Source organism: Entelurus aequoreus, linkage group LG02 (genome assembly GCF_033978785.1).
Source record: "Entelurus aequoreus isolate RoL-2023_Sb linkage group LG02, RoL_Eaeq_v1.1, whole genome shotgun sequence".
In the NCBI taxonomy this organism is placed as follows: Eukaryota; Metazoa; Chordata; class Actinopteri; order Syngnathiformes; family Syngnathidae; genus Entelurus; species Entelurus aequoreus.
In genome coordinates, this window is record NC_084732.1 from 20,539,854 (window position 1) to 20,667,731 (window position 127,878).

The 127,878-nt window shown below is 40.7% G+C and overlaps 1 protein-coding gene and 74 non-coding genes across 75 annotated transcripts; 74 read left to right on the top strand and 1 right to left on the bottom strand.

Moving 5' to 3' along the window:
- Window positions 1-43,141: 43,141 nt before the first annotated feature.
- trnat-agu (transfer RNA threonine (anticodon AGU)) lies at window positions 43,142-43,215 on the top strand. The gene has a single exon. It is a non-coding gene; the product is annotated as a tRNA-Thr (tRNA).
- A 1,428-nt stretch (window positions 43,216-44,643) lies between these two features.
- trnat-agu (transfer RNA threonine (anticodon AGU)) lies at window positions 44,644-44,717 on the top strand. Its single transcript has one exon. It is a non-coding gene; the product is annotated as a tRNA-Thr (tRNA).
- Window positions 44,718-45,063: 346 nt separating this feature from the next.
- Window positions 45,064-45,137, top strand: trnat-ugu (transfer RNA threonine (anticodon UGU)). Its single transcript has one exon. It is a non-coding gene; the product is annotated as a tRNA-Thr (tRNA).
- A 768-nt stretch (window positions 45,138-45,905) lies between these two features.
- On the top strand, window positions 45,906-45,979 carry trnat-agu (transfer RNA threonine (anticodon AGU)). Its single transcript has one exon. It is a non-coding gene; the product is annotated as a tRNA-Thr (tRNA).
- A 1,163-nt stretch (window positions 45,980-47,142) lies between these two features.
- Window positions 47,143-47,216, top strand: trnat-cgu (transfer RNA threonine (anticodon CGU)). Its single transcript has one exon. It is a non-coding gene; the product is annotated as a tRNA-Thr (tRNA).
- Window positions 47,217-47,568: 352 nt separating this feature from the next.
- trnat-agu (transfer RNA threonine (anticodon AGU)) lies at window positions 47,569-47,642 on the top strand. The gene has a single exon. It is a non-coding gene; the product is annotated as a tRNA-Thr (tRNA).
- Window positions 47,643-48,046: 404 nt separating this feature from the next.
- Window positions 48,047-48,120, top strand: trnat-agu (transfer RNA threonine (anticodon AGU)). Its single transcript has one exon. It is a non-coding gene; the product is annotated as a tRNA-Thr (tRNA).
- A 1,011-nt stretch (window positions 48,121-49,131) lies between these two features.
- Window positions 49,132-49,205, top strand: trnat-agu (transfer RNA threonine (anticodon AGU)). Its single transcript has one exon. It is a non-coding gene; the product is annotated as a tRNA-Thr (tRNA).
- A 443-nt stretch (window positions 49,206-49,648) lies between these two features.
- Window positions 49,649-49,722, top strand: trnat-agu (transfer RNA threonine (anticodon AGU)). Its single transcript has one exon. It is a non-coding gene; the product is annotated as a tRNA-Thr (tRNA).
- Window positions 49,723-50,127: 405 nt separating this feature from the next.
- On the top strand, window positions 50,128-50,201 carry trnat-agu (transfer RNA threonine (anticodon AGU)). The gene has a single exon. It is a non-coding gene; the product is annotated as a tRNA-Thr (tRNA).
- A 586-nt stretch (window positions 50,202-50,787) lies between these two features.
- Window positions 50,788-50,861, top strand: trnat-cgu (transfer RNA threonine (anticodon CGU)). The gene has a single exon. It is a non-coding gene; the product is annotated as a tRNA-Thr (tRNA).
- A 352-nt stretch (window positions 50,862-51,213) lies between these two features.
- On the top strand, window positions 51,214-51,287 carry trnat-agu (transfer RNA threonine (anticodon AGU)). Its single transcript has one exon. It is a non-coding gene; the product is annotated as a tRNA-Thr (tRNA).
- Window positions 51,288-51,633: 346 nt separating this feature from the next.
- trnat-agu (transfer RNA threonine (anticodon AGU)) lies at window positions 51,634-51,707 on the top strand. Its single transcript has one exon. It is a non-coding gene; the product is annotated as a tRNA-Thr (tRNA).
- A 616-nt stretch (window positions 51,708-52,323) lies between these two features.
- trnat-cgu (transfer RNA threonine (anticodon CGU)) lies at window positions 52,324-52,397 on the top strand. Its single transcript has one exon. It is a non-coding gene; the product is annotated as a tRNA-Thr (tRNA).
- A 353-nt stretch (window positions 52,398-52,750) lies between these two features.
- Window positions 52,751-52,824, top strand: trnat-agu (transfer RNA threonine (anticodon AGU)). Its single transcript has one exon. It is a non-coding gene; the product is annotated as a tRNA-Thr (tRNA).
- A 773-nt stretch (window positions 52,825-53,597) lies between these two features.
- On the top strand, window positions 53,598-53,671 carry trnat-agu (transfer RNA threonine (anticodon AGU)). The gene has a single exon. It is a non-coding gene; the product is annotated as a tRNA-Thr (tRNA).
- A 493-nt stretch (window positions 53,672-54,164) lies between these two features.
- Window positions 54,165-54,238, top strand: trnat-agu (transfer RNA threonine (anticodon AGU)). The gene has a single exon. It is a non-coding gene; the product is annotated as a tRNA-Thr (tRNA).
- A 353-nt stretch (window positions 54,239-54,591) lies between these two features.
- On the top strand, window positions 54,592-54,665 carry trnat-agu (transfer RNA threonine (anticodon AGU)). Its single transcript has one exon. It is a non-coding gene; the product is annotated as a tRNA-Thr (tRNA).
- A 346-nt stretch (window positions 54,666-55,011) lies between these two features.
- Window positions 55,012-55,085, top strand: trnat-cgu (transfer RNA threonine (anticodon CGU)). Its single transcript has one exon. It is a non-coding gene; the product is annotated as a tRNA-Thr (tRNA).
- A 616-nt stretch (window positions 55,086-55,701) lies between these two features.
- trnat-agu (transfer RNA threonine (anticodon AGU)) lies at window positions 55,702-55,775 on the top strand. Its single transcript has one exon. It is a non-coding gene; the product is annotated as a tRNA-Thr (tRNA).
- Window positions 55,776-56,097: 322 nt separating this feature from the next.
- Window positions 56,098-56,171, top strand: trnat-agu (transfer RNA threonine (anticodon AGU)). The gene has a single exon. It is a non-coding gene; the product is annotated as a tRNA-Thr (tRNA).
- Window positions 56,172-56,762: 591 nt separating this feature from the next.
- On the top strand, window positions 56,763-56,834 carry trnav-aac (transfer RNA valine (anticodon AAC)). The gene has a single exon. It is a non-coding gene; the product is annotated as a tRNA-Val (tRNA).
- A 607-nt stretch (window positions 56,835-57,441) lies between these two features.
- On the top strand, window positions 57,442-57,515 carry trnat-agu (transfer RNA threonine (anticodon AGU)). Its single transcript has one exon. It is a non-coding gene; the product is annotated as a tRNA-Thr (tRNA).
- A 559-nt stretch (window positions 57,516-58,074) lies between these two features.
- On the top strand, window positions 58,075-58,148 carry trnat-agu (transfer RNA threonine (anticodon AGU)). The gene has a single exon. It is a non-coding gene; the product is annotated as a tRNA-Thr (tRNA).
- A 350-nt stretch (window positions 58,149-58,498) lies between these two features.
- Window positions 58,499-58,575, top strand: trnat-agu (transfer RNA threonine (anticodon AGU)). The gene has a single exon. It is a non-coding gene; the product is annotated as a tRNA-Thr (tRNA).
- A 1,181-nt stretch (window positions 58,576-59,756) lies between these two features.
- On the top strand, window positions 59,757-59,830 carry trnat-cgu (transfer RNA threonine (anticodon CGU)). Its single transcript has one exon. It is a non-coding gene; the product is annotated as a tRNA-Thr (tRNA).
- Window positions 59,831-60,182: 352 nt separating this feature from the next.
- trnat-agu (transfer RNA threonine (anticodon AGU)) lies at window positions 60,183-60,256 on the top strand. The gene has a single exon. It is a non-coding gene; the product is annotated as a tRNA-Thr (tRNA).
- A 1,491-nt stretch (window positions 60,257-61,747) lies between these two features.
- trnat-agu (transfer RNA threonine (anticodon AGU)) lies at window positions 61,748-61,821 on the top strand. The gene has a single exon. It is a non-coding gene; the product is annotated as a tRNA-Thr (tRNA).
- A 346-nt stretch (window positions 61,822-62,167) lies between these two features.
- On the top strand, window positions 62,168-62,241 carry trnat-agu (transfer RNA threonine (anticodon AGU)). The gene has a single exon. It is a non-coding gene; the product is annotated as a tRNA-Thr (tRNA).
- A 582-nt stretch (window positions 62,242-62,823) lies between these two features.
- trnat-cgu (transfer RNA threonine (anticodon CGU)) lies at window positions 62,824-62,897 on the top strand. The gene has a single exon. It is a non-coding gene; the product is annotated as a tRNA-Thr (tRNA).
- Window positions 62,898-63,250: 353 nt separating this feature from the next.
- On the top strand, window positions 63,251-63,324 carry trnat-agu (transfer RNA threonine (anticodon AGU)). The gene has a single exon. It is a non-coding gene; the product is annotated as a tRNA-Thr (tRNA).
- Window positions 63,325-63,651: 327 nt separating this feature from the next.
- On the top strand, window positions 63,652-63,725 carry trnat-cgu (transfer RNA threonine (anticodon CGU)). Its single transcript has one exon. It is a non-coding gene; the product is annotated as a tRNA-Thr (tRNA).
- Window positions 63,726-64,078: 353 nt separating this feature from the next.
- On the top strand, window positions 64,079-64,152 carry trnat-agu (transfer RNA threonine (anticodon AGU)). Its single transcript has one exon. It is a non-coding gene; the product is annotated as a tRNA-Thr (tRNA).
- A 334-nt stretch (window positions 64,153-64,486) lies between these two features.
- On the top strand, window positions 64,487-64,560 carry trnat-agu (transfer RNA threonine (anticodon AGU)). The gene has a single exon. It is a non-coding gene; the product is annotated as a tRNA-Thr (tRNA).
- A 986-nt stretch (window positions 64,561-65,546) lies between these two features.
- On the top strand, window positions 65,547-65,620 carry trnat-agu (transfer RNA threonine (anticodon AGU)). The gene has a single exon. It is a non-coding gene; the product is annotated as a tRNA-Thr (tRNA).
- Window positions 65,621-65,952: 332 nt separating this feature from the next.
- trnat-agu (transfer RNA threonine (anticodon AGU)) lies at window positions 65,953-66,026 on the top strand. Its single transcript has one exon. It is a non-coding gene; the product is annotated as a tRNA-Thr (tRNA).
- A 353-nt stretch (window positions 66,027-66,379) lies between these two features.
- On the top strand, window positions 66,380-66,453 carry trnat-agu (transfer RNA threonine (anticodon AGU)). The gene has a single exon. It is a non-coding gene; the product is annotated as a tRNA-Thr (tRNA).
- Window positions 66,454-66,799: 346 nt separating this feature from the next.
- On the top strand, window positions 66,800-66,873 carry trnat-ugu (transfer RNA threonine (anticodon UGU)). The gene has a single exon. It is a non-coding gene; the product is annotated as a tRNA-Thr (tRNA).
- Window positions 66,874-67,638: 765 nt separating this feature from the next.
- On the top strand, window positions 67,639-67,715 carry trnat-agu (transfer RNA threonine (anticodon AGU)). The gene has a single exon. It is a non-coding gene; the product is annotated as a tRNA-Thr (tRNA).
- A 1,155-nt stretch (window positions 67,716-68,870) lies between these two features.
- trnat-cgu (transfer RNA threonine (anticodon CGU)) lies at window positions 68,871-68,944 on the top strand. Its single transcript has one exon. It is a non-coding gene; the product is annotated as a tRNA-Thr (tRNA).
- A 352-nt stretch (window positions 68,945-69,296) lies between these two features.
- On the top strand, window positions 69,297-69,370 carry trnat-agu (transfer RNA threonine (anticodon AGU)). The gene has a single exon. It is a non-coding gene; the product is annotated as a tRNA-Thr (tRNA).
- Window positions 69,371-73,765: 4,395 nt separating this feature from the next.
- Window positions 73,766-73,839, top strand: trnat-cgu (transfer RNA threonine (anticodon CGU)). The gene has a single exon. It is a non-coding gene; the product is annotated as a tRNA-Thr (tRNA).
- A 353-nt stretch (window positions 73,840-74,192) lies between these two features.
- Window positions 74,193-74,266, top strand: trnat-agu (transfer RNA threonine (anticodon AGU)). Its single transcript has one exon. It is a non-coding gene; the product is annotated as a tRNA-Thr (tRNA).
- A 1,337-nt stretch (window positions 74,267-75,603) lies between these two features.
- Window positions 75,604-75,677, top strand: trnat-agu (transfer RNA threonine (anticodon AGU)). The gene has a single exon. It is a non-coding gene; the product is annotated as a tRNA-Thr (tRNA).
- A 353-nt stretch (window positions 75,678-76,030) lies between these two features.
- Window positions 76,031-76,104, top strand: trnat-agu (transfer RNA threonine (anticodon AGU)). The gene has a single exon. It is a non-coding gene; the product is annotated as a tRNA-Thr (tRNA).
- Window positions 76,105-76,450: 346 nt separating this feature from the next.
- Window positions 76,451-76,524, top strand: trnat-cgu (transfer RNA threonine (anticodon CGU)). The gene has a single exon. It is a non-coding gene; the product is annotated as a tRNA-Thr (tRNA).
- A 596-nt stretch (window positions 76,525-77,120) lies between these two features.
- trnat-agu (transfer RNA threonine (anticodon AGU)) lies at window positions 77,121-77,194 on the top strand. The gene has a single exon. It is a non-coding gene; the product is annotated as a tRNA-Thr (tRNA).
- A 1,008-nt stretch (window positions 77,195-78,202) lies between these two features.
- On the top strand, window positions 78,203-78,276 carry trnat-cgu (transfer RNA threonine (anticodon CGU)). Its single transcript has one exon. It is a non-coding gene; the product is annotated as a tRNA-Thr (tRNA).
- Window positions 78,277-78,629: 353 nt separating this feature from the next.
- On the top strand, window positions 78,630-78,703 carry trnat-agu (transfer RNA threonine (anticodon AGU)). The gene has a single exon. It is a non-coding gene; the product is annotated as a tRNA-Thr (tRNA).
- Window positions 78,704-79,697: 994 nt separating this feature from the next.
- On the top strand, window positions 79,698-79,771 carry trnat-cgu (transfer RNA threonine (anticodon CGU)). Its single transcript has one exon. It is a non-coding gene; the product is annotated as a tRNA-Thr (tRNA).
- A 353-nt stretch (window positions 79,772-80,124) lies between these two features.
- On the top strand, window positions 80,125-80,198 carry trnat-agu (transfer RNA threonine (anticodon AGU)). Its single transcript has one exon. It is a non-coding gene; the product is annotated as a tRNA-Thr (tRNA).
- A 346-nt stretch (window positions 80,199-80,544) lies between these two features.
- Window positions 80,545-80,618, top strand: trnat-ugu (transfer RNA threonine (anticodon UGU)). The gene has a single exon. It is a non-coding gene; the product is annotated as a tRNA-Thr (tRNA).
- A 353-nt stretch (window positions 80,619-80,971) lies between these two features.
- trnat-agu (transfer RNA threonine (anticodon AGU)) lies at window positions 80,972-81,045 on the top strand. Its single transcript has one exon. It is a non-coding gene; the product is annotated as a tRNA-Thr (tRNA).
- Window positions 81,046-81,383: 338 nt separating this feature from the next.
- trnat-agu (transfer RNA threonine (anticodon AGU)) lies at window positions 81,384-81,460 on the top strand. Its single transcript has one exon. It is a non-coding gene; the product is annotated as a tRNA-Thr (tRNA).
- Window positions 81,461-82,615: 1,155 nt separating this feature from the next.
- Window positions 82,616-82,689, top strand: trnat-cgu (transfer RNA threonine (anticodon CGU)). The gene has a single exon. It is a non-coding gene; the product is annotated as a tRNA-Thr (tRNA).
- Window positions 82,690-83,041: 352 nt separating this feature from the next.
- trnat-agu (transfer RNA threonine (anticodon AGU)) lies at window positions 83,042-83,115 on the top strand. The gene has a single exon. It is a non-coding gene; the product is annotated as a tRNA-Thr (tRNA).
- A 404-nt stretch (window positions 83,116-83,519) lies between these two features.
- On the top strand, window positions 83,520-83,593 carry trnat-agu (transfer RNA threonine (anticodon AGU)). Its single transcript has one exon. It is a non-coding gene; the product is annotated as a tRNA-Thr (tRNA).
- A 586-nt stretch (window positions 83,594-84,179) lies between these two features.
- Window positions 84,180-84,253, top strand: trnat-cgu (transfer RNA threonine (anticodon CGU)). The gene has a single exon. It is a non-coding gene; the product is annotated as a tRNA-Thr (tRNA).
- A 353-nt stretch (window positions 84,254-84,606) lies between these two features.
- On the top strand, window positions 84,607-84,680 carry trnat-agu (transfer RNA threonine (anticodon AGU)). Its single transcript has one exon. It is a non-coding gene; the product is annotated as a tRNA-Thr (tRNA).
- Window positions 84,681-86,020: 1,340 nt separating this feature from the next.
- trnat-agu (transfer RNA threonine (anticodon AGU)) lies at window positions 86,021-86,094 on the top strand. Its single transcript has one exon. It is a non-coding gene; the product is annotated as a tRNA-Thr (tRNA).
- A 245-nt stretch (window positions 86,095-86,339) lies between these two features.
- trnat-agu (transfer RNA threonine (anticodon AGU)) lies at window positions 86,340-86,413 on the top strand. The gene has a single exon. It is a non-coding gene; the product is annotated as a tRNA-Thr (tRNA).
- Window positions 86,414-92,821: 6,408 nt separating this feature from the next.
- Window positions 92,822-93,850, bottom strand: LOC133641861 (paraneoplastic antigen Ma3 homolog). Its single transcript, XM_062035944.1, has one exon. It carries the CDS (start codon window positions 93,848-93,850, stop codon window positions 92,822-92,824), a length of 1,029 nt encoding a protein of 342 aa, XP_061891928.1.
- Window positions 93,851-95,710: 1,860 nt separating this feature from the next.
- On the top strand, window positions 95,711-95,784 carry trnat-cgu (transfer RNA threonine (anticodon CGU)). Its single transcript has one exon. It is a non-coding gene; the product is annotated as a tRNA-Thr (tRNA).
- Window positions 95,785-96,137: 353 nt separating this feature from the next.
- trnat-agu (transfer RNA threonine (anticodon AGU)) lies at window positions 96,138-96,211 on the top strand. The gene has a single exon. It is a non-coding gene; the product is annotated as a tRNA-Thr (tRNA).
- A 327-nt stretch (window positions 96,212-96,538) lies between these two features.
- trnat-cgu (transfer RNA threonine (anticodon CGU)) lies at window positions 96,539-96,612 on the top strand. The gene has a single exon. It is a non-coding gene; the product is annotated as a tRNA-Thr (tRNA).
- A 760-nt stretch (window positions 96,613-97,372) lies between these two features.
- trnat-agu (transfer RNA threonine (anticodon AGU)) lies at window positions 97,373-97,446 on the top strand. Its single transcript has one exon. It is a non-coding gene; the product is annotated as a tRNA-Thr (tRNA).
- A 176-nt stretch (window positions 97,447-97,622) lies between these two features.
- trnat-cgu (transfer RNA threonine (anticodon CGU)) lies at window positions 97,623-97,696 on the top strand. The gene has a single exon. It is a non-coding gene; the product is annotated as a tRNA-Thr (tRNA).
- A 353-nt stretch (window positions 97,697-98,049) lies between these two features.
- Window positions 98,050-98,123, top strand: trnat-agu (transfer RNA threonine (anticodon AGU)). The gene has a single exon. It is a non-coding gene; the product is annotated as a tRNA-Thr (tRNA).
- Window positions 98,124-98,455: 332 nt separating this feature from the next.
- Window positions 98,456-98,529, top strand: trnat-agu (transfer RNA threonine (anticodon AGU)). The gene has a single exon. It is a non-coding gene; the product is annotated as a tRNA-Thr (tRNA).
- A 353-nt stretch (window positions 98,530-98,882) lies between these two features.
- On the top strand, window positions 98,883-98,956 carry trnat-agu (transfer RNA threonine (anticodon AGU)). Its single transcript has one exon. It is a non-coding gene; the product is annotated as a tRNA-Thr (tRNA).
- Window positions 98,957-99,973: 1,017 nt separating this feature from the next.
- On the top strand, window positions 99,974-100,047 carry trnat-agu (transfer RNA threonine (anticodon AGU)). The gene has a single exon. It is a non-coding gene; the product is annotated as a tRNA-Thr (tRNA).
- Window positions 100,048-100,606: 559 nt separating this feature from the next.
- Window positions 100,607-100,680, top strand: trnat-agu (transfer RNA threonine (anticodon AGU)). The gene has a single exon. It is a non-coding gene; the product is annotated as a tRNA-Thr (tRNA).
- Window positions 100,681-101,033: 353 nt separating this feature from the next.
- On the top strand, window positions 101,034-101,107 carry trnat-agu (transfer RNA threonine (anticodon AGU)). Its single transcript has one exon. It is a non-coding gene; the product is annotated as a tRNA-Thr (tRNA).
- Window positions 101,108-101,878: 771 nt separating this feature from the next.
- Window positions 101,879-101,955, top strand: trnat-agu (transfer RNA threonine (anticodon AGU)). Its single transcript has one exon. It is a non-coding gene; the product is annotated as a tRNA-Thr (tRNA).
- An 870-nt stretch (window positions 101,956-102,825) lies between these two features.
- trnat-cgu (transfer RNA threonine (anticodon CGU)) lies at window positions 102,826-102,899 on the top strand. The gene has a single exon. It is a non-coding gene; the product is annotated as a tRNA-Thr (tRNA).
- The last annotated feature ends 24,979 nt before the right edge of the window (window positions 102,900-127,878 follow it).

Consider the following 127,878-nt stretch of genomic DNA (forward strand, 5'->3'; position numbering starts at 1 on the left):
TTTTTCCAAAAGGATTTACACACTTTTCCAAACACCACATTCACTTTTCTTAATTCCTTGATTATTTGCAAAATGACACACTTCGGTCGAAACATATGCCCATTCCTCAAAATAAAGCAAGCATTTGTAAAAAAAAAAATGCAGTTTTATTGTCATCTCACTCACACAGACTTCAAATGATAAGACACTATTGGAGTGACTTACCCAGAACAGTGATAACTACAAAACAAATTTCTAAAAAAACCCTATTTTACTATAAGAAATCACATGTTTGGGGCATTTTGCCCGACCCTTTTCAGCATATGTGATGAATGCTTACTGCAACTCGACAACACACCAGGACTGTCTCAGAAAATTAGAATATTGTGATAAAGTTCTTTATTTTCTGTAATGCAATTAAGAAAACAAAAATGTCATACATTCTGGATTCATTACACATCAACTGAAATATTGCAAGCCTTTTATTATTTTAATATTGCTGATTATGGCATACAGCTTGAGAAAACTCAAAAATCATATCTCAAAAAATTTGAATATTTCCTCAGACCAAGTACAAAAAAAAAGATTTATAACAGCAAAACAAAATTAACATTTGAAAATGTCAATTAATGCACTCGGTATTTGGTTGGAAAAGCTTAACCTATTGTTACTATAACAATCTACAAGGTTAAGGTTGCTTCTCTTTCTTCCCCTCCATTTTTCTGCATTCTTTCGTATCTCAAGTTATCATTACGTATATGTATTGTTGCATTTGAACAATTGTATTGTTGATAATAAAGGTAAAGTACTGGTATTGTTTATTATCAATAGCACTATTTCTATTGGTATTCATATTGCTCCATTTTAGTGTAATAATGCTTATTGTCATTTCTGTATTTTTTTTTTTTTTTTTAATTTTCGCTAACTGCTTATTTGCTATTACTTTTACCATCATATTTGTACATGTCGTATTTGCTGATGTTGCTCTGTTGTTGTTGTTGTTGTTGTTGTTGTGTTTGCTGTTGTTGTTTTTGTCTCTCTGTCTAATCCCCCTCTTGTCCCCACAATTCCCCCCTCTGTCTTCCTTTTTCTCTCTTTCTATCCCCTCCTGCTCCGGCCCGGCTGCACCAAATGATAATATAAATACATTTAATAAAGTCAAAATACAAGTAAGGCAACAAGAGAATTAAAATTTTTTTTCAAAAAAATAAAAATAAAAAAATAAAAAATCGTTTTGCACGGATTACTGCATCAATGCGACGTGGCATGGAGGCAATCAGCCTGTGGCATTGCTGAGGTGTTATGGATGCCCAGGATGCTTCAATTACGGCCTTTAGCTCATTTGCATTATTGGGTCTGGTGTCTTTCAGCTTCTTCTTCACAATACCCCACAAATTCTCTATGGGGTTCAGGTCAGGGGAGTTGGCAGGCCAATCGAGGACAGTAATGCCATGGTCAGTAGACCAGTTACTGGTGGTTTTGGCACTGTGGGCAGGTGCTAGATCATGCTGGAAATATAAATCATCATCTCCATAGAGCTTTTCAACAGATGGAAGCATGTAGTGCTCTAAAATCTCTAGAAGCGTCTGACTTGGGCTATGGAAAAGAAGCACTGGACAGTTGCAGAGTGGTCCAGAGTCCTGTTTTCAGACGAAAGCAAGTTTTGTATTTCATTTGGAAGTCAAGGCGCTAGAGTCTAGAGGAAGGCTGGAGAGGAGCAAAATCCAAGTTGCTTGAAATCCAGTCTGAAGTTCCCACAGTCAGCAATGGTTTGGGGAGCCATGTCAGCTGCTGGTGTTGGTCCACTGGGTTTCATCAAGTCCAGAGTCAATGCAGCTGTGTACCAAGAGATTTTAGAGCACTGCATGCTTCCATCTGTTGAAAAGCTCTAAGGAGATGATGATTTCATTTTTTTACAGACTTACTACAAAAACAGTTGTCAAAGATCCTATATTTGACAGGAGGACTGTGCTGTGTTAAAGACTAACAGAAAAAACGCTAGTAACAGATTCTCTGTACGACAAGAGCTACTTTTGAGGATTGTCTGCAAAAGTGGAATATGTAATGGTTGACAATAAACTAAACAATGGCTTCATGAAGAATTAGTCTCATTACTAACCAATGACAAGTGGAATATGTAATGGTTGACTATTAACTGACCAATGTGTTCATGAAGAATTAGTAGCAGGACTAACCAATGGCAATTGGATTATGTAATGGTTGACAATAAACTAACCAATGACTTCATGAAGAATTAGTCTCATTACTAACCAATGACAAGTGTAATATGTAATGTTGACAATAAACTGACCAATGTGTGCATGAAGAATTAGTAACGTGACTAACCAATGGCAAGTGTAATATGTAATGGTTGACAATTAACGGACCAATGTCTTCATGAAAAATGTGTCTCATTACTAACCAATCACAAGTGGAATATGTCATACGTTCTGGATTCATTACACATCAACTGAAGAATTAGTCACATGACTGACCAATGTCCGGTGGAATATGTAATGGTTGACATTAAACAGACCAATGTGTGCATGAAGAATTAGTAACAGGACAAACCAATGACAACTGGAATATGTAATGCTTGACAATAAACTAACCAATGTCTTCATGAAGAATTAGTCTTATTACTAACCAATGACAAGTGGAATATGTAATGGTTGACAATTAACTGACTAATGTCTTGATGAAGAATTAGTAACATGACTGACCAATGACAGGTGGGATATGTAATCATTGACATTAAGCTGACCAATGTCTTCATGAAGAATTAATAACATGACTAACCAGTGACAAGTGGAATATGTAATGTTGACGTTAAACTGGCCAATGTCTTCATGAAGAATTAGTAACATGACTAACCAATGACAAGTGGAATATGTAATGTTGACAATTAACTGACCAAAGTCTTCATGAAAAATGTGTCTCTTTACTAACCAATGACAAGTGTAATATGTAATGGTTGACAATAAACTAACCAATGTCTTCATGAAGAATTAGTCTCATTGCTAACCAATGACAAGTGGAATATGTAATGGTTGACAATTAACTGACCAATGTGTGCATGAATAATTAGTAATGTGACTAACCAATGACAAGTGTAATATGTAATGGTTGACAATAAACTAACAAATGACTTCCTGAAGAATTAGTCTCATTACTAACCAATGACAAGTGGAATATGTAATGTTGACAATAAACTAACCAATGACTTCATGAAAAATAAGTATAATTACTAACCAATGACAAGTGGAATATGTAGTGGTTGACAATTAACTGACCAATGTCTTCATGAAAAATGTGTCTCATTACCAACCAATCACAAGTGGAATATGTAATGGTTGTCAATTAACTGACCAATGTGTGCATGAAGAATTAGTAACATGACTAACCAATGACAAGAGTAATATATAATGTTGACATTAAACTGAACAATGTCTTCATTAAGAATTAGTAACATGACTAACCAATGACAAGTGTAATATGTAATGGTTGACAATTAACTGACCATTGTCTTCATGAAAAATGTGTCTAATTACTAACCAATCACAAGTGGAATATGTAATGGTTGTGAATTAACTGACCAATGTGTGCATGAAGAATTAGTAACAGGACTAACCCATGACAAGTGGAATATGTAATGGTTGACAATAAACTAACCAATGGCTTCATGAAGAATTAGTAACATGACTAACCAATGACAAGTGGAATATGTAATGTTGACAATTAACTGACCAATGTCTTCATGAAAAATGTGTCTCTTTACTAACCAATGACAAGTGTAATATGTAATGGTTGACAATAAACTAACCAATGTCTTCATGAAGAATTAGTCTCATTGCTAACCAATGACAAGTGGAATATGTAATGGTTGACAATTAACTGACCAATGTGTGCATGAATAATTAGTAATGTGACTAACCAATGACAAGTGTAATATGTAATGGTTGACAATAAACTAACAAATGACTTCCTGAAGAATTAGTCTAATTACTAACCAATGACAAGTGGAATATGTAATGTTGACAATAAACTAACCAATGACTTCATGAAAAATAAGTATAATTACTAACCAATGACAAGTGGAATATGTAGTGGTTGACAATTAACTGACCAATGTCTTCATGAAAAATGTGTCTCATTACCAACCAATCACAAGTGGAATATGTAATGGTTGTCAATTAACTGACCAATGTGTGCATGAAGAATTAGTAACATGACTAACCAATGACAAGAGTAATATATAATGTTGACATTAAACTGAACAATGTCTTCATTAAGAATTAGTAACAGGACTAACCAATGACAAGTGTAATATGTAATGGTTGACAATTAACTGACCATTGTCTTCATGAAAAATGTGTCTCATTACTAACCAATCACAAGTGGAATATGTAATGGTTGTGAATTAACTGACCAATGTGTGCATGAAGAATTAGTAACAGGACTAACCCATGACAAGTGGAATATGTAATGGTTGACAATAAACTAACCAATGGCTTCATGAAGAATTAGTCTCATTACTAACCAATGACAAGTGGAATATGTAATGGTTGACAATTAACTGACCAAAGTGTGCATGAAGAATTAGTAGCAGGACTAACCAATGGCAAGTGAAATATGTAATGGTTGACAATAAACTGACCAATGTGTGCATGAAGAATTAGTAGCAGGACTAACCAATGGCAAGTGAAATATGTAATGGTTGACAATAAACTGACCAATGTGTGCATGAAGAATTAGTAACATGACTGACCAATGACAGGTGGAACATGTAATTGTTGACATTAAACTGACCAAAGTCTTCCAGAATAATTAGTAACATGACTGACCAATGACAATTGGAATATGTAATGGTTGTCAATGAACTGATCAATGTGTGCATGAAGAATTAGTAGCATGACTAACCAATGACAAGTGGAATATGTAATGTTGACGATAAACTAACCAATGACTTCATGAAAAATAAGTATAATTACTAACCAATGACAAGTGGAATATGTAGTGGCTGACAATTAACTGACCAATGTCTTCATGAAAAATGTGTCTCATTACTAACCAATCACAAGTGGAATATGTAATGGTTGTCAATTAACTGACCAATGTGTGCATGAAGAAATAGTAACATGACTAACCAATGACAAGAGTAATATGTAATGTTGACATTAAACTGAACAATGTCTTCATTAAGAATTAGTAACAGGACTAACCAATGACAAGTGGAATATGTAATGGTTGACAATAAACTAACCAATGGCTTCATGAAGAATTAGTCTCATTACTAACCAATCACAAGTGGAATATGTAATGGTTGATAATTAACTGACCAATGTGTGCATGAAGAATTAGTAATGTGACCAACCAATGACAAGTGTAATATGTAATGGTTGACAATAAACTAACCAATGACTTCATAAAGAATTAGTCTCCTTACTAACTAATGACAAGTGGAATATGTAATGTTGACAATAAATAGACCAATGTGTGCATGAAGAATTTGTAACATGACTGACCAATGACAGGTGGAACATGTAATTGTTGACATTAAACTGACCAAAGTCTTCATTAAGAATTAGAAACAGGACTAACCAATGACAAGTGGAATATGTAATGGTTGACAATATACTAACCAATAGCTTAATGAATAATTAGTTTCATTACTAACCAATGACAAGTGGAATATGTAATGGTTGACAATTAACTGACCAATATGTGCATGAAGAATTAGTAGCAGGACTAACCGATGACAAGTGAAATATGTAATGGTTAACAATAAACTGATCAATGTGTGCATGAATAATTAGTAAAAGAATATGTAATGGTTGACAATAAACTGACCAATGTCTTCATGAAGAATTAGTAACATGACTAACCAATGACCGGTGGAATACATGGTTGACATTAAACTGACCAACGTGTGCATGAATAATGAGTAACATGACTGACCAATAACTGGTGCAACATTGAATGATTGGCATGTAGAATGACCAATGTCTGCTTGAAGACTCAAATCACATGACCGACCAATGACAGGGGCAATATCTCTCTCATGAATTCCGGTTTCAGCCCACATCTTGGAGTTTCTTCTCTCTCCTCCACTGCGGCGCGGCGATAACAATAACTCGGCGCGGCGCGACATCGTTCACTGTCACCGCCACCTCCATTTCACTCCGTCCCAGACCCTTTTACCGCCCCTCTCCTGGCCCAGACCCTAGCCATTATTTCTCCTCAGAGGCAGCTTGATGGAAGGCTAACAACATCTTCTATTGTTGATACACTTCTGACTGCTATGCTGCATGCTCTCAATTACAGATGCCAGATAGCCGCTAAGAAGGTTCCAAATTTAGATGATGTCACGCACCTTTTGTCAAACCTGCGTGGAAAATAGGAGCTTCGTCTTGCAGCGCTGATTTTTATCTCCAAGACAAGATGCTTTGCTCAGCACTTAGTCTGGCTCGCCGCCATTGTAACTCACTTTTCGGAGATTACAATTCATATTCATTCTCACACTTCATTTGACGGGGGTTCTCTCCCGCAGCCCAGTCAATTAAAGGAGCAATTTGTAATTTGCCTCCGGAGAGCTGCTGTTTCAGTTTGTTTGCATGCTCCGCTTTGTAGATCACCAAGGGGATTTTGGTGTTTGCCGTAAACGCTCGCTTGGATGGGATGTTTTGCAGAATGAAAGCGTGAAGAAAGATCACGGTTAATTGTACACACACACTTGACATGTTTACGTGTATTAAACCACATGTAAATACCCTTAATTAGCTTTTTGACTTCTTAAAGATGGGATTAACTTACAGTACAGGCCAAAAGATTGGACACACCTCCTCATTCAATGTGTTTTCTTTATTTTCATGACTATTTACATTGTAGATTGTCACTGAAGGCATCAAAACTGTGAATGAACACATGTGGAGTTATGTACTTAGCAAAAAAATAACTGAAAACATGTTTTATATTTAAGTCTCTTCAAAATAGCCTTTGCTCTGATTATTTTTTTGAACACTCTTGGCATTCTCTCGATGACCTTCTAGCACACCAGTGGAGTGAAAACTATTTCAGGTGACTACCTTTTGAAGTTCATCTAGAGAATGCCAAGAGTGTGCGAAAAAGTAATCAGAGCAAAAGGGTGGCTATTTTGAAGAAACTAGAAAATAAAAAATGTTTTCAATTGTTTTTTTTTTGTTAAGTACATAACTCCACATGTGTTTATTCGTAGTTTTGATGCCTTCAGTGACAATCTACAATGTAAATCAGGGGTCCCCAAACTTTTTGACTTGGGGGCCGCATTGGGTTAAAACAATTTGGCCGGGGGCCGGGCTGTATATATATATATATATATATATATATATATATATATATATATATATATATATATATATATATATATATATACATGTATATATATATATACATGTATATATTAGGTCTTTGGGTGTCCCACGATTCGATTCAATATCGATTCTTGGGGTCACGATTCGATTCAAAATTTTAAAAAAAATTAAATTCAACACGATTCTCGATTCAAAAACGATTTTTTCCCGATTCAAAAGGATTCTCTATTCATTCAATACATAGGATTTCAGCAGGATCTACCCCAGTCTGCTGACATGCAAGCAGAGTAGTAGATTTTTGTAAAACGCTTTTATAATTGTAAAGGACATTGTTTTATCAACTGATTGCAATAATGTACATTTGTTTTTAACTATTAAATGAACCAAAAATATGACTTATTTTATCTTTGTGAAAATATTGGGCACAGTGTGTTGTCAAGCTTATGAGATGCGATGCAAGTGTAAGCCACTGTGACACTATTGTTCTTTTTTTTTTTTTTTCTTTATAAATGTCTAATGATAATGTCAATGAGGGATTTTTAATCACTACTATGTTGAAATTGTAACTAATATTGATATTGTTGTTGATAATATTCATTTTTGTTTCACTACTTTTGGTTTGTTCTGTGTCGTGTTTGTGTCTCCGCTCAATTGCTCTGTTTATTGCGGTTCTGAGTGTTGCTGGGAATTGGATTGCATCGTTATGGTATTGCTGTGTATTGTTTCGTTGGATTGATTAATTAAAAAAATAAATAAATAGATTTTTTTAAAATGATAATCGATTTTGAATCGCACATGAGAATCGCGATTCAAATTCGAATCCATTTTTTCCCACACCCCTGATATATATATATATATATATATATATATATATATATAAATATATATATATAATTAGATATATATAGCGCACTTTCCGCGCGCGCGATGATGTCATGTTATCGATGAGAAAATGCATTTTTAGACAATATGATTTGCCTGTGCGGCTAGGAAACACAGTGAGTAGCAAGCGGTACAAAGTGGATAAGAAAAGACAGAAAAAAATATTTTTAGTTTTTATATTATTTTTTTTTAATACTTGGGACTTCACGCCGGCCTGATTTTGGACGCTGGCGGGCCGGATCCGTAGTTTGGGGACGCCTGATGTAAATAGTCATGAAAATAAAGAAAACGCATTGAATGAGAAGGTGTGTCCAAATTTTTGGCCTGTACTGTGTCTCGAAAACATATCTAAATAACCCCAACCCCTAAATAATTTGGTTTTGTAAAAAACAAAAAACAGGGCTGTCATATGATACAACATTTTGATCAGATTTTTAATCATGATTAATCACAGGTGATTACTCTCTTGCCACGGCGTGGCGAAGTTGGTAGAGTGGCCGTGCCAGCAATCGGAGGGTTGCTGGTCACTGGGGTTCAATCCCCACCTTCTACCATCCTAGTCATGTCCGTTGTGTCCTTGGGCAAGACACTTCGCTCTTGCTCCTGATGGGTGCTGGTAGCGCCTTGCATGGCAGCTCCCTCCATCAGTGTGTGAATGTGTGTGTGAATGGGTAAATGTGGAAATATTGTCAAAGCGTTTTGAGTACCTTGAAGGTAGAAAAGCGCTATACAAGTATAACCCATTTATCATTTAATAAAAAATTGCTCATGAAAAGACCCCAATATTTGTACAAAGGTTTGTACATAAATACCATTTTTCTGTCAGAATGTCATCCAGGAACGTTTTTAGACATTTTACTTGAATGCATGTCGTTTATTTGCAAGAAAACTTGGTAACAGTTGTATCTAAAATTCGTTCAGGCTGTATTGTGGAGTGACATTTGCCAACAAGAACACCAGTCGGAGTCTCCTCACTCATTTTTGTACTGACGTATGCATTGACCTGATCACTGACCGTATAGCGGTTAAGGTAAAGAGCTTGTGCGGTCAAAATAAATTGCATACATTTTTTGTGATTAATCACATGAGTTAACTTGTTAATTTTGACAGCCATAAATGTAACATTTTAAATTCAATGTAAAGTTGCCAGAATGTGAATGTAATTGTCATTATTCACTGAAATATGATTATAATCCTGTCAAGTATCCTTTTACTTTTCAGAGTGTAAAGTAGAGATTAGCTGATTCACATTGAATTATAATCAGTGGGTAATATGAACCATCATAATCATTTATTATTTGGATTATATTATTATTTGTGTATCTCCTGGGAGTGAAGCCTCCCCATGTCTTCAAAACATAGTGACACATCTGTTTCTAACTTTCATCGGTGTCCTTGAATGCACCACAGTTATGTGCAATGAGACGCGAAAGTGTCTTGTACATAACTTTCTCCTATGCTGCCACAGATAGATTTAATATACATTAACCTTTCTTCTATCACCTGTTCCAAAATGCAGGTACCGTGTGCAAATGCTTAAAGGGTGAGCTTTGATGATGTTATGACGTCTGTGTTGTGTCAGGTGTTCCATGCTGGGTTTCCAGGTGGAATGAACCCTTTGGTATTTTTAATAAAGGTTGTGTAGGCAGTCTTATATGTTCTCAATTTGATTCAAGCAACCTTATTATTGAACTTTCACAGCTATATTTATTTCATATTAATACGTATGACGTTGTCTTTTTTATAACTTACTACAAAACCCAAAACCAGTGAAGTTGGCACGTTGTATAGTTCGTAAATAAAAACCGAATTCAATGATTTTCAAATGCTTTTCAACCTATATTCAATTGAATAGACTGCAAAAAATGACTTCGTTATTTTCTGCAAATATTAGCTCATTTGGAATTTGATGCCTGCAACATGTTTCAAAAAAGCTGGCACAAGTGGCAAAAAAGACTGAGGAAGTTGAGGAATGCTCATCAAACACTTATTTGGAACATCCCACAGGTGAACGGGCTGATTGGGAACAGGTGGGTGCCATGATTGGGTAGAAAAGCAGCTTCCATGAAATGCTCAGTCATTCACAAACAAGGATGGGGCGAGGGTCACCACTTTGTGAACAAATTTGTGAGCAAATTGTCGAACAGTTTAAGAACAACATTTCTCAACGAGCTACTGCAAGGAATTTAAGGATTTCACCATCTACGACCCGTTATATCATCAAAAGGTTCAGAGAAATGACTGCAAGGCCGAAAAGCAACATTAATGCCTGTGACCTTCTATCCCTCAGGCGGTACTGCATCAAAAAGTGACATCAGTGTGTAAAAGATATCACCACATGGGCTCAGGAACATTTCAGTAACTACAGTTTGTCGCTACATCTGCAAGTGCAAGTTAAAACTCTACTATGCAAAGCAAAAGCCATTTGGACTCTCACTATTATGTTAGATCCACTATGGACTGGACTCTCGCAATATTATGCTAGATCCACTCGACGTCCATTGCACCCTAGGGGGGAGGGTCCCCACATCTGCGGTCCTCTCCAAGGTTTCTCATTGCCCCTCTGGGTTGAGTTTTTCCTTGCCCTGATGTGGGATCTGAACCGAGGATGTCGTTGTGGCTTGTGCAGCCCTTTGAGACACTTGTGATTTAGGGCTATATAAATAAACATTGATTGATTTGATTGATTGATTTATCAACAACACCCAGAAACGCCGCCGGCTTTGCTGGGCCCGAGCTCATCGAAGATGTACTGATGCAACGTTTTCTGAGTGTTGTTAAAAGGAAAGGCCATGTGACACAGTGCTAAAAATGACCCTGTGTCAACTTTTTTGCAATGTGTTGCTGCCATTAAATTCTAAGTTAATGATTATTTGCCCCAAAAAATTAAGTTTCCAGGTTTTACCTAATTTTGCAGGTTTAAATCTCAGAGTCATATTTTTCGGTACTTGACACATGCTAATTTTCAGCATGCTAACGTTAACATGTTGACATTGGTATGCAAGCTGTTCTACCTAATTTTGCAGGTATACATGTCGGTCCGATATTTTTGATACTTGAGACATGCTAGCTGTTAGCATGCTGGCTTTTTTTTAGCTTATTTTGCAGGTATACACCTCAAGGTCATATAGAGTAATCTGGTAACTGTAAGCCTGCTAACATTGGTATGGTAGCTTTTTTTACCTAATTTTGCAGGTATAAATCTTAGAGTCAAATTTTTGGTACATGACACATGCGAACTGTTAGCATGCTAGCTATTAGCATGCTAGCAATTAGCATGCTAACGTTAACATGTTGACATTAGTATGCACGCTTTTCTACCTAAATTTGCAGATGTATATGTCAGTTAGATATTTTTGGTACTTGACACATGCTAGCTGTTAGCATGCTGGCTTTTTGAGCTAATTTTGCAGATATACACCTCAAGGTCGTATAGAGTAATCTGGTAACTGTAACCCTGCTAACATTGGTATGGTAGCTTTTTTACCTAATTTTGCAGGTATAAATCTTAGAGTCATATTTTTGGGACGTGACACATGCGAACTGTTAGCATGATAGCTATTAGCATGCTAGATATTAGCATGCTAACGTTAACATGTTGACATTAGCATACAAGCTTTTCTACCTAATTGTGCAGGTATGTATGTCAGTCAGATATTTTTTGTACTTGACACATGCTAGCTGTTAGCATGCTGACTTTTTGAGCTAATGTTGCAGGTATACACCTCAAGGTCGTATAGAGTAATCTGGTAACTGTAACCCTGCTAACATTGGTATGGTAGCTTTTTTACCTAATTTTGCAGGTATAAATCTTAGAGTCATATTTTTGGTACATGACACATGCAAACTGTTAGCAAGGTAGCTATTAGTATGCTAACGTTAACATGTTGACATTAGTATGCAAGCTTTTATACCTAATTTTGCAGATGTATATGTCAGTCAGATATTTTTGGTACTTGACTCATGCTAGCTGTTAGCATGCTGGCTTTTTGAGCTAATTTTGCAGGTATACACCTCAAGGTCATATAGAGTAATCTGGTACTCGACATACATGTCAACTGTAAGCCTGCTAACATTGGTATGGCAGCTTTTTTACCTAATTTTGCCGGTATAAATATTAAAATCATATTTTTGGTACATGACACATGCTCGCTGTTAGCATGCTGGCTTTTTTTAGCAAATTTTGCAGGTATACACCTCAAGGCATTATAGAGTAATCTGGTACTCGACATACATGTCAACCATAAGCCTGCTAACATTGGTATGGTAGCTTTTTTACCTAATTTTGCAGGTATAAATTTTAGAGTCATATTTTTAGTACATGACACATGCGAACTGTTAGCATGCTAGCTATTAGCATGCTAACGTTAACATGTTGACATTAGTATGCAAGCTTTTCTACCTAATTTTGCAGATACACATGTCAGTCAGATATTTTTTGTACTTGACACATGCTAGCTGTTAGCATGCTGGCTTTTTGAGCTAATTTTGCAGGTATACACCTCAAGGTCGTATAGAGTAATCTGGTAACTGTAACCCTGCTAACATTGGTATGGTAGCTTTTTTACCTAATTTTGCAGGTATAAATCTTAGAGTTATATTTTTGGTACATGACACATGCGAACTGTTAGCATGCTAGCTATTAGTATGCTCACGTTAACATGTTGACATTAGTATGCAAGCTTTTCTACATAATTTTGCAGATGTATATGTCAGTCAGATATTTTTGGTACTTGACTCATGCTAGCTGTTAGCATGCTGGCTTTTTGAGCCAGGGTTATATAATTTGGTCGCAGACACATGCTAACTTTTAGCATGCTCACGTTAGCATAGAAAAGTTTGCACCTCGTAGTCATACATTTTGTTACTTGGCGCTATCTGTCTTATTAATCATATCAGTCACACGAGTCATACCAAAGACTACAAAAAATGGGACCCATTACCTCCCTGCTTGGCACTAAGCATCAAGGGTTGGAATTGGGGGTTAAATCACCAAAAATTATTCCCGGGTGCGGCCACCGCTGCTGCCCACTGCTCCCCTCACCTCCCATGAGGTGATCAAGGGTGATGGGTCAAATGCAGAGAATAATTTCGCCACACCTAGTGTGTGTGTGACAATCATTGGTACTTTACTTTAACTTTAACTTGTTAGTATGTCAGCTCTGCTTTTCAGCATTCACACACTATTTATTCTAAAATTGCATCTTCTTGTTAATTAGTACACATGTACTAATTAACATAACTTTGAGTTTGAGTTTCTTCTAAATGCATCAGAGGATGTCTTTGAGTTAGACTGCAAAAATGCTTAAAGTTCTGTACATGTTTTTGGATGCTTCTGCGCTCTGTGGCCTGAATATAAATGCAAACTGTTACATAATGAATGAGCGCTTCACTCAGGGAATAAAGATTAGCTGCCGACCCCTTTTTTTTACATCATCGTCTTACTTCAGGAATCGGGAACCACTCGGGCTGGGTTCCGCGCCGTTTTGCAGACCGCGGCACCAAGAAAGTAAGTGGAGAAGGCTCTATTCACGCCGTGTGACGCTCTGTCATGCACATGATGCTTGCTGCTTGGGATTGCAGATGATCTGTTCAGTTGAAGTCGTGCTAGCTTTAGCGCTGAGGGTCAACAAACAAACATGAGCTTCTGCTCAGAGACATCCATGAATAAATCATGAAGCCCCCCCCACCCCTCTTTCCCCCTCCCCCAAGCCCCTGCATGCTAAACAAACCCCCTCCCTTCTCGCCATCCTTGCACATCTGCAGCCATCATAAAGCTCCATCATACTCGCTGTTCAATAGTAAAAATAGTATTTTTTATTTTTTTTTAGCACAAATGTGTGCATTTTTTTGTCCAAATCTGGATAGGATGCCCGTTAAACTTGTTTACCATATGGAGTCATCCTCAAGGCTCAAATGTTGGGATAGGAACCTTCCACTGTTGTTCCAATTTCTTCTACCTAGGAATTCATAGCGGTACTAATTTACAGTACTTTTGTGTGTTTTAATGCGTTAATAAATGTTCATTTGTTTAAAGGCCTACTGAAATGAAATTTTCTTATTTAAACGGGGATAGCAGGTCCATTCTAAGTGTCATACTTGATCATTTCGCGATATTGCCATTTTTTTGCTGAAAGGATTTAGTAGAGAACATCGACGATAAAGTTCGCAACTTTTGGTCGCTGATAAAAAAGCCTTGCCTGTACCGGAAGTAGCGTGACGTCACAGGTTGTGGAGCTCCTCACATCTGCACATTGTTTACAATCATGGCCACAAGCAGCGAGAGCGATTCGGACAGAGAAAGCGACGATTACCCCATTAATTTGAGCGAGGATGAAAGATTTGTGGATGAGGAAAGTGAGAGTGAAGGATTAGAGTGCAGTGCAGGACGCCAGGGTGTATCTTTTTTCGCTCTGACCGTAACTTAGGTACAAGGGCTCATTGGATTCCACACTTTCTCCTTTTTCTATTGTGGATCACGGATTTTGAAGGATTAGAGGGCAGTAGAAGCGATTCAGATAGGGAAGATGCTGTGAGAGGCGGGTGGGACCTGATATTCAGCTGGGAATGACTAAAACAGTAAATAAACACAAGACATATACATACTCTATTAGCCACAACACAACCAGGCTTATATTTAATATGCCACAAATTAATCCGCATAACAAACACCTTCCTCCTCCCGTCCATATAACCCACCAACACAACTCAAACACCCGCACAACACACTCAATCCCACAGCCCAAAGTACCGTTCACCTCCGTAAAGTTCATACAGCACATATATTTCCCCAAAGTTACGTACGTGACATGCACATAGCGGCACGCACGTACGGGCAAGCGATCAAATGTTTGGAAGCCAAAGCTGTACTCACGGTAGCGCGTCGGCTATCCAACTCAAAGTCCTCCTGGTTGTGTTGCTGCAGCCGGACGCTAATACACCGATCCCACCTACAGCTTTCTTCTTTGCTGTCTTCATTGTTCATTAAACAAATTGCGAAAGATTCACCAACACAGATGTCCAGAATACTGTGGTATTTTGCGATGAAAACAGACGACTTAATAGCTGGCCACAATGGTGTCCCAATATGTCCGCACAATCTGTGACGTCACGCACAAACGTCGTCATACCGAGACGTTTTCAGCAGAATATTTTGCGGGAAATTTAAAATTGCACTTTACTAATCTAACCCGGCCGTATTGGCATGTGTTGCAATGTTAAGATTTCATCATTGATATATAAACTATCAGACTGCGTGGTCGGTAGTAGTGGGTTTCAGTAGGCCTTTAATAGTTAAATGCAGTTTCCCACCTAGGCATTCAGTGATGTCCGACTTCAATGATGACCTCTCAAAATACCATAATTGATGTCACCACATGACCATTGCTGGAGAAATACTATACATGTCCTGATCTGTGGTCCGGATCATGTTTTGTGTTTTCTGTTTGTTTTGAACTCCTTTAATTCCTGTTTGTGCACCTCCTGAGTTTGTTGCTATGGCTACTTATGATTTTCACCTGCCTCTGTTGTTTGGGACATTCACTTGTTTGTAATCAAGAGACACTATTTAAGCCTGCCTTTGCTGGTCACTCGTCCTGGCTTCTTTGTTTGCTTCACGCCACTGTTACGTAAGTTGCTTGCCCCCTAACTCATGCTAAGCTAGCATCCAGTGCGATCGGCACTTTCTTCCTTAGTCTTGTTTTTCTGTTTTTGGTGCTTCGTTGTTTTTCTAAGATTAAAATATGTTCCTACCTGCAAGTCATGTCCGGAGTCGTCTGTTTGCATCCCGGGAGAACGAACCGCGCAGCAAGCTGCGTAAACCCAGCTGCAACAATACAGAAACACATTTACGCCCTACTGGGCATTGAACACATCAACAGTGTACAAAACAGGTTATGTTATGGCGCATTTAAAAAAATCAATAAACCCGCATCAGCAATTAAAACATATCTTATGTGGTACTGTCAAAATTAGAATTGCAAAAAAACATATTAAACGTGAAAAAATAAATAAATAACATATTTGAACTCACAATTTGTAGCACTCATTTGACGCCGTATAAGTCAGTGGTACCACTCGTTAGGGTTAGGGTTAGGGTTCGAGTGGAAGTGGCAAGCATTTCGACATCCGAGCTAACTTCCGGGGTTGGCTGACATCGTCTCACAAGATGTAGTTTCTCTTTAAATATCCTTCTTGAAAATGGCCTTGCAAATATCAATGTTTTTGTTCTAAATGGTAAATGGGTTATACTCGTATAGCGCTTTTCTACCTTCAAGGTACTCGAAGCGCTTTGACACTATTTCCACAATCACCCATTCACACACACATTCACACACTGATGGCGGGAGCTGCCATGCAAGGCCCTAACCACAACCCATCAGGAGCAAGGGTGAAGTGTCTTGCTCAAGGACACGAAGGACGTGACGAGGTTGGTAGAAGGTGGGGATTGAACCAGGAACCCTCAGGTTGCTGGCACGGCCACTCTACAAACCGCGCCACGCCGTCCCCGTTCTCCTTCTTTGTGGGTTATTAAAGTTAGTATCTGTGATGGCTACGGCACAACACTTCCTGCGTTACTAAATTGCAACTTGTGATTGGATACTCACTTTGAAGTGACAAGTGAGTGTCCGATCGCAGTCTCGTTAACATCAGGCTACCTAGATAGGCTACTGTCAACAACTTGTGGTCTGATTGGCTATCGCAACTGTCTATCAACTGTATGTGTTCTCAAATTCATCCGCTGACAGTCCCAAGTGTGGCTTAAACCAGTGAGTATCCAATCACAGGACGCGTAAATGTCATGTTCAATGTGAGGCCAGCTAGAAGGCCTTACTGACAACATCTCGTGATCTGATTGGCTATCGCAATTATCTATCAACTGTATGTGCCCATTCACTTACAGTGCAAAGACGCCCGCATTGTTGATTCTGAAGGCCCCGGGCAGATTTGGTACAGCATGGCAACATAAGCTAGCTGAATTCTGATTGGATACAAACTAAAACTAAAAACAACAGCACTGGAAGGAGCATAATATGGCATGAAGAGAATATGAATACTTTTAGATATTTAGGGAAAGTAGAGAATGCTACACTACTAGTTCAATTATATAATAGGGGTTGTGGGTAGCACAGTTGCCAATCAAACTGCTTTACTGTAAGTTCAGCCGCCGCCGCCTCCTTCCTGAAGCTTCTTTTTGGAACTACCTCAGGTTGAAAAATGTTCTCAAGAAGAATGTTGTCGATTTTTTAAAATCTTTTAGCACAAGCTGAGCAATAAAAAGGTTTCTCTCCAGTGTGTGTTCTCATGTGTGTGGTCAAGGCTGGTTTTCTGGAGAAAATCTCCAGAAAGGGGCGGTATAGCTCGGTTGGTAGAGTGGCCGTGCCAGCAACTTGAGGGTTCCAGGTTCGATTCTTGCTTCCGCCGTCCTAGTCGCTGCTGTTGTGTCCTTGGGCAAGACACTTTACCCACCTGCTCCAGAGCCACCCACACTGCTTTAAATGTAACTTAGATATTGGGATTCACTATGTAAAGCCCTTTGAGTCACTAGAGAAAAGCGCTATATAAATATAATTCACTTCAAATGTAATTTATTTGAATTGAACATTTTACAGTGAGCTGTAACTTGTTTTCTTACATTTCTTGAGTGTCATTTGCTGGTATTTATCATTTGGAGACACACAAAGGTAGACATTTCATGCTTTGCCAACATTTGATGTCGACAACGTGAACAGATCGAGGCAAGGACACAAAATAAATGTTTTGCCAATAAATGTGATGCTTTAAGTTCATATTAAATAATTGTGAGTAGGTCTAGTAATTTATGTAGGCGATCATTTTGCCACCTATTGCTGTCACAATGTGTTCCTGTGACTCCACCAGCAGCTTGGCCATGTCGGGTGGGCGGCACATTAATGGCTGCGGAGAAGCTAGGGAGTCCAGCAAGTCCTCCCCTGTGTTGTAATAAAATCAGTGAAGTTGGCACGTTGTGTAATTCGTAAATAAAAACATGCAAATATTTTTCAACTTATATTCAATTGAATAGAGTGTAAAGACAAGATTCTTAAAGTTCGAACTGGGAAACAAATAATCATTAACTTGGAATTTAATGGCAGCAACACATTGCACAAAAGTTGGCACAGGTGCATTTTTACCACTGTGTTACATGGCCTTTCCTTTTAACAACACTCAATAAACGTTTGGGAACTGAGGAGACCATATTTTGAAGCTTTTCATGTGGAATTATTTCCCATTCTTGAAGTGAAGTGAATTACATTCTTGCTTGATGTACAGCTTCTACGGTCATCATGCGCCACACATTTTCAATGGGACACAGGTCTGGACTACAGGCAGGCCAGTCTAGTACCCGTACTCTTTTACTACGAAGCCACGCTGTTGTAACCCGTGCAGAATACGGCTTGGCATTGTCTTGCTGAAATAAGCAGGGGCGTCCATGAAAAAGAAGTTGCTTAGATTGCAACAGATGTTGCTCCAAAACCTGTATGTACCTTTCAGCATTAATGGTGACTTCACAGATGTGTAAGTTATCCATGCCTTGGGCACTAATACACCCACATACCATCACAGATGCTGGCTGTTGAACTTTGCGCCTATAACAGTCCGGGTGGTTCTTTTCCTCTTTGGTCCGGAGGACACAACGTCCACAGTTTCCAAAAACAATTTGAAATGTGGACTCGTCAGACCCCAGAACACTTTTTCACTTTGCATTAGTCCATCTTTGATGAGCTCGAGCCGAGCAAAGCCGGCAGCATTTCTGGGTGTTGTTGATAAATGGCTTTCGCTTTGCATAGGAGAGTTTTAACTTGCACTTACAGATGTAGCGACAAACTGTAGTTACTGACAGAGGTTTTCTGAAGTGTTCCTGAGCCCATGTGGGGATATCCTTTACACACTGATGTCGCTTTTTGATGCAGTACCGCCTGAGGGATCGAAGGTCACAGGCCTAGTGGTTTCTCTAGATTCTCTTAACCATTTGATGATATTACGGACCTAAATTCCTTGCAAAAGCTGGTTGAGAAATGTTGTTCTTAAACTGTTCGACAATGTTCTTACGCATTTGTTCACAAAGTGGTGACCCTCGCCCCATCCTTGTTTGTGAATGACTGAGCATTTCATGGAAGCTGCTTTTATACCCAATCATGGCACCCACCTGTTCTCAGTTAGCCTGTTCACTTGTGGGATATTCCAAATAAGTGTTTGATGAGCATTCCTCAACTTTCTCAGTCTTTTTTGCCACTTGTGCCAGCTTTTTTTTTTGGCTCCACACTTGACTAGTGTCTGAGTGGTTGTACTTGTTGTCCTGCTTATTGGAATAAATCACCTTCTTACCTGCACACTGCTTCCGGGGAAACAACCACTGCAAAACCAAGCGACCCAACGTAACACCATTGTAAGCGAACTTTTGATGCATAACAAAATAATCATGAAGACATCGTTATGTCTTCCATAATGATTTTGAACGATAGGCAAAATTTTTTAAAAAAGTGCAGTTCCCCTTTAAATAAGATAGTGAACATACTAAACAGCTTCTCTTTTACTAATAAGTAAGCAAAAGGGTTACAAAAGCTCCTAACTTGGCTGCTGATGTATGCACTAACGCGGTGGTCTGCAACCTGCGGCTCTACAGGTGATGAGAAGAGGGGGAAAAATATTTGTTTGTTTTAATATGGTTTCTGTAGGGCAGGCCTATTCAACTGGCGGCCTGTGGGCCACAACCGGGCCGGCCAAAGCTTTTAATTTGGCCCTCCGGACATCACCCAAATAGGCTTGATGAAACCTTTAAATCTAGGGTTGATCATGCATGCAGTACTCCTGCCACCCAGCAGGGGGCAACAGCGAGGCGTCTGTGTCACAGTGAAGCGGCAGTGAGGTGAGTAGAAGAAGACTACCCTGGAAAAATCAATCGGAAAAAAAGTTGCAAAAATCTGACTTTTAACAACGACTGAACAACGGAGAACTTTATTTTGAAAGTTTTCCCGACCTGGTCAGCTGTTTTTCGACATGTCACAACAGGAAGCTACGACAGCTCTGACGAAGGCTGAAGTGTCAGCCAAAACTGTCGGCAGGTAAGAATCCTTTCCTACACAAAAAAAAAAGATTTGTCTGAACACAAGAATTTGAAACCATTATTTCAGAAGGCAAGATGAACGCAATCAATTTATGACACATATTGTCTATTCAGCAATATCCTTTTATGATTTTGTAGCTGTTTGAAGACTTAAGGGGCTTATAAAATGTATAAATAAAAATAAAACTGTTTTATTTTACGTGCATCTGTACTCTGCGGTCTTTTTCAGTGGTCCCCATTAGGTCTGAGATAACATTTTGGCGGGTGTGAGACATTTTTTGTATGTATGTATTTTCCAGGAAATGTCTGATTACGAGTGTATTTGTCTATCTTTTGTATTTAGTGCCGCTCCAAATTAGGATGGTTTGGCCTTGGCACAGTTCTGCGCTCACTGACCTACAGTTTTGGGCCATGCACCCCGGGGTCCCTGCCAGCAGAAATTAAACTCTTCCAAAAAGATAAACATATTACTTCATTAGCCATGAAAAACCCATAATTATTACACAACACACTGCGAAATGATGAAGTCGGTCTGCCCTGCGTACGCTTGTACGTTTTTTGTCAGGAACCGACTCGCTGGCGCCGCTCCCCTCGTTCTCCCACAAGGGGAATTAAACATTCACGCCGCCAGTCAGCGATAAATAACATTTATCACGACGGGGTTCTAATAATGATGGTGGCCGATCTGAAGCGGCTCATCAGAGTCCATCAGTGGACCAATATGGAGGCGTGATTACAGGCGGCAGCTGTCGGTGACAAGTGTATCTTAATCAGCTTCCACGCGCCTCATGAATGCATGTCCTTATTGCAGACAGCTTCCCTCTGGAGTCTTCCTTTTAACATACTAATTACTTTGCCCAAAATGCATGTCATTATGATCGAACATTATTATTGACCTTATTACTATTATTATTATTATTATTATCCCGTATCGATTCACGTAAAATCAAACATTAGCATATTTTGATACCTTTGTTGCATGTGACGTCTCGTCCGATTGTAGCTTCGACACAGGCCCAAGCGCTAGGTGGGGAAACAAGCAATCATGCACTCAACTGGTCTGCCTCTCGGTGGAATTTTCCATGCCAACAAAGCAAGAAAAAAAGGCTCAGGGAAACACAGTAAGGCATCAATTTGGAAAGTGAGCTATCTCAATGCAAATTTACATTGGATATGCCATAGAGATGCTACTGATTAGCATCAGCAATTTTACATGGCAATTTCAACACCTCCAAATTTGGTAATCGAAACTACAACTAAGATGAACGTTATACTCAAACAGCTGGTGTGTAATAAGTATAGTACTTACAGTATAAATACTTTGTGGGGCTCAACATGGTTTTTACCATGAATTGATTAACGTGGACCCCGACTTAAACAAGTTGAAAAACTTATTCGGGTGTTACCATTTAGTGGTCAATTGTACGGAATATGTACTGTACTGTGCAAACTACTAATAAAAGTTTCAATCAATCAGTCAATCAATCAACAAATGACAATACTGGCACTTTTACATTTTATTATTTAACTTGAACACACAAAAAATGGTGACGTTGAGTACCGGTATCAATTTCCAACTACCGGGAATTGGTACCAAATCGGTATTATATTTTGAATAGTGTTTTTTTTTTGGTTTGTTTGTTTTCATAAACATACAATACCAATCAAAAGTTAGACAAATTTCAATACTTACCAGAATTTTAACATAAAACTGAAATGTCAGAAATTTCTGTTTGGGATAATTATGTTCAACTAGTATACCGAGAACAAATGTCCAAACTTTTCCTGTAATGTTTGTAATAGCCTTATAATTCAAGCAAATATTTAGATAACCATTACAACAAGAAACTCAGTCTTCATTGACCAAAAACACATTTTACATTGACACAAAAAAAAACATATGGGTTTTTAGAAATGTTCGGAAAGTTGTAGATTTTCGGTAGATTTAATCTCAAAAACTTAAAGGGGACTGTAGAGGTTGCCCTCTAGTGGGTTCTTCAGACGACCACACACTGCCAGGAGTGGGTATAACACTGTTTTATTTTCCCCAAATGGTGCAAAGTATTTTGGTTTTCAGCAAAGTGTCTTTTCTGCATCTGTGTCTCTCAGCAGCACCTCCAACTCCAACTACTCGTCTCATCACGGCTGCTGCTAATAAAGGCGACAGGTGATTAGATAACAAGGCCCACCTGGGCCATCTACGCACCTGTCGCTGTCTTCGAGGCCAGTCCTGACACACCCCGTTCCGCGGCAGGCCCGCAGGCCACGCCCCCCCCCCCTCCACAGGGACCTACAATGATTGTAACCTACATTTAAAACACTTCCAACTGTAAGTAGGTTAGATATGATTATTGAATATGATTAAAATCAAGAATAAGATTTAGTGTTGAAATTTGAGTGGGCAAAAGTTGGGCCCCGAGGTCAAAAAAGTTAAGAGACCCCAGGTCTAGAAAATACATATTGCATATGCTTTGGCTTAAAGGGGAACTGCACTCTTATTGGAATGTTGCCGATTGTTCACAATGATTATGAGAGACATGACGATGGATTATTTTTTTTTTATTTTTTTTTTGCAAGTTGGCTTATAATGGAGCTATGGGAGCCGCACAATTCCGCCTATAAAGCCCTTGAAAAAACATCGAAATACGGCCGGGTTAACTTATAAAGTGCAATTTTAAATTTCCCGGGAAACTTCCGGTTGAAAACGTCTATGTATGATGACGTTTGCGCGTGACGTCAATGGTTGAAGCGGAAGTATTCAGACACCATTGTATCACAATACAAATAGCTCTGTTTTCATCGCAAAATTCCACAGTATTCAGGACATCTGTGTTGGTGAATCTTTTGCAATTTGTTTAATGAACAATGGAGACTGCAAAGAAGAAAGCTGTAGGTGGGATCGGTGTATTAGCGGCTGACTGCAGCAACACTACCAGGAGGACTTTGAGTTGAATAGCAGACGCGCTATCCGACGATAGCCGCCGACCGCATCGATGATCGGGTGAAGTCCTTTGTCGCGCCGTCGATCGCTGGAACGCAGGTGAGCACGGGTGTTGATGAGCAGATGAGGGCTGGCGTAGGTGGAGCGCTAATGTTTTTATCATAGCTCTGTCGAGGTCCCGTAGCTAAGTTAGCTTCAATGCAGTCGTTAGCAACAGCATTGCTAGGCTTCGACAGGCGGCACAGCATTAACCGTGTAGTTACAGGTCCAGTGTTTGGTTCGGTGTCTCCTGATAGTAGTATTGTTGATCTTCTGTCTATTCTTCCAGTCAGGAGCTTATTTATTTTGTTTCTATCTGCATTTAAACACGTTGCTATCACGTTAGCTCCGTAGCTAAAGTGCTTCGCCGATGTATTGTCGTGGAGATAAAAGTCACTGTGAATGTCCATTTTGCGTTCTCGACTCTCATTTTCAAGAGGATATAGTATCCGAGGTGGTTTAAAATACAAATCCGTGATCCACAATAGAAAAAGGAGAAAATGTGGAATCCAATGAACCCTTGTACTTAAGTTACGGTCAGAGCGAAAAAAGATACGTCCTGCACTGCACTCTAGTCCTTCACTCTCACGTTCTTCATCCACTAATCTTTCATCCTCGCTCAAATTAATGGGGTAATCGTCGCTTTCTCGGTCCGAATTGCTCTCCCTGCTGGTGTAAACAATGGGGAAATGGGATGAGCCCTTCAACCTGTGACGTCACGCTACTTCCGGTACAGGCAAGGCTTTTTTTATCAGTGACCAAAAGTTGCGAACTTTATCGTCGATGTTCTCTACTAAATACTTTCAGCAAAAATATGGCAATATCGCGAAATGATCAAGTATGACACATAGAATGGATCTGCTATCCCCGTTTAAATAAAAAAAATTCATTTCAGTAGGCCTTTAATGTTCAAGTCACAAAAAGGTACATGGAGTATTGTTGGCGCTTTTTGGATGTCTATTTATTGGATTTTATGGGCAAAATGGAGGAGCTCCAATTGTGAGCAGACTTTTATTTACAAACTAGAATGCTTTTTTTTTTTTAATCCATCCATCGTTATGTAATGTCTTTCATAATTATTGTGAACGGTGGGCAAAATTCCATAAAAAGTGCAGTTCTCTTTAAATATTGCTAACCGTCACTTTTATAACCCGTTTTATGAGTCTCCAATGTGTTTGATTCCGGAGGTGTTCCCATATTGCAAATGAAACCACACCCCACCCTCTCGAGAAGTATGATGTATATTTTGAAAATGTACACTGTTTAAATGCTTATCTTGAAGTCGCTATTTTCTTTCAAGACACGGTCAAAAAAACACTTGATGTAGATTCATCCGGTCACAACATTAGGTACACATGCACACTCTCCGATGGATTCAGAGTTCTTAAAAAAAGCTTTTTTACGCAGCATGTATGTCGCATTAACTAAAGTAAAGTTACAAAAGCCACCCTAATGGAACCAGTAAACATCAGAAAGAAGTGTCTTTTGTCGCCTGCTAAGATCGTGCCTTTGTGCCTTTTTTAGATCCTGGTCACGTCCTTGTGATACTCATTTACAATGTTTTAGATAGAGAATAGCATTGTGTGTGTGTGCAGCGACAATAAGTGTTATCTAAGCAGCCGTCCACTATAATTGCTCTTGTTTTGACCTTGCTGCAGCCACAGTGCGCTTCAGAAGAGCTCTGAGAGATTGAAGTCAAATGGAACACGATGATGAAAGTATTATTCGGCTTTGCTTTTCATCTCTTTTTTTTTTTTTCTGTCTGGTATGACAAAAAAAAAAAAAAAAAGCACAATGTGTCTTTGTGAAGAGAGAATGAGTGAAGGTGCTGGCCTGTGTGCCTTTAAAAGATAAGCTAAAAAGCCAGCAGACCTTGTGAAGATACAGGCAAGTATCAGGAGAATCAGAGGCAGGGTGAATAAGATAATTAAATTGTGTGCAAACGAGATTCATTAACCCTTGAGGCCTTTAAAAAAAACGTGCCCCTTTCGTACAAATGCAATAAAAATGTAATGCCATGGCAAATCTTTTCAACAACTTTTCAGATTTAAAGTTGCCATATTTGGTAAGTCATATACTCAAGAAGAAATGGACAAACACAGTATTAATAATAATAAAATATAATCTAATTAAATCTAAACATCCATCCATCCATCCATCTTCCTCCACTTATCCGAGGTTGGGTCGCGGGGGCAGCAGCCTAAGCAGGGAAGCCCAGACTTCACTCTCCCCAGCCACTTGGTCCAGCTCTTCCCGGGGGATCCCGAGGCGTTCCCAGGCCAGCCGGGAGACATAGTCTTCCCAACGTGTCCTGGTTCTTCCCCGTGGCCTCTTACCGGTCGGACGTGCCCTAAACACCTCCCTAGGGAGGCGTTCGGGTGGCATCCTGACCAGATGCCCGAACCACCTCATCTGGCTCCTCTCGATGTGGAGGAGCAGCGGCTTTACTTTGAGCTCCTCCCGGATGACAGAGCTTCTCACCCTATCTCTAAGGGAGAGCCCCGCCACCCGGCGGAGGAAACTCATTTCGGCCGCTTGTACCCGTGATCTTGTCCTTTCGGTCATAACCCAAAGCTCATGACCATAGGTGAGGATGGGAACGTAGATCGACCTGTAAATTGAGAGCTTTGCCTTCCGGCTCAGCTCCTTATTCACCACAACGGATCGATACAGCGTCCGCATTACTGAAGACGCCGCACCGATCCGCCTGTCGATCTCACGATCCACTCTTCCCTCACTCGTGAACAAGACTCCGAGGTACTTGAACTCCTCCACTTGGGGCAGGGTCTCCTCCGCAACCCGGAGATGGCACTCCACCCTTTTCCGGGCGAGAACCATGGATTCGGACTTGGAGGTGCTGATTTTCATCCCAGTCGCTTCACACTCAGCTGCGAACCGATCCAGCGAGAGCTGAAGATCCTGGCCAGATGAAGCCATCAGGACCACATCATCTGCAAAAAGCAGAGACCTAATCCTGCAGCCACCAAACCAGATCCCCTCAACGCCTTGACTGCGCCTAGAAATTCTGTCCATAAAAGTTATGAACAGAATCGGTGACAAAGGGCAGCCTTGGCGGAGTCCAACTCTCACTGGAAATGTGTCCGACTTACTGCCGGCAATGCGGACCAAACTCTGGCACTGATCATACAGGGAGCGAACCGCCACAATCAGACAGTCCGATACCCCATACTCTCTGAGCACTCCCCACAGGACTTCCCGAGGGACACGGTCGAATGCCTTCTCCAAGTCCACAAAACACATGTAGACTGGTTGGGCAAACTCCCATGCACCCTCAAGGACCCTGCCGAGAGTATAGAGCTGGTCCACAGTTCAACGACCAGGACGAAAACCACACTGTTCCTCCTGAATCCGAGGTTCGATTATCCGGCGTAGCCTCCTCTCCAGCACACCTGAATAGACCTTACCGGGAAGGCTGAGGAGTGTGATCCCACGATAGTTAGAACACACCCTCCGGTTCCCCTTCTTAAAGAGAGGAACCACCACCCCGGTCTGCCAATCCAGAGGTACCGCCCCCGATGTCCACGCGATGCTGCAGAGTCTTGTCAACCAAGACAGCCCCACAGCATCCAGAGCCTTAAGGAACTCCGGGCGGGTCTCATCCACCCCCGGGGCCTTGCCACCGAGGAGATTTTTAACTACCTCAGCAACTTCAGCCCCAGAAATAGGAGAGCCCACCACAGATTCCCCAGGCATTGCTTCCTCATAGGAAGACGTGTTGGTGGGATTGAGGAGGTCTTCGAAGTATTCCCTCCACCGATCCACAACATCCGCAGTCGAGGTCAGCAGAACACCATCCTCACTATACACGGTGTTGATAGTGCACTGCTTCCCCTTCCTGAGGCGGCGGATGGTGGTCCAGAATCGCTTCGAAGCCGTCCGGAAGTCGTTTTCCATGGCTTCCCCGAACTTCTCCCATGTCCGAGTTTTTGCCTCCGCGACCGCTGAAGCCGCACACCGCTTGGCCTGTCGGTACCTGTCCGCTGCCTCAGGAGTCCTATGAGCCAAAAGAACCCGATAGGACTCCTTCTTCAGCTTGACGGCATCCCTCACCGCCGGTGTCCACCAACGGGTTCTAGGATTGCCGCCACGACGGGCACCAACTACCTTGCGGCCACAGCTCCAATCAGCCGCCTCGACAATAGAGGTGCGGAACATGGTCCACTCGGACTCAATGTCCAGCACCTCCCTCGTGACATGTTCAAAGTTCTTCCGGAGGTGGGAATTGAAACTCTATCTGACAGGAGACTCTGCCAGACGTTCCCAGCAAACCCTCACAATGCGTTTGGGCCTGCCAGGTCTGTCCGGCATCCTCCCCCACCATCGCAGCCAACTCACCACTAGGTGGTGATCAGTAGAAAGCTCCGCCCCTCTCTTTACCCGAGTGTCCAAAACATGAGGCCGCAAATCCGATGACACAACTACAAAGTCGATCATGGAACTGCGGCCCAGGGTGTCCTGGTGCCAAGTGCACATATGGACACCCTTATGCTTGAACATGGTGTTTGTTATGGACAATCCGTGACGGGCACAAAAGTCCAATAACAAAACACCACTCGGGTTCAGATCCGGGCGGCCATTCTTACCAATCACGCCTCTCCAGGTTTCATTGTCATTGCCAATATGAGCGTTGAAGTCCCCCAGTAGAACGAGGGAATCACCCGGGGGAGCACCCTCAAGTACTCCCTCGAGTGAATCCAAAAAGGGTGGGTACTCTGAGCTGCTGTTTGGCGCGTAAGCGCAAACAACAGTCAGGACCCGTCCCCCCACCCGAAGGCGGAGGGAAGCTACCCTCTCGTCCACCGGGTTGAACTCCAACATGCAGGTTCTGAGCCGGGGGGCAACAAGAATTGCCACCCCAGCCCGTCGCCTCTCACTGCCGGCAACGCCAGAGTGGAAGAGAGTCCAGCCCCTCTCGAGAGAACTGGTTCCGGAGCCCTTGCTGTGCGTCGAAGTGAGTCCGACTATATCTAGCCGGAACTTCTCCACCTCGCGCACTAGCTCAGGCTCCTTCCACCCCCAGCGAGGTGACGTTCCACGTCCCAAGAGCTAGCTTCTGTAGCCGAGGATCGGACGGCCAAGTGCCCTGCCTTCGGCTGCCGCCCAGCTCACATCGCACCCGACCTCTATGACCCCTGCTATGGTTGGTGAGGCCATTGGAGGGGGAACCCACGTTGCCTCTTCGGGCTGTGCCCCATGGGGACAGGCCCGGCCACCAGGCGCTCGCCATCGTGTCCCACCTCCGGGCCTGGCTCCAGAGGGGGGCCCCGGTGACCCGCGTCCGGGCGAGGGAAATCTGGGTCCATAGGTTTTATTTTTCATTGAGGTCTTCGAGCTGCTCTTTGTCTGATCCCTCACCTAGGACCAGTTTGTCTTGGGAGACCCTACCAGGGGGCATAAAGCCCCCGGACAACATAGCTCCTAGGATCATTGGGACACGCAAACTCCTCTACCACGGTAAGGTGGCAGCTCAGAGAGGAGATCCATAAATAATAAATAATAATAAATAAATAAAAATTTAATCGTAATTTTTTTTTTTTTTTTTTAAACTTGGGATATCCTGTGAGCCGGATTTTGGACGCTGGCGGGACGGATTCGGGCCGTAGTTTGGGGACCCCTGATTTAAGTCCTCTGCTTTTTGGCAGTTACACTTTTTTTTCTTTTTAATGTGATTTATGTAATTAAGGTATTGCTGTTTCTTGTTAACTTCATATGCAGTCAGTCGTCTTTTGTTCAACGTCTTTAGTTATAGTAGTGGTGTTCCTCAAGGTTCCATTTTAGGTCCTCTCTTTTTCATCATTTGGGCTATTCAATCGGTGCACAGTTAAAAAAAAAACAACTTGTGAGATCCTCTCATTTTTGCTGCAGATTCTTTTCTGCAGAGCTGTCATATATATCATCTTTGACTAACCTTTTAGAAGAAAGTCCTTAAAAACAGGAGAGCGGTCCTGTAAATCTGACAAAATAAATACAAAATCCAAAACCAGTGAAGTTGGCACGTTGTGTAAATCGTAAATAAAAACAGAATACAATGATTTGCAAATCCTTTTCAACTTATATTCAATTGATTAGACTGCAAAGAGAAGATATTTAATATTCGAACTGAGAAACCAATTTTTTTTTGCAAGTAATCATTAACTTAGAATTTAATGGCAGCAACACATTGCAAAAAAGTTGGCACAGGGGCATTTTTACCACTGTGTTACATGGCCTTTCCTTTTAACAACACTCAGTAGACGTTTGGGAACTGAAAAGATTATTTTTTTAAGCTTTTCAGGTGGAATTATTTTCCATTCTTGCTTGATGTACAGCTTAAGTTGTTCAACAGTCCGGGGTCTGCGTTGCGGTATTTTAGGCTTCATAATGCGCCACACATTTTCAACAGGACACAGGTCTGGACTACAGATGGGCCAGTCTAGTACCCACACTCTTTTACTATGAAGCCACGCTGTTGTAACACGTGGCTTGGCATTGTCTTGCTGAAATAAGCAGGGGCGTCCATGATAACGTTGCTTGGACGGCAACATATGTTGCTCCAAAACCTGTATGTACCTTTCAGCAATAATGGTGCCTTCACAGATGTGTAAGTTACCCATGTCTTGGGCACTAATACACCCCCATACCATCACAGATGCTGGCTTTTCAACTTTGCGCCTGGAACAATCAGAATGGTTCTTTTCCTCTTTGGTCGACGTCCACAGTTTCCAAAAACACTTTGAAATGCGCATTTGCAGACCACAGAACACTTTTCCACTTTGCATCAGTCCATCTGACAGTGGTTTTCTGAAATGTTCCTGAGCCCATGTGGCGATATCCTTTACACACCGATGTCACTTTTTTGATGCATTACCGCCTGAGGGATCGAAGGTCCGTAATATCATCGCTTACGTGCATCGATTCCTCCAGATTCTTTGAACCTTTTAATGATATTACAGACCTTAGATGGTAAATTCCTTTCAATAGCTCGTTGAAAAATGTTATTCTTAAACTGTTCGACAATTTACTCAGGCATTTGTTGACAAAGTGGTGACCCACGGAAATGCTGATTATCGGTCCTGCTCAACACCGACATCTATTTAATAATACCACCTTAACATTTGACAACCAAACAATTAAACAAGGCGACTCGGTAAAGAATCTGGGTATTATCTTCGACCCAACTCTCTCGTTTGAGTCACACATTAAGAGTGTTACAAAAACGGCCTTCTTTCATCTCCGTAATATCGCTAAAATTTGTTCCATTTTGTCCACAAACGATGCTGAGATCATTATAACATAACGCTATATCCATGCGTTCGTTACATCTCGTCTCGATTACTGTGACGTTTTATTTTCGGGCCTCCCTATGTCTAGCATTAAAAGATTACAGATGGTACAAAATGCGGCTGCTAGACTTTTGACAAAAACAAGAAAGTTTGATCATATTACGCCTATACTGGCTCACCTGCACTGGCTTCCTGTGCACCTAAGATGCGACATTAAGGTTTTACTACTTACGTATAAAATACTACACGGTCAAGCTCCTGCCTATCTTGCCGATTGTATTGTACCATATGTCCCGGCAAGAAATCTGCGTTCAAAGAACTCCGGTTTATTAGTGATTCCCAGAGCCCAAAAAAGTCTGCGGGCTATAGAGCGTTTTCTATTCGGGCTCCAATACTATGGAATGCCCTCCCGGTAAAAGTTAGAGATGCTACCTCAGTAGAAGCATTTAAGTCTCATCTTAAAACTCATTTGTATACTCTAGCCTTTAAATAGACTCCCTTTTTAGACCAGTTGATCTGCCGTTTCTTTTCTTTTCTTTTCTACTCTGCTCCCAACCCGGGGTGGACCGCTAGCCTGTCCATCGGATGGGGACATCTCTACGCTGCTGACCCGTCTCCGCTCGGGATGGTTCCTGCTGGCCCCACCATGGACTGGACGTTCGCTGATGTGTTGGACTTTCACAATATTATGTCAGACCCACTCGACATCCATTGCTTTCGGTCTCCCCTAGAGGGGGGTGAGGGGGGGGGGGGTTTACCCACATATGCGGTCCTCTCCAAGGTTTCTCATAGTCATTCACATTGACGTCCCACTGGGGTGAGTTTTCCTTGCCCGTATGTGGGCTCTGTACCGAGGATGTCGTTGTGGCTTGTACAGCCCTTTGAGACACTTGTGATTTAGGGCTATATAAATAAACATTGATTGATTGATTGATTGATTGATTGACCCTCGCCCCATCCTTGTTTGTGAATGACTGAGCATTTCATGGAAGCTGCTTTTATACCCAATCATGTCACCCACCTGTTCCCAATTAGCCTGTTCACCTGTGGGATGTTCCAAATAAGTGTTTGATGAGCATTCCTCAACTTTCTCAGTCTTTTTTGCCACTTTCGCCAGCTTTTTTGAAACATGTTGCAGGCATCAAATTCCAAGTGAGCTAATATATGCAAAAAATAACAACATTTTCCAGGTCTGACGTTAAGTATCTTGTAGTTGCAGTCTATACAATTGAATATAAGTTGAAAAGGATTAGCAAATCATTGTATTCTGTTTTTATTTACGATTTACACAACGTGCCAACTTCACTGGTTTTGGGTTTTGTAGACAAAAATCAAATGTCTACTGTAGAAGACGTTGGTTCTCCAGAATAAACAAAATGTGACTAATAGTGAAGGGAGAAGTCGGGTACCCTGGTCCTTAGCTTTCTGGAAATGTGGCCCCACAACAGTGACGTGCAGGTGAGGCGGGGCCTCACGTGACATCATGGAAAGAAAAAAAATGTAAAAAGAAAAAAAAATAATTAAATTGTTATATGTATCTAGTGATTATACTATAAAGTTATTTTCCATTTAACTTCACCAGTTTTAGATTATTTTTATTCAAAATCGCTGAATTTTCACATTTGCCGTTCAAATACTGATAAGAGACTTGCGGTGAGTCACCAGCCAGTTGAGCCTCACCATGGATTGCGCAATGACTCGGCTAACTGCTGGCCTGCTGTGCAGTGAGACCGTATTGCTATATGATTTATATTATCCATTTCCATAGTTTAGTTAGCTGAGGTATATAATGTACAGTGTATTTTGTCAACAACTGTATGTGTGTAACGTATTTCTTGTGCTAAGCAATCATAAAACGGCTGCGAAGACGCACTGGGTGAGGCTCGCAGTAATCCCGCCTCCTGGTGGTAGAGGGCGGTAGTGATTCCAGAGATCATTCTTGCGACTACTCGGCTGCAGAAGAAGTGACAACAAGCAGCAACAGTTAGCAGCGATCGTTTATTTTTTCCTCTCGCCTGAACTTTTAACATGGAGGATTACATATCTAAAATAAAAGTTTTCTAAACTGGACTTTCAATCGAAGCAGGAGGTAATAATTAAAGGAAGATCTCCATCGAGACAGAGAGACTTTTAAAACTGAAGAAAGATAAGGAAGACTTCTATAAACAAGTTATCGATGCTTTTGTTCAAAAGGAGCGGCGCATGGACTTCATTTATAAGTAAAGGTAAGACCATAATAAAAAAATGTTTTTATTAAATGTGCTTTTTTGTGTGCTACAGTTTGTATGTGTAAAGTTAAAGTTAAGTTAACGTACCAATGATTGTCACACACTAGGTGTGGTGAAATTTGTCCTCTGCATTCGACCCATCCCCTTGCTCACCCCCTGGGAGGTGAGGGGAGCAGTGGGCAGCAGCGGCGCCGCGCCCGGGGATCATTTTTGGTGATTTAACCCCCAATTCCAACCCTTGATGCTGAGTGCCAAGCAGGGAAGAATGCTGGTATGAGCTTTTAAACATAACCCGTTAACTGCTGCCAATCAAATGGTGACTAAGATACTCTTTAGGGTTCATATGTTTGTAAATCTGACTGTGATGAAGTCAGTGCCTCACCAGCCATGAACCTCACCGCACGTCACTGCCCCACAAAACATTTTAGTTGAATATCCTTTCCCTAAGGTGTTCCGGGGGTTAAGCACACAGTCCTTACTTTTCAATTTTGTATTGTTTGAAAATGAATATTTTATAAGAATAAAACACTGATGATAAACACACAATTCACTGGCTAACAGGACAATTGGATCGCCTCCTTTTAATGGTGTCAGGCAGCAGTTAATTGGAACGCCTTAGAATCTTCCCATAGTCCATCATTAGCTCTGATTCTCTACGTAGTCTAATCTCCGTCAGAGGCAAATTAAAAGTCCGGCCGAAGAGTGTATCAATTCCACCTGAAGACCGACTGCCTCTCAGACGCCTTTCATTCCCGTGATTGCTTGTTACCTTCCATTTCAGGGAGCGGGTATCAGGAGGCCAAAAAGGAAGCTCCTCTCATTAATCTTCTATGGAACTGCTGGGAAATTGAGTTCAGGATGGAGGGCCCCCCCGTGTTTGAACCGGCAAAAGGCGTGTAAGCGTGTCCGAAGCAAGCGAGGCCAAGGTGTTAAACGTCACTTCATACATCACTTAGTCACTGATAAGCAGCCGAGTGATGCTCTTCCTGTTCTCTCTGAAGTCAGAGTCGCACTTAATCAGACCCTTTGTCACTCGTCGGAAAAGATCGGTACCACATACTTTTTAACCAATCCGAGTACAAAATGGGTACTTTTAAAACAGTGCCCAAACCGGTACTTCAACAAAAAACATATATACTAAAAAAAATTTGGTCGGGGGCCGAAAGTCAACTGCATGTAAAGTAACATATATATATATATATATACTGTATATATATATATAATATAATAATAATTATATATAAATATATATATATATATATATATATATATATATATACATATAAATATACATATACAGTATATACTGTATATTGTGGAGTGTCTCTATGGGACCGGGCTGACCAGCGTCCTATCAGAGGTAAGAAATGTGCCCAGGTTCAGCCCAGCAGATGTGGCCCTAAGCAGAGTGGTTGAGGGGCGATACCTACCTGCGTTCCTCCTCAATCAGCTCGAGATGATGATTGCTGTGTCTAATCACCAATGGAGGACACCTCAGTTCTGATCAGCCTGGGCCATAAATGCAGCAATATATGTGTATATGTATGTGTGTGTATATATATATATAAGTGTGTGTGTGTGTGTGTGTGTGTGTGTGTGTGTGTGTGTGTGTGTGTGTGTGTGTGTGTGTGTGTGTGTGTGTGTGTGTGTGTGTGTGTGTGTGTGTGTGTGTGTGTGTGTGTGTGTGTATATACATGTATGTATATACTGTATGTGTGTATATATACGTGTATATATGTGTGTGTGTACATATGTGTGTGTATATATATATATATATATATATATATATATATATATATATATATATATATATATATATATATATATATATATATATATATATATATATATATATATATATATATATATATATCAGTGGCGTGCAGTCACTAGAGGCAGGGGAGGCGGGGCCTTACCTGCCATCATGGAAAGAAAAAAAATGTAAAAAGAAAAAAAAAATAATTAAATGTATGTATCCAGTGATTATACTAAAGTTATTTTCCATTTAACTTCACCAGTTTTAGATTATTTTTATTTTTATTTTCACATTTGCCGTTCAAATACTGAGAAGAGACGGTGCAGCCAGTTGAGGCATGTCACTGATTTGTGCCTCAACATGGATTGTGCACAATGACTCGGCTAACTGCTGAGCTGCTGTGCAGTGAGACTGTATTGCTATATGAATTGTATCAGCTAACTAAACTATGGCATAGTTTAGTTAGCTGAGGTATATAATGTACAGTGTATTTTGTCAAAAACTGTATGTGTGTAACGTATTTCTTGTGCTGAGCATTCATAAATCTGCTGCAAAAGACGTACTGGTTGAGGCTCGCAGTAATCCGGCCTCCTGGTGGTAGAGGGCGGTAGTGATCCCAGAGATCATTCCTCGGCCGCAGAAGAAAGAAAAAAAAAAAAAAAGAAAGTTTGCAGCCATTGTTTATTTCCTCTCGCCTGGACTTTTATTAAAAAACATGGAGGATTACATATGTAAAATAAAACAGTTTTCTAAACTGGACTTTCAATCGAAGCAGGAGGTAATAATTAAAGGTAGACCAACGCCAGAGCTAAAAGGTTTGCTTTTGACATCGGGAGAAAAGACCCGTTCTTTTCGAACGGCGTGGTACACACGCAAAGGCTGGCTGTGTGGATGTCCAGCAAGAAAGGTAAGACCATAATAATGTTTTTTTTAATTAAATGTGCTTTTTTGTGTGCTACAGTTGTGTAAAGAATGCTGGTATGAGCTTTTAAACATAACCCGTTAACTGCTGCCAATCACATGGTTAATAAGATACTATTTAGGGTTTATATGTTTGTAAATCTGACTGTGGTGATGCAGTGCCTCACCAGACATTAACCTCACCGCACGCCACTGATATATACATATGTATATATGTGTGTGTGTGGGGGTATATATATGTATATTTGTGTGTGAGTGTATATATATACATATATATATATTAGTGTTGTCCAAATACCAATGTTTACCAAAATGTATTTTGATACTTTTCGGTACTTTTTGATATTTTTCTAAATAAAGGGGACCACAAAAATTTTTATTATCAAAATGTATTTTGATACTTTTCGGTACTTTTTGATACTTTTCTAAATAAAGGGGACCACACATTTTTTGATTATTGGCTTCATTTTAACAAAAAATCTTAGGGTACATTAAACATGTTTCTTATTGCATGTTTGTCCTTAAATAAAATAGTGAACATACGAGACAATTTGTCTTTTATTAGTAAGTAAGCATGTTTGCATGGAGTTTGCATGTTCTCCCCCTTACTGCGTGGGTTCCCCCTGGGTACTCCGGCTTCCTCCCACCTCCAAAGACATGCACCTGGGGATAGGTTGATTGGCAACACTAAATGGACCCTAGTGTGTGAATGTGAATGTTTTCTGTCTATCTGTGTTGGCTCTGTTTTGTCCAGGGTGTACCCCGCCTTCCGCCCGAATGCAGCTGAGATAGGCTCCAGCATCCCCCGCGACCCCTAATGGGCTAAGCGGTAGAAAATGGATGGATAGTAAGTAAGCAAACAAAGGCTCCTAATTTACAGGCGGTATAGTACCGAATATGATTCATTAGTATCGGGGTACTATACTAATACCGGTATACCGTACAACCCTAGTGTGTATATATATATACATATGTATATGTGTATATGTATGTATGTATATACATATATACCTCTGTGGTTGTTGCAGTCCTGTCGGTTACCCTTTCTCTTGTACAAGTGCACGATGGATGCATCTTTGTATTCCTGAGGTAGAGAACCCTGACTCCAGAAGGACACAAACAGCTCTTGAAGCTTCTGTTTCAGTGATTCTCCTCCAGCTTTGTAGATTTGGGCTGGGATAGCATCTGAACCGGGAGATTTTCCAAAGGAAAGCTGTTTAATGCAGTGGTCCCCAACCACCGGGCCGCGGCCCGGTACCGGTCCGTGAACCGCGGCCGCACAAGAAAAATTTTTTTTAATTAAATCAACATAAAAAACACAATATATACATTATATATCAATATAAATCAATGCAGTCTGCAGAGATGCAGTCCATAAGCACACATGATTGTATTTCTTTATGACAAAAAAAAAAAAATTTGGGACAAATTTTCAAGCATTGACCGGTCCGCAAGTACAAAAAGGTTGGGGACAACTGGTTTAATGGCCTTTACAATCTCTTGCATAGTGGGTTCAACATCCATGGTTTCATTTGTCTGTATTTGTGGAAGCCGATTTATAGCCTCGTCATTGATGGATGATGGCCGATTGAGGACACTTCCCAAATGTTGTGTCCATCTTTCGAGAATCTGCTCACGGCCGGTGATCAGTGTTGAGCCATCAGAACTCAGAAGAGGTGATGTTCCAGAAGCTTGAGGATCATAGACCGCTTTCAGAGACTCGTAGAAGCGTTTGGTGTCGTTCATGTATGCAAATCTCTGAATTTCTGCTGCTTTGTCGCTGAGCCATTTGTTTTGCATATTTCGTTAATTTGTTTGGCTGGTACGCCTGGTGTTTGAAAATGCGTCTTTCTTGGATGATGACTGTGGATCTTGGATGTAGGCTAGATAAAGGCGGTTCGTTTCCTTCAGCATGGCACTAATTTCCTCATGGTTCTCATCAAACCAATCCTGGTGTTTGTATTCTGTTGGACCAAGAATCTCAAGTGATGAAGCATAGACGGTGTTTCTGAACTTTGCCCAGATATCTTCAACAAAGATGTAGATGATCTTAGTAGGCGGCCGAGGGTGGAGTCGGCTCTCTTGGTTGCTTTGTTGGGTCTGCTCCTGTCTCTGGCCATGCTCCCCCCACCCCAGCAGATGATGGCGTGGAACACTGCAGAGGACACCACAGTGTATATATTTTGTGTGGCTGTGTGTAGAAGTGGCGGGTTGCATCAGCTCTGCTCTTTTAATGTCTTTAATGTCCTTAGTGTCCTTTGATGTCTCCCTCTTACACACATGTTTATGTGTGCTACGGCTATGAGGTTTTTTTTCTTTGGCGTCACTCTGCCACCCCTTTCCAGGGTCCCAGGCTAAGCTTGAATTTCCCCCAAACCCCCGCCCCCAGCGTTTACTTGTTTCTCACCTTTTTTGTAAGGGGCACCGGAAGTTGGCAGACCCGTCAGCGATCCTGTTCTGTCTCCCTGTAATGTTTGTCTGCTCTTGATTGGGATTGTACTGAAAATCTTAATTTCCCCTCGGGGATTAATAAAGTATTTCTGATTCTGATTCTGATCTCGATATTACGGGAGTATTAAAAGCTCTATCAGCTGTCAAATTCATATTATTTATGTTGTATATCGCCCAAGCCTCCTTTGTAATGGTACTATTATTCTGCCTACAAGAAAGTATACTATCCATTTTGTTGAAGTGGTCTACTATACCCACTAAAACAGTCACTCCTGTCACCTATTTTTACGATGCAGGGTTGAGTAACAATATGTCATTCACGGCTGGCTCCAAGACGAAGAGAAAAAGGTTGAAATGCAGTACAGATTGTGACAAACAGGCGTTCTAAAGTAAATAAATAATAACCTTGGTGTAGCTATCAATTTCATTACCACTTAAGGGTTATTCAAAGTGCACTAGAAAGAGAGTCAACATCCACAGTGACAGGCGGTTGTATCTCCGGCGTTACATTCAATTCATTGCACTCTTCAAAGTGCCGCTTAAATGAGGAACGATAGCGAGACGCCCAGGGAGGGGACGCTCGGACTGCATACAAACTAGCCCGGCACCAGCGAGACATTGATTGGCGTCTGCTTCACTCGGGAATAAGTCGAGAGAGACTGATTTACTTTGTCCAGTGCAGCTTTAACGGCAGGTCAGCTTTATGATGTTTTATGGATGATGGAGATGGCGGGAGGGTTTGCCCAGGGCGCTCTAACACATACTTACAACCCTGGGAAATTATCGGCAAATTATTCTTAATAGTGATATCGCTCTTGAACTAAAATCCTTATCAGCCATTCTTAGTGCTTTCTGTGTTCAAGCCGCTAACTTGCTATATGTTAGCAAACGTATCTTTTTATCTTCTCTCATTTGTTTAACTCAGGGGTGTCAAACGTACATCAGGCCCACAAACAGGTTTTTTCCGGCCACCGGGATGAGTTTGCTAAGTATAAAAATCAACCTGAAATTTTTGAATGAAAAAAACTGCTATTCTAAATGTGTCCACTGGATGTCGCAATAGCAATTCTTAGTATTTTTGTAGATGATGCTACATATGTACAATATAAACCACATGATGTTAGTGCATCAGTCGAGGAAAATGATCAAACTACATAAATAACATCCTGTAATTTTTTGATTTTGATATAATTTTTTTATCTTGATAGATTGAAAATTAACATCAAAGAGTTGACTGATGAACATTATCCCAGAATTTATTCAGGAAGTATAAATAACAACAAATAAAGATAGAATACTATTAACTGCAACATGTAAGTGTAAAAAAACAACAACATTATAATGTGTACAATTTCAGAATGTGCTCGTTCTATTTTTAAACAAAGAAACCAATCTGAAGTTGTCTTTATTTTTAGGTTATCGTGCCGTGATTTTACCAGTCCGGCCCACTTGGGAGTCGATTTTTCTCCGTGTGGCCCCTGATCTAAAAGGAGTTTCACACCCCTGACCACGGAGCATGATGACGCTTTTCCTGCACTCCTGTTTCCATACATGCGGCATGTCAGTGTGGCAACTGTCACAATGTTAGCCAGCTTCGACATAGGACTAGTATTTCCTATTACTACTATTTCAGCCCCAGGGCCACATTGGGCGTGGAAATGACACCATACCGGCCCTCGAGTTCAGTTCAAAACTTAGGAGACAAACATTTTTGCAGCAAATTCCTAAAAAAAAACAACACATTGACAGATCCTTGCATTGACATTTTGACTCTTGCTAGCAAACATAGAACACTGGGGTCCAAACTTGTGATTTACAACAGAGGCGTTCCTCAAGGGACCCCTTTAAGTATATTCCTTTTTGGCAGTTATATTTTTTTAGTAACTAAGGTGTCGCTGTAGTTTGTTTACTTCAGGTGCAGTCAGTGGTCATTTGTTCAACGTCTTTCGGTATACTAGTGGTGTTCCTCAAGGTTCCATTTTAGGTCCTCTATTTTTCATCATTTGGACTTTCAATTAGTGGCCCGTGAGTTCAAATCAATAAACTTTTGAGAGACTCAACTTTTTGCAGCAGATTCTTAAAAACCCTAAAGTGCTGTCATTTAGATAATCTTTGACTAGCTTTTTTTTTTTTTTTTTTGCAGAAAATCCTTAAAATCAGCAGAATGCTCCTGTAAAAACACCAAAATCAAATGTCTACTAGAGAATGCTGGTTCTTTGGGATATACAAAACAGTGAAGGGGGAAGTCCAGGCCCTCGGGTTTTTGTTTTCTGGAAATCTGGCCCCAAAATAACTTACCGTATTTTTCGGACTATAAGGCGCACTTAAATAATTACTTTCATTTTCTCAAAACTCGACAGTGCACCTTATAACCCAGCACGCCTAATGTACGGAATAATTTTGGTTGTTTTTACCAACCTCGAAGCTATTTTATTTGGTACATGGTGAAATGATAAGTGTGACCAGTATATGGCAGTCACACAAGAGATACGTGTAGACTGCAATATGACTCAAGTAAACAACAACAAAATGTTATATGTTCAATTGAAAATATAGAACATTAAACACGGCGCTCAAAAATCTATCAAAATGTTTTAGTACGACTTTGGTAAGCTATGAAGCCGCACCGCTTGATGGATTGTACTGTGCTTCAACATACGAGTTTTATTATGGTGTGTGTATAAGGTAAGACATATTATCTGGCGTTTTGTTTTCTCAATATTATGCAAAAGCAACTTTTCTTACCTTCTAGTACCTGCTGATCTGTATTTGGGATCTGCATAAGTCCAGAAAATTTGCGCGCATCCGCCTTTGTAGTCCGTGCCGACGGCGTAGTCGATAAGCTTCTTCTTTTTCTCTATCTTCTTGTTATGGGACATTCATCCTCAGCTGTTGCCATTTGTAATATAAAGTAGTGTAAAGTTCTTACTTATATCTGTCAATAAACTCGCCATGAAAGCGCTAAAACATACCGGTGTAGTGACTTAACATTACTCACCCAAGGAACTTTAGTTATTAGAGACTTCCGGTCAGACGTTTTTTTACGGGGCACATTTCCGTTGTTATTGCACTAGTGAGCCACGGATGAAGAGATGCTGCTCCATTATTGATTTAAGTAAAGTTTGAATGTCATTAAAACAGTTAGCTCCATCTCTTGACACTTCACGCAACACCGCTACAACAAAGATGACGGGGAGAAGACGCTGCCGAAGGTGGGCAACGTAAATAAGACCGCCCAAAAAACGGCGCATCCTGAAGCGACTGTCAGAAAGCGACTTGAAGATGATCTGTAAAACATAATCTATGCAACATTTTGACCAAAGAACCACCATTACATGTTATGTAGACCAGTGGCTCGGTATTGGTCCGTGGATCGATTGGTACCGGCCGCACAAGAAATAAAATAAAAAAATATTTATTAAATCAACATAAAAACACAAGATATCAATATAGATCAATACAGTCTGCAGGGATACAGTCCATAAGCACACATGATTGTATTTTTTTATGACACAAAAAAAATTAAAAAATTAAAATAAAGAAACCCCCCCACATCCCATGGTCCGTGGGACAAATTTTCAAGCGTTGACCGGTCCACAGTTACAAACAGGTTGGGGACCACTGATGTAGACCACAAGAAAGTGTTTTCCATTTAGAAAAAAAGAATCATAATATGACCCTTTAAATGCGCCTTATAATCCGATGCCCCCTATGGTCCGGAAAATACGGTAGTTAAATATCCCTGCTTTACAGGGTTCGATGTGGTTGTCCCTCACTACACCGCACTTCAAATCCTGCGGCTTCACTACATTGCAGATTTATTTGATGTTTTACTTCTTTTTAAGTCATATTCTACATGTGTTTGGTCTAAATTAGGTGCTAGAGTAGGTTCTGTTTATATATTCTTACAATATGTTGCATTGGTCGACAAATATATTCACTAAACAGGACTTACGTTTCTGTATAGAAAGTCAACTCAACTGTATTTTCACCGCGACAATCTCACGTAGACCAACATTAGGAAGAACCACTTTTTGTTGGACTTCGTCCTCGACCCCTTCCTTCATTAATAACACATCTCCACATTGGTGAAACTTTGACACGAGCAATGTCAAAAGACAACGTAGCATCGGAGGCTATATTCAGGCTATATTCAATTGAATAGACTGCAAAGACAAGATAGTTAAAGTTCAAACTGAGAAACTTTGTTATTTTTTGCAAAAATTAGCTCATTTGGAATTTGATGCCTGCAACATGTTTAAAAAAAGCTGGCACGAGTGGCAAAAAAGACTGAGAAAGTTAAGGAATGCTCATCAAACACTTATTTGGAACATCCCACCGGTGAACAGGCTAATTGGGAACAGGTGGGTGCCATGATTGGGTATAAAAGCAGCTTCCATGAAATGCTCAGTCATTTGCACCATCTACGGTCCGTAATATCATCAAAAGGTTCAGAGAATCTGGAGAAATCACTGCACGTAAGCGGCAAGGCCCGTGACCTTCGATCCCTCATCTGGTACTGCATCAAAAAGCGACATCAGTGTGTAAAGGATATCACCACATGGGCTCAGGAACACTTCAAAAAACCACTGTCTGTAACTACAGTTTGTCGCTATCATCTGTAAGTGCAAGTTAAAACTCTACTATGCAAAGCCAAAGCCATTTATCAACAACACCCAGAAACGCCGCCAGCTTCGCTGGGCCCGAGCTCATCTAAGATGGACTGATTCAAAGTGGAAAAATGTTCTGTGGTCTGACGAGTCCACATTTCCAATTGTTTTTGGAAACTGTGGACGTTGTGTCCTCTGGACCAAAGAGGAAAAGAACCATCCGGACTGCTATAGGCGCATCCTGGGTTCTAATCTGAGAAGTGCCTTTTAGGGCAGCACAAACTGTGTGCAAAGACAAATCCCACTGTCTACCAATAGAACTAATGAAATTTGGAGATGTTTGCCTTTCCGTGTTGCTTTTAAATAGCTGTGAATCTGCTTAAATACCACTTCTGGTGCTACATTACACATTTTTACAGATTTGATTGTCAATCAGATCTGCAAATTTTTACAGTTTTGATTGTCAATCTCAGGTGGTGCTGAGGCTTAGTTGGTTAAAGTGCCTGTCTATTATACAGGAGATTCTAGGTTAAAATCCCAGTAATTTCTTTTGAGGTGAAAGTAGCTCAGTGCGTGGACGTTTTAGAATTAACCTATTCAAGAGAAGACTTGCAAGCGGTGCTGTGGCTTAGTTGGTTAAAGCGCCTGTCTAGTAAACAGGAGATCCTGGGTTCAAATCCCAGCAGTGCCTTAGATATTCTTGTCCAACTGAAGGCTCAGGGCAACCACCCTGAACATTGACACAGGAGTACAGTTTTAGTAGTTGCACAAGTGGTGCTGAGGCTTAGTTAGTTAAAGCACCTGCCTGGTAAACATGCAATCCTAGGTCTGAAACCCAGCATTGCCTTTTGGGCAGCACTAATTGGTATGCAAGGACAAGTTCCACTCTCTACCGATCAAACTTATAAAACATATTAAATGTGCCTTTCCATGTGGCTTTGGAATATCTGTAAGTCTGCATAAATGCAACTTATTCGGGTGTTCCAATGCAAATTGTCCCTTACAGATTTAATTGTCTATCTACAATATTTAACATGGTGCTGTGTCTTAGTTGGTTAAAGCACCTGTCCAGTAAACAGGAGATCCTGGGTTTGAATCCCAGCAGTGCCTTGTAACTTAGCACAAACTCTGTATGCAGAGACAAATCCCACTGTCTACCTATCAAACTAATTACATTTTGAGATGTTTCCCTTTCCATGTTGCTTTCGAATAGCTGTGAATCTGCTTATATACCACTTCTGGTGCTACATTGCACATTTTTACAGAGTAGATTGTCAATCTCAGGTGGTGCTGTGGATTAGTTGGTTAAAGTGCCTGTCTAGTATGCAGGAGTTTCTGGGTTCAAATCCCAGTGGTTCCTTTTGAGGTGAAAGTAGCTCAGTGCTTGGAAGTTTTAGAATGAATCTAGTCAACAGAAGCATTGCAAGTTGTGCTGTGGCTCAGTTGGTTAAAGCGCCTGTCTAATAAATATGCAATCCTGGGTCCGAAACCCACCATTTCCTTTTGGGCAGCACTAATTGGTTTGCAAGGACAAGTTCCACTCTCTACCGATCAAACTTCTGAAAACATATTAAATGTGCCTTTCCATGTGGCTTTGGAATATCTGTGAGTCTGTAAAAATGCAACTTATTCGGGTGTTCCAATGCAAATTTCCCCTTACAGATTTAATTGTCTATCTACAATAGAAAACATGAATCTGTGGATTAGTTGGTTAAAGCGCCTGTCTCGTAAACAGGAGATCCTGGGTTTGAATCCCAGCAGTGCCTTGTAGGGTAGCACAAACTGTGTGTGAAAAGACGAATCCCACTGTCTACCTATCGAACTAATGAAATTTGGAGATTTTTCCCTTTCCATGTTGCTTTCGAATAGCTGTGAATCTGCTTAAATACCACTTCTGGTGCTACATTGCACATTTTTACAGATTTGATTGTCAATCAAATCTGCACATTTTTACAGATTTGATTCTCAATCTCAGGTGGTGCTGAGGCTAAGTTGGTTAAAGTGTCTGTCTTGTAAACAGGAGATTCTAGGTTAAAATCCCAGTGGTTCCTTTTGAGGTGAAAGTAGCTCAGTGCGTGGAAGTTTTAGAATTAATCTATTCAAGAGAAGACTTGCAAGCGGTGCTGTGGCTTAGTTGGTTAAAGTGCCTGTCTAGTAAACAGGAGATCCTGGGTTCAAATCCCAGCAGTGCCTTAGATATTCTTGTCCAGCTGCAGGCTCAGGCCAACCACACTGAACATTGACACAGGAGTACAGTTTTAGTAGTTGCACAAGTGGTGCTGAGGCTTAGTTGGTTAAAGCACCTGCCTGGTAAACATGCAATCCTGGGTCTGAAACCCAGCATTATCTTTTGGGCAGCACTAATTGGTATGCAAGGACAAGTTCCACTCTCTACCGATCAAACTTATAAAAACATATTAAATGTGCCTTTCCATGTGGCTTTGGAATATCTGTGAGTCTGCATAAATGCAACTTATTTGGGTGTTCCAATGCAAATTTCCCCTTACAGATTCAATTAATTATCTACAATGTAAAACATGGTGCTGTGGCTTAGTTGGTTAAAGCGCCTGTCTTGTAAACAGGAGATCCTGGGTTCAAATCCCAGCAGTGCCTTGTAGTGCAGCACAAACTCTGTATGCAAAGACAAATCCCACCATCTACCTATCAAACTAATTAATTTTGGAGATTTTTCACTTTCCATGTTGCTTTCGAATAGCTGTGAAACTGCTTAAATACCACTTCTGGTGCTACATTGCACATTTTTACAGATTTGATTGTCAATCAAATCTGCACATTTTTACAGATTTGATTGTCAATCTCAGGTGGTGCTGTGGCTTAGTTGGTTAAAGTGACTGTCTAGTATGCAGGAGTTTCTGGGTTAAAATCCCAGTGGTTCCTTTTAAGGTGAAAATAGCTCAGTGCTTGGAAGTTTTAGAATGAATCTAGTCAACAGAAGCGTTGCAAGTTGTAATGTGGCTTAGTTGGTTAAAGCACCTGTCTAGTAAACAGGAGATCCTGGGTTCGAATCCCAGCAGTGCCTTGTAGGGCAGCACAAACTGTGTGTGCAAAGACAAATCCCGCTGTCTGCCTAAATTTGGAGATTTTTCCCTTTTCATATTTCTTTCGAATAGCTGTGAATCTGCTTAAATACCACTTCTGGTGATACATTGCACATTTTTACAAATTTGATTGTCAATCAAATCTGCACATTTTTACAGATTTGATTGTCAATCTCAGGTGGTGCTGTGGCTTAGTTGGTTAAAGTGACTGTCTAGTATGCAGGAGTTTCTGGGTTAAAATCCCAGTGGTTCCTTTTGAGGTGAAAGTAGCTCAGTGCATGGACGTTTTAGAATTAATCTATTCAAGAGAAGACTTCCAGGCGGTGCTGTGGCTTAGTTGGTTAAAGTGCCTGTCTAGTAAAGAGGAGATCCTGGGTTCAAATCCCAGCAGTGCCTTAGAAATTCTTGTCCAACTGCAGGCTCAGGCCAACCACACTGAACATTGACACAGGAGTACAGTTTTAGTAGTTGCACAAGTGGTGCTGAGGCTTAGTTGGTTAAAGCACCTGCCTGGTAAACATGCAATCCTGGGTCTGAAACCCAGCATTGCATTTTGGGCAGCACTAATTGGTATGCAAGGACAAGTTCCACTCGATCAAACTTATAAAAACATATTAAATGTGGCTTAGGAATATCTGTGAGTCTGCAAAAATGCAACTTATTCGAGTGTTCCAATGCAAATGTCTCCTTACAGATTTAATTGTCTATCTACAATATAAAACATAGTGCTGTGGCTTAGATGGTTGAAGTGCCTGTCTCGTAAGCAGGAGATCCTGGGTTCAAATCCCAGCACTACCTTATAGGGCAGCATAAACTCTGTATGCAAAGACAAATCCCACTGTCTACCTACTGAACTAATGAAATTTGGAGATTTTTCCCTTTCCATGTTGCTTTTGAATAGCTGTGAATCTGCTTAAATACCACTTCTGGTGCAACATTGCACATTTTTACAGATTTGATTGTCAATCAAATCTGCAAATTTTTACAGATTTTATTCTCAATCTCAGGTGGCGCTGTGGTTTATTTGTTTAAAGTGCCTGTCTAGTAAACAGGAGATTCTAGGTTCAAATCCCAGTGGTTCCTTTTGAGGTGAAAGTAGCTCAGTGCGTGGAAGTTTTAGAACTAATCTATTCCAGAGAAGCCTTGCAAGCGGTGCTGTGGCTTAGTTGGTTGAAGTGCCTGTCTAGTAACCAGGAGATCCTGGGTTCAAATCCCAGCAGTGCCTTAGATATTCTTGTCCAACTGCAGGCTCAGGCCAACCACACTGAACATTGACACTGGAGTACAGTTTTAGTAGTTGCACAAGTGGTGCTGAGGCTTAGTTGGTTAAAGCACCTGCCTGATAAACATGCAATCCTGGGTCTGAAACCCAGCATTGCCTTTTGGGCAGCACTAATTGGTATGCAAGGACAAGTTCCACTCTCTACCGATCAAACTTATAAAAACATATTAAATGTGGCTTGGAATATCTGTGAGTCTGCATAAATGCAACTTATTCGGGTGTACAACTGCAAATTTCCCCTTACAGATTTAATTGTCTATCTAAAAAAATAAAACATGGTGCTGTGGCTTAGTTGGTTAAAGCGCCTGTCTCGTAAACAGGAGATCCTGGGTTCAAATCCCAGCAGTGCCTTATAGGGCAGTACAAACTCTGTATGCAAAGACAAATCCCACTGTCTACCTGTCAAACTAATGAAATTTGGAGATTTTTCCCTTTCCATGTTGCTTTCGAATAGCTGTGAATCTGCTTAAAAACCACTTCTGGTGCTACATTGCACATTTTTACAGATTTGATTGTCAATCAAATCTGCACATTTTTACAGATTTATTCTCGATCTCAGGTGGTGCTGAGGTTTAGTTGGTTAAAGTGCCTGTATAGTAAACAGGAGATTCTAGGTTAAAATCCCAGTGGTTCCTTTTGAGGTGAAAGTAGCTCAGTGCGTGGAAGTTTTAGAATTAATCTATTCAAGAGAGGACTTGCAAGTGGTGCTGTGGCTTAGTTGGTTAAAGCACCTGTCTAGTAAACAGGAGATCCTGGGTTCAAATCCCAGCAGTGCCTTAGATATTCTTGTCCAACTGCAGGCTCGGGCCAACCACACTGAACATTGACACAGGGGACAGTTTTAGTAGTTGCACAAGTGGTGCTGAAGCTTAGTTGGTTAAAGCACCTGCCTGGTAAACATGCAATCCTGGGTCTGAAACCCAGCATTGCCTTTTGGGCAGCACTAATCGGTATGCAAAGACAAGTTCCACTCTCTACCGATCAAACTTATAAAAACGTATTAAATGTGCCTTTCCATGTGGCTTTGGAATAACTGTGAGTCTGCATAAATGCAATTTATTCGGGTGTTCCAATGCAAATTGTCCCTTACAGATTTAATTGTCTATCAGCCCTTTGAGACACTTGTGATTTAGGGCTATATAAATAAACATTGATTGATTGATTCATACAATACTTAACATGGTGCTGTGGGTTAGTTGGTTAAAGCACCTGTCTAGTAAACTGGAGATCCTGGGTTCGAATCCCAGCAGTGCCTTGTAACTTAGCACAAACTGTATGCAAAGACAAATCCCACTGTCTACCTATCGAACTAATGAAATTTGGAGATTTTTCCCTTTCCATGTTGCTTTCGAATATCTGTGAATCTGCTTATATACCACTTCTGGTGCTATATTGCACATTTTTACAGATTAGATTGTCAATCTCAGGTGGTGTTGTGGCTTAGTTGGTTAAAGTGTCTGTCTAGTATGCAGGGAATTCTGGGTTCAAATCCCAGTGGTTCCTTTTGAGGTGAAAGTAGCTCAGTGCTTGCTTGGAAGTTTTAGAATGAATCTAGTCAACAGAAACATTGCAAGTTGTCCTGTGGCTCAGTTGGTTAAAGCGCCTGTCTAGTAAACCTGCAATCCTGGGTCCGAAACCCACCATTTCCTTTTGGGCAGCACTAATTGGTATGCAAGGACAAGTTCCACTCTCTACCGATCAAACTTCTGAAAACATATTAAATGTGCCTTTCCATGTGGCTTTGGAATATCTGTGAGTCTGCAAAAATGCAACTTATTCGGGTGTTCCAATGCAAATTTCCCCTTACAGATTTAATTGTCTATCTACAATAGAAAATATGGTGCTGTGGATTAGTTGGTTAAAGCGCCTGTCTCGTAAACAGGAGATTCTGGGTTTGAATCTCAGCAGTGCCTTGTAGGGTAGCAAAGACAGTGTGTGCAAAGACAAATCCCACTGTCTACCTATCAAACTAATGAAATTTGGAGATTTTTCCCTTTCCGTGTTGCTTTCGAATAGCTGTGAATCTGCTTAAATACCACTTCTGGTTCTACATTGCACATTTTTACAGATTTGATTGTCAATCAAATCTGCACATTTTTACAGATTTGATTCTCAATCTCAGGTGGTGCTGAGGCTAAGTTGATTAAAGTGTCTGTCTAGTAAACAGGAGATTCTAGGTTAAAATCCCAGTGGTTTCTTTTGAGGTGAAAGTAGCTCAGTGCGTGGAAGTTTTAGAATTAATCTATTCAAGAGAAGACTTGCAAGTGGTGCTGTGGCTTAGTTGGTTAAAGCGCCTGTCTAGTAAACAGGAGATCCTGGGTTCAAATCCCAGCAGTACCTTAGATATTCTTGTCCAACTGCAGGCTCAGGCCAACCACACTGAACATTGACACAGGAGTACAGTTTTAGTAGTTGCACAAGTGGTGCTGAGGTTTAGTTGGTTAAAGCACCTGCCTGGTAAACAAATCCTGCTGTCTGCCTATCGAACTACGGAAATTTAGAGATTTTTCCCTTTTCATATTTCTTTCGAATAGCTGTGAATCTGCTTAAATACCACTTCTGGTGATACATTGCACATTTTACAAATTTGATTGTCAATCAAATCTGCACATTTTTACAGATTTGATTGTCAATCTCAGGTGGTGCTGAGGCTAAGTTGGTTAAAGTGACTGTCTAGTATGCAGGAGTTTCTGGGTTAAAATCCCAGTGGTTCCTTTTGAGGTGAAAGTAGCACAGTGCATGGACGTTTTAGAATGAATCTATTCAAGAGAAGACTTCCAGGTGGTGCTGTGGCTTAGTTGGTTAAAGCACCTGTCTAGTAAACAGGAGATCCTGGGTTCAAATCCCAGCAGTGCCTTAGATATTCTTGTCCAACTGCAGGCTCAGGCCAACCACACTGAACATTGACACAGGAGTACAGTTTTAGTAGTTGCACAAGTGGTGCTGAGGCTTAGTTGGTTAAAGCACCTGCCTGGTAAACATGCAATCCTGGGTCTGAAACCCAGCATTGCCTTTTGGGCAGCACTAATTGGTATGCAAGGACAAGTTCCACTCTCTACCGATCAAACTTATAAAAACATATTAAATGTGCCTTTCCATGTGGCTTTGGAATAACTGTGAGTCTGCATAAATGCAATTTATTCGGGTGTTCCAATGCAAATTGTCCCTTACAGATTTAATTGTCTATCAGCCCTTTGAAAAACTTGTGATTTAGGGATATACAAATAAACATTGATTGATTGATTGATACAATACTTAACATGGTGCTGTGGGTTAGTTGGTTAAAGCACCTGTCTAGTAAACAGGAGATCCTGGGTTCGAATCCCAGCAGTGCCTCGTAACTTAGCACAAACTCTGTATGCAAAGACAAATCCCACTGTCTACCTATCGAACTAATGAAATTTGGAGATTTTTCCCTTTCCATGTTGCTTTCGAATATCTGTGAATCTGCTTATATACCACTTCTGGTGCTACATTGCACATTTTTAGAGATTAGATTGTCAATCTCAGGTGGTGTTGTGGCTTAGTTGGTTAAAGTGTCTGTCTAGTATGCAGGAAATTCTGGGTTCGAATTCCAGTGGTTCCTTTTGAGGTGAAAGTAGCTCAGTGCTTGCTTGGAAGTTTTAGAATGAATCTAGTCAACAGAAGCGTTGCAAGTTGTCCTGTGGCTCAGTTGGTTAAAGCGCCTGTCTAGTAAACATGCAATCCTGGGTCCGAAACCCACCATTTCCTTTTGGGCAGCACTAATTGGTATGCAAGGACAAGTTCCACTCTCTACCGATCAAACTTCTGAAAACATATTAAATGTGCCTTTCCATGTGGCTTTGGAATATCTGTGAGTCTGCAAAAATGCAACTTATTCGGGTTTTCCAATGCAAATTTCCCCTTACAGATTTAATTGTCTATCTACAATAGAAAATATGGTGCTGTGGATTAGTTGGTTAAAGCGCCTGTCTCGTAAGCAGGAGATTCTGGGTTTGAATCCCAGCAGTGCCTTGTAGGGTAGCACAAACTGTGTGTGCAAAGACAAATCCCACCGTCTACCTATCGAACTAATGAAATTTGGAGATTTTCCCTTTCCGTGTTGCTTTCGAATAGCTGTGAATCTGCTTAAATACCACTTCTGGTGCTACATTGCACATTTTTACGGATTTGATTGTCAATCAAATCTGCACATTTTTACAGATTTGATTCACAATCTCAGGTGGTGCTGAGGCTAAGTTGGTTAAAGTGTGTGTCTAGTATGCAGGAGATTCTAGGTTAAAATCCCAGTGGTTTCTTTTGAGGTGAAAGTAGCTCAGTGCGTGGAAGTTTTAGAATTAATCTATTCAAGAGAAGACTTGCAAGCGGTGCTGTGGCTTAGTTGGTTAAAGCGCCTGTCTAGTAAACAGGAGGTCCTGGGTTCAAATCCCAGCAGTGCCTTAGATATTCTTTTCCAACTGCAGGCTCAGGCCAACCACACTGAACATTGACACAGGAGTGCAGTTTTAGTAGTTGCACAAGTGGTGCTGAGATTTAGTTGGTTAAAGCACCTGCCTGGTAAACATGCAATCCTGGGTCTGAAACCCAGCACTGCCTTTTGGGCAGCACTAATTGGTATGCAAGGACAAGTTCCACTCTCTACCGATCAAACTTATAAAAACATATTAAATTTGCCTTTCCATGTGGCTTCGGAATATCTGTGAGTCTGCAAAAATGCAAATTATTTGGGGGTGTCAATGCAAATTTCCCCTTACAGATTTAATTGTCTATCTACAAAACTTAACATGGTGCTGTGGCTTAGTTGGTTAAAGCACCTGTCTAGTAAACAGGAGATCCTGGGTTCAAATCCCAGCAGTGCCTTGTAGGGCACCACAAACTGTGTGTGCAAAGACAAATCCCACTGTCTACCTATGGAAAGAATGAAATTTAGAGATTTTTCCCTTTTCATATTGCTTTCGAATAGCTGTGAATCTGCTTAAATACCACTTCTGGTGCTACATTGCCCATTTTACAAATTTGATTGTCAATCAAATCTGCACATTTTTACAGATTACATTGTCAGTCTCAGGTGGTGCTGTGGCTTAGTTGGTTAAAGTGCCTGTCTAGTATGCTGGAAATTCTGGTTTCAAATCCCAGTGGTTCCTTTTGAGGTGAAAGTATTGCAGTACTTGGAAGTTTTAGAATGAATCTAGTCAACAGAAGTGTTGCAAGTTGTCCTGTGGCTCAGTTGGTTAAAGCGCCTGTCTAGTAAACATGCAATCCTGGGTCCGAAACCCAGCATTTCCTTTTGGGCAGCACTAATTGGTATGCAAGGACAAGTTCCACTCTCTACCGATCAAACTTCTGAAAACATATTAAATGTGCCTTTCCATGTGGCTTTGGAAAATCTGTGAGTCTGCAAAAATGCAACTTATTTGGGTGTTCCAATGCAAATTTCCCCTTACAGATTTAATTGTCTATCTACAATAGAAAATATGGTGCTGTGGATTAGTTGGTTAAAGCGCCTGTCTCGTAAACAGGAGATTCTGGGTTTGAATCCCAGCAGTGCCTTGTAGGGTAGCACAAACTGTGTGTGCAAAGACAAATCCCACTGTCTACCTATCAAACTAACGAAATTTGGAGATTTTTCCCTTTCCGTGTTGCTTTCGAATAGCTGTGAATCTGCTTAAATACCACTTCTGGTGCTACATTGCACATTTTTACGGATTTGATTGTCAATCAAATCTGCACATTTTTACAGATTTGATTCACAATCTCAGGTGGTGCTGAGGCTAAGTTGGTTAAAGTGTCTGTCTAGTATGCAGGAGATTCTAGGTTAAAATCCCAGTGGTTTCTTTTGAGGTGAAAGTAGCTCAGTGCGTGGAAGTTTTAGAATGAATCTATTCAAGAGAAGACTTGCAAGCGGTGCTGTGGCTTAGTTGGTTAAAGCGCCTGTCTAGTAAACAGGAGATCCTGGGTTCAAATCCCAGCAGTGCCTTAGATATTCTTGTCCAACTGCAGGCTCAGGCCAACCACACTGAACATTGACACAGGAGTGCAGTTTTAGTAGTTGCACAAGTGGTGCTGAGGTTTAGTTGGTTAAAGCACCTGCCTGGTAAACATGCAATCCTGGGTCTGAAACCCAGCATTGCCTTTTGGGCAGCACTAATTGGTATGCAAGGACAAGTTCCACTCTCTACCGATCAAACTTATAAAAACATATTAAATGTGCCTTTCCATGTGGCTTCGGAATATCTGTGAGTCTGCAAAAATGCAAATTATTCGGGTGTTCCAATGCAAATTTCCCCTTACAGATTTAATTGTCTATCAACAATATTAGACACGGTGCTGTGGCTTAGTTGGTTAAAGCACCTGTCTAGTAAACAGGAGATCCTATGTTCGAATCCCAGCAGTGCCTTGTAGAGCAGCACAATTTATGTGTGCAAAGACAAATCCCACTGTCTGCCTATCGAACTAATGAAATTCTGAGATTTTTCCCTTTCCATATTGCTTTCGAATAGCTGTGAATCTGCTTTAATACCACTTCTGGTGATACATTGCACATTTTTACAGATTTGATTGTCAATCAAATCTGAACATTTTTACAGATTTGATTCTCAATCTCAGGTCGTACTGAGCATTAGTTGGTTAAAGTGCCTGTCTAGTAAACAGGAGATTCTAGGTTAAAATCCCAGTGGTTCCTTTTGAGGTGAAAGTAGCTCAGTGAGTGGAAGTTTTAGAATTAATCTATTCAAGAGAAGACTTGCAAGCGGTGCTGTGGCTTAGTTGGTTAAAGCGCCTGTCTAGTAAACAGGAAATGCTGGGTTCAAATCCCAGCAGTACCTTAGATGTTCTTGTCCAACTGCAGGCTCAGGGCAACCATCCTGAACATTGACACAGGAGTACAGTTTTAGTAAATGATAATGATAAATGGGTTATACTTGTATAGCGCTTTTCTACCTTCAAGGTACTCAAAGCGCTTTTACAGTATTTCCACATTTACCCATTCACACACACATTCACACACTGATGGCGGGAGCTGCCATGCAAGGCGCTAACCAGAGTTGCACAAGTGGTGCTGAGGCTTAGTTGGTTAAAGCACCTGCCTGGTAAACATGCAATCCTGGGTCTGAAACCCAGCATTGCCTTTTGGGCAGCACTAATTGGTATGCAAGGACAAGTTCCACTCTCTACCGATCATACTTATAAAAATATATTAAATGTGCCTTCCCATGTGGCTTTGGAATATCTGTGAGTCTGCAAAAATGCAATTTATTCGGGTGTTCCAATGCAAATTTCCCCTTACAGATTTAATTGTCTATCTACAGTATTTAACATGGTGCTGTGGCTTAGTTGGTTAAAGCACCTGTCTAGTAAACAGGAGATCCTGGGTTCAAATCCCAGCAGTACCTTGTAGGGCAGCACAAACTGTGTGTGCAAAGACAAATCCCACTGTCTACCTATCGAACTAATGAAATTTGGAGATTTTTCCCTTTCCATATTGCTTTCGAATAGCTGTGAATCTGCTTATATACCACTTCTGGTGCTACATTGCAAATGTTTACAGATTTGATTGTCAATCAAATCTGCACATTTTTACAGATTTGATTCTCAATCTCAGGTGGTGCTGAGGCTTAGTTGGTTAAAGTGCCTGTCTAGTAAACAGGAGATTCTAGGTTAAAATCCCAGAGATTCCTTTTGAGGTGAAAGTAGCTCAGTGTGTGGAAGTTTTAGAATTAATCTATTCAAGAGAAAACTTGCAAGCGGTGCTGTGGATTAGTTGGTTAAAGCGCCTGGCTAGTAAACAGGAGGTCCTGGGTTCAAATCCCAGCAGTACCTTAGATATTCTTGTCCAACTGCAGGCTCAGGCCAACCATACTGAACATTGACACAGGAGTACAGTTTTAGTAGTTGCACAAGTGGTGCTGAGTATTAGTTTGTTAAAGCACCTGCCTGGTAAACATGCAATCCTGGGTCTGAAACCCAGCATTACCTTTTGGGCAGCACTAATTGGTATGCAAGGACAAGTTCCACTCTCTACCGATCAAACTTATAAAACCATATTAAATGTCCCTTTCCATGTGGCTTTGGAATATCTGTGAGTCTGCATAAATACAACTTATTTGGGTGTTCCCATGCAAATTTCCCCTTACAGATTTAATTGACTATCTACAATATAAAACATGGTGCTGTGGTTTAGTTGGTTAAAGCGCCTGTCTCGTAAACAGGAAATCCTGGGTTCAAATCCCAGCAGTGCCTTGTAGTGCAGCACAAACTCTGTATGCAAAGACAAATCCCACTGTCTACCTATCGAACTAATGAAATTTGGAGATTTTTCCCTTTCCATGTTACTTTCGACTAGCTGTGGATCTGCTTAAATACCACTTCTGGTGCTGCATTGCACATTGTTACAGATTTGATTGTCAATCAAATTTGCACATTTTTACAGATTTGATTGTCAATCACAGGTGGTGCTGTGGCTTAGTTGGTTAAAGTGCCTGTCTAGTATGCAGTAGGTTCTGGGTTCAAATCCCAGTGGTTCCTTTTAAGGTGAAAATAGCTCAGTGCTTGGAAGTTTTAGAATGAATCTAGTCAACAGAAGCATTGCAAGTTGTGCTGTGGCTTAGTTGGTTAAAGTGCCTGTCGAGTAAACAGGCAATCCTGGGTCCAAAACACAACATTTCCTTTTGGGCAGCACTAATTGGTATGCAAGGACAAGTTCCACTCTCTACCGATCAAACTTATAAAAACTATTAAATGTGCCTTTCCATGTGGCTTTGGAATATCTGTGAGTCTGCAAAAATGCAATTTATTCGGGTGTTCCAATGCAAATTTCCCCTTACAGATTTAATTGTCTATCTATAATATTTAACATGGTGCTGTGGCTTAGTTGGTTAAAGCACCTGTCTAGTAAACAGGAGATCCTGGGTTCAAATCCCAGCAGTGCCTTGTAGGGCACCACAAACTGTGTGTGCAAAGACAAATCCCACTGTCTACCTATCATTTTTCCCTTTTCGAATAGCTGTGAATCTGCTTAAATACCACTTCTGGTGCTACATTGCACATTTTACAAATTTGATTGTCAATCAAATCTGCACATTTTTACAGATTTGATTGTCAATCTCAGGTGGTGCTGTGGCTTAGTTGGTTAAAGTGACTGTCTAGTATGCAGGAGTTTCTGGGTTAAAATCCCAGTGGTTCCTTTTGAGGTGAAAGTAGCTCAGTGCATGGAAGTTTTAGAATTAATCTATTCAAGTGAAGACTTGCAAGCGGTGCTGTGGCTTAGTTGGTTAAAGCGCCTGTCTAGTAAACAGGAGATCCTGGGTTCAAATCCCAGCAGTACCTTAGATATTCTTGTCCAACTGCAGGCTCAGGGCAACAACATTGACACAGGAGTACAGTTTTAGTAGTTGCACAAGTGGTGCTGAGGCTTAGTTGGTTAAAGCACCTGCCTGCTAAACATGCAATACTGGGTCTGAAACCCAGCATTGCCTTTTGGGCAGCACTAATTGGTATGCAAGGACAAGTTCCACTCTCTACCGATCAAACTTATAAAAACATATTAAATGTGGCTTTGGAATATCTGTGAGTCTGCATAAATGCAACTTATTCGGGTGTTCCAATGCAAATTTCTCCTTACAGATTTAAATGTCTATCTACAATATAAAACATGGTGCTGAGGCTTAGTTGGTTAAAGCACCTGCCTGGTAAACATGCAATCCTGGGTCTGAAACCCAGCATTACCTTTTGGGCAGCACTAGTTGGTATGCAAGGACAAGTTCCACTTTTTACCGATCAAACTTATAAAAACATATTAAATGTGCCTTTCCATGTGGCTTTGGAATATCTGTGAGTCTGCAAAAATGCGAATTATTCGGGTGTTCCAATGCAAATTTCCCCTTACAGATTTAATTTTCTATCTACAGTATTTAACATGGTGCTGTGGCTTAGTTGGTTAAAGCACCTGTCTAACAAACAGAATCCTGGGTTCGAATCCCAGCAGTGCCTTGTAATTTAGCACAAACTCTGTATGCAAAGACAAATCCCACTGTCTACCTATAAAACTAATTACATTTTGAGATTTTCCCATTTCCATGTTGCTTTCGAATAGCTGTGAATCTGCTTAAACTCTTTAACTTTAACTTTAACTTAAAATACCACTTCTGGTGCTACATTGCACATCTTTCCAGATTTGATTGTCAATCTCAGGTGGTGATGTGGTTTAGTTGGTTAAAGTGACTGTCTAGTATGCAGGAGTTTCTGTGTTCAAATCCCAGTGGTTCCTTTTGAGGTAAAAGTAGCTCAGTGCTTTGAAGTTTTAGAATTAATCTAGTCAACAGAAGCATCGCAAGTTGTGCTGTGGCTTAGTTGGTTAAAGCGCCTGTCGAGTAAACATGCAATCCTGGGTCTGAAACCCAGCATTTCCTTTTGGGCAGCACTAATTGGTATGCAAGGACAAGTTCCACTCTCTACCGATCAAATTTATGAAAACATATTAAATGTGCCTGTCCATGTGGCTTTGGAATATCTGTGAGTGCAAAAATGCAACTTATTCGGGTGTTCCAATGCAAATTTCTCCTTACAGATTTAATTGTCTATCTACAATATAAAACATGGTGCTGTGGCTTAGTTGGTTAAAGCACCTGTCTAGTAAACAGGAGACCCTGGGTTCGGATCCCAGCAGTGCCTTGTAGGGCAGCACAAACTGTGTGTGCAAAGACAAATCCCACTGTCTGCCTATCGAACTAATGAAATTTGGAGATTTTCCCTTTCCATGTTGCTTTCGAATAGCTGTGAATCTGCTTAAATACCACTTCTGGTGCTACATTGCACATTTTTCTGATTTGATTGTCAATCTCAGGTGGTGATGTGGCTTAGTTGGTTAAAGTGACTGTCTAGTATGCAGAAGTTTCTGGTTTCAAATCCCAGTGGTTCCTTCAGAAGTGCTCAGTGCGTGGAAGTTTTAGAATGAATCTAGTCAACAGAAGCGTTGCAAGTTGTGCTGTGGCTTAGTTGGTTAAAGCGCCTGTCGAGTAAACATGCAATCCTGGGTCCGAAACCCAGCATTTCCTTTTGGTATGCAAGGACAAGTTCCACTCTCTACCGATCAAACTTATGAAAACATATTAAATGTGCCTTTCCATGTGGCTTTGGAATATCTGTGAGTCTGCAAAAATGCAATTTTTTCGGGTGTTCTAATGCAAATTTCCCCTTACAGATTTAATTGTCTATCTACTGTACTTAACATGGTGCTGTGGCTTAGTTGGTTAAAGCACCTGTCTAGTAAACAGGAGATCCTGGGTTCAAATCCCAGCAGTGCCTTGTAGGGCAGCACAAACTGTGTGTGCAAAGACAAATCCCACTGTCTACCTATCAAACTAATGAAATTCTGAGATTTTTCCCTTTCCATGTTGCTTTCGAATAGCTGTGAATCTGCTTTAATACCACTTCTGGTGCTACATTGCAAGTTTTTACAGATTTGATTGTCAATCAAATCTGCACATTTTTACAGATTTGATTCTCAATCTCAGGTGGTGCTGAGGCTAAGTTGGTTAAAGTGTCTGTCTAGTAAACAGGAGATCCTAGGTTAAAATCCCAGTGGTTCCTTTTGAGGTGAAAGTAGCTCAGTGCGTGTACGTTTTAGAATTAATCTATTCAAGAGAAGACTTGCAGGCGATGCTGTGGATTAGTTGGTTAAAGCACCTGTCTAGTAAACAGGAGATCCTGGGTTCAAATCCCAGCAGTGCCTTAGATATTATTGTCCAACTGCAGGCTCAGGCCAACCACACTGAACATTGACACAGGAGTACAGTTTTAGTAGTTGCACAAGTGGTGCTGAGGCTTAGTTGGTTAAAGCACCTGCCTGGTAAACATGCAATCCTGGGTCTGAAACCCAGCATTGCCTTTTGGGCAGCACTAATTGGAATGCAAGGACAAGTTCCACTCTCTACCGATCAAACTTATAAAAACATATTAAATGTGCCTTTCCATGTGGCTTTGGAATATCTGTGAGTCTGCAAAAATGCAACTTATTCGGGTGTTCCAATGCAAATTTCTCCTTACAGATTTATTTGTCTATCTACAATATAAAACATAGTGCTGTGGCTTAGATGGTTGAAGCGCCTGTCTCGTAAGCAGGAGATCCTGGGTTCAAATCCCAGCACTACCTTATAGGGCAGCATAAACTCTGTATGCAAAGACAAATCCCACTGTCTACCTATCGAACTAATGAAATTTGGAGATTTTTCCCTTTCCATGTTGCTTTCGAATAGCTGTGAATCTGCTTAAATACCACTTCTGGTGCAACATTGCACATTTTTACAGATTTGATTGTCAATCAAATCTGCAAATTTTTACAGATTTTATTCTCAATCTCAGGTGGCGCTGTGGTTTATTTGTTTAAAGTGCCTGTCTAGTAAACAGGAGATTCTAGGTTCAAATCCCAGTGGTTCCTTTTGAGGTGAAAGTAGCTCAGTGCGTGGAAGTTTTAGGACTAATCTATTCCAGAGAAGCCTTACAAGCGGTGCTGTGGCTTAGTTGGTTGAAGTGCCTGTCTAGTAACCAGGAGATCCTGGGTTCAAATCCCAGCAGTGCTTTAGATATTCTTGTCCAACTGCAGGCTCAGGCCAACCACACTGAACATTGACACAGGAGTACAGTTTTAGTAGTTGCACAAGTGGTGCTGAGGCTTAGTTGGTTAAAGCACCTGCCTGATAAACATGCAATCCTGGGTCTGAAACCCAGCATTGCCTTTTGGGCAGCACTAATTGGTATGCAAGGACAAGTTCCACTCTCTACCGATCAAACTTATAAAAACATATTAAATGTGGCTTGGAATATCTGTGAGTCTGCATAAATGCAACTTATTCGGGTGTACAACTGCAAATTTCCCCTTACAGATTTAATTGTCTATCTAAAAAAATAAAACATGGTGCTGTGGCTTAGTTGGTTAAAGCGCCTGTCTCGTAAACAGGAGATCCTGGGTTCAAATCCCAGCAGTGCCTTATAGGGCAGTACAAACTCTGAATGCAAAGACAAATCCCACTGTCTACCTGTCAAACTAATGAAGTTTGGAGATTTTTCCCTTTCCATGTTGCTTTCGAATAGCTGTGAATCTGCTTAAAAACCACTTCTGGTGCTACATTGCACATTTTTGCAGATTTGATTGTCAATCAAATCTGCACATTTTTACAGATTTATTCTCGATCTCAGGTGGTGCTGAGGTTTAGTTGGTTAAAGTGCCTGTATAGTAAACAGGAGATTCTAGGTTAAAATCCCAGTGGTTCCTTTTGAGGTGAAAGTAGCTCAGTGCGTGGAAGTTTTAGAATTAATCTATTCAAGCGAGGACTTGCAAGTGGTGCTGTGGCTTAGTTGGTTAAAGCACCTGTCTAGTAAACAGGAGATCCTGGGTTCAAATCCCAGCAGTGCCTTAGATATTCTTGTCCAACTGCAGGCTCAGGGCAACCACACTGAACATTGACACAGGGGACAGTTTTAGTAGTTGCACAAGTGGTGCTGAAGCTTAGTTGGTTAAAGCACCTGCCTGGTAAACATGCAATCCTGGGTCTGAAACCCAGCATTGCCTTTTGGGCAGCACTAATCGGTATGCAAAGACAAGTTCCACTCTCTACCGATCAAACTTATAAAAACATATTAAATGTGCCTTTCCATGTGGCTTTGGAATAACTGTGAGTCTGCATAAATGCAACTTATTTGGGTGTTCCAATGCAAATTGTCCCTTACAGATTTAATTGTCTATCAGCCCTTTGAGACACTTGTGATTTAGGGCTATATAAATAAACATTGATTGATTGATTGATACAATACTTAACATGGTGCTGTGGGTTAGTTGGTTAAAGCACCTGTCTAGTAAACTGGAGATCCTGGGTTCGAATCCCAACAGTGCCTTGTAACTTAGCACAAACTCTGTATGCAAAGACAAATCCCACTGTCTACCTATCGAACTAATGAAATTTGGAGATTTTTCCCTTTCCATGTTGCTTTCGAATATCTGTGAATCTGCTTATATACCACTTCTGGTGCTACATTGCACATTTTTACAGATTAGATTGTCAATCTCAGGTGGTGTTGTGGCTTAGTTAGTTAAAGTGTCTGTCTAGTATGCAGGGAATTCTGGGTTCAAATCCCAGTGGTTCCTTTTGAGGTGAAAGTAGCTCAGTGCTTGCTTGGAAGTTTTAGAATGAATCTAGTCAACAGAAGCGTTGCAAGTTGTCCTGTGGCTCAGTTGGTTAAAGCGCCTGTCTAGTAAACCTGCAATCCTGGGTCCGAAACCCACCATTTCCTTTTGGGCAGCACTAATTGGTATGCAAGGACAAGTTCCACTCTCTACCGATCAAACTTCTGAAAACATATTAAATGTGCCTTTCCATGTGGCTTTGGAATATCTGTGAGTCTGCAAAAATGCAACTTATTCGGGTGTTCCAATGCAAATTTCCCCTTACAGATTTAATTGTCTATCTACAATAAAAAATATGGTGCTGTGGATTAGTTGGTTAAAGCGCCTGTCTCGTAAACAGGAGATTCTGGGTTTGAATCTCAGCAGTGCCTTGTAGGGTAGCAAAGACAGTGTGTGCAAAGACAAATCCCACTGTCTACCTATCAAACTAATGAAATTTGGAGATTTTTCCCTTTCCGTGTTGCTTTCGAATAGCTGTGAATCTGCTTAAATACCACTTCTGGTTCTACATTGCACATTTTTACGGATTTGATTGTCAATCAAATCTGCACATTTTTACAGATTTGATTCACAATCTCAGGTGGTGCTGAGGCTAAGTTGATTAAAGTGTCTGTCTAGTATGCAGGAGATTCTAGGTTAAAATCCCAGTGGTTTCTTTTGAGGTGAAAGTAGCTCAGTGCGTGGAAGTTTTAGAATTAATCTATTCAAGAGAAGACTTGCAAGCGGTGCTGTGGCTTAGTTGGTTAAAGCGCCTGTCTAGTAAACAGGAGATCCTGGGTTCAAATCCCAGCAGTGCCTTAGATATTCTTGTCCAACTGCAGGCTCAGGCCAACCACACTGAACATTGACACAGGAGTGCAGTTTTAGTAGTTGCACAAGTGGTGCTGAGGCTTGGTTGGTTAAAGCACCTGCCTGGTAAACATGCAATCCTGGGTCTGAAACCCAGCATTGCCTTTTGGGCAGCACTAATCGGTATGCAAGGACAAGTTCCACTCTCTACCGATCAAACTTATAAAAACATATTAAATGTGCCTTTCCATGTGGCTTTGGAATAACTGTGAGTCTGCATAAATGCAATTTATTCGGGTGTTCCAATGCAAATTGTCCCTTACAGATTTAATTGTCTATCTACAATATTTAACATGGTGCTGTGGCTTAGTTGGTTAAAGCACCTGTCTAGTAAACAGGATATCTTGGGTTTGAATCCCAGCAGTGCCTTGTAACTTAGCACAAACTTTGTATGCAAAGACAAATCCCACTGTCTACCTATCAAACTAATTAAATTTTGAGATTTTTCCCTTTCCATGTTGCTTTCGAATAGCTGTGAATCTGCTTATATACCACTTCTGGTGCTACATTGCACATTTTTACAGATTAGGTTGTCAATCTCAGGTGGTGCTGTGGCTTAGTTGGTTAAAGTGCCTGTCTAGTATGCAGGAAATTCTGGGTTCAAATCCCAGTGGTTCCTTTTGAGGTGAAAGTATCGCAGTGCTTGGAAGTTTTAGAATGAATCTAGTCAACAGAAGTGTTGCAAGTTGTCCTGTGGCTCAGTTGGTTAAAGCGCCTGTCTAGTAAACATGCAATCCTGGGTCCGAAACCCAGCATTTCCTTTTGGGCAGCACTAATTGGTATGCAAGGACAAGTTCCACTCTCTACCGATCAAACTTCTGAAAACATATTAAATGTGCCTTTCCATGTGGCTTTGGAAAATCTGTGAGTCTGCAAAAATGCAACTTATTTGGGTGTTCCAATGCAAATTTCCCCTTACAGATTTAATTGTCTATCTACAATAGAAAACATGGTGCTGTGGCTTAGTTGGTTAAAGCGCCTGTCTCGTAAACAGGAGATCCTGGGTTTGAATCCCAGCAGTGCCTTGTAGGATAGCAGAAACTGTGTGTGCAAAGACAAATCCCACTGTCTACCTATCGAACGAATGAAATTTGGAGATTTTTCCCTTTCCGTGTTGCTTTCGAATAGCTGTGAATCTGCTTAAATACCACTTCTGGTGCTACATTGCACATTTTTACAGATTTGATTGTCAATCAAATCTGCACATTTTTACAGATTTGATTCTCAATCTCAGGTGGTGCTGTGGCTTAGTTGGTTAAAGTGACTGTCTAGTAAACAGGAGATTCTAGGTTAAAATCCTAATGGTTCCTTTTGAGGTGAAAGTAGCTCAGTGCGTGGAAGTTTTAGAATTAATCTATTCAAGTGAAGACTTGCAAGCGGTGCTGTGGCTTAGTTGGTTAAAGCGCCTGTCTAGTAAACAGGAGATCCTGGGTTCAAATCCCAGCAGTACCTTAGATATTCTTGTCCAACTGCAGGCTCAGGGCAACAACATTGACACAGGAGTACAGTTTTAGTAGTTGCACAAGTGGTGCTGAGGCTTAGTTGGTTAAAGCACCTGCCTGATAAACATGCAATACTGGGTCTGAAACCCAGCATTGCCTTTTGGGCAGCACTAATTGGTATGCAAGGACAAGTTCCACTCTCTACCGATCAAACTTATAAAAACATATTAAATGTGGCTTTGAAATATCTGTGAGTCTGCAAAAATGCAACTTATTCGGGTGTTCCAATGCAAATTTCTCCTTACAGATTTAAATGTCTATCTACAATATAAAACATGGTGCTGTGGCTTAGTTGGTTAAAGCACCTGTCTCGTAAACAGGAGATCCTGGGTTCAAATCCCAGCAGTGTCTTATAGGGCAGCATAAACTCTGTATGCAAAGACAAATCCCACTGTCTACCTATCGAACTAATGAAATTTGGAGATTTTTACCTTTCCATGTTGCTTTCAAATAGCTGTGAATCTGCTTAAATACCACTTCTGGTGCTACATTGCACATTTTTACAGATTTGATTGTCAATCAAATCTGCAAATTTTTACAGATTTGATTCTCAATCTCAGGTGGTGCTGAGGCTTAGTTGGTTAAAGTGCCTGTCTAGTAAACAGGAGATTATAGGTTAAAATCCCAGTGGTTCCTTTTGAGGTGAAAATAGGTCAGTGCGTGGAAGTTTTAGAATTAATCTATTCCAGAGAAGCCTTGTAAGCGGTGCTGTGGCTTAGTTGGTTAAAGCGCCTGTCTAGTAAACAGGAGATTCTGGGTTCAAATCCCAGCAGTGCCTTAGATATTCTTGTCCAACTGCAGGCTCAGGCCAACCACACTGAACATTGACACAGGAGTACAGTTTTAGTAGTTGCACAAGTGGTGCTGAGGCTTAGTTGGTTAAAGCACCTGCCTGGTAAACATGCAATCCTGGGTCTGAAACCCAGCATTGCCTTTTGGGCAGCACTAATTGGTATGCAAGGACAAGTTCCACTCTCTACCGATCAAACTTATAAAAACATATTAAATGTAGCTTTGGAATAGCTGTGAGTCTGCATAAATGCAATGTATTCGGGTGTTCCAATGCAGATTTCCCCTTACAGATTTAATTGTCCATCTACAATATTTAACATGGTGCTGTGGTTTAGTTGGTTAAAGCACCTGTCTAGTAAACAGGAGATCCTGGGTTCAAATCCCAGCAGTGCCTTGTAACTTAGCACAAACTCTGTATGCAAAGACAAATCCCACTATCAAACTAATTAAATTTTGAGATTTTTCCCTTTCCATGTTGCTTTCGAATAGCTGTGAATCTGCTTATATACCACTTCTGATGCTACATTGCACATTTTTACATATTCAATCAATCAATCAATCAATGTTTATTTATATAGCCCTAAATCACAAGTGTCTCAAAGGGCTGTACAAGCCACAACGACATCCTCGGTACAGAGCCCACATACGGGCAAGGAAAAACTCACCCCAGTGGGACGTCGGTGAATGACTATGAGAAACCTTGGAGAGGACCGCATATGTGGGTAACCCCCCCCCTCTAGGGGAGACCGAAAGCAACGGATGTCGAGTGGGTCTGACATAACATTGTGAAAGTCCAGTCCACAGTGGATCCAACACATCAGCGGGAGTCCAGTCCACAGCGGGGCCAACAGGAAACCATCCCGAGCGGAGACGGGTCAGCAGCGCAGAGATGTCCCCAACCGATGCACAGGCTAGTGGTCCACCCGGGGTCCCGGCTCTGGACAGCCAGCACTTCATCCATATTAGATTGTCAATCTCAGGTGGTGCTGTGGATTAGTTGGTTAAAGCACCTGTCTCGTAAACAGGAGATCCTGGGTTCGAAACTCAGCATGCAAAGACAAATCCCACTGTCTAACTATCAAACTAAAAAAATTTGGAGATTTTTCCCTTTCCATGTTGCTTTCGAATAGCTGTGAATCTGCTTAAATACCACTTCTGGTGCTACATTGCACATTTTTACAGATTTGATTGTCAATCAAATCTGCACATTTTTACAGATTTGATTCTCAATCTCAGGTGGTGCTGGGGCTAAGTTGGTTAAAGTGCCAGTCTAGTAAACAGGAGATTCTAGGTTAAAATCCCAGTGGTTTCTTTTGAGGTGAAAGTAGCGCAGTGCGTGGAAGTTTTAGAATGAATCTATTCAAGAGAAGACGTGCAAGCGGTGCTGTGGCTTAGTTGGTTAAAGCGCCTGTCTAGTAAACAGGAGATCCTGGGTTCAAATCCCAGCAGTGCCTTAGATATTCTTGTCCAACTGCAGGCTCAGGCCAACCACACTGAACATTGACTCAGTAGTTGCACAAGTGGTGTTGAGGTTTAGTTGGTTAAAGCACCTGCCTGGTAAACATGCAATCCTGGGTCTGAAACCCAGCATTGCCTTTTGGGCAGCATTAATTGGTATGCAAGGCCAAGTTCCACTCTCTACCGATCAAACTTATAAAAACATATTAAATGTGCCTTTCCATGTGGCTTTGGAATATCTGTGAGTCTGCATAAATGCAACTTATTCAGGTGTTCCAATGCAAATTTCCCCTTACAGATTTAATTGTCCATCTACAATATTTGACATGGTGCTGTGGCTTAGTTGGTTAAAGCACCTGTCTAGTAAACAGGAGATCCTGGGTTAGAATCCCAGCAGTGCCTTGTAGGGCAGCACAATTTATGTGTGCAAAGACAAATCCCACTGTCTGCCTATCGAACTAATGAAATTCGGAGATTTTTCCATTTTCCATGTTGCTTTCGAATAGCTGTGAATCTGCTTAAATACCACTTCTGGTGTTACATTGCACATTTTTACAGATTTGATTGTCAATGAAATCTGCACATTTTACAGATTTGATTCTCAATCTCAGGTGGTGCTGTGGATTAGTTGGTTAAAGTACCTGTCTAGTAAACAGGAGATTCTAGGTTAAAATCCCAGTTGTTCCTTTTGAGGTGAAAGTAGCTCAGTGCGTGGAAGTTTTAGAATTAATCTATTCAAGAGAAGACTTGCAAGCGGTGCTGTGGCTTAGTTGGTTAAAGTGCCTGTCTAGTAAACAGGAGATCCTGGGTTCAAATCCCAGCAGTGCCTTAGATATTCTTGTCCAACTGCAGGCTCAGGGCAACCACACTGAACATTGACACAGGAGTACAGTTTTAGTAGTTGCACAAGTGGTGCTGAGGCTTAGTTGGTTAAAGCACCTGCCTGGTAAACATGCAATCCTGGGTCTGAAACCCAGCATTATCTTTTGGGCAGCACTAATTGGTATGCAAGGACAAGTTCCACTCTCTACCGATCAAACTTATAAAAACATATTAAATGTGCCTTTCCATGTGGCTTTGGAATATCTGTGAGTCTGCATAAATGCAACTTATTTGGGTGTTCCAATGCAAATTTCCCCTTACAGATTCAATTAATTATCTACAATGTAAAACATGGTGCTGTGGCTTAGTTGGTTAAAGCGCCTGTCTTGTAAACAGGAGATCCTGGGTTCAAATCCCAGCAGTGCCTTGTAGTGCAGCACAAACTCTGTATGCAAAGACAAATCCCACCATCTACCTATCAAACTAATTAATTTTGGAGATTTTTCACTTTCCATGTTGCTTTCGAATAGCTGTGAAACTGCTTAAATACCACTTCTGGTGCTACATTGCACATTTTTACAGATTTGATTGTCAATCAAATCTGCACATTTTTACAGATTTGATTGTCAATCTCAGGTGGTGCTGTGGCTTAGTTGGTTAAAGTGACTGTCTAGTATGCAGGAGTTTCTGGGTTAAAATCCCAGTGGTTCCTTTTAAGGTGAAAATAGCTCAGTGCTTGGAAGTTTTAGAATGAATCTAGTCAACAGAAGCGTTGCAAGTTGTGCTGTGGCTTAGTTGGTTGAAGCACCTGTCTAGTAAACAGGAGATCCTGGTTTCGAATCCCAGCAGTGCCTTGTAGGGCAGCACAAACTCTGTGTGCAAAGACAAATCCCGCTGTCTGCCTAAATTTGGAGATTTTTCCCTTTTCATATTTCTTTCGAATAGCTGTGAATCTGCTTAAATACCACTTCTGGTGATACATTGCACATTTTTACAAATTTGATTGTCAATCAAATCTGCACATTTTTACAGATTTGATTGTCAATCTCAGGTGGTGCTGTGGCTTAGTTGGTTAAAGTGACTGTCTAGTATGCAGGAGTTTCTGGGTTAAAATCCCAGTGGTTCCTTTTGAGGTGAAAGTAGCTCAGTGCATGGACGTTTTAGAATTAATCTATTCAAGAGAAGACTTGCAGGCGATGCTGTGGCTTAGTTGGTTAAAGTGCCTGTCTAGTAAAGAGGAGATCCTGGGTTCAAATCCCAGCAGTGCCTTAGAAATTCTTGTCCAACTGCAGGCTCAGGCCAACCACACTGAACATTGACACAGGAATACAATTTTAGTAGTTGCACAAGTGGTGCTGAGGCTTAGTTGGTTAAAGCACCTGCCTGGTAAACATGCAATCCTGGGTCTGAAACCCAGCATTGCCTTTTGGGCAGCACTAATTGGTATGCAAGGACAAGTTCCACTCGATCAAACTTATAAAAACATATTAAATGTGGCTTAGGAATATCTGTGAGTCTGCAAAAATGCAACTCATTCTGGTGTTCCAATGCAAATTTCTCCTTACAGATTTAATTGTCTATCTACAATATAAAACATAGTGCTGTGGCTTAGATGGTTGAAGCGCCTGTCTCGTAAGCAGGAGATCCTGGGTTCAAATCCCAGCACTGCCTTATAGGGCAGCATAAACTCTGTATGCAAAGACAAATCCCACTGTCTACCTATCGAACTAATGAAATTTGGAGATTTTCCCTTTCCATGTTGCTTTCAAATAGCTGTGAATCTGCTTAAATACCACTTCTGGTGCTACATTGCACATTTTTACAGATTTGATTGTCAATCAAATCTGCTAATTTTTACACATTTTATTCTCAATCTCAGGTGGCGCTGTGGTTTATTTGTTTAAAGTGCCTGTCTAGTAAACAGGAGATTATAGGTTAAAATCCCAGTGGTTCCTTTTGAGGTGAAAGTAGCTCAGTGCGTGGAAGTTTTAGAACTAATCTATTCCAGAGAAGCCTTGCGAGCGGTGCTGTGGCTTAGTTGGTTGAAGTGCCTGTCTAGTAACCAGGAGATCCTGGGTTCAAATCCCAGCAGTGCCTTAGATATTCTTGTCCAACTGCAGGCTCAGGCCAACCACATTGACACTGGAGTACAGTTTTAGTAGTAGCACAAGTGGTGCTGAGGCTTAGTTGGTTAAAGCACCTGCCTGGTAAACATGCAATCCTGGGTCTGAAACCCAGCACTGCCTTTTGGGCAGCTCTAATTGGTATGCAAGGACAAGTTCCACTCTCTACCGATCAAACTTATAAAAACATATTAAATGTGGCTTTGGAATATCTGTGAGTCTGCATAAATGCAACTTATTCGGGTGTACCACTGCAAATTTCCCCTTACAGATTTAATTGTCCATCTAAAATATAAAACATGGTGCTGTGGCTTAGTTGGTTGAAGCGCCTGTCTCGTAAACAGGAGATCCTGGGTTCAAATCCCAGCAGTGCCTTATAGGGCAGTACAAACTCTGTATGCAAAGACAAATCCCACTGTCTACCTGTCAAACTAATGAAATTTGGAGATTTTTCCCTTTCCATGTTGCTTTCGAATAGCTGTGAATCTGCTTAAAAACCACTTCTGGTGCTACATTGCACATTTTTACAGATTTGATTGTCAATCAAATCTGCACATTTTTACAGATTTATTCTCGATCTCAGGTGGTGCTGAGGCTTAGTTGGTTAAAGTGCCTGTATAGTAAACAGGAGATTCTAGGTTAAAATCCCAGTGGTTCCTTTTGAGGTGAAAGTAGCTCAGTGCGTGGAAGTTTTAGAATTAATCTATTCAAGAGAGGACTCACAAGTGGTGCTGTGGCTTAGTTGGTTAAAGCACCTGTCTAGTAAACAGGAGATCCTGGGTTCGAATCCCAGCAGTGCCTTGTAACTTAGCACAAACTCTGTATGCAAAGACAAATCCCACTGTCTACCTATCGAACTAATGAAATTTGGAGATTTTTCCCTTTCCATGTTGCTTTCGGATATCTGTGAATCTGCTTATATACCACTTCTGGTGCTACATTGCACATTTTTACAGATTAGATTGTCAATCACAGGTGGTGTTGTGGCTTAGTTGGTTAAAGTGTCTGTCTAGTATGCAGGAAATTCTGGGTTCAAATCCCAGTGGTTCCTTTTGAGGTGAAAGTAGCGCAGTGCTTGCTTGGAAGTTTTAGAATGAATCTAGTCAACAGAAGCGTTGCAAGTTTGAGTTTGAGTTTGAGTTTATTTCGAACATGCAAGCATACAACATGATACATCACAATTTCCAGTTTCTTTTCAACATGTTCGAAAAGGAGTAGGAAGAAGCAGAGCTTATTTAATCCTACCCCTTTTCTTTACATAACAGTTGCAAAACTTTTTGTTCACTTCCTGTTCACAATTTTTTCACAATAAACTCTATAATTAATCACAATAAAAATAAATAAATAAATAAATAATAGTAAGAATTTAATAATAATAATTGGTGAAGTAAGTCATATTTCATATGATGAGATAAATAAGATTACTTTAAGAATGAATGAATGGATGGATGAAATAAATTGAGAATGTTTGTCATGGTTCTTCTTCTTTGTACTTTGTAAACACTTTAAGTTTGAAGAGTTTCTTGAAGTGTATCATATTAGTACATTGTTTGATTGCTTTGCTTAATCCATTCCATAATTTAATTCCACATACTGATATACTGAAGGTCTTAAGTGTTGTACGTGAAACAAATGTTTTGAATTACGTTTTTCTCTAAGATTATATTTCTCCTCTTTTTTTGAGAAGAATTGTTGTATATTCTTGGGTAGCAGGTTATAGTTTGCTTTGTGCATAATTTTAGCTGTTTGCAAATTCACTATGTCGTGGAATTTCAGTATTTTTGATTCAATAAATAAAGGGTTTGTATGTTCTCTATATCCAACATTATGTATTATTCTAACTGATCTTTTTTGTAACACCGTTAATGAATGAAGTGTACTTTTGTAATTATTTCCCCATATTTCTACACAGTAACTCAGATATGGTAACACTAGTGAGCAGTAGAGAATATGAAGGGATTTTTGGTCTAGAACATGTTTTGCTTTATTCATTATTGACGTGTTTCTTGCAACTTTATGTTGTATATTTTTTACGTGAGATTTCCAGTTCAATTTATCATCAATCATTATACCTAGAAATTTGGTTTCGTTTACTCTTTCAATTTCTATTCCGTCTATTTGTATTTGTGTTTGACTTTCTCTTCTACTGTTACCAAATAGCATTATTTTAGTTTTACTAAGATTCAACGATAGTCTGTTTTTGTCAAACCATCTTTTTAATTTGTTAATTTCTTCTGTTATTATTTGTATTATCTCCTGTGTGTTCTCTCCTGAACAAAACGCTGTTGTATCATCCGCAAATAATACTAACTTTAAATCTTTTGTAACTTTACAAATGTCATTTATATAGAGATTGAATAATTTAGGTCCTAGTATTGATCCCTGAGGTACACCACAGGATATATTTAGCGTTGTAGACGTGTGTTCGCCTAGCTTCACGTATTGTTTCCTGTTCGTTAGATAACTTCTTATCCAGTTTAAGACTAACCCTCTGATGCCATATCGTTCTAGTTTTCTGATTAAAATATTGTGATTAATTGTGTCAAATGCTTTAGTTAGATCCATAAAAACCACTGCCGCACATTTTTTACTATCTATTGCATTGGTAATTTCTTCTGTAATTTCAATTAAAGCCATTGAAGTTGAAACATTAGCTCTGTATCCATATTGGTTCTCTTCGAGTATTCTATTTTTATTTATGAAACTTTCTAATCTGTTATTGAACAGTTTTTCAATGATTTTAGAAAATTGTGGAAGTAGAGAAACAGGTCTATAATTTGTAAATTGATGTTTGTCTCCAGTCTTATAAATTGGTGCAACTTTAGCTATTTTCATTTTGTTTGGAAATGTACCTGTTTGAAATGATAGGTTACTAATATACATTAATGGTCCTGAGATCTCTTCAATAACCTTTTTTATCGTTTCCATATCAATTCCGTTACAATCAGTTGAAGTCTTAGATTTACATTTTTTCACGATTGTAACTATTTCCTCCTGTGTCACATTACTGAGGAACATGGAGTTGGGATTTCGCTCTATGGTATCATTATAGTCCTCAATTGGAACTGGGTCTGGAATCCTTTCTTCCAATTTTGGTCCAATATTTACAAAATAATTATTGAAGCTTTCAACTACTTCCTTTATGTTGTCATTTTTTTAATTTTCATCTAAGAAGTATCGAGGGTAGTCCCTCTTAGTTCCATTTTTAATAATGCTATTGAGGATGCCCCATGTTGCTCTCATATTATTTTTGTTCCTGTCCAATAATTCACTGTAATATTCTTTTCTACATGATCGTAGTATGTCTGTTAACTTGTTTTTATACTTTTTGTACTTAATTTCTGCCTCTATAGTTCTTTGTGCTATAAATGTTCTATATAGCGTATTTTTCTTCTTACAAGCATTTTTTAATCCTTTTGTCATCCATGGTTGATTATTTTTTCTCTGCTTGTTACTGAGTTGTATCCATGGACAATGTTTGTCATAAAGTATTATGAACTTGTTTAAGAAATGTTCATATGCTTCATCAACCTCTTTTTCATTATACACATTGTCCCAATCTTGCTTTTGTAGTTCAATTTTGAAGGCAGTCATCCTCTTCTCTGTGCATAGTCTTCGAAATGTCCTTTTGTCTTCCATGTTCTTCTTGTAGTTTCCATCATATATTGTAAAAACTGGCAGATGATCACTAACGTCGCTTATAAGTAGACCACTTGTAGTGTTATTATCAAAATCATTGGTAAAAATATTATCAATAAGCGTGGCACATTGTCCTGTGATTCTGCTTGGCTTTGTGATTTTAGGATATAGACTGATGCTGTACATTGTATCAATGAAGTCATCAATAGACTTTTGCTTGTTGGGGTTCAATAAGTCAATATTAAAGTCACCACATAAGAACATTATTCTTTGACCATTGTCCATGTAAGTTGCCTTGATCCATTCTTCAAATGTTTCTATACTTGACTTAGGTGATCTATATATACAACTGATGAATATGTTTTTGCTTTTTTCCTGACATATTTCAATGGTTATACATTCTAAGATATTATCTATGGCAAATGACATGTTTTTTACCACTTTGTAGTTCAGGTTCTTCATCACGTACACAGCTACTCCTCCTCCATTTTTGTTGGTTCTGTTGATGTAGTTTAGTTCATATCCCTCCAGATCAAAATCTATTCCTTTTTTATCATCAATCCATGTTTCTGTGACAGCAATCACTTTGAAGGGTTTGTTGATGTGTTCCAAAAAGTTCTTAATGTTGTTGTAATTTGCATACAAGCTTCTACTATTAAAATGAATAATTGACAATTTGTTATCACATTCAATGTTGCTATTATATTGATCATCTGTATAATAAAAACAACTGTTACTGATTTGGGAGAAAAAATGTGTATCTGGATCTATATCATTTTCCAAATCCTGGTTTTTGTGATCTTTGTTGCAGAATTTTTTTAGTTCCATATTTTCTTGTTCAACAAACTTTGATGTTGTTTCAATAATCTCTATAAGTGTAGGTGGATGCAATCCTGAATCTAGGTCCTCTTGTTTAGTCGTCCCTTGGAACATAGTAGTGCCGATGCTGAATTTAGGTGCTTGTTTTCTTTCAGAGTCCATTATCATCGTTGTTGTGGTAGCTGTGTAAACTTTAAAAAATGTCCAGGTCCTTGATGTCATGGACAACAATTACTCTTGCTTCTGGACCTCCATTCAGCTTGATGTAGATTTTACAGTTGGCGCTCCAAGTTCCCTGGATTTTTCCCTGCCTTCTCAAGTCGCGTGCTTTCTTGGCGATTCCAGCATTACGTTTTGTGAGATGCTCATTCATGTACACATTTGTTCCCTTCAGCTTCTTTCCCTGTCTCAGCAATGCCATTTTAGATTTTCTGTTTACGAGTTTCACAAGCACGACTGGAGTGGCGTTGTTGTTGTCCTGTGGCTCAGTTGGTTAAAGCGCCTGTCTAGTAAACATGCAATCCTGGGTCCGAAACCCACCATTTCCTTTTGGGCAGCACTAATTGGTATGCAAGGACAAGTTCCACTCTCTACCGATCAAACTTCTGAAAACATATTAAATGTGCCTTTCCATGTGGCTTTGGAATATCTGTGAGTCTGCAAAAATGCAACTTATTCGGGTGTTCCAATGCAAATTTCCCCTTACAGATTTAATTGTCTATCTACAATAGAAAATATGGTGCTGTGGATTAGTTGGTTAAAGCGCCTGTCTCGTAAACAGGAGATTCTGGGTTTGAATCCCAGCAGTGCCTTGTAGGGTAGCGCAAACTGTGTGTGCAAAGACAAATCCCACTGTCTACCTATCGAACTAATGAAATTTGGAGATTTGTCCCTTTCCGTGTTGCTTTCGAATAGCTGTGAATCTGCTTAAATACCACTTCTGGTGCTACATTGCACATTTTTACGGATTTGATTGTCAATCAAATCTGCACATTTTTACAGATTTGATTCACAATCTCAGGTGGTGCTGAGGCTAAGTTGGTTAAAGTGTCTGTCTAGTATGCAGGAGATTTTAGGTTAAAATCCCAGTGGTTTCTTTTGAGGTGAAAGTAGCTCAGTGCGTGGAAGTTTTAGAATTAATTTATTCCAGAGAAGCCTTGCAAGCGGTGCTGTGGCTTAGTTGGTTAAAGCGCCTGTCTAGTAAACAGGAGATCCTGGGTTCAAATCCCAGCAGTGCCTTAGATATTCTTGTCCAACTGCAGGCTCAGGCCAACCACACTGAACATTGACACAGGAGTACAGTTTTAGTAGTTGCACAAGTGGTGCTGAGGCTTAGTTGGTTAAAGCACCTGCCTGGTAAACATGCAATCCTGGGTCTGAAACCCAGCATTATCTTTTGGGCAGCACTATTGGTATGCAAGGACAAGTTCCACTCTCTACCGATCAAACTTATAAAAACATTAAATTTGCCTTTCCATGTGGCTTCGGAATATCTGTGAGTCTGCAAAAATGCAAATTATTCGGGTGTTCCAATGCAAATTTCCCCTTACAGATGTAATTGTCAATCAACAATATTAGACATGGTGCTGTGGATTAGTTGGTTAAAGCACCTGTCTAGTAAACAGGTGATCCTGTGTTCGAATCCCAGCTGTGCTTTGGGGAGCAGCACAATTTATGTGTGCAAAGACAAATCCCACTGTCTGCCTATCGAACTAATGAAATTCTGAGATTTTTCCCTTTCCATATTGCTTTCGAATAGCTGTGAATCTGCTTTAATACCACTTCTGGTGCTACCTTGCACATTTTTACAGATTTGATTGTCAATCAAATCTGCACATTCTTACAGATTTGATTCTCAATCTCAGGTGGTACTGAGCATTAGTCGGTTAAAGTGCCTGTCTAGTACACAGGAGATTCTAGGTTAAAATCCCAGTGGTTCCTTTTGAGGTGAAAGTAGCTCAGTGCTTGGAAGTTTTAGAATTAATCTATTCAAGAGAAGACTTGCAAGCGGTGCTGGGGCTTAGTTGGTTAAAGCGCCTGTCTAGTAAACAGGAAATGCTGGGTTCAAATCCCAGCAGTGCCTTAGATGTTCTTGTCCAACTGCAGGCTCAGGGCAACCACCCTGAACATTGACACAGGAATGCAGTTTTAGTAAATGATAATGATAAATGGGTTGTACTTGTATAGCGCTTTTCTACCTTCAAGGTACTCAAAGCGCTTTGACAGTATTTCCACATTTACCCATTCACACACACATTCACACACTGATGGCGGGAGCTGCCATGCAAGGCGCTAACCAGAGTTGCACAAGTGGTGCTGAGGCTTAGTTGGTTAAAGCACCTGCCTGGTAAACATGCAATCCTGGGTCTGAAACCCAGCATTGCCTTTTGGGCAGCACTAATTGGTATGCAAGGACAAGTTCCACTCTCTACCGATCAAACTTATAAAAATATATTAAATGTGCCTTCCCATGTGGCTTTGGAATATCTGTGAGTCTGCATAAATGCAATTTATTCGGGTGTTCCAATGCAAATTTCCCCTTACAGATTTAATTGTCTATCTACAGTATTTAACATGGTGCTGTGGCTTAGTTGGTTAAAGCACCTGTCTAGTAAACAGGAGATCCTGGGTTCAAATCCCAGCAGTACCTTGTAGGGCAGCACAAACTGTGTGTGCAAAGACAAATCCCACTGTCTGCCTATCGAACTAATGAAATTTGGAGATTTTTCCCTTTCCATGTTGCTTTCGAATAGCTGTGAATCTGCTTTAATACCGCTTCTGGTGCTACATTGCAAATTTTTACAGATTTGATTGTCAATCAAATCTGCACATTTTTACAGATTTGATCCTCAATCTCAGGTGGTGCTGAGGCTTAGTTGGTTAAAGTGCCTGTCTAGTAAACAGGAGATTCTAGGTTGAAATCGCAGAGATTCCTTTTGAGGTGAAAGTAGCTCAGTGCGTGGAAGTTTTAGAATTAATCTATTCAAGAGAAAACTTGCAAGCGGTGCTGTGGCTTAGTTGGTTAAAGCGCCTGTCTAGTAAACAGGAGATCCTGGGTTCAAATCCCAGCAGTACCTTAGATATTCTTGTCCAACTGCAGGCTCAGGGCAACCACACTGAACATTGACACAGGAGTACAGCTTTAGTAGTTGCACAAGTGGTGCTGAGGATTAGTTGGTTAAAGCACCTGCCTGGTAAACATGCAATCCTGGGTCTGAAACCCAGCATTACCTTTTGGGCAGCACTAATTGGTATGCAAGGACAAGTTCCACTCTCTACCGATCAAACTTATAAAACCATATTAAATGTCCCTTTCCATGTGGCTTTGGAATATCTGTGAGTCTGCATAAATGCAACTTATTTGGGTGTTCCAATGCAAATTTCCCCTTACAGATTTAATTGACTATCTACTATATAAAACATGGTGCTGTGGTTTAGTTGGTTAAAGCGCCTGTCTCGTAAACAGGAGATCCTGGGTTCAAATCCCAGCAGTGTCTTGTAGTGCAGCACAAACTCTGTATGCAAAGACAAATCCCACTGTCTGCCTATCAAACTAATTAATTTTGGAGATTTTTCCCTTTCCATGTTACTTTCAACTAGCTGTGGATCTGCTTAAATACCACTTCTGGTGCTGCATTGCACATCGTTACAGATTTGATTGTCAATCAAATTTGCACATTTTTACAGATTTGATTGTCAATCACAGGTGGTGCTGTGGCTTAGTTGGTTAAAGTGCCTGTCTAGTATGCAGTAGGTTCTGGGTTCAAATCCCAGTGGTTCCTTTTAAGGTGAAAATAGCTCAGTGCTTGGAAGTTTTAGAATTAATCTAGTCAACAAAAGCGTTGCAAGTTGTGCTGTGGCTTAGTTGGTTAAAGTGCCTGTCGAGTAAACAGGCAATCCTGCGTCCGAAACACAACATTTCCTTTTGGGCAGCACTAATTGGTATGCAAGGACAAGTTCCACTCTCTACCGATCAAACTTATAGAAACTATTAAATGTGCGTTTCCATGTGGCTTTGGAATATCTGTGAGTCTGCAAAAATGCAATTTATTCGGGTGTTCCAATGCAAATTTCCCCTTACAGATTTTAGCATGGTGCTGTGGCTTAGTTGGTTAAAGCACCTGTCTAGTAAACAGGAGATCCTGGGTTCAAATCCCAGCAGTGCCTTGTAGGGCACCACAAACTGTGTGTGCAAAGACAAATCCCACTGTCTACCTATCGAACGAATGAAATTTGGTGATTTTTCCCTTTTCATATTGCTTTCGAATAGCTGTGAATCTGCTTAAATACCACTTATGGTGCTACATTGCACATTTTACAAATTTGATTGTCAATCAAATCTGCACATTTTTACAGATTTGATTGTCAATCTCAGGTGGTGCTGTGGCTTAGTTGGTTAAAGTGACTGTCTAGTATGCAGGAGTTTCTGGGTTAAAATCCCAGTGGTTCCTTTTGAGGTGAAAGTAGCTCAGTGCATGGAAGTTTTAGAATTAATCTATTCAATAGAAGACTTGCAGGCGATGCTGTGGTTTAGTTGGTTAAAGAGCCTGTCTAGTAAACAGGAGATCCTGTGTTCGAATCCCAGCAGTGCCTTGTAACTTAGCACAAACTCTGTATGCAAAGACAAATCCCACTGTCTACCTATCAAACTAATTACATTTTGAGATTTTTCCCTTTCCATGTTGCTTTCGAATAGCTGTGAATCTGCTTATATACCACTTCTGGTGCTACATTGCACATTTGTACAGATTAGATTGCCAGTCTCAGGTGGTGCTGTGGCTTGGTTGGTTAAAGTGCCTGTCTAGTATGCAGGAAATTCTGGTTTCAAATCCCAGTGGTTCCTTTTGAGGTGAAAGTAGCGCAGTGCTTGGAAGTTTTAGAATGAATCTAGTCAACAGAAGTGTTGCAAGTTGTCCTGTGGCTCAGTTGGTTAAAGCGCCTGTCTAGTAAACATGCAATCCTGGGTCCGAAACCCAGCATTTCCTTTTGGGCAGCACTAATTGGTATGCAAGGACAAGTTCCACTCTCTACCGATCAAACTTCTGAAAACATATTAAATGTGCCTTTCCATGTGGCTTTGGAAAATCTGTGAGTCTGCAAAAATGCAACTTATTTGGGTGTTCCAATGCAAATTTCCCCTTACCGATTTAATTGTCTATCTACAATATAAAACATGGTGCTGTGGCTTAGTTGGTTAAAGCGCCTGTCTCGTAAACAGGAGATCCTGGGTTTGAATCCCAGCAGTGCCTTGTAGGGTAGCAAAGACAGTGTGTGCAAAGACAAATCCCACTGTCTACCTATCGAACTAATGAAATTTGGAGATTTTTCCCTTTCCGTGTTGCTTTCGAATAGCTGTGGATCTGCTTAAATACCACTTCTGGTGCTACATTGCACATTTTTACAGATTTGATTGTCAATCAAATCTGCACATTTTTACAGATTTGATTCACAATCTCAGGTGGTGCTGTGGCTTAGTTGGTTAAAGTGCCTGTCTAGTAAACAGGAGATTCTAGGTTAAAATTCTAATGGTTCCTTTTGAGGTGAAAGTAGCTCAGTGCGTGGAAGTTTTAGAATTAATCTATTCAAGTGAAGACTTGCAAGCGGTGCTGTGGCTTAGTTGGTTAAAGCGCCTGTCTAGTAAACAGGAGATCCTGGGTTCAAATCCCAGCAGTACCTTAGATATTCTTGTCCAACTGCAGGCTCAGGGCAACAACATTGACACAGGAGTACAGTTTTAGTAGTTGCACAAGTGGTGCTGAGGCTTAGTTGGTTAAAGCACCTGCCTGGTAAACATGCAATCCTGGGTCTGAAACCCAGCATTGCCTTTTGGGCAGCACTAATTGGTATGCAAGGACAAGTTCCACTCTCTACCGATCAAACTTATAAAACATATTAAATGTGCCTTTCCATGTGGCTTTGGAATATCTGTAAGTCTGCATAAATGCAACTTATTCGGGTGTTCCAATGCAAATTGTCCCTTACAGATTTAATTGTCTATCTACAATATTTAACATGGTGCTGTGTCTTAGTTGGTTAAAGCACCTGTCCAGTAAACAGGAGATCCTGGGTTTGAATCCCAGCAGTGCCTTGTAACTTAGCACAAACTCTGTATGCAGAGACAAATCCCACTGTCTACCTATCAAACTAATTACATTTTGAGATTTTTCCCTTTCCATGTTGCTTTCGAATAGCTGTGAATCTGCTTAAATACCACTTCTGGTGCTACATTGCACATTTTTACAGATAAGATTGTCAATCTCAGGTGGTGCTGTGGATTAGTTGGTTAAAGTGCCTGTCTAGTATGCAGGAGTTTCTGGGTTCAAATCCCAGTGGTTCCTTTTGAGGTGAAAGTAGCTCAGTGCTTGGAAGTTTTGGAATGAATCTAGTCAACGGAAGTGTTGCAAGTTGTGCTGTGGCTCAGTTGCTTAAAGTGCCTGTCTAGTAAACATGCAATCCTGGGTCCGAAACCAAACATTTCCTTTTGGGCAGCACTAATTGGTTTGCAAGGACAAGTTCCACTCTCTACCGATCAAACTTCTGAAAACATATTAAATGTGCCTTTCCATGTGGCTTTGGAATATCTGTGAGTCTGTAAAAATGCAACTTATTCGGGTGTTCCAATGCAAATTTCCCCTTACAGATTTAATTGTCTAACTACAATAGAAAACATGGTTCTGTGGATTAGTTGGTTAAAGCGCCTGTCTCGTAAACAGGAGATCCTGGGTTTGAATCCCAGCAGTGCCTTGTAGGGTAGCACAAACTGTGTGTGAAAAGACGAATCCCACTGTCTACCTATCGAAATAATGACATTTGGAGATTTTTCCCTTTCCATGTTGCTTTCGAATAGCTGTGAATCTGCTTAAATACCACTTCTGGTGCTACATTGCACATTTTTACAGATTTGATTGTCAATCAAATCTGCACATTTTTACAGATTTGATTCTCAATCTCAGGTGGTGCTGAGGCTAAGTTGGTTAAAGTGTCTGTCTTGTAAACAGGAGATTCTAGGTTAAAATCCCAGTGGTTCCTTTTGAGGTGAAAGTAGCTCAGTGCGTGGAAGTTTTAGAATTAATCTATTCAAGAGAAGACTTGCAAGCGGTGCTGTGGCTTAGTTGGTTAAAGTGCCTGTCTAGTAAACAGGAGATCCTGGGTTCAAATCCCAGCAGTGCCTTAGATATTCTTGTCCAACTGCAGGCTCAGGCCAAACACACTGAACATTGACACAGGAGTACAGTTTTAGTAGTTGCACAAGTGGTGCTGAGGCTTAGTTGGTTAAAGCACCTGCCTGGTAAACATGCAATCCTGGGTCTGAAACCCAGCATTATCTTTTGGGCAGCACTAATTGGTATGCAAGGACAAGTTCCACTCTCTACCGATCAAACTTATAAAAACATATTAAATGTGCCTTTCCATGTGGCTTTGGAATATCTGTGAGTCTGCATAAATGCAAGTTATTTGGGTGTTCCAATGCAAATTTCCCCTTACAGATTCAATTAATTATCTACAATGTAAAACATGGTGCTGTGGCTTAGTTGGTTAAAGCGCCTGTCTTGTAAACAGGAGATCCTGGGTTCAAATCCCAGCAGTGCCTTGTAGTGCAGCACAAACTCTGTATGCAAAGACAAATCCCACCATCTACCTATCAAACTAATTAATTTTGGAGATTTTTCACTTTCCATGTTGCTTTCGAATAGCTGTGAATCTGCTTAAATACCACTTCTGGTGCTACATTGCACATTTTTACAGATTTGATTGTCAATCAAATCTGCACATTTTTACAGATTTGATTGTCAATCTCAGGTGGTGCTGTGGCTTAGTTGGTTAAAGTGACTGTCTAGTATGCAGGAGTTTCTGGGTTAAAATCCCAGTGGTTCCTTTTAAGGTGAAAATAGCTCAGTGCTTGGAATTTTTAAAATGAATCTAGTCAACAGAAGCGTTGCAAGTTGTGCTGTGGCTTAGTTGGTTAAAGCACCTGTCTAGTAAACAGGAGATCCTGGGTTCGAATCCCAGCAGTGCCTTGTAGGGCCGCACAAACTGTGTGTGTAAAGACAAATCCCGCTGTCTGCCTAAATTTGGAGATTTTTCCCTTTTCATATTTCTTTCGAATAGCTGTGAATCTGCTTAAATACCACTTCTGGTGATACATTGCACATTTTTACAAATTTGATTGTCAATCAAATCTGCACATTTTTACAGATTTGATTGTCAATCTCAGGTGGTGCTGTGGCTTAGTTGGTTAAAGTGACTGTCTAGTATGCAAGAGTTTCTGGGTTAAAATCCCAGTGGTTCCTTTTGAGGTGAAAGTAGCTCAGTGCATGGACGTTTTAGAATTAATCTATTCAAGAGAAGACTTGCAGGCGATGCTGTGGCTTAGTTGGTTAAAGTGCCTGTCTAGTAAAGAGGAGATCCTGGGTTCAAATCCCAGCAGTGCCTTAGAAATTCTTGTCCAACTGCAGGCTCAGGCCAACCACACTGAACATTGACACAGGAATACCGTTTTAGTAGTTGCACAAGTGGTGCTGAGGCTTAGTTGGTTAAAGCACCTGCCTGGTAAACATGCAATCCTGGGTCTGAAACCCAGCATTGCCTTTTGGGCAGCACTAATCGGTATGCAAGGACAAGTTCCACTCGATCAAACTTATAAAAACATATGGCTTAGGAATATCTGTGAGTCTGCAAAAATGCAACTTATTCGGGTGTTCCAATGCAAATTTCTCCTTACAGATTTAATTGTCTATCTACAATATAAAACATAGTGCTGTGGCTTAGATGGTTGAAGTGCCTGTCTCGTAAGCAGGAGATCCTGGGTTCAAATCCCAGCACTACCTTATAGGGCAGCATAAACTCTGTATGCAAAGACAAATCCCACTGTCTACCTATCGAACTAATGAAATTTGGAGATTTTTCCCTTTCCATGTTGCTTTCGAATAGCTGTGAATCTGCTTAAATACCACTTCTGGTGCAACATTGCACATTTTTACAGATTTGATTGTCAATCAAATCTGCAAATTTTTACAGATTTTATTCTCAATCTCAGGTGGTGCTGTGGTTTATTTGTTTAAAGTGCCTGTCTAGTAAACAGGAGATTCTAGGTTAAAATCCCAGTGGTTCCTTTTGAGGTGAAAGTAGCTCAGTGCGTGGAAGTTTTAGAACTAATCTATTCCAGAGAAGCCTTGCAAGCGGTGCTGTGGTTTAGTTGGTTGAAGTGCCTGTCTAGTAACCAGGAGATCCTGGGTTCAAATCCCAGCAGTGCCTTAGATATTCTTGTCCAACTGCAGGCTCAGGCCAACCACACTGAACATTCACACAGGAGTACAGTTTTAGTAGTTGCACAAGTGGTGCTGAGGCTTAGTTGGTTAAAGCACCTGCCTGATAAACATGCAATCCTGGGTCTGAAACCCAGCACTGCCTTTTGGGCAGCTCTAATTGGTATGCAAGGACAAGTTCCACTCTCTACCGATCAAACTTATAAAAACATATTAAATGTGGCTTGGAATATCTGTGAGTCTGCATAAATGCAACTTATTCGGGTGTACAACTGCAAATTTCCCCTTACAGATTTAATTGTCTATCTAAAAAATAAAACATGGTGCTGTGGCTTAGTTGGTTAAAGCGCCTGTCTCGTAAACAGGAGATCCTGGGTTCAAATCCCAGCAGTGCCTTATAGGGCAGTACAAACTCTGTATGCAAAGACAAATCCCACTGTCTACCTGTCAAACTAATGAAATTTGGAGATTTTTCCCTTTCCATGTTGCTTTCGAATAGCTGTGAACCTGCTTAAAAACCACTTCTGGTGCTACATTGCACATTTTTACAGATTTGATTGTCAATCAAATCTGCACATTTTTACAGATTTATTTTCGATCTCAGGTGGTGCTGAGGTTTAGTTGGTTAAAGTGCCTGTATAGTAAACAGGAGATTCTAGGTTAAAATCCCAGTGGTTCCTTTTGAGGTGAAAGTAGCTCAGTGCGTGGAAGTTTTAGAATTAATCTATTCAAGAGAGGACTTGCAAGTGGTGCTGTGGCTTAGTTGGTTAAAGCACCTGTCTAGTAAACAGGAGATCCTGGGTTCAAATCCCAGCAGTGCCTTAGATATTCTTGTCCAACTGCAGGCTCAGGCCAACCACACTGAACATTGACACAGGGGACAGTTTTAGTAGTTGCACAAGTGGTGCTGAAGCTTAGTTGGTTAAAGCACCTGCCTGGTAAACATGCAATCCTGGGTCTGAAACCCAGCATTGCCTTTTGGGCAGCACTTATCGGTATGCAAAGACAAGTTCCACTCTCTACCGATCAAACTTATGAAAACATATTAAATGTGCCATTCCATGTGGCTTTGGAATAACTGTGAGTCTGCATAAATGCAATTTATTCGGGTGTTCCAATGCAAATTGTCCCTTACAGATTTAATTGTCTATCAGCCCTTTGAGACACTTGTGATTTAGGGCTATATAAATAAACATTGATTGATTGATTGATACAATATTTAACATGGTGCTGTGGGTTAGTTGGTTAAAGCACCTGTCTAGTAAACAGGAGATCCTGGGTTCAAATCCCAGCAGTGCCTTGTAACTTAGCACAAACTCTGTATGCAAAGACAAATCCCACTGTCTACCTATCGAACTAATGAAATTTGGAGATTTTTCCCTTTCCATGTAGCTTTCGGATATCTGTGAATCTGCTTATATACCACTTCTGGTGCTACATTGCACATTTTTACAGATTAGATTGTCAATCTCAGGTGGTGTTGTGGCTTAGTTGGTTAAAGTGTCTGTCTAGTATGCAGGAAATTCTGGGTTCAAATCCCAGTGGTTCCCTTTGAGGTAAAAGTAGCTCAGTGCTTGCTTGGAAGTTTTAGAATGAATCTAGTCAACAGAAGCGTTGCAAGTTGTCCTGTGGCTCAGTTGGTTAAAGCGCCTGTCTAGTAAACATGCAATCCTGGGTCCGGAACCCACCATTTCCTTTTGGGCAGCACTAATTGGTATGCAAGGACAAGTTCCACTCTCTACCGATCAAACTTGTGAAAACATATTAAATGTGCCTTTCCATGTGGCTTTGGAATATCTGTGAGTCTGCAAAAATGCAACTTTTTCGGGTGTTCCAATGCAAATTTCCCCTTACAGATTTAATTGTCTATCTACAATAGAAAATATGGTGCTGTGGATTAGTTGGTTAAAGCGCCTGTCTCGTAAACAGGAGATTCTGGGTTTGAATCCCAGCAGTGCCTTGTAGGGTAGCACAAACTGTGTGTGCAAAGACAAATCCCACTGTCTACCTATCAAACTAACGAAATTTGGAGATTTTTCCCTTTCCGTGTTGCTTTCGAATAGCTGTGAATCTGCTTAAATACCACTTCTGGTGCTACATTGCACATTTTTACGGATTTGATTGTCAATCAAATCTGCACATTTTTACAGATTTGATTCACAATCTCAGGTGGTGCTGAGGCTAAGTTGGTTAAAGTGTCTGTCTAGTATGCAGGAGATTCTAGGTTAAAATCCCAGTGGTTTCTTTTGAGGTGAAAGTAGCTCAGTGCGTGGAAGTTTTAGAATGAATCTATTCAAGAGAAGACTTGCAAGCGGTGCTGTGGCTTAGTTGGTTAAAGCGCCTGTCTAGTAAACAGGAGATCCTGGGTTCAAATCCCAGCAGTGCCTTAGATATTCTTGTCCAACTGCAGGCTCAGGCCAACCACACTGAACATTGACACAGGAGTGCAGTTTTAGTAGTTGCACAAGTGGTGCTGAGGTTTAGTTGGTTAAAGCACCTGCCTGGTAAACATGCAATCCTGGGTCTGAAACCCAGCGTTGCCTTTTGGGCAGCACTAATTGGTATGCAAGGACAAGTTCCACTCTCTACCGATCAAACTTATAAAAACATATTAAATGTGCCTTTCCATGTGGCTTCGGAATATCTGTGAGTCTGCAAAAATGCAAATTATTCGGGTGTTCCAATGCAAATTTCCCCTTACAGATTTAATTGTCTATCAACAATATTAGACACGGTGCTGTGGCTTAGTTGGTTAAAGCACCTGTCTAGTAAACAGGAGATCCTATGTTCGAATCCCAGCAGTGCCTTGTAGAGCAGCACAATTTATGTGTGCAAAGACAAATCCCACTGTCTGCCTATCGAACTAATGAAATTCTGAGATTTTTCCCTTTCCATATTGCTTTCGAATAGCTGTGAATCTGCTTTAATACCACTTCTGGTGATACATTGCACATTTTTACAGATTTGATTGTCAATCAAATCTGAACATTTTTACAGATTTGATTCTCAATCTCAGGTCGTACTGAGCATTAGTTGGTTAAAGTGCCTGTCTAGTAAACAGGAGATTCTAGGTTAAAATCCCAGTGGTTCCTTTTGAGGTGAAAGTAGCTCAGTGAGTGGAAGTTTTAGAATTAATCTATTCAAGAGAAGACTTGCAAGCGATGCTGTGGCTTAGTTGGTTAAAGCGCCTGTCTAGTAAACAGGAAATGATGGGTTCAAATCCCAGCAGTGCCTTAGATGTTCTTGTCCAACTGCAGGCTCAGGCCAACCACCCTGAACATTGACACAGGAGTACAGTTTTAGTAAATGATAATGATAAATGGGTTATACTTGTATAGCGCTTTTCTACCTTCAAGGTACTCAAAGCGCTTTTACAGTATTTCCACATTTACCCATTCACACACACATTCACACACTGATGGCGGGAGCTGCCATGCAAGGCGCTAACCAGAGTTGCACAAGTGGTGCTGAGGCTTAGTTGGTTAAAGCACCTGCCTGGTAAACATGCAATCCTGGGTCTGAAACCCAGCATTGCCTTTTGGGCAGCACTAATTGGTATGCAAGGACAAGTTCCACTCTCTACCGATCATACTTATAAAAATATATTAAATGTGCCTTCCCATGTGGCTTTGGAATATCTGTGAGTCTGCAAAAATGCAAATTATTCGGGTGTTCCAATGCAAATTTCCCCTTACAGATTTAATTGTCTATCTACAAAATTTAACATGGTGCTGTGGCTTAGTTGGTTAAAGCACCTGTCTAGTAAACAGGAGATCCTGGGTTCGAATCCCAGCAGTGCCTTGTAGGGCACCACCAACTGTGTGTGCAAAGACAAATCCCACTGTCTACCTATCGAATGAATGAAATTTGGAGATTTTTCCCTTTTCATATTGCTTTCGAATAGCTGTGAATCTAAAAAATATATTAAATGTGCCTTCCCATGTGGCTTTGGAATATCTGTGAGTCTGCAAAAATGCAAATTATTCGGGTGTTCCAATGCAAATTTCCCCTTACAGATTTAATTGTCTATCTACAAAATTTAACATGGTGCTGTGGCTTGGTTGGTTAAAGCACCTGTCTAGTAAACAGGAGATCCTGGGTTCGAATCCCAGCAGTGCCTTGTAGGGCACCACCAACTGTGTGTGCAAAGACAAATCCCACTGTCTACCTATCGAATGAATGAAATTTGGAGATTTTTCCCTTTTCATATTGCTTTCGAATAGCTGTGAATCTGCTTAAATACCACTTCTGGTGCTACATTGCCCATTTTACAAATTTGATTGTCAATCAAATCTGCACATTTTTACAGATTTGATTCTCAATCTCAGGTGGTGCTGTGGCTTAGTTGGTTAAAGTGACTGTCTAGTATGCAGGAGTTTCAGGGTTAAAATCCCAGTGGTTCCTTTTGAGGTGAAAGTAGCTCAGTGCTTGGAAGTTTTAGAATTAATCTATTCAATAGAAGACTTGCAGGCGATGCTGTGGCTTAGTTGGTTAAACAGCCTGTCTAGTAAACAGGAGATCCTGTGTTCGAATCCCAGCAGTGCAATGTAACTTAGCACAAACTCTGTATGCAAAGACAAATCCCACTGTCTACCTATCAAACTAATTACATTTTGAGATTTTTCCCTTTCCATGTTGCTTTCGAATAGCTGTGAATCTGCTTATATACCACTTCTGGTGCTACATTGCACATTTGTACAGATTAGATTGTCAATCTCAGGTGGTGCTGTGGCTTAGTTGGTTAAAGTGCCTGTCTAGTATGCAGGAAATTCTGGGTTCAAATCTCAGTGGTTCATTTTGAGGTGAAAGTATCGCAGTGCTTGGAAGTTTTAGAATGAATCTAGTCAACAGAAGTGTTGCAAGTTGTCCTGTGGCTCAGTTGGTTAAAGCGCCTGTCTAGTAAACATGCAATCCTGGGTCCGAAACCCAGCATTTCCTTTTGGGCAGCACTAATTGGTATGCAAGTGTAGCACCCCTACTGTAGGATAGCAGGTTAGTACAACAATTAAGATTACTAGGTTCTTGGCTGTATAATTGAGAGACTCGCAATGAGACGTTACGTACTTAGTGGACCACAGAACAACTGCTGGCAAATTTATTGCACAATAATAAACAATAACACATGAACAGTGTGCTTTTTAAATTGTAAATACCCCCCAAAAATAAATAAAAATAGAGCTCTGTTGCAAAAATTCAAAAGTAGCAAAATAGAAGAAATGTCCTTTTTAAATTGTCCTTTGAAAAAGTAAATTCTACCCGGGTAGTAATGAATTGAACACTGTCTATATTCCTTGGTTGGGAATCCTTAGTTCTATTGTAATCCGTTATTCCATACTGATTCGGTTCGATACTTGCGACTCTGATGGTGGATCAGTTCAGTTATAGGTCGCTGCAGAGTGTGGAGACCGATGCAGCTGGCCACACCACATCCAAACGCTCCCTCTCCGCAGACTCTCACTCACTGGGACTGGCTCGCCATCATAACTCAAGTCCAGTTTGGAACCAGACTTCAGGATCATACAAAAACCAATTGAAGTTCTCAGCAGCACAAAACACAGCAATCCAGCTCCCACTGGAACCAGGCTATCTTATGCTGCTTTTCCAACACTCGGTTTGAGAAGTGACAAGTATTTTAACTTATAAACCTTGTCTTTGTAACACAACGATATGACTCGTGCCTTCACTCTTTGACGTTCAGTGAAGGAATGTCTGGAATGAGAAAGGTGCATGCGACCTCTACTGGCCAACATGTGAATAACGTGCTGCGTGCATGTATCATTAATTTAACCCTGTAGTGACCACATGACTTTGACACATCAAGTTTAACATTTTTTAAGTGACCAAAGTGACTTTGGCACACCATAGATTAGAAATGAATAACAGGAGAATATATTAGTGACACTATATTTCCATATGGGTTACACACTCCCCCCTTAAGTCAGCATGAGTCCCTTCATGTGCTATAACATCTTGACTCAAATTGCTATAACCTCATGACTGTCGTAGTCACCTAAGGAAATGAGTGCGTGATTGAAACTGTCTAAAAGACTTTGAGCAAAAGAGATGAAGGGTTTACCCAACAGTGGGTAGTTCAATCGGTCTGGTGGCCGCCGTGACCTTATAGATCGGCGTACCATATTGCCTTCCCCACAGTCATCAGGTAAGTCGGTTCCCTCGCCTTGAGTATCTTGAGCTTCTGGAATTTCAGTGTCATTTCCCGGTTTTCCATTTTCATTACTCTCCAACTGGTGATCTCCAACCACTTCAGGAAATTCCTTTTTTTTTTCAACTGGCAACGCAGGCTCATTACCAGCAGAGGACTCCACTTGTGATTGGGTTTGTAGTGTCTCGCCCACTTCCTTTTCTGTGGGAGGATTGTCAGCTACAACCAGCTGTTTAGGGATGTCATAGACCTTTGTAAATCTCTTCTCAGTGAGAGCTGAGGTTTCCTCGGGAAGGACTGTGTACTCCTCTTCAGACTCAGAACTTTCCTCTTCTTGGACCTGAGGAGAACATTGTCTTGTCCTGGGACGACGAATCGGCCTTGGCTGATTGGGTTCCTCATCCTCGACTTCAACCAATTGCCCGCATGGCAGCAGAAGATCCCTGTGTAAAGTGCGGACTGGACCATCTTCATCTACTGGCTGAACCTTGTAAACAGGTAAGTCGCCCATCTGTTGTAAGACACTGTACACAGCGGACTCCCACTTGTCAGCGAGTTTGTGTTTGTTCCTCAGACGGACATTTCTCACCAGTACTCTATCTCCCACTTCAAGTGCAGACTCTCTGACTCGTTTATTCCACTGCTGCTTATTCCTCTCAGCAACCTTCTGGGAGTTTTCAATGGCTGTTTGATAACTCTCCTCCAGTCGAGACTTGAGATTTCGCACATATTGGGAGTGAGATACTGGTGTTCCTTCCCTTACGGGTAGGTTGAATGCAATATCGACTGGAAGCCTGGGTTGTCTCCCAAACATTAACTCATAGGGACTGAACCCGGTGACCTCGCTTCTGGTACAGTTGTAGGCATGTGTGAGTGGTTTAACGAAATCACGCCAGTGACTCTTCTCTTTTTCTTTCAGAGTACCCAACATGCCAAGAAGCGTGCGGTTGAACCGCTCAACCGGGTTTCCCCTCGGGTGATAAGGACTGGTTCTCACTTTCTTGATACCGGCTATGGCACACAGTTCTTTAATAGTGTGGGATTCGAAATCTCTTCCCTGATCACTGTGCAAGCGTTCAGGAAAGCCGTAGTGAACCAGGAACTGCTCCCACAGACACTTTGCAACAGTAGTAGCTTTTTGATCTTTCGTGGGTATGGCTACTGCATATTTTGTAAAGTGGTCTGTGATGACCAGAATGTCCTTAGTATTGTGGGAATCGGGCTCCAGTGATAGGTAGTCCATGCAGACTAATTGCATTGGCCTATTTGTCTGGATACTGACCAGCGGTGCTGCTTTCTCAGGCGGAGTCTTCCTCCTAACACAACGGCCACAGGTTTTGACCTTGTGCTCAACATCCGCAGCCATTCGTGGCCAGTAGAATCTTGACCGTACTAAATCAATGGTACGGTCTATGCCCATGTGTCCCATGTCATCATGGAGACACTTGAGTACAGTGACTCTGAGGGACTCTGGAAGAACGAGTTGATAGATCGTTTCCTCTTCACATTTCCGCTTCCTGTACAGGAGACCGTCTCTCATCTCAAGGCGCTTCCACTCCTTGAGCATCAGTGTGAGTTCCGGAGAATTAGGACCAATGTTCCGAGGTACTGGGCCTCCAGATTCCAACAGATGAATAACATGTTTGATGGCAGGATCAGCTTCCTGACGTTCTCGGAGGTCATCCTCACTGAAGATGGGTACTGTCACATGACCTAATAATTCTTCATCACTGTAGATGTCTGGTACAGCGTTGGCGTTGAGAGCTAGGGATTCAACCAACGTGATGGAAGGTAAGTTGTCGGTTTCTCTTATCAGGTGTCGGTGACAAAGGGCTGTAACTGCATCTTCAGGTAAGTTTAGATGGTCAGGTGACGATGATAGATGATGTGAGGTGAACCGCTTTATTCTCTCTCTTTCTTCCAGTGAAGCGTCATCCTCAACCAGCATTCCATGCGGTCGCCTGGAGAGACCATCGGCATCTTGATTGCTCTTTCCAGCCCTGTACTTGATGTTGAAATTGAACGTAGAAAGGGCTGCTAGCCAGCGATAACTGGCAGAATCTAGCTTAGCTGAGGTGAGTATGTAAGTTAACGGATTGTTATCCGTTACCACAGTGAAGTTGTTACCATAGAGATAGTCCTGGAACTTCTCTAGGATTGCCCATTTTAAAGCTAGAAACTCCAGCTTGTGTGCTGGATATCTGGCCTCACTAGATGAAAGGCCCCTACTGGCATAGGCGATGACCCTTGATTGGCCGTCCTGCTCTTGGTATAAAGCAGCTCCTAAACCAGTAGTACTAGCATCCGTATGCAGTGTATAGGGGAGCTTTGCATCTGCGAACCCCAGGATGGGAGAAGATGTGAGCTTCTCTATGATGCATTCAAAAGCGTCCTGACAAGCAGGTGTCCATCGTTCTGCGAACGGCTCTTTTGGATTGAAATATTTCCCTTTACATGTCGTCATCTTCTGGCCTTTTCTGAGAGGTGGATAGCCAGAAGTGAGACTGTTTAGGGGCTTCACTATTTTAGAATAGTCCTTGACAAAGCGGCGATAATAGCCGGCGAAGCCTAAAAAGGACTTCAATTCTTTTAGGGTCTGTGGCCTTGGCCACGTTTTCAGTGCAATGACTTTCTCGGGATCAGTCTCGACACCATCTCTTGAGACGATGTGTCCAAGATAACGTACAGACGTTTGGAAGAATCTGCACTTCTCGGGAGAAAGCTTGAGACCATATTCTCTTAGCCGTTGTAGGACGTGCAGAAGCCTGGCCTCATGTTCCTCCAGGGAGGCAGAGAACACAATGAGATCATCAAGAAACACAAGCACCTCTTTCAGGTTAATGTCACCCATGCATTTCTCCATTAGGCGCTGAAATGTACTCGGCGCATTGGTTATCCCCTGGGGCATACGGTTGAACTCCCAAAACCCCAGGGGACAGACAAAAGCAGTCTTGGCTTTGTCACTCTCTTCCATACCAATTTGGTAATATCCGGACTTGAGGTCCATTACGGAAAACCACTGTGACCCGGTGAGGGCGGAGAATGCTTCTTCGAGGTTTGGTAGTGCATAAGCATCCTTTATGGTTTGCGTATTCAACTTACGGTAATCGACACAAAGTCGGACATCACTGTTCTTTTTCTTTACAACGACTATGGGTGACGAGTAGGGTGACTCGGACTCCTGTATCACACCAGCTTCTAGCAGTGTTTTAAGGTGTTTCCTCACAGCCTCATAGTCATTGGGATGTATGGGTCTTGAACGCTGTTTAAAAGGCGTCTCGTCCTTGAGCTTGATACGATGCTTGACTTTGGTGGCATGACCAAAATCAAGGTCATGATGTGCGAACACATCAGAGTAACCATTGAGTTTCTCTGTGACTTTGGTTTTCCATTCCTCTGGTAGAGGAGAATTGCCGAAGTCAAATGTCAGGGTGTTGTTTGTGGACTGATTTGGAGAAAATGTTGCACTACAACAGTTCACAGTAGCTGCATTCTTGTCAGGTAATGGACTTTTTTCAACAATCTTATCAGGAACATGCAGTTCTGCGACAATACAGTTTGTGGGTAGTGTTATGTCATGGTCTGTCTCGTTTCTCAGCCAAACAGCCAACTTGTGCTGAGGCGGCTGGGGCAAAGTGACGAGGCAACAGTCAACGAAAATGCCACCAGGTAAGACAGACTTTCTTGGCTGTTCCAGAACTGCCAATTTCTCCGTATTTGCAAGATTGACATTGACCTGGCCTTCCACAAGGACTTTATCATGTGCAGGAATAACTTTCTGCGGTTTCGCTTTGAGTGTCATTAGACCTATTTGCCCAGTGCTCTTTAGCTTTTGTCTAAATTCAAGTGCACTGAGGATTTGTTTGTAGCCATGAACAGTTGAAGTGGTCTTTTGAGTGTTGTATTGGCACTCTTCATCATATAATACATCAAGTAAGTTGGTCCCTATTAGAACAGGAAGGTCACTGTTGGAGCGTTGATCAGGGACAACTAATGCTAGAGTGTTCACTTCGGGTGCAGTATCAATAAACTCTTTTGGCAACCTAATACTGACTTCTACATAGCCCAAATATGGGACAGACTGACCATTAGCACCTTCCACATCAAGAAGATTGAATGGCTGGATAGGCTGTTCTGACAAGTGCTCTGTGTAGAATGAGTTTGAAATTGTGGTCACCTGAGACCCTGTGTCAAGAAGGCAGTTACAATTTACACCTGACACAGTCACATTACTGATGCATTTGTTGCCAATTAAACCTTTTGGTATTTTAGATTGGTGCTTGGTTCTGTGAGAATAACTTGAAACATTTTGTTTGGAGCTTGTGTTAGTCTTTGTTCCTGTTTGCTCCTCAACAGGAACATGATTTATAAATCCTGTTTGCTTTGTTCGTCCCACAGCTTTTGTTTCTCTTTGAGTTCTTGGCGTTTAGCCTCAACAACCTCCGGGTTGGGCTCGTTGGGACAAGCTGGCGCTATATGTCCATCTTCGCCACAGTTAAAGCAATACCACGCTCGTGGTCTCTTTTTGCCTCTTAGGACAGCCTCAGTCTTAGGCTCTCTTTCCTTGGGTTTCTTTTGCTTAGCTCCCTTGGAGGTAGCCTTTGTGGAAGATTCATCCATGGACGCTTTCAGGTTTGCCAACTGGGCTTGAAGTTGTGCAAGTTGTTTTTGTATTTTCTTTGTACTCTCATTATGGTTGTACTTTACAGCAACGGCTGCTACGTCCCTCTCATCTGTATCAGATTTGTACACGTTCACATTATTAGACTGCACTTTAGCTTTGTGAAATCCAACATGTTGCTTCATACGACGAGATCTGGCAGCCTGCTTGTCTTCCTCCGTCCTCACTAAGAGCAACAACTCGGAGAATGAGGGTGGGGCATCCTTCTGCAGTTGGGACAGCTGAAGATGTGTGATTAAACTATTGTTGAAACATCCCCTGCAGAACTGTTTCAGCAGTTGCCGGTCTGCGTCGCTGGCAGGAATGCCATTCCTCTTGACTACTTTGCTCAGTATTGACTGTAGACGATGTAAATAAGCAGAAGCCTTTTCACCCGGCTCTGCGTCGGTGGTAAGGAATGCTGCAAAGAGCTCATCAGCATCATCCACAGTACCGTAGGCTGAGTCAAGAGCATGCAAATAGTCACGTGGGCTCGACTGGGGCCCAAGATGCTTTACAACATTTACAGCTGGAGGAAGGAGACTTTCTACAATCCTTCTGACCACTTGCTTGTCAGGGATTGTGGAATCGCTGAAGTAGAACTCGACATTACTACGCCAAGTGTCATAATCGACTTCCAGGCTGGGGCAGGGAGTTTTCCCAGAGAAAGGCCTCAACCTGGCATGGTGTGTTGACGACATGTCACTGCTCTTTACAATATGCTCCACGACCATTCTCTGCACCTCAGGTGTGTTAATTTGGTCAAGTGGTAGCTGAAAGGGTGATCTGGCACCACTAGGCAGGGTTTGTCTAAGTGGGACCGCATTCATATTTAGAATGGACTGAGTTGGGGTTTGGACTGATGCTGGTTCAACTCCACTCTTGTGAGGAGTAGACGAGGGGGTTTGGTGCTCAACATCCTCATCTCGTTGAGCTGGCCTGCTTTCTTGAATTCTGGCCAACTCCTCTCGCAGGATTTTCTCAAAGTCTGTGCCACTCAATTTTGCAATGCTTTCAAGCTCACACAGGTAGAATTTGGTTATGTTCGAACCTGCATTAGCAGCATAAACACTAGATAAAAGTTGCACCTTGTGTGTAATTTTGTCATCTGAAGAAGGTCTGTTATATGGTAAATCACGTGCAAGAACACTAACACCTTCCCCAGATTTAAACTCAACAATAGCAGAATTTGGGAATTTAGCATCGGAACTGTCAATTTTAACCACTCTTTCAATGGACCCATATTGATTCAAAAAGTCAAATACCTCCTCATCTACTTCAGTACCAGACATGCCACTGACCAGTACTGAACTGGGTACCTTAATGTTTTCAGACTTAATGACATCCATATTTCAAGTGTAAAGTCAGAGGTATTACAAAATTTGTGAATAAACGTTGCCAGAGCTGTTCTGTATTGTACGTACAGTATGAATTCGGAATCACAGCGCTCCTGGCTGGCTCGCCAAGTGTGTAGCACCCCTACTGTAGGATAGCAGGTTAGTACAACAATTAAGATTACTAGGTTCTTGGCTGTATAATTGAGAGACTCGCAATGAGACGTTACGTACTTAGTGGACCACAGAACAACTGCTGGCAAATTTATTGCACAATAATAAACAATAACACATGAACAGTGTGCTTTTTAAATTGTAAATACCCCCCAAAAATAAATAAAAATAGAGCTCTGTTGCAAAAATTCAAAAGTAGCAAAATAGAAGAAATGTCCTTTTTAAATTGTCCTTTGAAAAAGTAAATTCTACCCGGGTAGTAATGAATTGAACACTGTCTATATTCCTTGGTTGGGAATCCTTAGTTCTATTGTAATCCGTTATTCCATACTGATTCGGTTCGATACTTGCGACTCTGATGGTGGATCAGTTCAGTTATAGGTCGCTGCAGAGTGTGGAGACCGATGCAGCTGGCCACACCACATCCAAACGCTCCCTCTCCGCAGACTCTCACTCACTGGGACTGGCTCGCCATCATAACTCAAGTCCAGTTTGGAACCAGACTTCAGGATCATACAAAAACCAATTGAAGTTCTCAGCAGCACAAAACACAGCAATCCAGCTCCCACTGGAACCAGGCTATCTTATGCTGCTTTTCCAACACTCGGTTTGAGAAGTGACAAGTATTTTAACTTATAAACCTTGTCTTTGTAACACAACGATATGACTCGTGCCTTCACTCTTTGACGTTCAGTGAAGGAATGTCTGGAATGAGAAAGGTGCATGCGACCTCTACTGGCCAACATGTGAATAACGTGCTGCGTGCATGTATCATTAATTTAACCCTGTAGTGACCACATGACTTTGACACATCAAGTTTAACATTTTTTAAGTGACCAAAGTGACTTTGGCACACCATAGATTAGAAATGAATAACAGGAGAATATATTAGTGACACTATATTTCCATATGGGTTACACAAGGACAAGTTCCACTCTCTACCGATCAAACTTCTGAAAACATATTAAATGTGCCTTTCCATGTGGCTTTGGAATATCTGTGAGTCTGCAAAAATGCAACTTATTTGGGTGTTCCAATGCAAATTTCCCCTTACAGATTTAATTGTCTATCTACAATAGAAAACATGGTGCTGTGGCTTAGTTGGTTAAAGCGCCTGTCTCGTAAACAGGAGATCCTGGGTTTGAATCCCAGCAGTGCCTTGTAGGGTAGCAGAAACTGTGTGTGCAAAGACAAATCCCACTGTCTACCTATCGAACTAATGAAATTTGGAGATTTTTCCCTTTCCGTGTTGCTTTCGAATAGCTGTGAATCTGCTTAAATACCACTTCTGGTGCTACATTGCACATTTTTACAGATTTGATTGTCAATCAAATCTGCACATTTTTACAGATTTGATTCACAATCTCAGGTGGTGCTGTGGCTTAGTTGGTTAAAGTGCCTGTCTAGTAAACAGGAGATTCTAGGTTAAAATCCTAATGGTTCCTTTTGAGGTGAAAGTAGCTCAGTGCGTGGAAGTTTTAGAATTAATCTATTCAAGACAAGACTTGCAAGCGGTGCTGTGGCTTAGTTGGTTAAAGCGCCTGTCTAGTAAACAGGAGATCCTGGGTTCAAATCCCAGCAGTACCTTAGATATTCTTGTCCAACTGCAGGCTCAGGGCAACAACATTGACAAAGGAGTACAGTTTTAGTAGTTGCACAAGTGGTGCTGAGGCTTAGTTGGTTAAAGCACCTGCCTGCTAAACATGCAATACTGGGTCTGAAACCCAGCATTGCCTTTTGGGCAGCACTAATTGGTATGCAAGGACAAGTTCCACTCTCTACCGATCAAACTTATAAAAACATATTAAATGTGGCTTTGGAATATCTGTGAGTCTGCAAAAATGCAACTTATTCGGGTGTTCCAATGCAAATTTCTCCTTACAGATTTAAATGTCTATCTACAATACAAAACATGGTGCTGTGGCTTAGTTGGTTAAAGCACCTGTCTCGTAAACAGGAGATCCTGGGTTCAAATCCCAGCAGTGTCTTATAGGGCAGCATAAACTCTGTATGCAAAGACAAATCCCACTGTCTACCTATCGAACTAATGAAATTTGGAGATTTTTACCTTTCCATGTTGCTTTCAAATAGCTGTGAATCTGCTTAAATACCACTTCTGGTGCTACATTGCACATTTTTACAGATTTGATTGTCAATCAAATCTGCAAATTTTTACAGATTTGATTCTCAATCTCAGGTGGTGCTGAGGCTTAGTTGGTTAAAGTGCCTGTCTAGTAAACAGGAGATTCTAGGTTAAAATCCCAGTGGTTCCTTTTGAGGTGAAAATAGGTCAGTGCGTGGAAGTTTTAGAATTAATCTATTCCAGAGAAGTCTTGCAAGCGGTGCTGTGGTTAGTTGGTTAAAGCGCCTGTCTAGTAAACAGGAGATTCTGGGTTCAAATCCCAGCAGTGCCTTAGATATTATTGTCCAACTGCAGGCTCAGGCCAACCACACTGAACATTGACACAGGAGTACAGTTTTAGTAGTTGCACAAGTGGTGCTGAGGCTTAGTTGGTTAAAGCACCTGCCTGGTAAACATGCAATCCTGGGTCTGAAACCCAGCACTGCCTTTTGGGCAGCACTAATTGGTATGCAAGGACAAGTTCCACTCTCTACCGATCAAACTTATAAAAACATATTAAATGTAGCTTTGGAATAGCTGTGAGTCTGCATAAATGCAATGTATTCGGGTGTTCCAATGCAGATTTCCCCTTACAGATTTAATTGTCCATCTACAATATTTAACATGGTGCTGTGGTTTAGTTGGTTAAAGCGCCTGTCTAGTAAACAGGAGATCCTGGGTTCGAATTCCAGCAGTGCCTTGTGACTTAGCACAAACTCTGTATGCAAAGACAAATCCCACTGTCTAACTATCAAATTAATTAAATTTTGAGATTTTTCCCTTTCCATGTTGCTTTCGAATAGCTGTGAATCTGCTTATATACCACTTCTGATGCTACATTGCACATTTTTACAGATTAGATTGTCAATATCAGGTGGTGCTGTGGATTAGTTGGTTAAAGCACCTGTCTCGTAAACAGGAGATCCTGGGTTCGAATCCCAGCAGTGCCTTGTAACTTAGCACAAACTCTGCATGCAAAGACAAATCCCACTGTCTAACTATCAAACTAAAAAAATTTGGAGATTTTTCCCTTTCCGTGTTGCTTTCGAATAGCTGTGCATCTGCTTAAATACCACTTCTGGTGCTACATTGCACATTTTTACAGATTTGATTGTCAATAAAATCTGCACATTTTTACAGATTTGATTCTCAATCTCAGGTGGTGCTGAGGCTAAATTGGTTAAAGTGTCTGTCTAGTAAACAGGAGATTATAGGTTAAAATCCCAGTGGTTTCTTTTGAGGTGAAAGTAGCGCAGTGCGCGGAAGTTTTAGAATTAATCTATTCAAGAGAAGACGTGCAAGCGGTGCTGTGGCTTAGTTGGTTAAAGCGCCTGTCTAGTAAACAGGAGATCCTGGGTTCAAATCCCAGCAGTGCCTTAGGTATTCTTGTCCAACTGCAGGCTCAGGGCAACCACACTGAACATTGACTCAGTAGTTGCACAAGTGGTGCTGAGGTTTATTTGGTTAAAGCACCTGCCTGGTAAACATGCAATCCTGGGTCTGAAACCCAGCATTGCCTTTTGGGCAGCACTAATTGGTATGCAAGGACAAGTTCCACTCTCTACCGATCAAAGTTATAAAAACATATTAAATGTGCCTTTCCATGTGGCTTTGGAATATCTGTGAGTCTGCATAAATGCAACTTATTCAGGTGTTCCAATGCAAATTTCCCCTTACAGATTTAATTGTCCATCTACAATATTTGACGTGGTGCTGTGGCTTAGTTGGTTAAAGCACCTGTCTAGTAAACAGGAGATCCTGGGTTAGAATCCCAGCAGTGCCTTGTAGGGCAGCACAATTTATGTGTGCAAAGACAAATCCCACTGTCTGCCTATCGAACTAATGAAATTCGGAGATTTTTCCATTTTCCATGTTGCTTTCGAATAGCTGTGAATCTGCTTAAATACCACTTCTGGTGTTACATTGCACATTTTTACAGATTTGATTGTCAATGAAATCTGCACATTTTACAGATTTGATTCTCAATCTCAGGTGGTGCTGAGGATTAGTTGGTTAAAGTGCCTGTCTAGTAAACAGGAGATTCTAGGTTAAAATCCCAGTTGTTCCTTTTGAGGTGAAAGTAGCTCAGTGCGTGGAAGTTTTAGAATTAATCTATTCAAGTGAACCCTTGCAAGCGGTGCTGTGGCTTAGTTGGTTGAAGCGCCTGTCTAGTAAACAGGAGATCATGGGTTCAAATCCCAGCAGTGCCTTAGATATTCTTGTCCAACTGCAGGCTCAGGGCAACCACACTGAACATTGACACAGGAGTACAGTTTTAATAGTTGCACAAGTGGTGCTGAGGCTTAGTTGGTTAAAGCACCTGCCTGGTAAACATGCAATCCTGGGTCTGAAACCCACCATTACCTTTTGGGCAGCACTAGTTGGTATGCAAGGACAGGTTCCACTTTTTACCGATCAAACTTATAAAAACATATTAAATGTGCCTTTCCATGTGGCTTTGGAATATCTGTGAGTCTGCAAAAATGCAAATTATTCGGGTGTTCCAATGCAAATTTCCGCTTACAGATTTAATTTTCTATCTACAGTATTTAACATGGTGCTGTGGCTTAGTTTGTTAAAGCACCTGTCTAACAAACAGATCCTGGGTTCGAATCCCAGCAGTGCCTTGTAATTTAGCACAAACTCTGTATGCAAAGACAAATCCCACTGTCTACCTATAAAACTAATTACATTTTGAGATTTTTCCATTTCCATGTTGCTTTCGAATAGCTGTGAATCTGCTTAAACTCTTTAACTTTAACTTTAACTTAAAATACCACTTCTGGTGCTACATTGCACATCTTTCCAGATTTGATTGTCAATCTCAGGTGGTGATGTGGCTTAGTTGGTTAAGTCTAGTATGCAGGAGTTTCTGTGTTCAAATCCCAGTGATTCCTTTTGAGGTGAAAGTAGCTCAGTGCTTTGAAGTTTTAGAATGAATCTAGTCAACAGAAGCATCGCAAGTTGTGCTGTGGCTTAGTTGGTTAAAGCGCCTGTCGAGTAAACATGCAATCCTGGGTCTGAAACCCAGCATTGCCTTTTGGGCAGCACTAATTGGTATGCAAGGACAAGTTCCACTCTCTACCGATCAAATTTATGAAAACATATTAAATGTGCCTTTCCATGTGGCTTTGGAATATCTGTGAGTGCAAAAATGCAACTTATTCGGGTGTTCCAATGCAAATTTCTCCTTACAGATTTAATTGTCTATCAACAATACAAAACATGGTGCTGTGGCTTAGTTGGTTAAAGCACCTGTCTAGTAAACAGGAGATCCTGGGTTCGAATCCCAGCAGTGCCTTGTAGGGCAGCACAAACTGTGTGTGCAAAGACAAATCCCACTGTCTACCTATCGAACTAATGAAATTTGGAGATTTTCCCTTTCCATGTTGCTTTCAAATAGCTGTGAATCTGCTTAAATACCACTTCTGGTGCTACATTGCACATTTTTCTGATTTGATTGTCAATCTCAGGTGGTGATGTGGCATAGTTGGTTAAAGTGACTGTCTAGTATGCAGAAGTTTCTGGTTTCAAATCCCAGTGGTTCCTTCAGAAGTGCTCAGTGCGTGGAAGTTTTAGAATGAATCTAGTCAACAGAAGCGTTGCAAGTTGTGCTGTGGCTTAGTTGGTTAAAGCGCCTGTCGAGTAAACAGGCAATCCTGGGTCCGAAACCCAGCATTTCCTTTTGGTATGCAAGGACAAGTTCCACTCTCTACCGATCAAACTTATGAAAACATATTAAATGTGCCTTTCCATGTGGCTTTGGAATATCTGTGAGTCTGCAAAAATGCAATTTTTTCGGGTGTTCTAATGCAAATTTCCCCTTACAGATTTAAGTGTCTATCTACTGTACTTAACATGGTGCTGTGGCTTAGTTGGTTAAAGCACCTGTCTAGTAAACAGGAGATCCTGGGTTCAAATCCCAGCAGTGCCTTGTAGGGCAGCACAAACTGTGTGTGCAAAGACAAATCCCACTGTCTACCTATCGAACTAATGAAATTCTGAGATTTTTCCCTTTCCATGTTGCTTTCGAATAGCTGTGAATCTGCTGTAATACCACTTCTGGTGCTACATTGCAAGTTTTTACAGATTTGATTGTCAATCAAATCTGCACATTTTTACAGATTTGATTCTCAATCTCAGGTGGTGCTGAGGCTAAGTTTGTTAAAGTGTCTGTCTAGTAAACAGGAGATTCTAGGTTAAAATCCCAGTGGTTCCTTTTGAGGTGAAAGTAGCTCAGTGCGTGTACATTTTAGAATTAATCTATTCAAGAGAAGACTTGCAAGTGGTGCTGTGGCTTAGTTGGTTAAAGCGCCTGTCTAGTAAACAGGAGATCCTGGGTTCAAATCCCAGCAGTGCCTTAGATATTCTTGTCCAACTGCAGGCTCAGGCCAACCACACTGAACATTGACACAGGAGTCCAGTTTTAGTAGTTGCACAAGTGGTGCTGAGGCTTAGTTGGTTAAAGCACCTGCCTGGTAAACATGCCATCCTGGGTCTGAAACCCAGCATTGCCTTTTGGGCAGCACTAATTGGTATGCAAGGACAAGTTCCACTCTCTACCGATCAAACTTATACAAACATATTAAATGTGCCTTTCCATGTGGCTTTGGAATATCTGTGAGTCTGCAAAAATGCAACTTATTCGGGTGTTCCAATGCAAATTTCTCCTTACAGATTTAATTGTCTATCTACAATATTTAACATGGTGCTGTGGCTTAGTTTGTTAAAGCGCCTGTCTTGTAAACAGGTAGATCCTAGGTTCAAATCCCAGCAGTGCCTTATAGGGCAGCATAAACTCTGTATGCTAAGACAAATCCCAATGTCTACCTATCGAACTAATGAAATTTGGAGATTTGTCCCTTTCCATGTTGCTTTCGAATAGCTGTGAATCTGCTGAAATACCACTTCTGGTGCTACATTGCACATTGTTACAGGTTTGATTGTCAATCAAATCTGCACATTTTTACAGATTTGATTCTCAATCTCAGGTGGTGCTGTGGCTTAGTTGGTTAAAGTGTCCGTCTAGTAAACAGGAGATTCTAGGTTAAAATCCCAGTGGTTCCTTTTGAGGTGAAAGTAGCTCAGTGCGTGTACGTTTTAGAATTAATCTATTCAAGAGAAGACTTGCAGGCGATGCTGTGGATTAGTTGGTTAAAGCGCCTGTCTAGTAAACAGGGGATCCTGGGTTCAAATCCCAGCAGTGCCTTAGATATTCTTGTCCAACTGCAGGCTCAGGCCAAACACACTGAACATTGACACAGGAGTACAGTTTTAGTAGTTGCACAAGTGGTGCTGAGGCTTAGTTGGTTAAAGCGCCTGCCTGGTAAACATGCAATCCTGGGTCTGAAACCCAGCATTGCCTTTTGGGCAGCACTAATTGGTATGCAAGAACAAGTTCCACTCTCTACCGATCAAACTTATAAAAACATATTAAATGTGCCTTTCCATGTGGCTTTGGAATATCTGTGAGTCTGCATAAATGCAATTTATTCAGGTGTACCAATGCAAATGTCCCTTTACAGATTTAATTAACTATCTACAATAAAAAACATGGTGCTGTGGCTTAGTTGGTTAAAGCGCCTTTTTCCCTTTCCATGTTGTTTTCGAATAGCTGTGAATCTGCTTAAATGCCACTTCTGGTGCTACGTTGCACATTTTTACAGATTGGATTGTCAATCACAGGTGGTGCTGTGGTTTAGTTGGTTAAAGTGCCTGTCTAGTATGCAGGAGTTTCTGGGTTCAAATCCCAGTGGTTCCTTTTGAGGTGAAAGTAGCTCAGTGCTTGGAAGTTTTAGAATTAATCTAGTCAACAGAAGCATTGCAAGTTGTGCTGTGGCTTAGTTGGTTAAAGCGCCTGTCGAGTAAACAGGCAATCCTGGGTCCGAAACCTAGCAATTCCTTTTGGTATGCAAGGACAAGTTCCACTCTCTACCGATCAAACTTATGAAAACATATTAAATGTGCCTTCCCATGTGGCTTTGGAATATCTGTGAGTCTGCAAAAATGCAATTTATTTGGGTGTTCCAATGCAAATTTCCCCTTACAGATTTAATTGTCAATCTACAATATAAAACATGGTGCTGTGGCTTAGTTGGTTAAAGCGCCTGTCTCGTAAACAGGAGATCCTGGGTTCAAATCCCAGCAGTGCCTTGTAGTGCAGCACAAACTCTGTATGCAAAGACAAATCCCACTGTCTACCAATCAAACTAAATAAATTTGGAGATTTTTCCCTTTCCGTGTTGCTTTCGAATAGCTGTGAATCTGCTTAAATACCACTTCTGGTGCTACATTGCACATTGTTACAGATTTGATTGTTAATCAAATCTGCAAATTTTTACAGATTTGATTGTCAATCTCAGGTGGTGCTGTGGGTTAGTTGGTTAAAGTGCCTGTCTAGTATGCAGGAGATTCTGGGTTCAAATCCCAGTGGTTCCTTTTGAGGTGAAAGTAGCTCAGTGTTTGGAAGTTTTAGAATTAATCTAGTCAACAGAAGCATTGCAAGTTGTGCTGTGGCTTAGTTGGTTAAAGCGCCTGTCGAGTAAACAGGCAATCCTGGGTCCGAAACCCAGCATTTCCTTCTGGGCAGCATTAATTAACAAATTCCACTCTCTACCGATCAAACTTCTGAAAACATATTAAATGTGCCTTTCCATGTGGCTTTGGAATATCTGTGAGTCTGCAAAAATGCAACTTATTCGTGTGTACCAATGCAAATTTCCCCTTACAGATTTAATTGTCTATCTACAATATAATACATGGTGCTGTGGCTTAGTTGGTTAAAGCGCCTGTCTAGTAAACAGGAGATCCTGGGTTCAAATCCTGGTGGTGCTTTTTAGGGCAGCACAAAATGTATGCAAAGACATATCCCACTGTCTACTAATCGAACTAATGAAATTTGGAAATGTTTGCCTGTCCATGTTGCTTTCGAATAGCTACGGATCTGCTTAAATAAATCTGATGCTACATTGCAAACTTCTACAGATTTGATTGTCAATCAGATCTGCACATTTTTACAGTTTTGATTGTCAATCTCAGGTGGTGCTGAGGCTTAGTTGCTTAAACAGCCTGTCTAGTATACAAGAGATTCGAGGTTAAAATCCCAGTGGTTCCTTTTGAGGTGAAAGTAGCTCAGTGCGTGGACGTTTTAGAATTAATCTATTCAACAGAAGACTTGCAAGCGGTGCTGTGGCTTAGTTAGTTAAAGCGCCTGTCTAGGAATGCTCATCAAACACTTATTTGGAAAATCCCACAGGTGAACAGGCTAATTTGGAACAGGTGGGTGCCATGATTGGGTATAAAAGCAGCTTCCATGAAATGCTCAGTCATTCACAAACAAGGATGAGGCGAGGGTCCCCACTTTGTGAACAAGTGCGTGAGCAAATCGCAAACAGTTTAAGAACAATATTTCTCAATGAGCTATTGCAAGGAATTTAGGGACTTCACCATCTACGGTCTGTAATATCATCAAAAGGTTCAGAGAATCAGGAAAAATCACAGCACGTAACGTTGAATGCCCGTGACTTTCGATCCCTCAGATGGTACTGCATCAAAAAGCGACATCAGTGTGTAAAGGATATCACCACATGGGCTCAGGACATACTTGCCAACCCTCCCGATTTTCCCGGGAGACTCCCGAATTTCAGTGCCCCTCCCGAAAATCTCCCGGGGCAACCATTTTCCCGAATTTCCACCCGGTTAACAATTTTGGGAGCGTGCCTTTAACGTCCTCTACAACCTGTCATCAGGTCCGCTTTTCCTCCATTTTTAACAGCGTGCCGGCCCTGTCACATAATATATGCGGCTTTTACGCACACACAAGTGAATGCAACGCATACTTGATCAACAGCCATACAGGTCACACTGAGGGTGGCCATATAAACAACTTTAACACTGTTACAAATATGTGCCACACTGTGAACCCACACCAAACAAGAATGACAAACACATTTCGGGAGAACATCCGCACCGTAACACAACATAAACACAACAGAACAAATACCCAGAACACCTTGCAGCACTAACTCTTCCAGGACGCTACAATATACACCCCCGCTACCACCAAACCCCCGCCCCCTCCATCTCCCGAATTTGGAGGTCTCAAGGTTGGCAAGTATGGCTCAGGAACACTTCAGAAAACCACTGTCAGTAACTACAGTTGGTCGCTACATCTGTAAGTGCAAGTTGAAACTCTACTATGCAAAGCCAAAGCCATTTATCAACAACACCCAGAAACACCGCCGGCTTCGCTGGGCCCGAGCTCATCTAAGATGGACTGATGCAAAGTGGAAAAGTGTTCTGTGGTCTGACGAGTACACATTTCAAATTGTTTTTGGAAACTGTGGATGTCGTGTCCTCCGGACCAAAGAGGAAGAAAATTATCCGGATTGTTATAGGCGCAAAGTTGAAAAGCCAGCATCTGTGATGGTATGGGGGTGTATTAGTGCCCAAGGCACGGGTAACTTACACATCTGTTAAGGCACCATTAATGCTGAAAGGTACATACAGGTTTTGGAGCAACATATTTTGAAATAGTTGCAGTCTACAAGGCATGTTGTATAAAGATCGTTCGGCTTAGTGCTTTTTTTGCTCACATGTCTTTGTTGCTGCTGCACATGCTCGCATACCAACAACCAGGATCGTACATATAGCACCTGTCAAATGACGCACAAGATGTTTCCATATTATTATAATGGGTTCATGTACAAACATAAGTTTCTATAGATAGATAAATGTTCATCTAACAGGAATGCCCCTTAGTGTTTTTTTCCACCGCATAAATAATGTAGAGGTTAGGCAATCAATCTTTGGGGGATTTGAAATCATAATATTGAACAGGACTGTCAGCCATGCCATTAGCATGATTCATTTCTGGAGTATTACATTTACAATTTTCCCACAAGAACATTGATTCCCTCTTGGTGTGTGTGTGTGTGTGTGTGTGTGTGTGTGTGTGTGTGTGTGTGTGTGTGTGTGTGTGTGTGTGTGTGTGTGTGTGTGTGTGTGTGTGTGTGTGTGTGTGTGTGTGTGTGTGTGTGTGTGTGTGTGTGCGTGTGTGTGTGTGTGTGTTAGCCATGGCATCCATTTATTTGCCTTTTAATGCGCTCGAGCACGTCCCTGCGTGGATTGCCTATGTATGACTCAATTTCCTTCCTATTTTCTTCCGTAATTTCAATGTGAGAAAGTGTATTAATTTTTTTGGGGGTGAGGGAGTGAGAGGAGCCTGTAAATAAAAAAAAATTCCCCCCACCCTATTATGTTACCCACAATGTCTTGTCAGGTCCATACATCATCTCAGCACATCATAATTAATTGCACACTGAACTATTGTGTTCAATTAAGCATGAGAGAATGGATGGAGGGGGATGCAGCGTGTGTTCAGACCTTTATTACTTACACTAAAGAGGTCACTTTTTTTGTGTGTAGTGCCTCACGAAACCAAAGCATATATATATTATTTATTTAGTTATGTTTTTATTTACTTTTATTAGGGATATATATATATATATATATATATATATATATATATATATATATATATATATATATATATATATATATATATATATATATATATATATATATATATATATATATATATATACATATATATATATATACATATATATATATATATATATATATATATATATATACTGTATGTATATATATATATATATATATATATATATATATATATATATATATATATATATATATATATATATATATATATATATATATATACATATACATATATATATATATATATATATATATATATATATATATATATATATATATATATATATATATATATATATATATATATATATATATATATATATTAGGGCTGGGAATCTTTGGGTGTCCCACGACTCGATTCAAAATCGATTCTTGGGGTCACGATTCGATTCAGAATCGATTTTTTTTTTTTCAATTCAACACGATTCTCAATTAATTTTATGAAAACAATACACAACAATACCATAATAATGCAATACAATTTCAAAACAAAACCCGACCCAGCAACATTCAGAATAGCAATAAACAGAGCAATTGAGAGCAATTGAGGACACACAAACATGACACGGAACAATCTAAAAGTAGTGAGACAAAAATGAATATTATCAACAACAGTATCAATATTAGTAACAATTTCAACATAGCAGTGATTAAATATCCCTCATTGATATTATCATTACAAACATGAATAAAATAAAAAAATTCAAAAAATGAACAATAGTGTCACAGTGGCTTACACTTGCATCGCATCTCATAAACTAAATGTCTAATGATAATGTCAATGAGGGATTTTTAATCACTGCTATGTTGAAATTGTAACTAATATTGATACTGTTGTTGATAATATTCATTTTTGTTTCACTACTTTTGGTTTGTTCTGTGTCGTGTTTGTGTCTCCTCTCAATTGCTCTGTTTATTGCAGTTCTGAGTGTTGCTGGGTCGGGTTTGGTTTTGGAATTGGATTGCATTGTTATGGTATTGCTGTGTATTGTTTTGTTGGATTGATTAATTTAAAAATAAAAATTTAATTTAAAAAAAATCAATTTTTAAAAAATGAGAATCGATTCTGAATTGCACAACGGGAGAATCGCGATTTGAATTCGAATCGATTTTTTCCCACACCCCTAATATATATATATATTTAGTTTTTTTTGTTCGGATTACCTGTATGTTTTGTTATTGTGTTAAAGTACCGCTAGAGTGAAAATCAAGTTGACTTTATGTGCTTCATTGTGTTTGATTGTACCCATTGAACCATAGCCAAGTGTATCTACAATCCGGAAAAGTATGTGAAAATATTGTCTAAACATCACAAAGTGTCACAAATTCAGACGGCAATTTTGAATATTTCGTGCCGAATATATATTCGGCAATTTCAGTAGATTCTACGACACTGTAGTAACGGTTCTGCACTCTTACCATGTTATTAGATCAGTCATACTAGAAATATGCAAAAATTGGAAAGAGATGTGGTGTTTATTATTCACAATCCTTATGTAAGTCAAGAACTTAGAGGAAAAACTAACTTAAAAGATTTGTATGCTCGTACAACAATAAAAACCTTTAGCATATCAGTATATGGAATTAAATTATGGAATGGATTAAGCAAAGAAGTTAAACAATGTACTGATATGATCCAGTTTAAGTGGTTGTTCAAATTAATAGGGCTTACAAAGTACAAAGAAGAACAATTATGAGAAATACCTTCAACATACCTTATTGAAAATGGGATATTCTTCATCTCAGTATGTTTATCATGACTGACTTAATTATCTGTTACAAGAACTGCTGTATTAATCATTCACTGATGTAACTGTGTTCCAAAAAGAAGACATTAAATGAACGTATGTATTTGTAAACGCTCCGAAGTATGTAAGGGGTAGGATTAAATAAGCTTTGCTTCTTCCTACTCCTTTTTCGGACATGATGTAAAGAGAAATTACATGAAATTGTGTGATGTATTATACTGTAAGTGTGTTCATGTTTGAAATCAACTAAAAAAAATAAATAAATGTGCGTGGCTTTTTTATGCATTCAAAATCGTAAATCAATAGCTAACAATAGAGTCAACAGATTGAGAGTCCTCTAATGCACCCACTATACCCTCAAAAACATCAGAAACCACCAACAATACTCCATTTAATGTTGTGACCTGAAAATTGACCAAATATGCTCCTGATGGGTCCTGGTTAGCGCCTTGCATGGCAGCTTCCGCCATCAGTGTGTGAATGGGTGAATGTGGAAATAGTGCCCCTGTGTGGTGTTCGAGTCTGTGGGACCCGTTTTCATTTTTTATTAAAAAGAAAATGATACAATTAATTAATTTTTCAAACTGTGACTCACTGGCGTTGGCTCATTTTCTGTGAAGAACACACACACACACACACACACACACACACACACCAACACACACACACACAAACACACACACACACACACACACACACACACACACACACACAGCAGGCCTAGACAGGAGGAGGACAGAGTGTAGGTACACAGAACATCAGAGGGTCAAATGTGCGAGAAAATGAGAGCAGATAGTGTTGACAAACAATGTTGCAACCTTGTGTGGGAACCGCAGGTGAAGAAACTGGCAGAGAAATGTCCAATGCAACGTTCATATTGTTGTTACTCAGCCAGTGTTTGTGGGTCTGATGGACCCGTTGCATTTTGTGGCTTTTAATGCCTCACAATCAAACACTTTTATGTTAAAATACTGAACAGACGTTTATTGGGATAAGGTAAACATTTGTTCAGCATTTTAACATAAAAGTGTGTGATTGTGAGGCATTAAAAGCCACAAAATGCAACGGGTCCATCAGACCCACAAACACTGGCTGAGTAACAACAATATGAGTTCGCAAATGTTACACCTTTCCTGCTTGTCGGCTCCCGGACCGTGGTCGAGGAGCGCAGGGGAGATTTTCCCTCTAGCACCGTTTTAAATGATAAATGGGTTATACTTGTATAGCGCTTTTCTACCTTTAACCCTTGTGTAATGTTCATATTGTTGTTACTCAGCCAGCGTTTGTGGGTCTGATGGACCCGTTGCATTTTGTGGCTTTTAATGTCTCACAATCAAACACTTTTATGTTAAAATACTGAACAGATGTTTATTGGGATAAGGTAAAATGCCACAAAATGCAACGGGTCCATCAGACCCACAAACACTGGCTGACTTACACAAGGGTTAAAGGTAGAAAAGCGTTATACAAGTATAACCCATGTATCATTTAAATTGGCGCTAGAGGGAAAATCTGCCCTGCGCTCCTCGACCACGGTCCGGGAGCCGACAAGCAGGAAAGGTGTAACATTTGCAAACTCAGGGAATGACAGATAATACATGTGATCGGTATTGGTATCGGACAATCTCACTGACGAATGATTGGTATGGCAATCAGCAACATAAAACCGTGATCGGAACATCCCTGATTGCTACAATATTAACCTTTTACCGTAACCTCACTCAAACCAGAGAATCTACCTGGGCAATATTAAATGCATCTGTGCTGCAAACGCAAACATATTGTGCCTTTGTTTGCACTTTGGCAAGATCAGCCCCTCCCGCCTTTATGCAAATCCAAAGCAGGTCATCGCTCTCCTACTGACTCATCAGCAGCAAAAAGTACTCAAGGCTGAGAACGTGAAAGAGAGTCCGGTTGGAGGATCCGATGGCTGAGAAGATGGAGGAAGGGGGAGTGTGTGGGGGGGGTGCTTGATGCAGAAGAAATGGGTCACTGAGCTAAGATGCAGGTACATCATGTCTTGGCAACATTCTGAAACTGTCCCATCTGACCTCATTTTCTCATTAGGTCCCACTCTTTTTTTTTAAGGGGTTAGGGAAACTATAACATTGCAGATTGGTCGTCATGGTGACCGCAATAGGAAGTGATGATTCAGGAGTAGAAACTGTGTCACCGGCAGTTTGGATGGCAGATGCTGTCTGGTCCCAAAAGGTCACCGCCTCTGAAGTGGGGGAGAAAACATGTCTGGAACGTTTAAAGTCCGGACCGGCACCAGACCTCAAGTATGTGTTTTCTTGTCGGGGGGTTTTGCTCAACGTGATCATTGGAGCTTCCTCATTTTGATTACAAAATAAATAGCACTAATTGTTTTATTAAAAACAATTAAAATGTTTTGTATATTGTGCTCCCAAGTTAATGTTGCTGTACATTTTGAATTCATTATTATCTAAGTTTATTTAAAGGCCTACTGAAACCCACAACTACCGACCACGCAGTCTGATAGTTTATATATCAATGATGAAATCTTAACATTGCAACACATGCCAATACGGTCAGGTTAACTTATAAAGTGCAATTTTAAATTTCCCGCTAAACTTCCGTTTGAAAACGTCTATATATGATGACGTATGCGCGTGACGTCACTAGTTAAACGGAAGTATTGGTACACCATTGTATCCAATACAAAAAAGCTCTGTTTTCATCTCAAAATTCCACAGTATTCTGGACATCTGTGTTGGTGAATCTTTTGCAATTTGTTTAATGAACAATGGAGACTGCAAAGAAGAAAGCTGTAGGTGGGATCGTTGTATTAGCGGCTGGCTGTAGCAACACAACCAGGAGGACTTTGACTTGGATAGCAGATGCGCTAGCCGACGCTAGCCGCCGACCGCACGGATGAGTCCTTCGTCCTTCCGTCGATCGCTGGAACGCAAGTGAGCACGGGTGTTGATGAGCAGATGAGGGCTGGCTGGCGTAGGTGGAGCGCTAATGTTTTTATCATAGCTCTGTAAGGTCCCGTTGCTAAGTTAGCTTCAATGGCGTCGTTTGCAACAGCATTGTTAAGCTTCGCCAAGCTGGAAAGCATTAACCGTGTAGTTACATGTCCAGGGTTTAATAGTATTGTTGATTTTATGTCTATCCTTCCATGCAGGGGTTTTTTTTTTTTTTTTCTATCTGCAGTTAAGCCCGATGCTATCACGTTAGCTCCGTAGCTAAAGTGTTTCGCCGATGTATTGTCGTGGAGATAAAAGTCACTGTGAATGTCCATTTTGCGTTCTCGACTCTCATTTTCAAGAGGATATAGTATCCGAGGTGGTTTAAAATACAAATCCGTGATCCACAATAGAAAAAGGAGAAAGTGTGGAATCCAATGAGCCCTTATACCTAAGTTACGGTCAGAGCGAAAAAAGATACGTCCTGCACTGCACGCTAGTCCTTCACTCTCACGTTCCTCATCCACGAATCTTTCATCCTCGCTCAAATTAATGGGGTAATCGTCGCTTTCTCGGTCCGAATCTCTCTCGCTGCTGGTGTAAACAATAGGAAAATGTGAGCAGCCCTTCCTCCTGTGACGTCACGCTACTTCCGGTATAGGCAAGGCTTTTTTTTATCAACGACCAAAAGTTGCGAAATTACTCGTCGTTGTTCTCTACTAAATCCTTTCAGCAAAAATATGGCAATATCGCAAAATGATCAAGTATGACACATAGAATGGATCTGCTATCCCTGTTTAAATGAAAAAAAAATTATTTCAGTAGGCCTTTAAAGCACGCCCCCAATATAGTTGTCCGGCTGAAAATCGGGAGATTTTCGGGAGAATGGTTGTCCCGGTAGATTTTCGGGAGAGGCACTGAAATTCGGGAGTCTCCCGGAAAATTCGGGAGGGTTGGCAAGTATGGTGTTGAAAAGCATACGCAGGACAGAGCTGCAGCACAATCAATCAATCAATCAATCAATCAATGTTTATTTATATAGCCCTAAATCACAAGTGTCTCAAAGGGCTGTACAAGCCACAACGACATCCTCGGTACAGAGCCCACATACGGGCAAGGAAAACTCACCCCAGTGGGACGTCAATGTGGATGACTATGAGAAACCTTGGAGAGGACCGCATATGTGGGTAACCCCCCCCCCCTCTAGGGGAGACCGAAAGCAATGGATGTCGAGTGGGTCTGACATAATATTGTGAAAGTCCAACACATCAGCGAAAGTCCAGTCCATAATGGGGCCAGCAGGAACCATCCCGAGTGGAGACGGGTCAGCAGCGTAGAGATGTCCCCATCTGATGGACAGGCTAGCGGTCCACCGCGGGTTGGGAGCAGAGTAGAAAAGAAAAGAAAAGAAACGGCAGATCAACTGGTCTAAAAAGGGAGTCTATTTAAAGGCTAGAGTATAAAAATGAGTTTTAAGATGAGACTTAAATGCTTCTACTGAGGTAGCATCTCTAACTTTTACCGGGAGGGCATTCCATAGTATTGGAGCCCGAATAGAAAACGCTCTATAGCCCGCAGACTTTTTTTGGGCTCTGGGAATCACTAATAAGCCGGAGTTCTTTGAACGCAGATTTCTTGCCGGGACATATGGTACAATACAATCGTCAAGATAGGCAGGAGCTTGACCGTGTAATATTTTATACGTAAGTAGTAAAACCTTAAAGTCGCATCTTAGGTGCACAGGAAGCCAGTGCAAGTGAGCCAGTATAGGCGTAATATGATCAAACTTTCTTGTTTTTGTCAAAAGTCTTTCAGCCGCATTTTGTACCATCTGTAATCTTTTAATGCTTATTTTCGGAGGCCCGAAAATAAAACGTTACAGTAATCGAGACGAGATGTAACGAACGCATGGATAATGATCTCAGCATCGCTGGTGGACAAAATGGAACGAATTTTAGCGATATTACGGAGATGAAAGAAGGCCGTTTTTGTAACACTCTTAATGTGTGACTCAAACGAGAGAGTTGGGTCGAAGATAATACCCAGATTCTTTACCGAGTCGCCTTGTTTAATTGTTTGGTTGTCAAATGTTAAGGTGGTATTATTAAATAGATGTCGGTGTTGAGCAGGACCGATAATCAGCATTTCCGTTTTCTTAGCGTTGAGTTGCAAAAAGTTAGCGGACATCCATTGTTTAATTTCATTAAGACACGCCTCCAGCTGACTACAATCCGGCGTGTTGGTCAGCTTTAGGGGCATGTAGAGTTGGGTGTCATCAGCATAACAGTGAAAGCTAACACCGTATTTGCGTATGATGTCACCTAGCGGCAGCATGTAAATACTAAAGAGTGCAGGGCCAAGAACCGAACCCTGGGGAACTCCGCACGTTACCTTAACATAGTCCGAGGTCACATTGTTATGGGAGACACACTGCATCCTGTCAGTAAGATAAGAGTTAAACCAAGACAAGGCTAAGTCTGTCATCCCAATACGCGTTTTGATACGCTCTAATAAAATATTATGATCAACAGTATCGAAAGCGGCGCTAAGATCAAGAAGCAGCAACATAGATGACGCATCAGAATCCATCGTTAGCAATAGATCATTAGTCATTTTTGCGAGGGCTGTCTCCGTAGAGTGATTTGCCCTGAAACCGGACTGAAAAGGTTCACAGAGATTGTTAGACGCTAAGTGTTCATTTAGCTGCTGTGCTACAATTTTTTCGAGGATTTTCGAGATAAACGGAAGGTGGGACACCGGCCGGTAGTTTACCAGGAGATCAGGATCGAGGTTAGGTCTTTTCAGTAGAGGATGAATAACCGCTTTTTTGAATGCTAGGGGAACAGTGCCAGAGGAAAGTGATAAGTTTATAATATTTAACACTGATGGACCTAATAATACAAAAAGCTCCTTGATAAGTTTCCCAGGAATTGGGTCAAGTAAACATGTTGTTTGTTTTGTCCCACTTACACATTTTGACAATTCCTCCAATGTTATTTCATCAAAGAGAGAGAAACTATTTTGGAGGGCGGTATCCGTCGTATATACAGTCGTATTTGTGTTAATAGAACCCAGTTGTAGCTGAGATGCATTGTCTTTAATCTATTTTCTAATGACTTCAATTTTCTTATTAAAGAAATTCATAAAGTCATCTGCTGAGTGGGTGGAGCTGCTGGGAGGAGTCCCTTGTTGGGTTAGCGATGCTACTGTACTAAACAGAAATTTAGGATCATTTTTGTTGAGGTGGATGAGATTTGAGTAATATTTAGCTTTAGCTGAGGTAAGCATGCGTTTATAAGTTATTAAACTATCACACCATGTTTGATGGAAAACCTCAAGTTTAGTCGCACGCCATTTGCGTTCCAGCTTTCTACATGATAATTTCTGGGCTTTAGTTTCTTCTGTAAACCATGGGGTACGCCTTTTAGGGGCCCTTTTTAGCTTTAGCGGTGCTACAATATCAATGGTGTCGCGCAGGGCGTCATTAAAGTTGTTAGTGAGGTTATCAATAGAGCCCACATAATTTGGGAATGGTGCCATTACCGAAGGCAGTAGGTCAGTAAGAGTCGTCGTTGTGGCAGCATTAATGTTGCGGCTGCTGTAGTAGTTATTATTATTATTATTAGTTTGTTGACAATGAGTCAGAACTTCGAATTTTATAAGGTAATGATCGGACATTACTTTAGTGTACGGGAGTATCGTAACTTTAGAGATGGTGACACCCCTGACAAGCACTAGATCTATCGTATTACCGTTGCGATGCGTGGGTTCATTTATTATTTGTGTAAGACCACAGCTATCAATTATAGTCTGGAGCGCCACACATGGAGGGTCCGATGGGGTATTCATATGGGTATTAAAGTCCCCCATTATGATTATATTGTCGGCGTGCGTCACTAGATCAGCAACAAACTCTGAGAATTCACTGATGAAGTCCGAATAGGGCCCAGGGGGGTGGTAGATAACAGCCAGGTGGAGAGGCAGCGGTGTGACAAACCTCAAAGTGAGCACCTCAAACGAGTTATATTTATTATTTAGGTTAGGTGTAAGATTATAGTTTTCATTGTATATTAGTGCGACACCCCCTCCCCTTTTAAGAGGTCGGGCAACATGTGTATTGGTATAGTTAGGAGGAGATGCCTCATTTAGCGCAAAAAAATCGTCTGGTTTGAGCCAGGTCTCGGCGAGACCAACGACGTCAAGTTTGTTATCTCTAATGACTTCATTAACTAATAACGTTTTGGAAGATAATGATCTTATGTTTAAAAAGCCCATATTATAGGTAGTGGGCTGTTTTGAGGATTGTTTGTTGAAATTATCCGAAGTAGCAATATTAATAATGTTGTGTTTATTATGCGTATTGCACTTTAAATAGTTTCGACCATATCTAGGAATTGATACGACGGGGATATTCAGATTGTTTGCTTGATGTTGCGATAAACTGAACGCATCATAGTTAGCTACCTCAGTACAATGTATGTCTGCCTCTGACACGGTCACAAAAGAAAAAACATTATGTGAGTTGTGTTTTATTCTAAGAGAATTGCTATGTGTGCAGGGATTATCCAGCCTGACGCCGGCTAGTTCTAGTTTAAATGGCTTCTTACCCGGAGACTCCACGCTTCTTTGGTTAGCTTTTCTCTTTGTTGTTAGCCCCGCTCGGCAACCCCGCTTCTGCTTCCGCTCGCACCGCTTATGTCGTCTCCATTGGCGGTCACCGCTAGCACTTGACTCCGCTGCTACAAAGGCCGCTCGATGTAGCCCACGAAGTATTCCCATGCTAGCGAGGAGGTCCACCGTACATGCATCTTTCAGTCTATAACGACCCGATCCATCCACATCCAGAATTGTCTGTCGGTCGTATGTGATCACAGAGTGTTCACGCTTTGAGCCAGCCATGAAATTGACAGAAATGACGGGTGTTTTTTGCCAAATCGCTCTACACTCCCAAGAGCGTTAGCCTAGCCGCAGCAAACCAATGCGCCGCCATTAATCGCCTCCTTTCTCACAGCCATTGTCTTTTGTTGCTGCCAAAATAAAGACGCAAAAGAGTAGGGATGATACTCGAAACCGATTTTCCCGGTTGTTCGATAAGAAAAGAACCGAGTCGTCGGACTTGAATCCCTTTTTGAGAACCGGTACCCGTTATCGATACCACTATAGTAAAGAAAAAGAGTTGGTTCTTTATTCGAATCCCTGGGAACGAATCCCGTCCCGACCAGAAATGCCCCGTGGGACATCACAAGAAATTATGTCACGTAGCTCAGTCATTAGGCGCAGATAGCGAAAGCAGGAAAAACAATGGACGGGAAAAAGCGGTCCAAGGTGTAATAAATTTCAAAACAAAAGGTGTAATCCAATGAATAACTTTACTGAGAGATTTGAGCAGGGTACAAACACATGACGAACACTTTTACGACCAACCGGAAACATAGCAACCAGGCTAGCAACGCACCTCCTTTACGGCAGCTGTCGCAACGTTCTTAAAGCAACCGCAGCACATACATATATTTACAACATATATCTCCCTTTTTTAACTTTTGTTTTTCTTTCCTTGTGAACAAAAACAAAATCACACTATGTGTTATCTGTCTAATTATAATTAATGCAGACGAGGCGTGTTGGCTGAGTTCTTGACGTTTACTTTCACAGCGTGCTCATAACCTCATTCTTAGCTGCCGGGTGGTGACATGCAACAACACTTTTCGGGGCTACCGCGCATGCTCCCGTTGCATGCTGGGTAGTGTAGTTGATATATTCTCTAGCTCATAACATCACATCTTTCCCCCTATAAAGAAATAATGTTAACTCAATAAAGTGTATTTCTTTTTTTTAGCTTTAACTTTTCATTTTTTAGCACTGTAACCACATTTGCAAAGAACTTTTCTCTTCATAGAATTTTCTTTCAATAAAGAAATAAAGTGCAAAAATGTCAAAGCATCATAACAAACAGTTATGTCAAATAGCAGCAGAAGTGTACTTTTTGGAGAGCTGTATTATTTTCAGTTTTGTGCCCAAGGGACTGATTTTATTCAACACTATATTATTATTTATACACCTATAGCAGACCTGGGCATTCTGCGGCCCGCGGGCCGCATCCGGCCCTTTGTGCGTCCCTGTCCGGCCCGCGTGAGGCCAATTATAAATTACAAAATAAATTTTTAAAATTATCTATGTCGAGTGTGCAATACAACGGTGCTGCTTTTGTTTTGAAAATCGTTATTTGTATTACTTCCGTGTGGATGTATGCGTGTGCGTGATTGTGAGTGAATGTGAACAGCTGCAATCATTAATTACAAAATAAAGTTGAAAAAACATCTATGTCGTGCGCGCAATACAACTGTGCTGCTTTTATTTTGAAAATTATTATTTATGGGCGTGTGTCAGTGTGTAACCTGCGAGTGAAGGTGCACATGCAGCGACAAGTGATGCACGGTTTACACCCGAGACGCTAAAAAGAGAAAAGTTGATGAAGAATGGCGTGTTTCCAACAAGACATGGACTGCCATGCAACGTTCCCTCTAAGGTGCGTGCCTGCGCAATTGCGCACTGCTCAAGCGTCTGCTGCGCGCAGCAAATATATGCCGCGCACCAAATCAAATCCCATCTGAATTCTAAACAAAATAAACATATTTATTCTGTGTAATTTTGCAATGCAACTTTGAGTGACAGTGACAACAAGCGGCCCTAATGGTGTTCGTCAACACCGTTCAATTGAACACCGTTCAATTATTGTAACGTCTATCGAGATGCTTCGAGGACAGGAATTATATCGATCACTTTATTGAGCAAAACTGTTTATATTCGGCCATAACCACATCAAAAACATAAGTAAAACACTTCTATCTCAAAAAACTAGTCATTTTCTGCCGTACAAACCAGGCCAAAACCAACTTGTCATCTGTCACCAACACGCATAGCACTAAACCACTGGTGCGTTTATGGCCACACAAAAAGTCGGACAACTCAAACATCACACAAAGTTACACTATGACTCCTCAGTCATACGTGTGCTTATTTTACTGTCATTTATTATTAATGTTAATTTATTTATATTAGTCATGGAATGCTGTTACATACACTATGTTGAAGTATTACTATTATTATTAATTATTATTATTATTTATCTTACGGTATATATCAAAAATAATATTGAGCAAAATTTAATTGAAATATTGTCGATGTGGCCCTCCAGCAGTGCTCGGGTTGCTCATGCGGCCCCCGGTAAAAATTAATTGCCCACCCCTGACCTATAGTGATCACAGAGACAGATTGTTTTTGTGTTACTGTATGTATTTGTTTTTCTGAAAAATCCCACTTAATATACTTTGGGTAACAACAGTCAATATATATTTTTTTTAGGGGGGTAACAGTCAATATTTATTTATTTATTAGATTTTTTTTTTTTTCCTATATAATAAAAGTGAGCTTTTGTTAAACCAAATATTGTGTGTTTTTTTCCATATACAACAACCTATCTGGACTCGATAAAAGAATCGATAAGGAATCGGTTCGATAAGAGCAGGGGTGTCCAAAGTGCGGCCCGGGGCCCATTTGCGGCCCGCAGCTAATTGTTTACCGGCCCGCCACACATTCTGGAAATGCTATTGCAAACATTTTTAAATAATTTCAAAAAGTGGAATGAGGTGAAATCTCACGAGAGAAAGTTGCAATGTTGATACAAAGCTGCCATGCAGGCTGTTTTTTTTTCTTTTGTCTTTATTTTTCTTTTCTTGCCATTGCTCCCCAAAAAAATTTGTTTTTCAAAAATTAATGTTAAAATAAATTATTGGCCTATTCAAGGCTCCAAATACTTAAAATATTTCACTTTAAAATGTTTTTGTGGAAAATATTGCATATGTGGTTGCGGTATAAAAACAACGTTTTCTTTGACAAAAGAGCATAAAACAACCAAAATAATAGTTCAAACGTAAAATTGACAGATATATCTGCGGTTGATCTCGTAACTTAAGTGTTGAAAGTAAAACAAATAATAATAAAAATGCATCACTTTATGAGTGGGGGACCTTTTAGATCCCAAAGATATTTAGTGGGATTTTATTTATCTTTTCACTGTGAATGATTACTCAGAAATAATAATACATTTAAATCAATGGTGTCCTGCATTATAGATCTTTTGAGGAATCCAATTACTTCACATCAAACATTTCTTTCTGAATGTTTTGGGCTGTGGGGGAAATACTGCATATTTCAGTTTTACTATGTATTTGACGGAAAAGGCACAAAACCTTTTTTTTTTTTTTTTTACTTTATATCAACCTGAAGTTGATATAGAGATTTACTGTAAGCGTTACATAAAAAATTTAAATAATAATTTGACTTATTTTTAAAGGCCTACTGAAATGAATTTTTTTATTCAAACGGGGATAGCAGATCCATTCTATGTGTCATACTAGATCATTTGGCGATATTGCCATATTTTTGCTGAAAGGATTTAGTAGAGAACATCGACGATAAAGTTCGCAACTTTTGGTCGCTGATAAAAAAAGCCTTGCCTGTACCGGAAGTAGCGTGACGTCACAGGTTGAAGAGCTCCTCACATTTCCCCATTGTTTACAATGCAGCGAGAGCGATTCGGACCGAGAAAGCGACGATTACCCCATTAATTTGAGCGAGGATGAAAGATTTGTGGATGAGGTACGTGAGAGTGAAGGACTAGCGTGCAGTGCAGGACGTATCTTTTTTTCGCTCTCACCGTTAACTTAGGTACAAGTGTTTATTGGATTCCACACTTTCTCCTTTTTCTATTGTGGATCACGGATTTGTATTTTAAACCACCTCGGATACTATATCCTCTTGAAAATGAGAGTCGAGAACGCGAAATGGACATTCACAGTGACTTTTATCTCCACGACAATACATCGGCGAAGCTCTTTAGCTACGGAGCTAACGTGATAGCATCGGGCTGAAATGCAGATAGAAACAAAAGAAATAAACCCCTGACTGGAAGGATAGACAGAAGATCAACAATACTATTAAACCATGGACATATAACTACACGGTTAATGCTTTCCAGGCTGGCGAAGCTTAACAATGCTGTTGCTAACGACGCCATTGAAGCTAACTTAGCAACGGGACCTCACAGAGCTATGCTAAAAACATTAGCTATCCACCTACGCCAGCCCTCATCTGCTCATCAACACCCGTGGTCACCTGCATTCCAGCGATCGACGGCGCAACGAAGGACTTCACCCGATCATAGATGCGGTCGGCGGCCTGGAGACGGAGGAAGTCAAGGTGAGGTCGGCGGCTAGCGCGTCTGCTATCCATCTCAAAGTCCTCCTGGTTGTGTTGCTGTAGTCCGCCGCTAATACACCGATCCCACCTACAACTTTCTTCTTTGCAGACTTCATTGTTCATTAAACAAATTGCAAAAGATTCACCAACACAGATGTCCAGAATACTGTGGAATTTTGAGATGAAAACAGAGCTTCTTGTATTGGATTCAATGGGGTCCGAATACTTCCCTTTCAACAATTGACGTCACGAGCACATGTCATCATACATAGACGTTTTCAACCGGAAGTTTAGCGGGAAATTTAAAATTGCACTTTATAAGTTAACCCGGCCGTATTGGCATGTGTTGCAATGTTAAGATTTCATCATTGATATATAAACTATCAGACTGCGTGGTCGGTAGTAGTGGGTTTCAGTAGGCCTTTAACCTGTTACTGACGGAGACTTATGGTCCCCGGGAGCCCAAAGGTAAAAACTAAACAAAAAATCCATATATGCTTTTATTTTTCCGTGTGTGGCCCTCAGTGGAAAAAGTTTGGACACCCCTGGATAAGAGGATTCGATAATAGGCTCGAACTCGATAATTTCTTATCAAACATCATCCCTACAAAAGAGTGGCCGCAGATTATTTCGATTTAGATACAACATCGGATCGGGACACCCCTAGTAAAATGTGCACGAAGGCGCTTCTTGGAGACACACACACACAGCTCATTAGCAATAAAACCACAGAAACGCCACAGGGTTTACTTTCAAACTGCCTAAATTCCAGAGTTAATGCTAGATTTTGGAGGACACACTTCCACTACACGACTGAGGGACCTCTGAGTCTTATTTAGATTGTTGAAAGCAATAACAACTCCACCATTGTGTTTGACAATGAGTCATATTTACAGGGAGCTGCTCAGCGATGTCACAGAGGATTACAGAAAGTATTTCCCACCAGGGATAAATTAGCTTCATTTAAAGCCAACGCCATAAAGCCAGGAAGTGATGCACTTTATTGGCGGCTTCAAACTCTTTAATCGACACTTTCCCCCTACAGTTGAATAGTCTCCAGAGAAATCAGCCTGCATTAAATCCCATCTCTCTTTGTGAGCATTAGCGTTTATTTAAAAGGGGGAGGGGGGGGGGGGTTTATTAGCAGATTTAAAAGGATTATTTAGATTCTCCCCGATACTGTTTGTCAATTATCGCTCAGCGGCAGTATCTGTAACACACACAAATGTTAAATATTTCAAGTTTGCGCATGAATATTCCATGAGCGTGTTGCAGCCGAAAGAATGAACGTGTGATTAATGGAAAAAGAATGAAAGTCTAATAGAAATTACATTTTTGGAGGGAGAACATCCATAATCTGCTTCCCCCTCTTTTGTTCAAACACAAATGCTCCCGGCTCCAATTTCCATTTCCGACTCGGATAATAATGAGACGGTGAATTGAAGTGGACTAAAAAAGAAGGACTTTCAAGTTGGGCTCAGCTGTATTATGACCTTGATTTTTTTAAAATTTTTTTGTAATTATTGTTTTCCAGAAAAGAATCAATGTGATGCAATCAAATGGAAATGGAAAAAAAAAGGACTTTTGTCATTTCCGTTAATGCACGACACACAAAGACATACCAGGGCCGTATTTTGTCCTTTGGAGGCCCAAGGCTAACCGATCCAAGGTAGGAACATGAATTAACATTTATTAAAGTGTAAGCCGTTTTTTGGAACGTGTTATCTTGTAAGCATCGTTGGACCGGATTTGACAAACAGTGCTATTATTGTTGAGGCCAGATATGTGTGACTGGTGGGGGAAAAGAGAGCGATTGACGAGTTAAGACTGTTGATTTAAATAAAGAAAGAACCAACATCTTACCAGACCCACGGTGACAATTGTTTACCATTTTGAGCGTTTAAATCAGGGTGTCCAAACTTTTTGACTTGTGATCCGCATTCGGCTAAAGAAAATTTGCACGAGGGCCAGAGTAATTTATATATAGCCTATACATATGTACATAATTATATATATGTGTATACATATGTACACATACAGTGGGGCAAAAAAGTATTTAGTCAGCCACCCATTGATTGTCAATGGGTGGCTGACTAAATACTTTTTTGCCCCACTGTATATATATATTAGGGCTGTGAATCTTTGGGTGTCCCACGATTCGATTCAATATTGATTCTTGGGGTCACGATTCGATTCAAAATCGATTTTTTTTTTTTTCAATTCAACACGATTCTCGATTCAAAAACGATTTTTCCCGGATTCTAAATGATTGTCTATTCATTCAATACATAGGATTTCAGCAGGATCTACCCCAGTCTGCTGACATGCAAGCAGAGTAGTAGATTTTTGTAAAAAGCTTTTATAATTGTAAAGGACAATGTTTTATCAACTGATTGCAATAATGTAAATTTGTTTTAACTATTAAATTAACCAAAAATATGACTTATTTTATCTTTGTGAAAATATTGGACTGCCCCCGCGACCCGACCTCGGATAAGCGGAAGAAGATGGATGGATTAATGGATTCTGAATCGCACAACGTGAGAATCGCGATTCGAATTCTAATCGATTTTTTTCTTACACCCCTAATATATATATATATAGCGTGCAAGGACGGGAGTGGAAAAAGTATCAAAAGATGGAGCTAACTGTTTTAATTACATTCGGACTTAAATCTGAATGTCATTTTCAGGACTTATGCCAGGGGTGGGCAATTAATTTTTACCGGGGGCCGCATGAGCAACCCGAGCACTGCTGGAGGGCCACACCGACAATATTTCAATTAAATTTTGCACAAATTATTTTTTATATACCGTAAGATAGATAATAATAATAATAATATTTTCATTTAACCTAACTTATCTTTATACAAAAGCAGATGTCTTTTGATGGTTTTATTTTTAACACTTTCTTACACAACACTTCCTGATGTATATTACAATACAAAAATTTCAATTTCTGTCACTTCATCCTGCATCCTCTTTGTTGTGAACGTAGCACGTCTGTAAGGTGATTGGCGAAGAAGGAGGAAGCGTTGCTGTTGCGGAAATGAGGAGTGAGGATTGGTTTTCCTTTTGGAAAGAACGAGATAAGTTGAGCTGTGTTAGTATAGCATGCTCAATAAAAGTTTAAAAAGAGCGTCAGACTTGGTGTGCACTTCTTCTGGACGCTACAATTGATGTCACAAGTAGGATGAAATGCCTCCCAGTTCGCCTTGCCATCAAACCTGGGAGTCTTCATTGAGGGCGGAATTCCCCCCGTGGCAAGCAGCGTGGTTGCACCTGTAAACGCTGTCTCTCTCTCTCTCTCTCTCTTTGCGGCGAGCTCCTCACAGTATGGCAAAGTTTTACTTCTGACACCAATTGTAGCGTCCAGAAGAAGTGCACAGCAAGTCTGACGCAATTTTTAAACTTCTATTGAGCAAGCTATACTAACACAGCTCAACATATCTCGTTCCTTCCACACGCACGTCTCCTCACTTCTCATTTACACAACTCAAGAAGACAACATCTACTTCAGCAGGTCGTTACATTATATTCTTTAAACACAGCAACATGTGTACCACAAATAAGCACACGGCTTTACCTTTACTTGGCAGTCCATGTCTTTTTTAAAACACGCCATTCGTCATCAACTTTTCTCTTTTTAGCGTCTCGGGGATAACCGGGCATCACTTGTCGCTGCGCGCCTTCCCTTTACAGGACATACGCACATATAACACTTTTCAAAATAAAAGCAGCACAGTTGTATTGCACGCACGACAAAGATGTTTTTTTAAATGTATTTTGTATTTGTGATTGCCGCTGCGCGCACGAGCATACGTCCACACGGAAGTAATACAAATAACGCTTTTCAAAACAAAAGCAGCACCGTTGTATTGCACACTCGAAATAGATACTTTTTTAAATTTATTTTGTAATTTATAATTGGCCTCACGCGGGCCGGACAGGGACGTGCAAAGGGCCGGATGCGGCCCGCGGGCTGCAGAATGCCCAGGTCTGACTTATGCGGATCCCAAATACAGATCAGCAGGTACCAGAAGGTAAGAAAAGTTGCTTTTGCATAATATTGCGAAACAAAACGCCAGATAATATGTCTTACTTTATACACACACCCTAATAATACTTGTATGTTTAATGCGCCGACAATCCATCAAGCGGTGTGGATCCATAGCTTACCAAAGTCTCATAAGTTCTGAAAAATTGTGCGCCTCCGCCTTTGTAGTCAGTGCCGACACTGTAGTCGATAAGCTTCTTCTTTTTATCTATCTTCTCGTTATGGAACATTCATTCTCTGCTGTTGCCATTTTTAATATAAAGTAGTGTAAAGTTCTTACTTATATCTGGCATTAAAGCGCTCAAACATACCGGTGTAGTGAGTTTACATTATTCACCCAAGAAACTTTAGTTATTAGAGAGTTCCGGTCGGACGTTTTTTCACGGGACACATTTAAGTCTGAATGTCATTAAAACAGTTAGCTCCATCTTTTGACACTTTTTCCACTCCAGTCCTTGCACGCTACACCGCTACAACAAAGATGACGGGGAGAAGACGCTGCCGAAGGTGAGCCACGTGAATAAGACCGCCCACAAAATGGCGCGCCCGGAAGCGACTGTCAGAAAGCGGCTTGAAGATGATCTGTAAAACATAATCTATGCAACATATTGACCAAAGAACCACCATTACATGTTATGTAGACCACAAGGAAGTGTTTTATATTTAGAAAAAAAATAGTAATATGACTCCTTTAATGCGCCTTATAATCCGGTGCGCTTTATATATGAAAAAAGACCGAAAATAGACCATTCATCGGCAGTGCGTCTTATAATCCTGTGCGCCCTATGGTTCGGAAAATACGGCAGTTTTACATATTGAATTGCTGACATAAATAAACGTTTGCATTATATTGTTTTTTTATTTTTTATTTTGACTTGTATGTGTAATGAAAAGTGTAACAATGGTTCTTGCAGTATTCGTCACATACATTCCCTGTGTCAACGATAAAAAGTTTCAACCTTGGTCCCAAACCAAAAAAAAAAACTAGGGATGTCCGATAATATCGGACTGCCGATATTATCGGCCGATAAATGCTTTAAAATGTAATATCGGAAATTATCGGTATCGGTTTCATAATTATCGGCATCGGTTTCAAAAACTAAAATGTATGACTTTTTTAACCTCGCTGTGTACACGGACGTAGGGAGAGGTACAGAGCGCCAATAAGCCTTAGAGGCACTTCCTTTGCATACTGGCCGAGTTACATAACGTCTACGGCTTTTCACACACACAAGTTAAAGCAAGGCATACTTGGTCAACAGCCATACAGGTCACACTGAGGGTGGCCGTATAAACAACTTTAACACTGTTACAAATATGCGCCACACTGTGAACCCACACCAAACAAGAATGACAAACACATTTCGAGAGAACATCCGCACCGTAACACAACATAAACACAACATAACAAATACCCAGAATCCTTTGCAGCAATAACTCTTCCGGGACGCTACAATATACAGCATTGCTACCCTCTACCCCCCCACCTCAACCCTGCCCCCCCCCAACCCCGCCCACCTCAACCTCCTCATCTCTCTCAGGGAGAGCATGTCCCAAATTCCAAAATGCTGTTTTGAAGCATGTTAAAAAAAATAATGCACTTTGTGACTTCAATAATAAATATGGCAGTGCCATGTTGGCATTTTTTTCCATAACTTGAGTTGATTTATTTTGGAAAACCTTGTTACATTGTTTAATGCATCCAGCGGGGCATCACAACAAAATTAGGCATAATAATGTGTTCATTCCACGACTGTATATATCGGTATCGGTTGATATCGGTATCGGTAATTAAGAGTTGGACAATATCGGAATATCGGATATCAGTAAAAAAAAAGCCATTATTGGACATCTCTAAAAAAACGGTTTGCTTTCTTTTCGTCATCTCTTCTTCTCCGCTCCACTCGGGCGTAGTTATGAGGGGTCTTTAAAAAGATGAAGCGGCGTTACCCAACGGGTTTGTTTTATTTCGTATTCCCGGATCAAGTCTGCAGTGGCGTGGACTAGTCCAATGTGTCATGATCTGTGGTCAGGATCATGTTTTTGTTATTTTCTGTTAGTTTTAAGACTCCAGTAGTTCCTGTTTTTGTGCACCCTTGTTTGTTTTAGTTTCCATGGCGACTTATGATTTTCACCTGCCTCTTGCGTTCGGGACACACCTGTCTCTAATCAAGAGACCAGTATTTAAGCCTGTCTTTGCCTGTCAGTCGGCCTGGCGTCATTGCTTGTGTCATGCTTAGTTCATGCTGCTCGTTTCTTGCCACAGTAAGTTTTTTGTTTCATGTCCATAGTTCAGGCTAAGTGTTAGCGTATGTTTCTTGCTTTAAGTTTTATGTCCCTTAGCCTCTCGTGCAATCGGCACACTTTCCTTTTGTTTTAGTTCCTTACTTTTGCCCTGTGTAGGATTTATTAATTCATAAATATGTTTCTACCTTCAAGTCCTGACCGGAATAGTTTGTTTGCTTCCTGGGAGAACAATCCTCATAGTAAGTTGCGAAACCCCCCCCCCCCCCCCCCCCCCCCCGTTATGACACAATGCGGGAGAAGGGAGGCTGTCGAAAGTGATCATGAGTGATAAAGCATTTTAATGTAGTTTGAGACGAACAAATTAAAGGATCCTGTTACCATTTAGACTGCTTTCAGGACTGCTTATTTAATATTCATATTCATGAATAAAGGCTACCTTAGAGTGTATTTCAATGTTGATTGAAATGAATATTCATGCTTAATAAAGATCAGTATGGAAGATATAATGCTTACAATTATATATGTAATGAACCTCCATTGAACTGTTGACCTACACAATGCAATGACTAAGTGGATATCGGGAAACTTTGAATAACCTTCAAGATGGACTTGTGATATTCTACTTTTAAACAAGACCGGTAAGGTACGAGGGGAAAAGCGGGGTAGAGATAGACCGATTGTCATGGCAACCTGTGTTCATGTAAATGGTTAACACCTGCTCAAACAAGGACAAAAAACACCAATAGAGAGACAGATAAGAATGGTAAATGATGTCAAAGTCCATACGCCCCCTTGTGTAACTTCCCCTCTCTGTGGTATAAAAGCCCATAAGGTTTTGAGAGAAGGGGTCTGTGGCCTAATCAACTGCCCAGAGAGCAGAGCCAAACCCAAATCCAGTGAAGTTGGCACATTGTGTAAATGGTAAATAAAAACAGAATACAATGATTTGCAAATCCTTTTCAACTTATATTCAATTCAATAGACTGCAAGGACAAGATATTTTTTGTTCGAACTGAGAAACTGATTTTTTTTTTAATGATGGTGAAATCCCAAAATTCCTTGCAATAGCTGGTTGAGAAATGTTGTTCCTCAACAATTTGCTCACGCATTTCTTCACAAAGTGTTGACCCTCGCCCCATCCTTGTTTGTGAATGACTGAGCATTTCATGGAAGCTGCTTTTATGCCCAATCATGGCACCCACCTGTTCCCAATTAGCCTGTTCACCAGTGGGATGTTCCAAATGAGTGTTTGATGAGGATTCCTCAACTTTCTCAGCTTTTGAACTTTGCGCCTGTAACAGTCCAGATTATTATTTTCCTCTTTGGTCCGGAGGACACCACGTCCACAGTTTCCAAAAATATTTG

Excerpts from the sequence above, each read along its gene's own strand:
- LOC133641861 (XM_062035944.1), bottom strand. The coding sequence starts at position 93,850 with ATGGTCGTGGAGCATATTGTAAAGAGCAGTGACATGTCGTCAACACAC.